At 26.6% G+C, this 144,179-nt stretch overlaps 4 protein-coding genes across 6 annotated transcripts; 2 read left to right on the top strand and 2 right to left on the bottom strand.

The window, feature by feature from the left end:
- The first annotated feature begins 39,900 nt into the window (after positions 1 to 39,900).
- LOC135929391 (protein lifeguard 1-like) lies at positions 39,901 to 44,367 on the top strand. Of its 3 annotated transcripts, XM_065465944.1 has the most exons (11): positions 39,907 to 39,924; positions 39,972 to 40,095; positions 40,139 to 40,217; positions 40,259 to 40,312; positions 40,373 to 40,463; positions 40,646 to 40,683; positions 40,727 to 40,772; positions 40,913 to 40,954; positions 42,918 to 43,007; positions 43,077 to 43,124; positions 43,813 to 44,363. In XM_065465944.1, the coding sequence occupies exons 2-11, from the start codon at positions 40,017 to 40,019 to the stop codon at positions 43,963 to 43,965; spliced, it is 720 nt and encodes a 239-aa protein (XP_065322016.1). In that variant the 5' UTR covers positions 39,907 to 39,924; positions 39,972 to 40,016; the 3' UTR covers positions 43,966 to 44,363. The 3 variants fall into 3 exon arrangements, with proteins under 3 accessions (XP_065322015.1, XP_065322017.1, XP_065322016.1); XM_065465943.1 differs by having other exon boundaries at positions 39,901 to 40,095; XM_065465945.1 differs by lacking the exons at positions 42,918 to 43,007; positions 43,077 to 43,124 and having other exon boundaries at positions 39,901 to 40,095; positions 43,813 to 44,367.
- Positions 44,368 to 50,241: 5,874 nt separating this feature from the next.
- Positions 50,242 to 69,265, bottom strand: LOC135930562 (hexokinase-1-like). The gene is made up of 12 exons (XM_065467384.1): positions 69,052 to 69,265; positions 65,512 to 65,677; positions 64,081 to 64,220; positions 61,275 to 61,356; positions 58,676 to 58,812; positions 57,275 to 57,374; positions 56,268 to 56,350; positions 55,649 to 55,761; positions 53,815 to 54,045; positions 53,385 to 53,524; positions 52,973 to 53,106; positions 50,242 to 50,738 (listed from the first exon to the last, which is right to left on the bottom strand). The coding sequence occupies exons 1-12, from the start codon at positions 69,178 to 69,180 to the stop codon at positions 50,619 to 50,621; spliced, it is 1,575 nt and encodes a 524-aa protein (XP_065323456.1). The 5' UTR covers positions 69,181 to 69,265; the 3' UTR covers positions 50,242 to 50,618.
- Positions 69,266 to 80,300: 11,035 nt separating this feature from the next.
- On the bottom strand, positions 80,301 to 91,744 carry LOC135929422 (probable ATP-dependent RNA helicase DHX34). The gene is made up of 15 exons (XM_065465990.1): positions 91,624 to 91,744; positions 91,369 to 91,569; positions 90,956 to 91,315; positions 90,642 to 90,909; positions 90,306 to 90,505; positions 89,875 to 89,962; positions 88,940 to 89,225; positions 88,233 to 88,433; positions 86,977 to 87,151; positions 85,978 to 86,304; positions 85,025 to 85,174; positions 83,612 to 83,752; positions 83,175 to 83,398; positions 82,714 to 82,922; positions 80,301 to 80,942 (listed from the first exon to the last, which is right to left on the bottom strand). The coding sequence occupies exons 1-15, from the start codon at positions 91,714 to 91,716 to the stop codon at positions 80,344 to 80,346; spliced, it is 3,522 nt and encodes a 1,173-aa protein (XP_065322062.1). The 5' UTR covers positions 91,717 to 91,744; the 3' UTR covers positions 80,301 to 80,343.
- A 33,511-nt stretch (positions 91,745 to 125,255) lies between these two features.
- Positions 125,256 to 140,132, top strand: LOC135930091 (speckle-type POZ protein B-like). Its single transcript, XM_065466877.1, has 8 exons — positions 125,256 to 126,012; positions 131,668 to 131,789; positions 134,744 to 134,895; positions 136,497 to 136,624; positions 137,116 to 137,293; positions 137,882 to 138,060; positions 138,610 to 138,752; positions 139,301 to 140,132. The coding sequence occupies exons 1-8, from the start codon at positions 125,932 to 125,934 to the stop codon at positions 139,446 to 139,448; spliced, it is 1,131 nt and encodes a 376-aa protein (XP_065322949.1). The 5' UTR covers positions 125,256 to 125,931; the 3' UTR covers positions 139,449 to 140,132.
- The last annotated feature ends 4,047 nt before the right edge of the window (positions 140,133 to 144,179 follow it).

A 144,179-nucleotide genomic window follows, 5' to 3' on the forward strand; every position in this document is an offset into this window, starting at 1 on the left:
ATCTTGGGTAGATGGAGCTTCAAGCAAGATAACCACGGTTCAAGCTATAGTTTATTTTTTAAAATATAGCAATCATTCCTTAGACGTTTATATCAATATTGTTTTTAATTCCATCATTAGAAATTTTCTCAGGTATAAATTAAATAAATGTTATAGATCATACATAGCAAGAACTCATTTGACATCTACCAACACGAATTAATTTTATTATTTAAAATTATTCTTTTTTTTATATTGAGCTTTTATAATTAAATACAAAAAAAAGTAAAAAACCTTGAATCGCTACTTGTTTACCACAAATTATTCAATATAATATATAATGGGTTTCAAATACTAATAATTATTTCTAACACATTTTATATTTATCCGTAATATAAATTATATTAAATTTTAAATATTGATGTTATCTAGTTATCCTTGTCACCCTTTCGAAAATTCAAATTCTATATATTTTATATTATAAAATTTTTTACTTGAACTTTCTTATTATTATATTTCCCATCATTGTTCATATACTTTACCAAAGTCTGTAATGGTAATGGCTATATGTGCCAGAATATGTATATTTAAAACAAAAACGAATCTAAATAATGAATTATGTATTCGATTCTCGATTAGTGTAAACAAATCGAATAATTTACCATTCATACTCGCATGAAAAATATATTTTCTATTCTTAGATTACGAATAGTAAGTTAATCAATGGGGATTAAAGAATGGCATACGAATATTTTATATTGGTTTTTGATAGGCTTAATACCAAATGTGGCTGAATGACGTTTATACTATATATGAAATGAATTACATCATTTCAAATACCTTTAAAAAAAATTTATTGTTAATTTGTATAAAATTATAATTATCTTGAATTTATAAGTATTATAATTATTTTGAATATATAAATATGATATTATAATTATTTTAAATATATAAATATAATTAATTTATTATTCTCTTTCAACAATATAGGAATTATCAAAAACATTAAAAATTATATGTAAATATGATAAAAACCTACAAGTTTATTCAATTGTAAGAAAGTATTAGTAATGTTGTAACAAATTACATATTTTGGAATGTAACAACGAGAATAACAGATTCAAGTTGCTTTTTAGAATACATTAAATATTTATATATGTCTTATCATTATCTTTAAATATGATTTCCTAATTTAAAAATTACTGTTATTTATTATATATAACATCTTAATCTAGTGCTCCTGGAACCATTAGTCCAAAGAAGCTGATTTTTGAAAAAAACTGCATTCCCTTTAGTGACCAATGAAAAGAGTATTTATTTTATGTCAAATAAAAATTTATCAATTTTTTTGAAAGGTATATATTGTATAATATTGTGTTGTTTATATACTGTATTGTGTTATTTATATATTATATTAGGTCAAGTATATTATAATGTGCTATTTATAATATTGTGTTATATATATTTTTTTAGTGCAAATAAATATTATATTGTAATATTTTTTTTTCAGTGTAATTATTTAGTTATATTGTATTTTCATTTAATTTTCCTTTGATTAAAATTTGTAAATCGCAAAAATTTCCATAATAAAAAAAATTTATATTAAATGATGAGTTATCTAAATGATTTACAAAGTAACTTCCAAGTTACTTCTGGTTCAAATGCACATGCTCAACAAGGGAATATATGGGAGAAGAGGTCCTTAGGAATGGCATTACTTATAAGATATCAATCTTAAAATATATATAACACATATTCCAAAAAGGGCTATCCTAGTACCATGTGATGCCTAGGAAGTCACGATTTGGTATATTATATTACTTATTATTTAGAAGAGGGGGAGGGGGGGGGGAGTTTGTATAATTTAAACATTTAAAATAAAAGTTAAACGAATTAATTTACTATAATAATTAACATTTGTCAATTGAAATAAATTTATCAAAGGAACGATTAGTTAAAGATACGCTATAATAAAGTACATAATTTTGTGGTTCATATAAAGAAATATTGTATGATGATTGAGTTATTCAAAATATTAATAAAACTAAGATAAATTAAAGATCCTGATTTCACTTTTCTCCTGCTATTTACCTAAACCAACATAATAAAACATTGTCTATAGATTGTTTTTGTAGCATTAAAAATTACTAAATTATATAAATTGTACGTATCAGGTCAATTCAGAGAAACATTTACATTGGGTGATATTATTACCTTTATGTCTAAAGAGAGGGCTCAATAAACGACAGCGAGGAGGAGGGATCGAATATTATCGATAATTCGGATATAACGGGGTCCCTGAGGCGCAATTTAAAATTTATAAACAAAACTGAAAAAATTTAGGATAATATTAGGGTTATGAAATGCCTAGGAAATCGTACGTCTTGTTAAGGTCAATTCCGTCTATAAGTTATAATTTGGTATATTATTTTGGAGGGACTCCTTTAAAGGTAATTTTTTGATCGTATTTTGGTCAATTTTAATCTATTTCGGTCAAGGATGTTAATATAAATTTGAAGGTAATTTTATTTAATATATCAGATTGTTCCAAGTAATATTTAAACAATATTTAAGATATAATCTTAATTTACAGTTATTAAATGGACCAATCAAAATAATGAACGAATTTAGGATCAAATGAGATCATAGAAATTCAAAATAATTTATAGACATTTCGCTGACTTTTAATGAATAAATTATTAGTTTAATGTAAAATTATTTATTCTAATAAATGCTCTTTTTAAAATGAGAACTTGTTCGAAAGAACGAGAGGATTTGACATTTTTTTATAATTTTTTATATGGTGTTCGACTTAAATGTGAACAAAATGTAAAAATGTTGTTTACATATTTTGTGATCTTATAATAAGAGTTTCTACTCGAGAACAGTTGTAAAACCCTGTATATAGGTCAATAAAAATTGTATATGTATGGATACATTTAAAAATATTTTTTAATTTCTAATCAGAGTTAATAATGCACATTGAAAGGATTATTTTTTGACGTATCTTCGAGCAGCAAGAGCAAAAGTCACTCTTTTTATATCATTGACTAGCTGAATGAAAGAAAGAAACAATCCCATTAAGCATGCTCTAAATAATTTTGGAAGAGAATTGGTGAAACACGGTTCATATGACGATTGTTCTGATAACCTTATTGGGGTTAATGATGACAATAAGTTTAGTTAGGAATAAAATCGGGCTAATAATTGGTGGTGTCTTACTAGGTATTATTTTTTTGAATAGAGTAGTGAGATAGTGTGTTTGAGGTCTTGTAAGAATTCTCAAATCATGAGCTGTTTTTTTTGAAGAGAGGATTTTCTTTCTGAGCTCTTCCTGGGAGAATTCATTGGGTAGGAAGGTTTGGTTTGATTGTGTGATATTCAAACAATAATTGCTTGATGTATGCTAAAATCGATTAAAGCACCTGTTAAGGTATATATTGGGTGCTAGAGGAGGTGTCCCTTTTATATTTAGGTACTCGCTTTTTATGATTTCTAAGGTTAGCTCAATTTGAAAGAGTTTGATGCTTTATTTTGCTTAATTTGAGGATGTTTCTTAAAAATATTTATCATGAATGATGGTAATAAAGTCTTCAACTTTTTATGTATGTGAAGAATGTTTAAATATTAGAATCAGAATTTAAAAATCATGACCAAAGAAAACTTCTTTTTTTTTTACTGTTCCTGAGAATTAAATTTTATCAAAAAAATATATACACAGTATGTTTTAGAGCTAGAATGCACATACCTTAAGACCGTGAAATAGTTGAAAAAATCTTAAGCAAAAGAGGAATTGTCTAAATAATACCGTTGCTGAGTTTGACTGTGGATGGAAGCCGTAGCTTATAGTTTTATCTTAATTTAAATTCGTGGCTCTAAGAATTTCAATTTTGTAATGAGTAATGTGTTTAAACTTAACAGTGGGGGGGGGGGGGGTATGGCCGAGGGTAATGTTGTTTAAATACATAACTTTGGCAAACTCTATTACAGTGTAGTCAGGTTTTTATCCTAAAATATCTTCAAGTTGAGACTCAGTTTAGAGGTTTATAATCAATTTGACCAAAAGCTTGATTAAACTGAAACGGATTTGGTCAAAATTTTATAATTTAACAACCCTAACCTAGATTCGGAACATTTTCCTGAACCCTTACCAAATATGAACCTAGAAAACATTTAAGACTCTAAATCCATATTTTTTTCTTCCGATTTTTAAAATTTTAAGCAATAATGATTAAAAAATCAGATACCTGCTAACCGGGAAAATAAAATTTTAAAAAATGAGGAAAGTTTAAAAAATAACAAAAAACAGGATTTGTCTATTATTATTATTTTTTAATATAACTGTCGCCAGGTCGATTTAAATTTTCTTGCAAAGGCAGTTGTCCGAAATAAAAAATATAAACTAATTTTAAAAAAAATTTTTATATTATAAAATTCCTATTATCATAACTTCGATAAAAACTTAAAGGAGATCATTTTAGTTAGTAAAATATTTTATCACATTTTTCCATTTTTAGACGATAAAAATTTTGTCCTTTCCAGAATCCCTGTTTATTTGGGGTTATTTTTGTGGTTTAGAGTCAAAGTTTTTATAAATTTTATTATACTTGTATATCTTATAGACTGCAGAACGATCATGTAGATCAATCTATTTTATTTCGAATTAATTTTGACTTTAAAAATGTAAAAATAACTATGTCAAAAATATTCTAAAAAAATTGAAGTCAACAATATAATTTAGCTTTTATAATATTATAAAATCGAAATATATATTTAATCCCCCCACCCCGATTGTTACGTTTTTTTATATATTTCCTTTTTATATACCATGATTTCTTTTTCCCATTTTTTTATTCCCAAGTATTTTTTCAGGCATTTTTTTTTCTATATACATATATATTATAAGTATATTTTAAAATGAAAATATATAATTGCAGCTCATTCATTTAAAAAGAGAATATATAATTATGGCTCATTTTGAATTGCTTAAATAAATTAAGCTATTTAAAATAACAAATTAATTTCGACTTTAAAGATTTTATATAATATTTTGTTTTCTTATAAAAAGAGGTATTTATTAATGACCTCAAACTAGCTGATGGAAGTTAAATTTTATAAAATGAATTTACATATATTTTTAAACATTCAGGTTAAATTAGCAAACATAAGAAAATACATAAAATGGTTGGGGGAGGGGGGGGGGGCATGAATTTTTAAACAAGTATTATGCAATATGCATTATAAAAAAATTCTTATTTTTTAAATGGGATTTATGGCCACTGAAGAATTAAAAAATGTGATTTTTTATTATATATTAAGGAATTTACAATCCTGTGACAGTTTTGAGAATTTTTTGAATACCTTAAACTACATAAATTTAAAATACACAATCATTTTAAAAATCATTAGGAATTTTGAGACAGTATGCAATAGTCTGCAGCTTAAAATTCAGTGCTAAAGTTAGATCATTAAAGTATCGTGAACTAATATTGTCAAACGGCTCGATTTGACTTGATTTTTAAAAATGGCCAACTATATATATTAGCCAGAAAAATTTTACCTAAATCTCGAGATTTCCCTAATAGATGTCCAAACTTTTGTGCCATCTATGACCACGATCTTAAGACTTGCATAATAGTTTTCTTGATAAAATATTGAGTTAGCAGTTTTTAAAAATCGGTTAAAATCGAGCCTTTTAAGAACATTATCTTGAACATATATGCCTACCAGAGAAAAGTAATGCTTTCATAAATGCTTATGTCGGAAAACCCCCCAAAAGGGATAGACTATTTATTGCTGTTAATATGAACGCAACAGTCGCCTTTTTTGATGTAAAGAGTATTCAGTGTTTTGGTATAACTTTCTCTAAATAAAACCGAATATTAGTGTAAAATGTTTTATTTATTTATGCCAAATGCTAAATTTAAGAGTTATTAACATCTCAAGTGAATAGCTTAGCTCATTATTAATAAATATCTCCAACAGTAAGAACCCTAAGATATTGAAAGATTGAAGAGATATTTCATTAAATCGTTATCTATCAAATATTCATGTATGTTATACTGAATAGAATAAAACCTCTGATTTAGTCTGAGAGCCTTGGCTCTTACTTAATTTAGAAAAAGACATACTAATTTGCAATTTATTAATTCAAACCTGATAAAATTTAGTGTAGACGCTATTAATAAAATGACTTTTTTTTCTTGATGAAAAATATTTTTGTAATTTTTTGATATGAAAATCTAAAAGCTTTTAGATTAGTGTTATTCGAGGATTTTATTTTTATTGGTTATGAGGGCAAATCAATTTAGTTAAATATATCGGTGTTAGAGAGCATGATGGCAAGCAGTGTAAATAACCTTAATTATTTTAAAATTGACGTGAATCTACAATAAAAATAAAGAATATCGTTCATCGTTGTTTTTGTTTGTAATGTTGTGATATTGGTAGAGTCATCATAAATTTTAAGACTCATTATTATAATTTTTGAGTCAACAGTCCTATTATAATAATTATAATAGACGCTATGATAACAATCATTATCTAAGATATGATATTTATAATTTTAGATACTATAATAATAAAATATCAAAACTATGATTGTAATCAACAAAAACAAAAAAATCTTATTATATGAGGCCATCTACTAGCTATAATTATAATAATAAAAATAAAAGTGATGGCAATATTAGAAATTTAGAAAACTTTTGAAAAACATAACTGCCATACTTGATAATATAGAGGATAAAGAAAATGAAAATCAAGTAAAATAAATAACTATATTTTATTAAATATATTGAATGCAAATTGAAGAAGATGCTTATAGAGCAAAAGATATAATAAATGAAATTTCTATTCCAATGCAGATTAATACAAGCAGGAGACTAGTTATTTCACTAAATATAGCCAAATCTTTAGGCATAATAAAAGTTAAAATTGCAAAACCATTATTAAAAAGAATATGGTTACAAGCTTTTCCTATTATGTTAAAAGATTATCTGGATGATCAAAATAGAAATGAAAACAATTTAAATATGATAATATTCAACCAAACTTTTTTTTATATAAAATAGATGGTAGAAGAGCCTCTTTAAATTTATTTTATTTTTTCATGATATCCTATCTTTCACATGTATGCAAATTCACAAAATAATCGAAAATAATAAAATAAACATTTTACAAAGATACAAATATAATAAATTAAACAATTTAATACAAATCAGCAACCTTTATTTTAATAAGTTTATGTTTATAATAATTTTATAGTTAAATATTTCATTTATTTATGAAATATTTTTATTTTTTATTTAAATAGCCTATAAATATAAATTTCATGATTGTTACATTATAGGAATTAATATTATAGTCTAATTTTTAACCTTACTATTACTTTTGTTTTTTTGTATACAAACTTTTTATAATTTAATTTTGTAACTTTACTTTTTATTTTTCGTAACCTTACTTTTTATTTTTTGTAATCTTACTTTTTGTTTTTTTGTTTAATCATATATACTCTAATTTTATATAGTATATATACGATGTGTAAAAAGGGAAAAAGTAATAATAATAAAATATATTTTTACATACTTGCACGTTTATCATGATTCTCTTCATAGGGCTCCATGTTAGGCATAAAAAACTCGCCTTATGGAAATTTTTTTTTTGGAAATATGATTAATAAAAAAAATTTAAAATTTCTATATAAAAAGAATACGGGGAACTGAAGATGTTCTATTTGAATTTGTTAACCTAAAAGACATGATTAATTGCTTTGAGTTGTTAAATGGCAAGCATTACGTATACAATGAATCAGAATTTATTGAATTAAATTGCATATTTATCAAAATATAAATTGTTAAAACATAAAATAATTAATTATTTTTTAATAATTCATATATAAGTGAATCTAGAAAATTAAATATATATATTAAATAATTTTTATAATAATATATAATAAGATAAAATAATAAAATAAATTTCCGCAAGAGGGAGCTTTTTAGAATAATTGATTTATATATTTTTTTTATATAAAAAAAATAGGGGTTTAATTTACAACAGGATAGAATATTAATATATTTTATAATATAAAATGACATATATTTAAAATTCATTTTGTTCAAAATAAGGATCTTTTCCATATGTATGAGCATTTATTTATATATTTTTTGTATTTACTATTAATTATATTATTAAATTTTCCTAAATATTTAAAAATCTTTATACAATGAAAATTAAGTTAAATCTGATAATTTATTAATATTATTTTTACTATTTTTTAATTTACAGACATAATGTTAATATCTCCGACTTCTTCTTTTCTATTATTTTTATTCCTAATCTAGAATGATGTGGCTTTGAATCAAAATGCTTTTTAAAATTTTCTAAGTTTCCAATTATCAATAAAGTTATTTTAAGTAAGTAGACTCATGTAGTTAAAAGATAATTTTTCTTGTATTTATTTTGTAATTTATCAATTTATCTAATCTTCCAAAAATGTAAAAAACTATTACATGAATTTTAAAGTGTCTTTTTTATTATATAATATAGCTATTTTTGTTATATAAAAAAATAATACAAATTAAATTTAAAAATGCGCCATCTTAAAGAATTATTTTGCTACATTATTTTCTTACTATATATTTGTTATTATAAAAAAAATTTAATTTATATAATTAATTTTCTACATTCATTAAAATATAATTTTTAAATAATAGTTATTTTTAAATTATATCTATCATATTATAATAATAAAGTTAATGTTTTTTTTAAATATAAGCGTTGTTATATTAGTTTAGTGGAGAATTTAATTTTGCATTTTGTTAATTTTATCAACGAAAGAAGAGATAATTAATATTTATGAGAATTATTGTAAAAGGATCATAAAATTCATTATCGTTTTTATGGATTCAAAAATATTATTAATTTTTTTTTATAAAATTTGATGTAATTTTTTTTATACACAGAAATATTAGTTAATGTTTTTCATGGATTTAAATTAAATATATCTTTTTCATGGAATAAAAATTATGTGATTTTAAAATAAAAAGTTGAAGATATAAAAAATTAAAATTTGAAGATATAAAAATGATCGGAAAATTAAGTATTTTACTTTTAAAATATTAAAATTAAGATTATACTTTTTTTAGCGAATTGCAAAATAGGTATACTGAGATTCTTTTTTTTTAAAATCAAATTGAAAATCGAGAAGCAAGAATAAATGCTGATAAATTTTACTTATTATGATAATAATTGATTAACTACTTTGAATATTTAAATTATTTGGTTTAGTTTGGTGTATATGTTAGCGTCAATGTGATTTTTGAGTCAATGTGATATTTTTTCAACTTTAAATCATTGTTTGAGTGCATAAATTTAAAATACTGATTTTACCGGAAATGTATGTCATGTTTGGAATACCTACCCTATAAATTTCAGACAATTTTTTCCATATATTTTTTATATAGATTTAGGTTAACAGTAAAATTGTCTATATTCATAAGATAGGTATTCCAAACATGATAAAATAATTTTTAAATTAAATAAAACGTGCTCAAAATTATTTAAAGTTGTAAAAATAACACATTCCCGGAAAAAACAAAATGACGCTAACATATATACAATTTCTATAAGATACATTGTAAGCAGATGCAAAATGAATTGTAAATTGGAAAAGATTGGGAATTCTTATTTTTTAAAAAAGACATCTATTAAATGAAAAATTAATGATCAACTAAAATTTTTAATTATTTAGATAATAATTGAGAGCTACTTTGAACGTTTAAATTGCTATTTGTAATAGATTGCTTTGTTTCAATTTATGTGTAAGATCATCTAATAACATAATAATTTATAAAATAATTATAATTAGTATACCCTTATTTTTCATAAATAAAATATATATAATTAGTATACCCTTATTTTTCATAAATAAAATATATTTTGATTATTTACCATTTTGTTTAATGATATTTATTTAAAACAAGCATTAAAAATTTGTAAGAAAGCTATCTAAATAAAGTATTAATGAATGTTTAATTGGGGCTAATTATTCAAAAATTAGGTTCAAAATTAAAAAAATCAGGGCGGAAATTCATTTTTCAAAATTGGCGATAATTTTAAAGGGAGTGCTTTAGCACCCAAGCACCTAGCTATCAACGCCCGTGACTTGATTGAGATAGCAGCTACTATATTTTGCTAAATAATCAAATCTACTCTCAATGCTAGTATCTATTGGGCAATTTCTCGTGAATTTTTATGATATACAAATACATCAGAATTTGGATGTCGACCTTGAGTAACTATTTTTCTTAAACCAACATCTAGTGCGTTAGTGTAAGAAATGGGTGGGTTAAAAGGTTATATAGATATGGATTATTGGTAATTTATTTTAAAAAATAGTTTAATAAAATCTTCAGATTGAAAATGATAATATGTTGCTTGCTTAGCTATTTTATCTAATTGGGAAAAAAGGATAAGCATATAGTTTTGTCTAGTTATTTAAACCTTATTAGAAAAATTTCAGAAATATATTCACATTTGACCCCCAATAGGCCGAGGAGCAAAAAAAACAATAGAAAGTAAATAATGATTCGAAATCCTACCTTCCTTCCTTCCTTCCTTCCTTCCTTCCTTCCTTCCTTCCTTCCTTTACCTTTTATTGATCAGCTCGGCTTGTCCTTGGCTCTATCAATTCGGCTAGTTTTGGCTTGGATGTACTAGCTTCAACGGTTTAAGTTAATCTCACTCTATCAGCTGGGTTTGATATGTTTAGTTAGACTTTTTTTTTAATTTTGCCTTGGTGGGCATTGATTTTTTTGATCTTGGTTAGCTTGAATAATCTTGGATTAGTTTACATTGGCTTCTCCTGGAATGATCGGCTCGATTCGATTGTTTGTTAATCGGATTAACGGATTGATTGGTTTAAGTTGGTTTTGTTAAACGGCTTAATTTTTAAAAACTGCCAACTATCAAAAAAATTTTCGGGGCTTGCATAATATTTTTTGGCTAAAATATTGGGTTAACAGTTTTTAAAAATCAAACCGTTTAACAATGTTAATTTGAGCTGATTTGAAATATTTTGAATTAGCTTGATGAGCTAATCTTGCAATATTCGGTTTGGTTGTCATAGATACAGTAGTGATTAGCTTCGATTAGATTGGTCTAAATTTGCTTGGTTAAATCGGATAGGTTGTCTTATCCTAGTTTGATTGGTTAGGTTTGATTTGGATTGATGTGGGTTTTCATGGTTTGAATTTACTTGGTGTGGTTTGGTCAACCTTTTTCAGCTAAGCTCGGATCATTGTGGATTGACTTGATTTCCTGGCATGTTCGGTTTAGTTCGCTTGGGTTCGGCAAAGACTGGCTTTTGTTTTGACATGATCGACTCAGCATTGATTTCATTGGCTGAATCTGATTCGCATGGCTTTCCCTGTCCTGGTATGATGTTTAATTTGGTGTGGTCAATTGGTTTGAATTCATTTGTATATAGGATTAGTAGGCTCAATTTGACTAATCATGGGTGAAACTGCGCAGGTTGATGTGATCATTGGTTGGATTAGCTATTCGTTTGGATTTGCTTGATTTGGTTCGTCCTAAACAATTGGCTCGGTTGGGTTCGGCAAGAATTGACTTCATATAACTTATTTTAGTTTGATCGGCTTGGCGTAGATTTGCTTGACTTAGTCAGGCCGATTGGCATGATCGGCTTTGTCTTGTTTTATCGGTTAGGTTTGATTTTAATTGGCATAGGACTTTTTCTTTTGTATTATTGATTTTACTTTAGCAGTTAATTAACTCCGATTGGTACAAGCTGGCTTGATCATATCCATTTGATTGGTTTAAATTGACTTCGATCATTTTGAATTCGCTTATTTTGGCTTGAATGTCTCGGTTCGGCTAGGTTTGGGATTATATTTACACGTAGGAGTAACAAGGGAGTCGGGAGGAAAAATGACGCATTCAGTAATTTGCCCGTTATCGTAAATGTCATTTTAAGATAATATAAATACCCCATATACATTCCCCACCCTCCTCTCTCCCTATAATATATATCATCAAAACAAGAATGCAAAAAAGCTAATAATTTTTTTAAATAACGAAAAAAAACATTTTTATAAAAAATTTGAAAACCAAAAATTAATTTTTATAAAAATCTATCATAAGGCCTACAATATGTGGACTTAAAGCCCTTCAATAAAATTTATTTGAAAGCCCATCTAATATCCTCCCTCTCTTATTTTATATATCTTGTAATTGTTTAATTATCTCGGCATGGTTTTGCCTGACTGGATGGTTAATATGGTTTATTGATTGGCTTAGTTTGACACTTATATTGGTGTGAATTTGAATTGGTTTAATTTGTTCAGGCTCTATCAGCTAGGTTCAGCCAGATTTGGATTGTTGTGGTTTAACAATATCCTTATTTTAAATGATTTTTAAGATCATCTTCTATTAGCTTAATTAGTCTCCAAATGTTCCCCATAACTTGACTTTACCTATGACAAATATGCTTGTTAAATATAGTGCAAAAGGAGGTAATCAGAACTTGAATTATAATTTCATAATTTTGAATCAATCATTTCTAATCCTTTACAATTGGAATCATTGTTTTCTTGCATCTATACACTATCTTATATATATAGTTTGATACTCGGTATTCGCATATAGTCCAAAAATAAATTAATTAAATATCTTGGAATAAGAAATACTTAGTTTTGTAAATTGAAATCATTCTAATATGTTTATTCATTATTTTTTAATTGAGATGATATAAATAATATGTTTAATTGTCTTACCCTTGCCTTAGATTAGAAACTAATCAGGTACAAGAGCACTTTCCTTCTACCTTGTTTGATTAGAATGTAATTTCCTTGTATCTTCCTTGTATTTATCAGTTAAAACAGATATCACCTTTGATTTGAAATTGATTAAATCATTTTAAAATAAATTTTATCAAAATTTAGGAATATCATTGCAACGATTGTTAAGATAATAATTGAAATAGTTAGTTTAATGCGTATGTTAAAGTTTATTATTGCATATAATGTATAATAAGCATTATTCAATAACTTAAATAACTATTATTCAACATTTCTATTTTATAAACACCCATTCAAACTTTTAAATTAGTAAATTTATTTATCATCCAAACGAGATGCTAATTATTGTTTGAAAGATTATGGCTATAGATTCTCAATTCCGAGGTTTTACTAATTTTTTGTTGAAATATTTATTTGAAATTCGTTTCTATTTTAAATTTTCTTCCGTAAACTAATACATTTCCTCCTAATTTTAACGTAAATTACATAAAAGACTTATTCGGTAGGGGGGGGGGGGTTATATAATAGTATTTATATTTAATAAGAAAATAAAATCAGTAGTCCTATATTATGTGTTTGAAAATCACTGGTTTATAAAATTCGGTTATAGATAATGCCCATCAAATTAATATTGATAATTTGGTAACATTTTTTCAATGAAATCAAAATTAACAGCTAGGTTTATTAATGATTTCACGATTTTGATATGCTCCCCCAAACAATAAGATTTAAATTTATTGAGACTAAAATAATAAGCTTTCAATTCTTTATAAATCTTAAACGAAATTGATAAGTTATTCAGAATTATTCCAACCCCAGGGAATATTTTAAAGCTTATGGGGAATAATTAACTATCTCGGAGGATAGTAGAATGTCAGGAGACCATTTATATATTTTGCAATAAATTATATAACGAATGAGTCTTAGTTTTGTAAAATAAGGAATGCATCGAGTTTAGTTTATGTAAGAAATTCAAAAAGGACTTAGCTCTTTTAAGTATTTAGTTGTGAGAGTCGCAGCTATTATATGTTTGTTCACACGTAGTACCTATGCCTTAACCATTAAGTTTATTCCCTAGATAACCCAATTCTTTTATATGCTTTAAAAGAATTATTGCCTTGAAATATTTTATTCTGGTGCATTTATTGGTATTTTTTATTTTAGATCATTTTTAGATTTTGTCCGACCTGCCCTCCTATTTTGATGAGTTTAACTATGCTATTGATGAGTTTTTAAGTCTTACCTATAATATCAACGTAGTTTCCTATATACTATTTTAATAATTGCTCTCCCAATACTGATTAAACACCCTGAGTAAGTTCGGAATTATAACAATTTGGACCGAAGTAAATCAGGGACCTTTAGATATTCACGTAGGAATTAAAAGGTAAAAACAGATTTATTTTATGGTATATAAATTATTATTACTTTTATTTATGATAGTAGTAATTTTATATGTATACAATTTTTTTAAATTATTTAAAATTTTATTAATTAAGTGGTTATTGAGTACTTTATAATGTATATTACACAGATTAATTTATTAAGTTTAGTTTTTGAATATATAGGTATAATTATAATTTTGTTATTAATTTTAAGTTTCTCGATAGGATTAATAATAGGTAGAAATACTTCGGTAATAAGATTGGAAAATAAAGATTTAGAAAGAATAAAGAACGCTATAAGAAAAGAAAGTAATATAAGTCAAATAAATAATGTAGGGACAATTAAATGTTACAGTTGTGGAAAGTTCGGACACATTTCGAGGCAATGTGATTTAACTGGACATTTAAATTGCACGAGATGTGGACGGAAAGGCCATTTAGTAACAAATTGTAGAAGTTTTGCAGATAATAGTTTAATATGTTTAAAATGTGGACTAAAAGGACATGTTCAGGAAACATGTAACAGATGACTATATAAAAGAGAGAATAAGTATATAAATTATAATAGTAATAGTATATCTGATTTTTATAAATTTAATTGTAAATTAGGAATAAATGATAATAATATAAATGATTTAGAATATTTGAATAAATATAAGATAAATGATAAAAAAAATTTCGAAACAGAAAACATATGCAAGATGGAGTTGGAAAATATTATAAGGAAAAATAGATGTCCTAGGATTAAAATAAATATAGGTGAAATGGAAATTAGCTTTTTATTAGATACAGGAGCCGAAATTAGTTTAATGAGTGTAAAAGAATTTAATAAATATTTTTCAAAAGATAGATTCATCACAAAGAAAATAAAGGTGAGACAGATAGATGGGAGCATGATTAAAATTCTTGGTTTTTATATAATAAAATTGATAGATATAAAGAAGGAAATAAAGTTATGGATAACGACAATAAATACGGAACCAATTTTAGGTTGGAATGACATTAAGAAGATAGGACCGGATTATAAGTGGTGGTCTTTATTCGAAAATATACAAGAGAACAACAAAACAACTAAAGAGATAATAAGAAGTGAGGTTAAAGAGAAGACTGAGTTACCTTGTTTAAGAGTCAATCAAGAGATAGTTCTCGATGAACTTAAAAATCGAACACCAGAATTTTTGATTAAATATAGAAGCAACTTAGAAGAAATTAAGAAAACAAGAGATATAAAGACTATAGAGGTAAATTCAGTCGAAATTAAACAAGAAATTAATAATATGGTAGACCAGAATGTTGTTGAAGATATTTTTGACAAAGAAATAAAGATTATTTTGAATAGGTATAAGGAAGTCTTTAAAGAAGAATTAGGTACTCTGAAAATTTTTGAAGTAGATATACGATTAGAAGAAAATTATAGGCCTAAGTTTTGCGGCATAAGAAGATTACCGTTTTCTTGGATAGAAGAGATAGATAAAGAATTAGATAAATGGTTAAAAGACGGAATAATAAAACCAATAGTGCATAGTGAATGGGCAACACCTTTAGTGCCCATAAGAAAACCAGATAACAGTTTAAGATTGTGTATAGACTATAGAGTAACAGTTAATAAGTGCGTAATAAATGAAAAGTATCCACTACCTAGAATAGAACAACTGCTAGCGAATTTAAGAGGAGACACCCTGTTTTCAAAGATTGATTTTTCGAATGCGTATTTGCAAATTAAGGTGAGTGAAAAGACAAGTAAGATACTAACGATTACAACTCATAGAGGTTTGTTTGCATTCTGTCGATTACCTTTTGGTTTGAAAATATCAGCGCCAATATTTCAAAGAACGATGACGGCGTTATTTCAAGGAATAAAAGGAATAATGTATTATTTAGATGATGTTTTGATATCTGGTAGAACAGAAGAAGAACACAATTCGAGATTAGTTAAAGTGTTAAATATTATAGTAGAAAATGGTTTAAAAGCTAATTTGAAGAAGAGCGTTTTTGGAGTAAAAGAAATAAAGTATTTAGGACATGAGATTACGCCAATTGGAAAGAATATAGATAAGATCATGAATATGAGAGCCCCGAATAATAAAGCGGAGGTACAAGCGTTTTTAGGAGCAACAAATTATTATCATCGGTTTGTTCAAAATTTTGCAGAAATTGCTACACCGTTGTATGATTTATTAAAGAAAAATAAAAAGTTTGAATGGGGAGAAGCACAGGAGAAAAGTTTCGAAAAGTTGAAAATAAAGATGGTAGAGAAGCCTATTTTAAGTTGTTTTAATGAGAAATTAAATATTATTTTAGCAGTAGATGCTTCTAATGAAGGTATAGGAGGAGTTTTGTTGCAGATGATAGATAATGTGGAGAAACCTGTTTTATTTTTATCGAGACGATTTAATAGCACTGAGAAAAATTACTCAACGATAGAAAGAGAGGCTCTAGCAGTAAAATTCGGGCTTACGAAATGTAAGGAATATCTGATAGGAAAAAGGTTTTTATTGTATACGGACCATAAACCGTTGGTAGATTTATTTAAAAAAGAGAATAAGGAACTTATGATTTCACCCCGGTTGCAAAAATGGCTAATTTTAGTTGGTAATTTCGATTTTGAAATAAAATTCAGAGAAGGTAAACAAAATTGCTTACCGGACATTTTATCAAGATTGTTTAATAAAGACATTGAAGACATAGAACCAGTAATCAATAGTTTAGAATATATAGAAGAAGAAGAAAATGTAAATTGTAATATTATAAGAGCGGTGAGAATAGATACAAGAGAAAAACCTATAACATTTGATATAGTAGATAAGATATCCCAAAAAGATGAAGAATTAATAAGAATTAAAGCTTGTTTAAAAGGAGATATAGAATGGAAAAATGAAGATAAAGCGTTTAAAAAAGTTAAGAGTGAATTAAATATAGAAGACAATTGTTTATTGAGAGGATATAGATTAGTGATACCGAATAAATTAAGAAAGGAAACCTTAGATGTAATACATTCAGGTCATCAAGGCATAGAAAGAATGAAAAATAAAGCAAGAGAATATATGTGGTGGCCTAAGATGAATAAGGAAATAGAAGAGTTAACAAGGAGCTGTGAAACCTGTAACATGTGGGCTAATGTTCCAGCAAAGAATAAGGAAGATAAATGGCCAAAGACAGACATTCCATGCGAAAGAATACACGTAGATTTTTTAGAATATGAGAAGAAAAGATTTTTTATCATGGTAGATGCAGGTTCAAAATGGATAGATTGTCAGCAAGTTTCAGGTTTATCAACAAGAGTAGCTTTAGACAAGATAAAGGATTTTGTAGGCAAATATGGTTTAATGAAGACGATAGTATCAGATGGAGGTCCAGCGTTTAAAGGTAGAGCATTTGATAAATTTTGTGATAGGTGGAATATTAGACATTTATTATCACCACCTTATTACCCAAGAAGCAATGGACAAGCTGAACGAATGGTAGCTTTAGTAAAGAGTTGGTTGAAAAAGGCAAAATATGGAGAAGGGCAATGGTGGTTATCATTGTTAGCATACAACAGTACGGAAACAGCAAAAGGAAAGTCACCAGCGGAAATATTTTTAGGAAGAAAGACGAGATCAGAATTAGATTTTTTAAAGGAAAAAGTGATAAGGAGAGAACAAGCAGAGAGTGAAAGATTTCCAGTAGGAAGTTTGGTGTGGGTATTGTTGTTTGATGGGCCTATTAAATGGGGGAAGGGGATAATAAGCAAAAATATAGGAAAGAAAAAAGTAGAAGTAAAGATTGAAGGACAAGAAGGAACCTTTACAAGGCACCTGAAGCAAGTAAGGTGTAGAAGCTTAAGGCCTTAGAGAGAAATGAGAAATATACGAAGATTTAGAAAGGAATAAATTGATGATAGACATAGTAGGAGAATCATAATTTAGAAAGGAATAAATTGATGATAGACATAGTAGGAGAATCATAATTTAGAAAGGAATAAATTGATGATAAACATAGTAGGAGAATCATAATTTGGAAAGGAATAACGTGATGATAGACGTAGTAGGAGAATCATACGTTGTAGGAAATAAAAGGGATGTTAGACTTAATTAGGAGAGTTATATTTTATAAAGAGTTAGAGAAGAAAGTCGAAGAATATATATATATATGTGTATAAAGTATTTGATTTAGATGGCCTCCTATGTTAGAGTGGGTAACAAAATAATGAAGATAGAGATCCGAGAGGTTGACGGTTCAGAAGAGTCCAACAGATGGGTAGAAGCCGCTAGGAACGAAGCCAAACAAAGATATGGAGATTGGCTACAAGAGACGCCAACGAGAGGGGTTCACAGGATAGCACCATATAACACAAGAAGGAGAGTGGAATGTTGGGCTTGTGGGGGAGGACACAAGTTACGATATTGTCCCAGTGTAGAGTTGACAGCGAACAATAATACGAATTTACCGATGCGAAATATGGTTGAATCAGCGAACACTTCGGGGGCAAGGGAGATCTAAAGGAAGGAGGTGTTGTATATGCAAATTCGAATGTTAATTTTGAAAAGTGATTATTCATAAATAAATGGTAGACGAAGATAATATTTTTGGGGTAATTTGTCTATGTAAATAATCTTAAATTGAACATAATATTTTTCTATAAATTTTATATATATATTCAAATATGCAAATTTTATATATTTAATTCTTCGAAAATTGTTTAATTTTTTTATATATATATATATACATTGTTAATTCAAAAAAGTTGAGTTTTGAATAATTTTGGATTCTGCGAAATTTATGTTATTATTTTTAACGAACGATATTTGGAAATAAAATTAATAAAACCAAAGGAAAGAGTTAATAAAGAAAAGGTAAACCTACAATTTGATAAATTATAATTATTAAGCGAAATGACATATATATTTTAGGTACTCAAGGGTAAGTAATTAAACATCATTATTATAGAATAGTTGTGATATGACTGAATTACATTCTTTATATTTATCCTTTAATATTGGAAACTGCAGCTCCGATATGAATTAAGAACTCACAAGATTTAGATTACCGTATTACAACTTTTCTAAGATAACTTTCATCAGATTTTGATGGAAGAAATTAATTCTGTAACTTAACTTATATATGAATTCTTTATTAATACTTATTATTAAATTTTAAATGGACCCTACAAATCCCTTAAGGTTTATCCAAACTGTCTTATGCCACAATTAGTTGCAGTTGTAACATTATATTGATCTGACATCAATTAATGTGATAGGCTTTTTTGTAAATTTTTTATCATTTTTAAAAGAATAAAAAAAACGTAACGCACACCGCGATATGCTAAAAGGTCTTCCTAGGTGTTTTTGGTATTTTCTTAAATTAAAATTTTTGAAATTATATACTAATTAAAAAAAAGTTTTTATTCTCAAGTATTAACTTATACAGTGAAGATATATAAAAAATAAAACTCGTTTATACTATTTGAAAAATTTGATTCATCCATATAGCCCTACATATTTTTATGGATAATATAACTTTGGTCTCCCCTGGTTAACATTTTACGAAGAGTAAAAAAAAATATCAGAGCGAACTCTCTGCTATATCGACAGATTTTATATTTAATAGAATAATGATAAAATATATGTTAATTTCATTTTCCTTCCGGAGTAAAAATCAATAGGAGAAGCAAGTGAACTTCTTACTATTATCTTCCGACATTATTTTAACTTGTCTCCGATGATACTTTTGTTATTATATGTCTAATATTGAGGCCGACATATTGTGGCAATCCGACCTACCGAGCCAACCCGATAGGTTGGCTCAGATGGATCCTAGAGTATCGTTATTTCGGTTTCTTATTCGACCCTATTTTCGACCAAGTCTACTAGGTTGACAAATTTAGCAGCACAAAAAATGAAATAATGAAGAATATAAAATATTTTTATTTTTATAGATGTTATGAGACTCACGAATAGAATGGTTTCTTCAATATCCAAGCAAAAGATATTCTCAATAAAAGATGTATGGTAAGTTGACTTCGTGTATCAATCTTTAATGATTTTAGTGGGATGGTTAAGGATTTCAATTTCCTCATATCTTTTGATCAGAAAGGCCAATATTCAAATAAAATGACACTGATTTTAAGAATATTTTGTTGGGTTGGATATGAATACTTATTTTTATATTAAACTTCCTAGCGTTGTTTAAAATTTTTGTTGGGCCACTCCTAGAACATCCTCAATAGAAATTTGAAGCATATGCTAATCTGCCTTATCATTATCATAAAATAAAATTATTCATATATCATATCAATTTTAAATAAAATATGAATTATCGTTTTTACATCATAGCTTAAGGTAATGTTGACGAAACGATCATCACATTCAAAAATTTTCCGAATTTTAAATATGCAAAGATAATTGAATTTTGTTATGATTTATGTAGAAATATATATTTTTTAAATAAATAATCTTAAAATAATTATCTTGAACTCCTACAAGATCTGTTTAAAAAATTAAGGACCGCACCCCGATTTTCGGTAGTTCCAAGAAAATTAAATTATAAAATTAATTAATCATCTATTCAGACTTCTTTAGTTTTTTAGAGAAATGTATCAGTTTTTTTTTGGAATTTCTGATAATATAATGTTAAAATTTTAAGTTATTTATTCTGAAAAAATATGAAAAATATATTAGTAAAAGTGGGTAGAATTGAATTTTTTGTAAATTTTATTAAAAGAAAAGAAATCGATATTAAAATAAATTGTTTTTAAAAGAAATTATTGAAATATATAAATAAAATTTTATTGAAATTTGAGGTTAATCTAACTATTAATTGTTTATTTACAGATTATTGTTCTTTGGATTTTTTTATTATTATAAAATGTTTTAATTAAAATTTCGCAAGAGATATATTATTGTTTAATATACAAAATTATATCTGTGAATACATGTAAAAATAAATTAATTTTATTTATAATATTAATTCCGCTAGATAGAATAAATATATACAACTACAAAATATTTTATTCAGCAATATTAAAAACAATTTATTAATAAAATCAATATTTACGCAAAATAAAATTACTCTAATGATTCTTAAGACAATGCAAATTTAACAAATAAAAATCAACTAACAATAAAAAGGGGTCTAAATATAATAAAGTTTTATTTTAATTTAATATATATTGAAATTAAATATGGACAAGTAATTAATTAACAAGATTAATCTTTGCGTTGGAAATTTAATTAAAAATAAAAAAATGTGTTATACATTTATTAATTTTTTAAATTTTTCTTAAATAAGTAAAAAAATATTTATTAATTTTTTAAATTTTTCTTAAATATTTTTTTTTTTTTAAACTTTATTATTTATTTATAATCATTAAATTACAGATTTTTTTTTATATTTAATTTTTAATATATCCATTTTAATATATATTTTTTAATCCTCTGTAATTTAATGATTATAAATAAATAATAAAATTTTTCTTAAATAAGTAAAAAAATATTTATTAATTTTTTAAATATTTCTTAAATATAAAAAAAAAATGTTTAATATAGAATATTTATTATCCAATAGTAATATTAATTTTTCCAATTTAAATGAAAACTCCCAATCTTCGTCGAGAATTCAAAGATCAAAAAGAATACACAAATATTGGAATAAAGAAAAAATAGATATAATTACTAAAATGTTATCAATGCCTGAAAGAGAACAGATGAAAATTAAAAGATATTGCAAAATACGTCGAAATGTCTACAGCATCAGTTCATAAATTTAGATGGGACACATTCCCAGATATAAATGGAGAACCTTTAAAAGAATATATTATTCAAAAAAGAGGAAGTAAAAAAAAAGATACTAACATAATTGAAAGGCTCATCATAAATTTATTGATGGATAATAATACCCTTAATATCCAGCAGATAATAGAAAATTTACCTCCTGATAGTCCAAAAACGAAAACAACAATTAGCAAATATATAAAAAATATAGGTTGGTCGAAAAAAGGAGCTGGCAAGGAGCCTGATAGAAGAAATACTCCTGGGGCAATCAATATTCGTCAAATCTATTGTGTAAACATCTTAAGTACCCCAAGAGAAAAATTATATTTCTTAGATGAAACTGGAATAAACTTGCACGTTGTACCAATCTAAGCATGGGCACCATACAATGTCCGTCCAGTAATAAAAATTCCATCCTCTAAGGGTAAAAATCTAAGCATACTTTGTACAATTGGAATTGGAGGAGCTCCATTATAAAATAATCGAAGGAGCTTATAATGGGTTGTTATTCCGTGATTTCGTGATTTTATGACAACTTATCAGTGTCTTGCCACCAGGGGCAATTATTGTAATGGATAATGCATCTATCCATAGAAGCCATCTTATTGATGCATATAAAGATAGGATTGAATATCTACAACAATATTCACCTCAGCTAAATCCCATCGAAATTTTTTTTGGAGTCTTGAAAAATAAATATCGAGCAATGGACCCCCGCCCTAATTCAAGAGATGAAATTATTGAGAATATTATTCAGCTCTTACACGGATTTATTCCTTATGATTTTACTAACTTTTACAATCACATGCAAAACTATTTGGAGTTGGGTTATCGCAGGCAACTGATTAATTAGGTAATCCTTTTAATTGATTTGTATTAATAATTATAATATTAACTCTTTTAATTTCTAAAAAGGTACCATCATAAAATTCGTGGAACAATAGAATATTTTGATAAATTATAATTATATTTTTTATGTAATAATTATTTTATCGAAGTTATTATAAAAATTTATAGTATTATCATATTTTAATCCAAAATAGATTACATTTAAGAAATTCTAAAATATTTTCAAATATCAAAAAGACTTTTTACAAAAAATAATTTAGAATTTTAGATAAAATTTATTCAAAAATCTTACTTGACTCAAAGAAGATCAAAAAAAAATTTCTATTTTTTATCACAAATTTATATTTACAACATAATTTCTTTTTATTAATTTAAAAACGATTAATCTTGTTAATTAATTGCTTGTCCATATTTAATTTCAATATGTAATAAATTAAAATAAAATTTTATTATATTTATCCCCTTTTATATTGTTAGTTGATTTTTAACAGTCGTTTCATATTAATAAACAATTAATATCATATAATAAATCAAATCAATTTATCTAAGAAATCTGTCAAAAAATATGATAATTAATATATTTATCATATCAATTAATAATTAGTTTTAGTCTATTTTTAAATATGATCATAAGAATATTTTTGGCTAACTTTTTATATTTACATTTGTAAATTTGTAAGATTTTTTTGTAAAAAGAAAAACTCTTCAAAAAGGAGAGATATGCGTATTGCGTATATCTTTATTTCAATATTTATAAAATATCTTTTATATATTTTTTTTTTATAATTAAAATATTTTATTAAATTTCTTCTTTACATAAAACCTAGTTAACATATATAATATTATTTTTATAAATCGCTATCCTCGATCAACGTAATAATTCATTCTATCAATCAATTCCTTCTTGGGACGTCCTTTGGTCTTGATAAGTTCATCGCTCTCCCCCAACTTTGAAGCCTAAATTGAAAGAATTTAATAATAAATTTATCTATAATATATATATTTCATAAATTTTTATTTTAGGTTGTACTGGTGAGTATATCAAGATTTTAGAAAACTGAGGAGATTAGTTAAAACATTTTCTAATAGTTCTACTATAATAAAAGAAGGGTAACCGGATTTTTTTATTTAAAAAAGTGGGGAGTGATTAAAAGCTAAAAAAAATATATTGAATTATGGGGTGCTTATAAATATGATTTAAAAAAGTTAAACTGTAATAATATATGTTTAAGCAACTCTAAATTTATTTAAAATTTTTTAAATAATCTTATAGGTGGTGCTCAGAAATAATTTTTATTATTTAGGTTTGCATTCTATGCTTATTGGTATGGATAATATGACAACCCCTCCCCTTCCCATTTACTCTTTGTTTCTGATGTCAATTCTTAGGTTGTTGAATAACAAGTACTCTAGGAGAGTTCTAAGATACTCATTTATCAATGCCAAACCTCGGTGGAAAAAAAAATAGGCTTCATACTCAAAATTTGAACACCCATAAAATAAAAATATTTTATAGAAAGGTATTATATATCATTTTCGGAGTCTAACTTAGTTTTAAAACGCCCTTCTAGGATGGTGATAACGTATATTCGCCCGAGACAAATTATATAAAGAAACGTTATCATGTTGAAACCGTCATTTCTAATTACTATAATAGTAACCGTTAAATTTCCATGCAATCGCTACTTAACCTATAATTTTGATCTATGGAGTGTCAACTGTTGTAATTAGTATTTTGTAGTGGCATCCATCTCCAGCCACTTCTAGAAATAGAGAAGGATAAGGGTAAGATACAAGATAGTAATTAAAATTTGGATAGGGAGTTGTGAAGACGCTATCGCCATTGGATTTTTCTATTTTTTCCTAATTTTTATTTCTTTATTTTTCTCTGGGTAATGCGTATAAGCGAGTAGTGGAATAGAGGGAGGGGAATAATATCCTCTTTGGCTTCAGTTGGGGGGGGGGGGTGTTATAATACGTGCCTATCTACACACATTTTATTTAAGATTTTATATTTTAATAAATACAACATTAACATTACTTTTATAAAATTAACCCCCAATTGACCCTGTGATTCCAATAATTGTAAACATATTTTTTTTAGTGCATACCATAAATACTTTATAAAGCTTTTCTTCCTCCCCGAAAAAAATTATAATACAATTATTTATAAAAATTAATAAAATTCTCACACTTATTTTTTTTAAACATGTTTTTAGGATAAGATACTTACTAAATTCTTATATAATATTTATTTAATTTACATGATAATAATAATATTAATTTTTACTTAGCTGGAAACTTTCAACAAGAAATAAAATTAATAATATTTTAACTAAATATGTTTTATAATTTTTCTAATTAGCTTGCATACTTATACTCTTTTTTTAAAAACTCTATTTTTTAAAAATATTAAGTTTTAAATTAAAAGAATCAATTACAAAATTATATAAATTCTTATAATAAAAAAAAGAAGTTTTTTTTAAAAAAAATATATTTTTTTAAATCTGATCTTTAAACTAATTAAAAAATTTAGGAAAATTACTAATTAGAAGTTAGAAAATATTTAAAATAAATAAAATTTAAAAAAAAATTATAATTGACATAATAAATGTTTTATATATTATATTAAAATTAAAGTGTTATTTTAATAATACTTTATTAGATTTAATAAAACATGTGTGTATTTTTAATTTTGAAAATTATTTAAAACAAAATTTAATTAAAAATTATTTTCATTTTTAAATCTTGGCTTGGTAGAGGCAAAAGCGTGTTCAGATTTTTAGAAAAACATATAATTTAAGTTTTAATATTATACTCCTGATTGATAAGAGTTAATGGATACACCGCTATTTTAGACCCTTCCATTGGAATGTGGAATCCTTTGTAACTCGAAATTTCTCAATTTTAAATCTTTCACTTAAGGCAAATTTTAAAAATTTGATTTGACCGGAGATAAATTCTATTAAAAAAATTTTTTGAGGTAAGTCTATTCAAAAATGAATTATAATGAATTATTTGTGATGAATTCCGTTAGGCAAATCGGATTATTTTCTAATTATTTTCGTACGAATAATATATTCCGAATATAAATTATATTTAGAAAAAAAAATAGAATACGAATAATTAATAATTCTATTTTTAATAATCCTATGCAAATAATAATGGATATATGAATATATAGAAATATTTAAAATCTGTGATCAGTTTGAATTTTATAAACTACACGCATTATTATTATTTTTTTTTTTTAAACTCAAAATTTCAAAACTTTCGTAACTTTATTAAATTATGAAACATGTCCAAAATCTACCATTAAATATTTTTTAAAGTTTGGTAAATTTTGAAATTTATAATTCCTTTCTTAAATTATTTTTTAACTTCTCATTTAATTTTTATTTTTTTTATTAAAATTTGTATTTATTTTTAATAAAAATTTATAATAAAAAAAATGTATAAATTATATTTTTTAAAAACGTTAAAAATAATACAAAAAGACGAAGAATTGTTATTAATTTTCATCATTATAAGGTAGTGGCCATTAATCTTTAAGATGATTTAAAATAAAAATGGATTACCTCGAAGCGTATTTTTTCTTTAATTTTAAATGATCTTGAGATTGCGGATTTAGAGTTTATTTTACTTAAAAGTTTGAAAAGAGATTGGCCTCATTTCCAAAATAAATAGGTAGTTGATACTACCATTAGAAAAAATTTGTTATTAGCATGACTATGCAAATATCTTAGGTTTCATTCTTTCTCTCAACAATTCCAAGTAGATCTGATTTTTACAAAAGTGGGCAAAAATACCGGAGAAGTCCCAATTTGCCATTGTCCCATGGGATCAGCGTGTATCCAAAATATTATCCGTTTTGATTAATATAACTGCTCATTTCTTATTATTAAAAAATATAAATATTTCTTACTTTTTTTTCGTAAAAATTTGACAACTTTATAAACTTTAAGGTGAAATTTATTAACTTTAAAAAATTAATTAAATTCGAAAAAATGATTTGGACCACTATTTCATTATTACATTAGTAAAAAATCTAATTTATCTTTTTTTGTTAAAGTTGGGATTTTTTTCTGAGCGATTAAATAAGAGTTTTAAATCAATATATAAACATAAAATTTTCTTAAAAGATGCTTTCTTTTAGCCACTCTTTAATTCAAAAGATGGGTAAAATTTTATTATAAATAATTCATTCTTCTATACTGGTCATAGCACACGTAGGCCACTATGGCCTATATTTTGGAAATAGCGCCTGTAATTGTTCGGTCAGCGTTACCGGAGATGATATAAAGATATTACCAATTTAAAGAAGCAAAATAACCAACGTAAAATATTTAATCATAATTTTTTTTATTAACGAACCTCGGCCAAAGACCACAAGAGTAGGGATTTGAGGATGAAACCCCCAATAAAATATTCATATCCCCCCTTTCCCCTCCCAGGTAAATCCTGGATACGTTACTGATATTAATATTGTAATGTGCGAAATAATACCACGTCAAAATTACCCTTAAAATATTTTACTAACAAATGTATTTAGTCTTTTTCGGTATAGGAAGATATCGAATTGCTATACTAGCCTTTTCACTATGTCAAAAGGGCGCAGGAGTTTTATAAGTCATTTCACAAAGAAAAAGGGTTCAACTAACCTCTTGCCATCCCTATTTATAATTATTAATTTCTATAAAATTTAAATTATGTTGTGAATCTTTTAACGAATAAAAATTCATATACTTTCTCCATCAACATAATTTGAAATTCTTAGGGTTTTCGAAATTAATATTTTTTCTCTAATAATTATAGGTGGGCATTTTTATTTTAAATTTTTTCGAATTTGTTCAATCTTATATTCGTTTTACTGATAAGAATACTGATTAAATATTCTTTTCAATACAAATGTATGTTGTATATTGGGATATGGGATTCATAAGGATGTGGAGCCTCTCAACTTCAAAATTACCGATGGAAATGTATTCCATTATACTTATAGAGGAATAAACACTCTGAATTTCAGACAATTTTCTTATGAACTTTTGAATGACAAACACTTAATTTATAAGAATTGATATTTATAACAGAATTTAATCGCAAATATTGTTCTAAATTTCATTAACTCTCTATAATACAGGAATATTTCTAGCCAAATCAAACTTTCCACATTTAAAAATCGCTTTCTATAAAAGGATATAGAATTTAGTGATTCAAAATCCCCAATGAATTCCATATCCCAATACGACATATATAATGAGGTATCTCGGTTTTTTATAAATAAAAGTATAGCATATATTTGAAAGCAATATCACATTGTGTTTATTTATTTGAAAAGGGAAATATATAGAACTCAACCAATATCTTTACATTTCTAACTAAAATCAATGTAAAATGCTGAGATCTTTCATATCTATGCTAAATCACGACATTTGGGACTGAATTTTACAACTTTTAAAAATTTATTTATATAATGTAGAATGGGAATTATATTACTTGTTTCTTCCATTTCATTCGCCTGTTTTGGTACCACGTTTTAACCTGTGTTTGATTGAGGCATAAATTACTTGCCAAAAAAGATCTCTCTTTCGTGTTCAAGTATTTGAAAGTGTTAAAATGTTTCTCTAGCCCCAGTAATTGTGTATCTGAAAACACGGTTCTGCATCGTCTAGAACCCGTGATCTTACAATTAGATTTTGAGGAAATGGACCTATCATCATCAATATTATCTTTATTGTTTTCACCCATTAAATCATCCATCGATTCTTCTTTATCCAAATCTTCCGACCTCCGATCATCTTTTTTATCTATATTAACGTCGAATTCGCGATTTGTGTCTAAATAATTTTTAGTAGCTGAGTTTCCCCTGCTAATAGGGTAGTCTTTTTTATGACGAGGAGAATCATTGCTAGGGTTGAGTATGTTTGATTTTAAATTTTTGATTGAATTGTCTATTTTTTCTTAAGTAAATATAAATATTATTCAATATTTTTATTAGATTTTTTTAAAGTTATATTATGATTTGTCTGCCAAAATAAGATTATTTAATATACAATGTTTTAAATAAATATATTTTTACTGTAGATGCATATATATATGTGTATTATAAAATATTACTTAAAAAGTTATATCTTATCCCTTAAAAATAAAATTTAAAAAAAAATTTCTTGTAATTTTTTATTATCAAATTTGTCATCCTACGAAACATGCCTTAATTTAAATTACTAGAATATTCGACAGTTTCTTAAATAATATTGGCATTAGCCAAGATTTTGAAAATACTTAAACTTTCGGAACTAAATAGTTATGGGAAATGTGCCATAAATGGCCATGTTTGAAGACTGGCCACCACCCTTTAACTTTTTATTTATTGGACCGTTTTCTCTCTAAATTGGTCAAAATGTATATATTTATGATATGTACCTTACATAAGTTCATTTATTGAATAGAGAAATACAAAAAAAATATTTTAATAAACTGTTTTTAGTACTTCCTTCTGGAAAAATCACGTTACACATATTTTTGTTTGGGGAAAAAATTAATAATTTAGATTACTGATATTTTATATAAACATTATCCTTAGGTATTTAGCATTATTCACACAAAAAATTAGACTTTAAAATTTTATTTAATAGACATATAAAGACGCTTAATAGTAATAGAGAGGTGAGTATTGTCGGCCATGTATTAATTGGGCAAGCCCGGACCGGGTTTTGGCCCGGCCTCGATTTTATATTTTTAAACCTCACACATTCACATATTCATATTGAAATGAAAAGCTTGTGCAAAACAACATTTGGTGAAATTTCAAATGACGAACAAGCTTATGAATGTTTAGCAAAAAGATAATTAAGATATTAATTTATAATATTATCATTAAATAGATGGTGATAAATTGAGATATTAATACTAATTAAATTAGTGTATAATTAATTTTTTATATAACAAAAAAATGTAGAAATATTACCATAGGTCTTTTACAAGTATTTCATATTGTATTATTTTATATTTATAATAAAATTCTTAAATAATAATGGCCAGTTTACACATAGTCTATGTATTGACTGGCCAGAAAAACAACTTTTATATAACTTCATTTAGCTCATAAAAAATTATACATAGAGCTTTGATTCAAATTATATTTTAAAGATTAATAATTAAGCTATACATTGATGTAAAATTTGTTTGGTTAAACCCAAATTTTAATACCTATTTTTTAAAAAAGCAAAAACATGGTCATTCATGGCACACATTAATTCTACTATTACTTAATTTATTATAATTAAATTACACTTAAAAATGTATATTCCTGGTTAGGATTATTTTTATATGGATATATCTAGAAGAGTCTAAGAATTTACCCTTATTTGAGAATATATCATTCATGTCAGGTGACATATTAGGAAAAATCTTGGAATCATTTAAATCAAAATCTTTCAAATGGTTCTGCCTTTCCTTTCCGATCCCCGAGTAATAAGCGCTCATAGATTTGAGGTAATGATCGGATAAAGCCATAAATTCATACATTTTCATGTCCTTCACAATTTCGGCTAAACTTTTATTTTGCGCATGAATATTAGCCATATGATGAAAATCTCTGAATTTATTTATTCTATTTTTGTTATTTTCCGAGGATACAACACCACCAGAATGATTAAAATGAAAATGGGCATAATCCGATTTAATTTCCATATCTTTTAGTTTTTCTCTCGAAAATTGACTCCTGGCGAGCAAACTATTTAATATAAATTGCTCGGTCAGGTTATGCTTCATATCCGGTGAGGTCCTATCAAAAAATTTATATTCTTCTTCGTATTTTTGGCCGTTTTCTTGTATGTACCTCTTAAAATTTTGGGAGATGTGCTTACACAAAGGATCCAAGTACCAAGGATGCCCCATCAAATCCTCTTGCGTTATCTGGATCTCTTTATTTGTATTTGTTACAATGTATCTTTTAACATTATTTTCCTGTTTTTGGTAGCCCAAATTAGACTTGACAGATGTTCGAGAAATCGGGTTATGATTCTTAGTCAAATGAAAAGGGTTAGTTTCTCGAAGCAGTTGCTTTATGGAGAAATTATTTGAATTCGATTCCATCAAATCATTCATAATAATTTTTTTTAAAAAGTAATTTATATTTTTAAAGATCTATATTATACTTTTCTTAATAATTTTCAAAAAATGAAAAAGAAGAAGAAAAATTGAGAATTAATTTTGTGAAAATTGGTAAAAAAAAATTTAAACTTAAGGGAAGGAATATTGGTTTTAATCAATTAACTTTAAATTATCTTAAATAACTTATTGGAATGTAAAAACTTACACATATGATTGACATCTCATCGATAAAAAATAATTTTTTTTTTGAAAAAAAATAATGTTTAATTTCATTCATTATCATAGCTGGATAATTAGCAATGTTCTATCTCAAGTTTCACATTTATAATCAAAACCTGCGTTTTAAAATGATAACTAAGTGTATAGATTTTCATTATTTTTTGTATTCCTATATTTCAATTAATTGTATTTATGAATTAGAATCTTACTTATAAATCGAGAATCGTATGACATTAAATACATATAAGACTATTTTGTTCCAAACGTGCAATAACCAGGTTATACAAATTATGGGAGGACACCGGGGATATAAACGAGCTTGAAGTTATGTACAATGTATATATTAAACTCTTAGGGTTAGTTATAATTTTATAAAAAATTCATAACTATAATCTAATTATATTGGACAACTTGCACCAGCTAAGGTAATTTTTTAGTATTTTCTATGATTTTCTAAATTAGTAATTTATTATAATAATTAAAAAGAAAACCCTATAAATTTATTGGAGCTTAAAAGATAAAGAAGGTCAAACGGTCTTAAACGTCCATTGGCGACAAAGACAGATATCTATAGAAAGCATCCTAATCTAATATGGTGTCTTTGGGACATGTGCCCCATTTCAAAGAGGTTATAAAAAAATTCTAAATTTAAAAAAAGATATCTTTTTTTTAAACAAAATTAAATGCGCTTAGTATATTTTTTAAAAAGAATATATCATTTATCCGTAAATCGAAGAATAAATTAATGAGTATTATTTAAATCGAAGAAATTGATGGCAATCTTATCCTTAAATGGGCTTTATATAAGCCCATTTTTTATAATATCCAAAGCGATAAGGTATAAGTTATACTTATTATTATTTATTTATTCATTTTGAATCGTATTTCTGTAGTCATAGTTCAAATTGACTTCTACACTCTCCCTAAGCCAATAAACGTTTCACCCCCCCCCCCCCAACTTTATCATCGCCTCCTGGCAAATCAAAATAAGAAAACAAACTCAATATTATCCCAAACATCCCTAAATTTTTTTTCAAATGACGATCGTCGTCATAACTATCTACTCCCCCCCTCTATATTTATACGACGATCTTGTATCTTAACCCCTCCCCCCACCCCACGGAGTAAAAATTCCTTATTAATTACCAACTTGAATTCTTGGAGATATTGAAATGACTTAACACTGGTTTAATCATAGGTGATTTAAAAGAGGGTTTCTAATTTCAACAAAGAATATCAATCAAAATTTGCCGACTCAACTGAATAACTCTATATGGGTCATTAAGACCCGATGATTTAACCCATATATTTAATTTTTCAAATAGTTTCCTTATTTAAATATTGGTATTTTTATTATTTTTATAGATTATGGCAGAGACCTGCAGAGGTACCATTTGCACGGCCCGGCCCGGATATTTAAAAAAAAATTTTTACGGCCCGACCCGGCCCGGATTTAAAAATTTAAGGCCCGGCCCGGATATTTTTTAAAAAAAATTTTTACGGCCCGGCCCGGATTTAAAAATTTCAGGCCCGACTCGGAATTTTTTAAAATTATATTCGACCTGGTATATACAAAAATTCACCTATGAGGTATTTTACCATATTTTTCAGCGAGTATTATCGCTTATTATTTAAAAAATACATGTAAAAAGCTAATATTTTGAGAATATTATATTGAATATATAAAAATTATAAAACTGTTATTTATAAAAATTGATATTTTGAGTATATACTATATTTTATATTGCATTTATAAAAATAAAACTAATATTCATAAAAATGGTATAATATTTGTCATATACTATATTTTATATTACATTTAAAAAAATAAACCTAATATTTAATTTATAAAAATGGAAAATATTTTGAGAATATAATATATTGTATTTAATTTACTATTTAATTTATAAAATAAAAATAAATCGCTATTTAAAAAAATGCATGTATAATAAATAGTATTTTGAAAATATAATCTAATTTCACAATATTAATATAATTTATTTTATAATATAAATTTTTAACAAAAGAAGATAATTGTATTATATAATATTGTAAAAAAAAATAATGAAAAATGTTGGATTAAAAACTTTCATGACTCAAAGTTAAATATAATAAATGCAATAAATATTTGAAGTAAAAAACCAGCATGATTGATGAAACCCTATACTCAAGAAAGATCCATTGGAAAAATTGGTTGACTTCAGAACCATGGAAATTCGCTTTGATGAGCCGCCCACCACTCTAACAAATTATCCACCTTAAATGTTTTATCTATTATTTATGTAATTAAAATATTCATCATCGGGTATTGACATATTACCAGAATTACCATCGCCCCATTTGTCATAAAACGATTCAGTTTGTTTAACAACAGTCGTAATTTGACTGGTCGATGGTATTTCATTTACTTCCTGAGCCTCTTGTAATTTAATATAATCTTTTATATAGTTTTCCGTCATTTTGCGATCTGTCCCTGACTACATACGTAATTGCTTGAATTTGGGACAGAGAAAAAGAGAAATAAAATGATACTTTGTAAAACAAATTTTTCAATTAAAAAATGCTTTATATTAAGTAAAATCAATTTTATTTCTCCTTTTTCGCTTTGAAAGGTATTACAAACTTTAAGAAGTGATATTTCTTTATTTGATTGTTTTGGTAAAATATATTCTAAAAATTTAAATAATACTTGAATATTAGGGCTTATTTAAGATATTCCTTTATTTGATTGTTTTGGTAAAATATGTTGTAAAAATTTAGATATGAATTATAAAAAAATATATTAATACTTTGAATAAATTTGCAGGAAATTAATAATTAGATCGATTTGTGAGTGTTAGGTAGTGTTAACCATCACCCAATATTATATTAATCATAACTATAATATAATATAATCTTATAACCATTAACTCATAATGTAAAAATTTTTATAAAAAATATTAAGGCCCGGCCCGGCCCGGGTTTAACAAACTTAAGCCCGCCCGGCCCGGCCCGGGTATATTTAAAAAAACTTTTTAGGCCCGGCCCGGATATGTTAAAAAAAATTTTTTTAGGCCCGGCCCGGGTTTATTTAAAAAATTTAAAATACGGCCCGGCCCTGGATTATGATTTGTATATTTTTGATATTTATAATTAAAATTTTTATCATATTGTAATCGTATTAATAATTAATTTAAAAAATAAAGATTTTAAACTATATAAAAGAATATGAAATCAAAAATATAAAATTTTAAAAAGATAACTTATTTTTGTTATATATGATATTAATTATATTGTTATGCTATGTATTAATTGGAGCCTTGCAAAGTAATTTTTTGTGTCCCATGGCCGATCCAATTATAAATTTTTAAAAAATTGTGTTCGAGCCGGAGCCGAGTACAATTTTCTGTTTCAGCCCGACCCGAGCCCGTCTAAAGAAAATTTGGAATTTTTAACCCTGTTTATTAATATATAAGTAGAAATTTCTTCAAATTTTCCATTTGTATTTTTTTTTGGTCTCAAATTCTTGAGTTCTAATCTTTTCAAAATATATTTTTCAAATTCGGATCCGTTTTATGAAAAATTTTATAAATAGAAAAATCTGATTTTAAATGAAATTTTAGATAAAACCAAAGTTATCAAATAGTTATATTTCATAACTGTTATAGCGGATTAATAAGCTAGATTTTATGTTAGCTAAATGTGAATATATTAGATATTTTATTTTCCCTGGTAGAATATGATGTATGTGTGATTATGATTGACATTTCGATAAAACAAAATAATTCTTTAATTTTTGGGCCTCGGGTCGGACTGCCCGAGAAAATAGTTTTCAGTGTCCGATCAAGTCGGGTTTTGGATAGCCCGTAATTCTAATATGGATTTCAATACTATATTTTATATTGTAAAATCGTTTGGGTGGTAGGGCGTGAACGTGGAAGCGGCTCCACTCCGGTTTCGTGTTGGGACGGACCCCATTCAAGTGCACTGTCTTTTAGACAGATTCATTCAGGATAAAGCTTGTTTTTTAGTACTTTAAATCAAAAAGTTCCAAATAGCGCCTGTTTCATATATTTTTTTAAGTAAACTGGATAAAATATGAGTTTGACTTGACTTTTTTTGCTCCAAAAAATTGTTATCTTTAAATTATTTTAATGGTTGTGAGACCCTGGGGCAATTTTTATTCGTGTATTTAAATTTTCAGATCAATTAAAATTATAATATAAGTAATTATGATTTCAAATTTTATATTATTTAAAAATAAATAATAATTTTTTTATGCAAAATTTTTTTAATCCCCGCAACTTCCTAAAACTTTTAGAAAAGATAATAAACATTTAAAAGTATAAAATATATTTTTGTTAAAATTTAATCCTTATTTAGAACTAGTCGAAGAATTAAATAAGATTTTATTTTATTGAAAATAATAAATAATACTTTTAATTTTTTTGGTTGGACTTGTGGGGCTCTTAATAACCGCAGTCTTTTCTCTCTTTCCATTAAACTTTTAACAAAATAATTTAAATATAGGCTCAAAATATACATATTAGTAGTGTATAATATAGTATATTTTTTACGTCCAAAAATCTCCCTCGAGAAAATGAAAATTTGAAAAAAATCCCTCCCATTATTAAGACAAAGATTTTATTCACACAAGTCAAACTTTTTAAAATAATAAGTAAAATGTTTTATAAATATTTTATTCAAGAGTAGTAAATAATTTTTAGGATTCTGTAATACCAAAATTATGTTTGCAGAAAGAAATATCATTTGAAAGGGCCAAATTATAGAACCATAATTTTTTTGTAGACGGAAAAACGAATTAGTGATACATATCTTCCCCCTATCCCTAAATGTTTCTAGTTTCTACTCATACCTCTCTGAAAAGTTTGCCTTTCACTTCCATGAAATTTTTAATTTCCTAAAAATATATCACTCACTTTATAGTAATGGGTTGACAAAGAAGAAAAATATATGATTATGTAAAATTTTAGGTTTTCATAATATACTTTTATATTTATATCTAGACTAAAATTTGTTATTATTTCTTTTAATTTGATAAAACCCTCCCCTTAATTTTATATTTCTATAAAATCATTTCAGAATTTCGTCTTCTTTTTAAAAAAGTACTTGAAAAATACCGAAAATCTACGAATACGCAATAAATGTGAATATTTATATTTTAATCAATTTTCACAATAAAAAATTTAGTTATAAAATTATATTTAAAAAATTTTTAAAAAGGGTCGCTTCTGAAAATTATGAGATACAATTATCACGTTTAATTTTAAAGTGTAAAAGCGCACTTAGTATTCATTTTACATATAATAATCTTTTAGATTTCAATGGATATAATTTTTTTAAGTTAGTATTGAAAGTTAGGTTTTGGTAATTAAATTTAAATTAATACCCCCACATTACAAATGATAATTTTTCGAGAATATTTTTAATAGATGCTTAGATGTAATAGTTGATTTTTTTTATAAAGAGCAATAAATAAAATTGCATATTGATAAAATAAAAACAAAATTAGATACTTTTTTAAGAATACCGTACGGAACATTCCAAAACATAAACTGGAGTGGAATAGAAACACTTAAATACCTTACAGAATTTTTAGCAATGTAATTTATATTGATAATATTTTACATTTTTCAATATTTTTTTGGGGTAAATTCATGAAATATGATTACAGTTCTAATTCTATTAAATTTTTCATGATAATTAGTTTCCCTTTTAATACTTAATTTTTTTTTAATATTTAAAAAAAAATTAATATATCCGCACCCCCTTCTCCCGCTAGGCTACGCAGCTGGTATATGTATGCAAAAAAAATAATAGAAGATGATTGTCATTCGTCATTCATTAAGCGTTTATACTCTTTTTATTGTTAAAACAACAAAGCTACCCTGATTCTTCTCATGCCCATAAAACTGAATAAAATTTTAAGAGGTTAAAATTAAAAAAATTATTGACCAATTTTTGGATTGGAGTTACCTATGCTCACCCAAAAGCTAGTTCCATGCTTCGCCTTCAGGCAATAAAGGGGAATATAAATGCATGTACCCCATAGGCTTACCCGGGGGGGGGCAAGGAAAATTCCCCCCCCCCTTCAGAAATTTATCACTTTTTATGAATATCATTTTAAGCCAATAAAAAATATCATTGTTAGCCCCCCCCCCATCTGCCCCCCAAAAAATATATGCATATATCTTGAACAATAATTTGAAAGAAAGAATGGAAGTTAATATTTTTTTAACTAAAACTATTCATCATAATTCATAATATTTTATAAAAAATCATTTATATATAAAAAAAGTGAAACCAAAAATGTTTAAGATGTGAAATATAAGTCAAAGATAAGTCGTAAGACAAAAGTTAATGCATTATAATTACTAATAATAGATCCATAAAATTACTAAATAATATAATATATCAAATATACTTTTTTATAAAGTGAGTAACTTTAATTTATTTATCTTAATAAAAGTAAAATATAATTATAAAACTATTGGAAAATTAAATCATAAATTAAATAAGCACAATATAAATAGTGGAATTTTATATGTCGTAGATTTACAATATATCTAATTTTATCAATTATCGCATAACGATCAAATAATTTATACCACTAGTGTATTATATATTTTACAGAAGACTATAAAATATTGTTAAGAACATCAGAAAATATCTTTAAAGGAATGTAAACGAAAAAAATATTTCTATATTTCAGTAGCGTCAATATCTAATAAGGTACATCAATTGTGGAATGAATAATATGATTATTTAATATCAAATTTTATTTAAAAAAATAGATGGCTTTAAATAATTGTATGCGGATTGTCGTTATATGTAACATCATAAACATCGATTATTAAAATTTATTTAAATATTAACTGTAATATATTCTATAACTGTCAAATATATCTGCAAAGTAAAATTTTACCTAATATTTTGTAATAAATTCTTTATAATAGAGGAATATCAATACTTACTTTTTATAAAGAAATTTCTTATACTTGTTTGGAATAAATTTTTATACTCTTTTCTATTAATGTATATATAAGTAATTATTATATTTTATATAAACTAATAAAAATATATTTCATATAGTTCCAAGTAATATGAGTATATATAGATTAAGAAAACCAGACCAAAGGCCGAGCAAAAGCGGGTTGAAGGCCCGCCCAAAGTGGGGTCTGGGGGCTTCGCCCCAGAAATTTTTTAATTCCCCCTTATGAAAATCCTGGCTATGCCTGACCCCGAGGCTCAAGCAGGAATTCGCTTAAAAAGGGGGGGGGGGGGTATTCAATTTTTTTGTAGAATCATTATAAGAGTTATTTAAGAATATTATGAGTTCCAAAAATTTATTAGTTAGTGATTATAAAATATTGAAAATCTCTAATACACATATTCAAATATAAATAAATGGTAAAATAGATGTTTATGATAGGTGTGTGAATCTCTCATAAATAAATGTCTCGAAGAAGAATTTTGAAAAAAAAGGTATATTAACATTTAAATTTGGTTCATAAATTTGAATTATATTTTAAAAATATTGTAATTATAGATTAATACACAAAATTATTTCAGAATTATTGCATGGTGCATTAATGAAAATATATAATTAAGAAACAAAATAATTTTTAATGTGAATTTCAATATTGAAATAGATTCTGCATTAATAAAATTTACATATATGCAAGTGCTGCCTGATTAATCAAGGACCTTTGATTTATTTGAGTTATAAAAGTATCCAAGAGAGGGATGGGATTTACTTTATATTATACTTCGACTATCCATATATTAATATTGGAATGATGGGCTTGCTTTGCTGCTAGTCTAGGTAGACTGTTGCATTATTCTAATTTTATTATTTTTTGTTATAATCTAATTTTATTTTATAAACGGCGTAACCTTACTTTTATATTACTTTTTTGTATTTCGTTTTATATTCTAATTTATATTTTAGAAAATGTATATATACCTTAAGAAAAGAAAAAGAAGTGAGTTAATAAAATATATTTTTACTGACTCGAACCTCGCGCTATATCGTTAAGAGCCTTATTCTTTTCATGGTGTCCCGGGTCTGGGTGGTGGACTAGAAAAAGACCACTACCTAATCTTCTGAGATGACTATCTAACCCATGGAGACTGCTTAACCTATGGAGATGACTACCTTATCTATTGTGACTACCTAATCTACTGAGATGACTATCTAACTTATGGAGACTGCTTAACCTATGGAGATGACTACCTATTATTACCTTATTTATTGTGACTGCCTAATCTATTGATATGACCAATGTCTAATCTATGGAGATGACCAAGAATCAAACCTTAGCACGTTCTTTCATGCAAAAAGCTTCTTTCTTTATAGACAAACATTAAATTTAAGCAGCTCAGCTTTTGACTCAACAATGACATATAATTTATGATATTTACCCTCTCCATTTGCCCTAATTTCCTTAAATTCTAATATAATACTTTTAGCTATTGATATTTACAATAAAATTGATGTCATTTTATGAAATATTTTATTTAGTCTTAAGTCTCTATTAAATTCAAATTTTCATTAAATAAATAAAATTCAATAATAATTATACTTATCTTTCTTCATAATAAATTCATACAAAATTTTTATAATTTGATAATTTATATTATAAATTGAAACATCACAAGACTTTTCAGTTTGCCAAACTAAAATCTATTAGAAATTTAGTTCCAGTCAATTCCAATCTAAAAGATGACTGTCATGTCATTATTTCTTACTCCATACATATGATCTATCAAACACGTAATATATCAAATACATGTGACTTTTAACAGGTTGCCAATCTTATTTTAGCAAGACTCTTTTTATTTTTTGATCCCAGCAAAACAGAATAGAAAAAGAAAGCAAACGAGGATATACTTTGAATATGAATAGAAATGATAATTATGAAAGATTTAATGAGAATGAAAGTGCCATTTTATTTAGCGATAAGACAATCAGACGAGGTTTGCTAATGTATATGTATATATTCAATTGATTGTTTACTAGGGTTTATTCGAAAGGTTTATGCCCTACTTCTAGCTCAATTAATTGTTACCTGCATCTTCATAACTATTTTTTTATATGTGTAAGTTGTAAAATTTTATTATTTTATAAATTTATTTTAAGACCTGAGGTTAAACTTGCTTCAAGACAATATCCTGGGATATATATAGCAGCTCTGTAAGAATTTGTTAATTAAAATCATGATTATCACAATTATATAAATTAATATTGTTTAAGAGTTGGAACATTTGTACTCATTATAGCCTTGACTTGCTTTGAAGGACTTAGAAGGAAATGGCCTTTGAATATAATAATGCTTGGAGTCTTTGTAATAATTATTTACATTACATCATATTATTTTAATCAAAATTTGAAGCTAATATTATTATTTTTCATATAATATATTCCTAATTCTTTTTTAAATAAGAAATTTAATTAATATATAAACTTGTTTAAAATGTTATTTATTAATTTTTTAAAAATATTATTTATATTACCAAAACAATCAAGACTCTGTTCGAAGGCTGGCTCTTAGGTTCAATTTCAAGGTATTTTTAAAGTTTATATCATTGTAAACTTTATTATATTAAGTTATTATGGAAAAGATGAAGTTTTAATGGCTGTTGGAATTACTACAGTGAGTTTGAAATTATTATATTAAATTTACTAAGTGGCATTTTTATCTTAACATTTTGGCATGCTATGTATTTATTTTTGTGTAAATTTAAATACATTACAAACTATTTTATTTTTTTTAATTTTTAATGATGGATTAAGATCATAGTGTTTTCCCTTAGCATATTTGCTTTCCAAACAAAGGTACATTTATTTTTTTTAGTATATAATTTATTTTATTGTGTAAATTTTAATCAAAATAAATTAAATAGTAAGCATTTATTAATTTTAGTTAGTAAAATATTTTTAAGTTATAAAAGTATTCAGTAATTTTTGTATATATAAAATATTAAATAAAAAAATATTTGATAAAATATATATTCTGGTAGGTAAATATTTATATTTGATCTTGAAAATTATGTTTATTACATTGATAAGCATGAAGCCTACTACTGGGCACAACCCATATAAAAGATTAATATGTATGTATTAATGAACAGAATTTGTCTGCTTTTTTGAGTGAAATATTATAAAAATGATTTTTAATTTTCAATTGAAATCAATGATATATTGTTAATCTATTATGACTTGTCATGTTTCTACTATAAGTTTTTATTATTTTTAAAGGTGAAAGCCCATACTCTGACTTGTACTAATATTAAAATGAAAAGTTTTGATTAGTTTTCCAAATTTTTTAAAGTTGTTGGTTTTCCTTTTTTTGATTGAAATTTCATTAACACAATTGCAATTATTAGACATTTTAAATAAATTATTATTACACCAAAAATATATAGTATGAGTAGTAACACAAAAGTGCTCCATTTGAGCTGATTTTTAAAATCGAATAACTCTAGATTTTAGCCTGAAAACTATTGCCTAGGCCTCGATATTTCGAATAAATGTTCAAATCTTTATGCCATCTATGAGCAAAGTCTTTTTCTGAATAAAATACTGACTTAGCCTTTTTAAAATCATGGATCATTGCATCACCAAGTATGAGCATTATTTTTTTCATTTATCAATTTTATAAAATAACCAATTGTAAATTTGCATTTATATTTTTTAACGTAGTAAAAAACAGGGTTTAACATTTGCTCAAAATTCAAAGATCCTTACTCTTTTGACGATCAAAAAAATGAAGATTTTTTTGTAATAAAAACTCTTAAATTTTCCTTTTCTTCTTTCTTTTATATTTTTGTAAAAAAAAATTATGTATGCTCAAGAAATATTTTTTACAAAAAACATTTTCATTTTACTCAAAATCTCTCGTGCTCAAAATTTTTTTTGATCTTCAAAAATTTTTTGCTCAAAATTTTGGGCGAAAGAAATCTTCAACTCTGAGGAAAAATAATAACTTTTTAAGATAGTAAAATATTGTAGTAAAATAATAACGTAGTAAAATATATTCATTTTTTGACGTAATTAGAATAGTATTAATTTTCTTAACATAGAATAAATATTACTTTAAATTTATTTAAGAAAAATTATAAGGAAGTAATGCTTCCCTTGCTTTTATGGGCGCTTCGTCATTGGTTTAATATAAGAATTATTTTATTAAAAAATAAATAAATTGTAAATTTTTATTCAAGTTTTATAAACATAAAGTAAATATTGATATTGGAAAGGGATTCATTTCCATTTAACAACCTTTGGAGATGAACACGGAATGACCCTTACCAATTTATTTGTATTTCATTCCTCCTTATTAACTGAGAATCGTATTTTTGTATAGTGGATAATTTACAGCAATATATTGTTTCCTGTTTATTTTGTTTTATTGTAGTTCTAATAAGATTTCCTAACGTCTTGCATTTGTTGATAATTTCAAATATCATCCTTATTTATTGATCTAATGTCATGCTTGTTATTGAATTCTATCTTCATAGTTCATCCATATGTTTTCTCTTTTCCAATAATTTTTTTGGTCATCAGATCACATGGGAGAAATACATGATATTCATATTCATTACTGACAATTTTGGTACTGAATGATATAATAATTTGATGAATTTTATTATACGGGGCTGGTAAGATCAAAGACAAAGAACTCATTACTTTTTTTATTTGAATTATTTAAATCATAATTTTTATTTCCCAATCCTACTGATAAATTATTTATTTTTAAAGTGCCTTTTAAAATATGACTTATTATAATGTAAAAATTTAGTGGGACATGACTGGATGCCATATGTTTATGTTTGTAGCTCTGATAATCCTGTTAATATTTGGAATTTTGTGCATCTTTATACGCAATCGAGTAATAATAAATATAAAAAATATTTAGGTACTATAATATATACATACAATTTATTTTTAATCGCTTTAGATACTAAGCATCGTATACTCTAGCTTAGGTGCTCTAATCTTTTCTGCTGTAAGTTAATAATCATTTATTCCCCATAATATTTTATTGAATTTATTTAAATATTTGTTTAGTTAATGTTTCATGATTTTTTTAAAATATATACTTTATTAGATCAAACATAAATTTAGAAGATTATTTGCAAAATTTAACAATAACAGTGTTTCCAAATTGAGTGTTTTTTTTGAAAAAACATATCATCGTTTAAGGTAGGTGTTCATCAATTATTGTCCATTTTTCTCTATTGATGTATTTTGGGAAATATAACTAATTTTTTTGTTTAACTTTTTAACCAATATAGATGATACCGTTGTAAAAGAGTCAAGTTTGCACATTAGCTCAAATTTCAAAAATCTTCAAAAATTTTGCTCTTTTGAAGATAAAAAAAATTTGAGCATGCTTAAAGAGGATTCCTGAGCAAAATGAAAAATGATTTTTGTAAAAAAATCTTCTTATATTTTCCCTTTGATGTTTTTTTTAAAGAATTTTAAAAAAAATTTCCCATATGTTTTTAAATAAAATATCACTTAAAAAATCTTCTTTTAGTGTGCTCAAAATTTTTTTGAAAAAAGGTCTTCAATTTTTTTGATCTTCAAAGTTTTGAAAAAAAGCACAATTTGGAAGCATATTAACCTTATTATTTATTATATTTCATATTTTATCTATATATTACTAAATATTTATCAATTTTAAATAACAGTACATCATTTTTGACACTCAAATGATGATGGGCGGAGACAAGAAATATTCTTTGTCTCCTGAAGAATACATATTTGCCGCCTTGACATTGTATCTAGATATCGTGAATCTATTTTTATACATCCTTCAACTAATCAATCATTCCAATAATTAATATAATAGAATTTTTGTTTTTAAAATTATTATAATTATAATATATCAACATATTATAAATATCTATATTTATACCAAATCTAATTTATTTATTTGATTTGTTACCTATAGAAGATTCAAATGTTTAAAATATACCTTAATTTATACTATTATAAAACCAATTATAAGGTGCAAAATGTTTTCATAAATTTTTTTTATTATTAATCATTTTAAAAATAATTTATTCGTATATTATATTGTATTTTGGCATTACCCGCTCTTTTGCGAATTGATAATTCCCAATAAAGTCACATTTGATATATTTAATAAAATGTTTTAATTACTCATGTAATCTTATAATATTTTTTTTAAATTATACTCAACATTTTTGATTAGTTGCTAAATTATGCAGTGTAAATTGTTACATTTTATAAATTCAATAAACTGTCAAAGTCTAACAATCTGGAATCGTTTTAGTATTTTGTTTACGTTTAAAATGTTACCTCTCACCATTTAATATTAGGAAATTTTTTCCACTTGTTCAGACGGATACGCACGCTATTCACACCCACTATTATTGAAACCAAAATATTTCACAGAGAGGTGGGGTTTATGGTGGGCTTCAACTTATTCTAAATAATATTGGCTTTGCATCATTATTTTTATTTTCAAGGAATATAAACAGATCTCTAAGACACCCCTTTTAAAAATAATAGTTTCTTCCTTTAGCAGAATATTTTTGCATTATTTGAAAGTGGAATGACATTGTTTTTTAAAGTTATAAAATAGAATATATACATAAAAAATCTAAGAGGAGTGGTGTGAGATGGCAAAACTTAATAAGATATTGGTATTTTATTTAAAGCGACGTCAAGGTGGCAAAGATAATTATAAAAATTTTAATTAAATATTTAATTATTTATCAAATATTAGCATCTACACATATATTGAAACAGTTTTGGAATCTTTATAATATTTTTTTGTTATGAATTAAAATCAGAAATAAATTTTTTAACTTTTGAAGGAAAATGTTGAGATCCCTTAGTAAAATTTTATGTTATTGAAAAACAAATAAGAAGCATTAAAAAAATATAGTTTGAAAACAAATTCATTTTTACAAAATTTTTGATTTCATCTTGGGTGATCAAAAATCTATGGTCTTGAAAAAAAAAGCTCAAATTTTTTTTAAAGATTAAAACTAAAGAAATTATATTGAAAAATTAATTAACAATGCATAATTTTCATTTCATATATATATTTTAAGCTAAAAAAATATTTTAAATTAACTACATAATAGTAAAAATGTATTGTAGAATATTAGATATATTCAATAATAAAGGATACATTAATAGTTGAATTTCCTTTTATATCATAATAAATAGTTTAAATCCCTTAATATAATTTAATTATATTTTAAATAATTAAATTATATTTTAAATAATTAAATTATATTTTAAATTTCAATAATATTAAATCGGGCGTATTATTATTTTATAAAAAAAAAATTTTAATTATATTTTGTTTTAATATATTTTAAAATCATATTGTTTTATTACTTAAAAAGTAAGCTAAATTCCATTTACTAATAGATTTTATAAATTACAAATATTCACATTTTAATTGTTAAAGTAAGATAAATTAATTTTTTTAAATAAAATTTGAATACTTGTTATTGATGTTTTTTTTAAATAGCATTTTGTTTTTATTACCATTACAATATATAGATTAATTACAATATTACCATACAATAATATCATTCTAATAATTAATATCACAGAAATTTTTTATCTAAAATATGATGTTTGTAAAAGATTATTTTACACCTAGCATAAAAATATATAAAGTTTTTCCATTTTTAGGGGAAAATTATAATTTAGATAAATGCGGTAATATTATAAATGGCGTTATAATTTATTTGTAAAATGATATATAGATTTTGCGACTATTTAAAATAATATATAAAAAAGAGATTCGGTGAATTTAATATCAATAATTTATAAAAGTAAAGATTGGAGAGGTGGGGGGGGGATATGTGTATTTGTTCGAATTTTCAGATGATTTCAAAAGGAGAAACACTATGATGTGCTATTCTGATATATAATAACTTGGGATTTTAACGTAGATTAATATCTAATGAAAATTATTAGTGGGTTAAGCGTTCATGTATTCTTTTTATACAAATTCAGTGAAATAACTTTTTTAAAAGATATGATATACAGACAAGAAAGGGGGATTATAATTAGGTGTTGATTTGTAGGTATAGACATCCACCCATGTTGATTGATATTGAAAAAATTATTGAGTTAAGTTTATCGTTAAATAAATATTGAAGATATTGGAATAATTGTTGTAGATACAGATATTTTTTAATTTTCAAATTTAAAATTTTACATATCACAGCATATATCTTATTTTCTTCGAGAATTTTGTATTAATTTCCTTATTTTTTTCTGCCATATTTTAAATATATTAACAACCAAAACTAGCTGGAAAAAAAATTTACAACTCATATTAAGTAGATAGATAAAAAAATAACAACACCAAAACGAAATAAGTAAAGATTATATTTTATATATAAATGTAACTCAATAGAATATCAATACCAATTATATGTAATATTTTTTATTTGTAGGATGATTAACACTCATAGTAGTGAAGAAGAAGGTAGTGAAATTTAAATTATGGGAATAAGTTCCCCAATCTTAAAATTTTAGAAGGAAATTTTTTTTTAAAATAAAACTTAAAAAAGACAATGTACAGGCTGAATGTAAAACCTGCATAAACAAAAAAAATGATAAAGGATTCAACACTTTTTTTTATATTAAATTATATCATTTATATGGTTAAAAAAGACAAGTTATTTAAAAAATTCATGCTTACATAATCTACTTTTATTAAAAGCTGCTCAAGATGGTATGGACAAAAGATTTTAAGAAAATATTTTCCTATGATATAAAATAGGCTTTTTTGACATCAATATAATATACATATTTTAAGAACTTATGGATTAAGCCGGATGCTAAAAAAATAGTTTCAAAATATATTAATAAAAGAAGCCCTAAATTTAGTACCAGAATATATAATCAAGTTCAAACTATAAACACCAATAGAAAAATGATGATAAATTTTCTTTTGACGAAACAAATGTTGCTGAATTCCATAATACAAATAACATTAAACTGGGTGTTTTAAATTATATTAAAGAAAGTCGAAATACATTATAAATGCTTAATTATTATCCTTTCATTAAAGAAGTTTTTTATAAATATAATACTGCAATTGGCTCAATGTTAAGTATGCCGAAACGGCAAAGGTTTAATGATAAATTATTTGAAAAATTTGATTATCTTATAAAATAATGAATCTATTTTAAATATTCTCTTGCAAATTAATATTTCAACTCCCATTAAAAATACTAATCTCCCTTCCCTACCTTTGCTAAGAATGGGCTATTACTAATATTAAAATGCTTGATTATTATAATTTACTCATCATTATTATTAATATATATGTATGTTATGTTCTTCAAAAATAAATAACAAAAATTGTATTTTATGATTATTTGTAAGCTTTAGAATATTTAATGTCCACTTCTTATGGAATATATTAAGTATATTAGATATGACAGTTAGAAAAAATCTATAAAAATTAATATAACTTTGTTGAAATGGATATAGTTTACTTGCTGTGATTGCAATCTGGTTATATTCTGATAAAATGAGATAAAAAAAATAGGTAAATGAGTGTTACGAAATATTTGTATAAATATGATTCTAATTATATAAATTTAAATTAATCATTTACTAAAATACTGTTAGATAAATCAAGATAAATATTATTTAAATTTTTTTTTATTTAAATAGTCACTTGGTATTATTGATATCATATGACAAAAAATAATATTTTACATCGTAATATGTTTTAAATATTATATATAGCCCTCCACCATGCGTATTATGATATCAGCTTATTAAAATGAACCTTTAATGTTTTAGTGAGTATCTGATTATAACATTTTTAAATTATTATATTTTTTTATAATAATATTTTAAAATAATAAACGCCAACTTGCGGATTTAATATTATTGAAATTTAAAATGTACTTCACAAATAATAAAAATTGTATCTTTAAAAGAATCAATTACTTCTAAATGCCTCTTTAGGTTTGAACTTCTAATCTTTGAAGAAGATATTTTGTTTGTGCATAAAGAGCATTTTGCATAGATCATTGTATGGTTACTTCCATCCGTTTCACAAAAGTAAAATACTCACGTAAATTATGAAATGGTAAAAGATTCTCATTGTTACTTATATCTGTTGTCATATCAATAGAAGTAGATGTATCATCTTCTAAATCTATAATGGAGGACATTATTAAAACCTAGAATTTATATTATAATTAATAAATAAATATAACTTGTTCTTACAAAAAATTTGAAATTCTTGAAATATAAAATATGGTGGAATGGTGGTTGATAAAACATAATGTAGATAGATTTTTTTTTTTAAATAATATGTTAATATAATTTTCAAAATTTTATTTTATTTATTGATTTTAAGTAAAAAAATAATTTTAAAAGGATCGGGATGGAATATTTAAAAAAATGATCTCGATCACGATTTAAGGTCAGGCAGGATCTTAAATCCTAGAAAATTGACAAATTTAGGATCGAATCTAGTATCGGTGATCTTTTGATTCGATCCTTTAACAACTCTGAAATATAATTATTTTTAATATAATTATATTAAAGGATTTAAACTATTTATTATGAGATAAAGGAAATTCAACTATTAATGCATATTTCTTGAATATATCTAATAATTTAATTTTTATAATTTATTTATATCATAGGAAAATGAATCTCACTACAAATAATAGATAATAAATCAAATTTTTACCTAAGCATTTGCAATTTACCTTAGCATTTGCAGTTTAGTCAAACCGTTTTTTTGCTACTTTTCCTTTTCTTTTTCCATAGATATTGCTCTTTCGGGTATGTTTTGAAAAATACTGGATAGAAATAGATAATTTTCACCCTGGTCTTTTTTTAAATCGGTTTTGCAATAATTAAAAATTTACCATCCAGATGAATATAAATTCGGTAACACATTTATTCATGAAACACATGCGTTAAATTGTAGGTTTTATTGGAAATGGTTGACGCCTAATTTTTTATTCACGATTATATCAGTGTTAAGAAATATTATAGTCGATCCTTTCTCGCTTAGGTATAACATTTAAGGAGATGAAGGAATTTTAATTTGTTTTCTTCAATTTTCTTAGCCAACTTTTTAGATCCCCTTCTAAGTTCATTAAAATATTTTTCAACTATTATTTTATTTTTCAATTATTATTTTATTTTTTAAATGAAAATAAGGATTAAGGAGAAAAAGAATGCTTAAAAATTATCAAAATATTGTTTAAGAATTTTTAAAAATGGAAAAAGAATTTAAAATGATGGTAAAAATTATATTAAAATCAAAATAGAATGATTTTCACAAAAATTTAACAACCATTCTTCTCTATTAATCAATCTTTTTAAATGTTGAAGTACACAAGATGAGGATACTTTTCGATATATAGCTATAGTAGTTTTATATAGGCCTAATTATTTTTATGGTTATTAATTAAGCCTTATTAGCATATTATTTTGATAATTGTTACCGATTCAATCTGCAGTATCGTGTCTTAAGAAAATTCTCTAAACAGGTGCAAGTTAATTTTTACTTTCTTCTAAAGTTGAGCCAAATAAAAATTCGAGGCTGAGGTAATTAGTTTTCTTTAAGCTAAAAGCTAAAGTTAGCCGGTTAAAAATTGAGCAATCATTGAACTATACTCCTTAGCTTAGTATAAAATATTTGTATATCAATATAAGTCCTCCTTATTCTAGTAAAATATATATATAGGCATTATATATATGAAAATGTAAATTAATTAATAAAGTTCTGATAGATGAAAAGCTTAAAATTAACTATAAAAAAACATCTATTTTTTTAAATATACTATAATTTGATATAATTCTATGTACGTCGATAATTGTATTTTAAATGGATAATTAAGTACTAATATAAATTATATTCCTCTACGTATAAAAATGATTATTAATAATAAATAAAATATATTTCATGATTTAAATGTGTCATAATTTATACAATTCGAATCCGATCACGATAGATAACATCATATTACCTTAGGAGAACCAATTATATATATATGATTTAAGAAAATAAAGGTGAATAATCGGCTATTAGCATATAATATTTTTGGGAATTAATTAAGTCATCTTCGGCCAATTAAATAATAGCAAAAAAAAATATATGGAGATTAAGGAACATAGAGATAGGTTATATAGAAAAAAACTGATTGAAAAAAGTAAAATTAACTTCTTTTATATAAATTAACTCATACTTTAAAGGTAAACAATAAAATTAATTATAAAAAATTCGTCGATGGGAAAGGGAGTTATATGTACTCGAACAAAAAAATATGATTGCAAATTTTTTATTATAAATTCATATCGCACTGTTTTTGTAGGATCTGTATTTTTACATTACCGTAATTCTTCTCCTTTGAAAATTAAAAAAATATATGTACTATATTTTCTACATTACTTGTTTCTTAGAAAAATAATCCTCTTTTAATTAAAATATAAAATATTATAAAAATTTTGGGTTTCAAAGATTTATATCGCCATTGTGAGAATGAAGAGAATGTTCGTGATGTAGTCTATCAGCTATGGAAGCTACCAGAGCTGCACCTTTACCGCTTCCATCTTCAGATAAAAAGATGTTTACCTATATAATTTATATAAAAATGGAACAGTTAAGTAAAAGCCATAAGACTTGAATAATATATTTTTTCTATGTAGATCATGAATAAGTGGTTGTAATCATATTAAGAGAGTTTCTCTCATCTACAAAGTATAAAGCAATAAGGTTTAAAATTTGAATCATAATATTCATAGTAAATTGATTTGATCGGTAATAGGAAAAAAAACCCCTGGAAAAAAAACCCCGGAAAAAAATCCCCGGAAAATAAACCCCCAGGAAAAAAAACCCCGGGGAAAAAACCCCCAGGAAATAAAACCCCCGGAAAAAACCCCCAGGAAATAAAACCCCCAGGAAAAAAAACCCCTTGGGATTATTATTATACACTCTCATATTTAAGTATAATCTAGCAAAAATTTATATTGAATTGGTATTTAGACAATTGCAAGTTAATAATTTGTTAAAAATATTATTGTTCAGCAACTAGTTAAATGAACAGATATTAAAATGTATTATGATCATTAAGTTTTAAAATGTATTTTTAATCAAAAGAATAAAAATTGTTTAACAATTAAAAACGCTATAATTGGTATTTATTTATAAAATTAAACAATAATAATTTGGATCTTTATGCCGTATATAAAGACAAAAAAAAATTTTAATTTACAAAAATATTTTATTCATATTCTTCTTTTAAATGCCGAGCAATACTTTTTTCAACACTCGATAATCAAGACCCGGTTCTTGATACAGCTCATATTCATCCATCAAATAGATGGACTAGTAGCAATGAAATCCATTGCTAACATGAAGAAGCGATGTGACTCTTTGGCAAAACCTCTTCAAATTTATGCAGAGGAAATTGTAAAATTAGACCAAAGAGTTCAGTCGCATATGTTATCAGAAGATTCTATAAAAAGAACTCTAAGGAATCACAAAGCAATGCAACACCCTTCAAATCTTGAGAATTTGGAAGACCTAGTTATTGAAGGTATTAGTTTAAATATAATTATATTTAGGTGATTGGGCAAATTGTGGCTCCCAGAACTCAAAACGATTTTTATAATTTGATAATGGCCCACAAGCTGAAGAACGCATAATAATGTTCGCAACAGATGATTCCTTGAATCTAATATTTAATAGGACAGAGTGGTATATACAGGACCGATGAAACTAAGTTTTTGTGGCATGATGGACGGCTTAGCATTTCCGTTATGTGATATGGGCAATGCAATGACATTCCTAAGATCGGTTACTCCGAGCAATGGTAAGGATATTCTTGATTATTTCGATAAAAATTATGTCAATGGAGTATCAAGGGAGGTCATAAGAAGCAATTCTCAATCCCAAACACGTCGAATTGAGCCTCGATTTCCTCCAGAAACCTGGAACGTGAATCAGAGCACTCTCTCAGATGAAGAACGAACAAATAATCAATGCGAAGGTTAAAATCATCGTTTTTCTAATCTGGTTGGGAATAAACACCCGTCAGGGTACTCATTAAAAAAATGAAATGCGAGGTGGCTGCCTATGAAACCAAACTTGAAAGATGGCGCATAGGTAGTTGATCGAAAACAAAATCGCAGAGTTCTAACAACCAGATTCGGCTAAAGAAACTTTGCGAAGAATACCGTGATGGGGTGCGAATCCTTCCAGATTTTATAAGAGCGATTTCCTTCAATATTCGATGTCAACCCATATAATTATTATTAAAATTTATAAAATTTGTATATACATAATCATGATTTACCAATAAAATAAACATTTCTTATTTTGTCAAAATTTAGTCTATTTAATATCATATTTAAAGATTGTATTTTTACTATAGCAAAATTTTTTTACAATACATAGTTATTTTACTGAGGCATTTTTTCCCAGTACCAATTTAAACATCAGTTTTTCTTATTTAAGCATTTTTTTATGAAGAGTAGGCCAAATAAAAATATGCCTATATTATTAGGTCTTAATTAAATTCTATAATAATAAAAAAAAATTCTGGGGGTTTTTTTTCCTGGGGGTTTATTTTCCGGGGGTTTTTTTTTCCTGGGGGTTTATTTTCCGGGCTTTTTTTTCAAGGGGTTTTTTTCCGGGATTCGATTTGATTATAACATATTTTTAAATGATTTTTTTAAATTCATAATTGGACAGCGTATTTTTCTTTCAATATTTTTTTTTCCTTATGTTATTAGCCCTCTCTAAAATATGCCGTAAATTTTAATATCATTTTATCATAAAAATACTACAAATTTTAAGTTATATACTTGTGAATCTGGATACAATCGTGAGACCCAATATTTGATAAGTAGATTCAATCTTGGCATCAACTTATACATGGAACCATCAATGGCTATTCCAGTTTTGGGTCTGCACATTCTTTTGAGCACGGCTGCTATAGCTTAATGTTGATTCGCATAAATATGAGAAAAATAAATAGGGATAGTAATTTCTATATATTAACTCAATCCTATTTTGGAGTGATTCAAGTTATTGAATCAGGTTCTGGTATCTAAATTTGAATTAGTTTTGTCGCTCATACTCGACATTTTGAGATTGATCACTATCAAGTATGTTAGCAAAGTACCCGCAAGCTATAGTAAAAGATTCGTGAACCCAAATAGGGTTCAGAACCCTTGATAAAATATATAAATTGATTTAGTTTATAAAGCAATTTACCTGATGCCACCAATTTTGAGGCTCTGGATATTAGAACTGTGCATAACTCCTTGATAAATCGCATATCCTCTTCACTAGCGCAACTTAATAAATTGATCTCTCGCAGTAATTCAATTATTTTATCGTTGGAATTATTACCCCTAAAAATATAAGCGCGTTTACACTATGATATATTTTGCCCAAAAAATTGAATCATTATAATTATTTGATCAGTAAAAATAAATTTTTATATTAATTAACAAACTTCCTGGTTTAGGTATATTAGATTCCAAGTTTGAGTTATAGAAAGACCTTAAAAACAAGACAATGATAAATTTAAGCAAGAGATACCCCACTTTATTTATTTATATTGCTTTAAAATTAATACTATCATTTTTAATCCTACTTTCATTATGAATGATAAAAATTGGCAAGTCTCTTTAGATTTTACTCGTCTTCAATGGCGGAAATGTATTTGGTTGGTAGGGACCACCGATTATCTATACTACATCGTTGTTCACCGAGAGCCTTCTTGAACGTAATTTCTTGCTTCTTTGAGGAGAAATTGGAGTACACATGAGGTATATTTTGACCCGTAAATATAAGATTATTAGCTCGAGCGTGATGTAATATAACTCGAAATAGTTCGCCTAGGTAAAGACCGCTTAAGAGTTTTTCGAACCTTGATAGGAAGGATAATGGGGAAATGAGGTAAAATGATATCAGATTATTAAATTAAAACTTTTGACATTTAATTGCATAGCGAGAAAATTCCCAATATTTTATATAGCATAATATAATAACAATGATAGAATCTGGCAAATTCTGCATACCCAGTGGTGTATTTTATTAAATCAAATCATCATGCGGTTTATATTTTTAAAATGTGGAAAATTTTAATATAGCGAGCCATTTCCATTCATAAAACAGTCTATATTAAACTATTCTGAAGAGATACTTTATGATTTGAAGTTTAGTTAGATTCCACTTATGTTTTAGTTGTAATAGATGCCTAGAATAAACTGTTAGTTCATTTCTTAAAGGAAAGTGCCAATAAAAGTAATATCAATATAAAAATATTGAAATTTTCCTATTAAAATGAGATCACAGTCAAAATGTGTTATAATTTCCTATTAGAAGTAGAAATATTAACTTCTGAGGAACAAGGTTGGCGAGCTAAGTTTCTCCTAGTAAGCCCTATGGTAAGGCTTTAGCTTATATATAGGTTAGATAAATTAATTTAATGGCAGATATAAGTTCTACTATACTAATTAAAGGGATACTACTTCAATTGAACCATTGATAATAATAAATCGAATGAATCTATATTATATTATTTTATCAATTTTCAATGTAAATAAATGATATTTTTATAAAATCGTGATGTTATTATTGTCTTCTTATTTGAAAACATAAATAAGTATTACTTTTTTTACAGAATTTATCATAAATTCTCTTATATTCTTTCAATTTTAACATTCCCCCCTATTCCTCGGTTATTTTTCCAGTTTTCCTGAGGAATTTCGATCTCTTATTCCTACCCCATATCAGAAGACCCTAACCATACCCTAACTTCGTTCATGGTATTAGTTTTAGAAAAAAATATTGGTCGTGACGGCGATAGAACAAAAGAGGAAAAAAATTACAATTATAATCAGGGCTTCGATCCGTTAAGTATAGCGGTTCGGTTTTTAGTTTAAAATTTTATAAAGGCTTTTTTTCAATTCGGGTTTTTTTGAAGAGATTTTTCGGTTTTAGAATTTATAACGGTTTCAGGTTTTTATAAATTTGTTTTAAAAAAGTTAATTATAAACCTTATAGAGAAAAATCCTTTTAATTTATATTTTTATAATCCCTTATTTGATTTAACCATGAAGATTGTTTCTTATAGAATTAACTAGTAATTTGCCTAATCCCTACTAAATTGAGTTCATAAAGCTAAAATAATATACTTGGAATTGATTGATATGAAGATAATGGTGATTTAATTGTAAAAAATTTTGATTTGAAAAGAAATCTCAATTTAAATTGCCCTAAGGAAAATTAAAATTTTGATCAGTAGTTTAAAATTCATTATAAAAAAAAACTATTATGAACCGATTTAAAATATTTATAACAGTTCGGTTCGCTCTTTTTAATTTTTTTATAATGGTTCGGTTATGGTTCAGAAAATTATAACTGTTTGTTCCGGCTTCACGGTTCGGTTTTAAGCCCCGATTATAATGCGACAATAGCTACCCACTTACTACTAGAATAAATAATAATAAAATAAACAAAAATTATACGAAAAAGATCCAGGATGTTTGGAATATTGATCTACTTCCTTGTCAAATACTGTCTTGAGAAAGTCAATGACACCATTGTCCCCAAAAGCTCCGCATTCTGTGTCAATTATCGACTACGAAATTTAAAAAAAATACTATTTGTATAACTGATTTTAAAAATTTTATACCCTCCAACAAATTTTTGATGGTATTTCCGAATCATAATTTTCTTCTAGATTAAGTGAAAACACAGAGATTTTTGATATGGCCACCATTTTTTTTAATTTTAAGGGTTAGGATTGTTTGCTAAATCATTAAATATTAACAATTTATTACATCTTAAATATTTGATTTCCCATGGAAAAGGTTCTATAATTTCAAAATAAACTTTTAAAAATGTTGGGATCGAGGTTTTAAGAATGTTTTTAAAGCTGATAATTAATCAAATTTATGTAGTTTTCATTCGTAAAATTTATTATAAGGGCTGGGCAGGACAACTTGTACAAAATATATATCCAGCCGGACCGAAAACCCCGATATAAAATTTTCACGGGCCATTTCGGGCTGGGCCGACCTCTAATATATATAATATATTTATATAAAGAGTTCAAACATATTTTCAATATCGTATTATTTTTACGTATTTTCGCTTGGTACTCACTGGCCCTTCCCAAGTTCCAATGTTTTCAATTTTTTCCAAGTAGGCAACATTACATCCAGTGCCTTAATATGTTATAAATACAAATATATCACATATCATGTTATGTAAGCAAATTTTCTTTTTTGACCATATTAAGGTGGCCATTATTACTTTATAGAAGGGATTATAGAGAATGAAACCAGAATGACCGGATGCGGACGCCTTTTCTCGCTCACTTAGCTGAAAAGAATAGAATTTGATCCGATCGAGCTCACATTTCATTAGTTATTCCTCTAAGTCAAATGTTAAAAGGTATTTTCTAGTGTTGTTACCGGTAGAATAACTTACACTTAACTAGTTATTGTCGTAGATTTACATTATATTTAAGATCATTTGTCAATCAAAGAATTTATGGGTGCCGTGGATTTATAATATTTTACTAGAATTTTAAAGGATATTATATTATGTAGAGAAATGAATCTGTTGTTTATTTCGCAATGATTTCATTGATTTTAAAAGAGAGATGATCATTAATTATATTTTTAATTAATCTTGTGATATAATAAAGTGGACCAGTTTGGAATTGAGAAAATACATATTTTATAAGAGAAAAAATGGGAAATTACCAAAGTTACCTGTACAATTTACCGATGTTTTTTAAATTTAAATTTATTCTAACTAATTACTTTTATAAGAAAGTAACTCTAGATAGTTATTTTTAAAACACCACTGTTATGTATATCTCACTAGAATTTTCATCTCAACGCACCAATTTTAAATTGATAATCTTTAAAGCAAAAATTAAATAAAAATATGTTGTAGAATAAATTAGGATATCTTTTTCCGAGAATGTTCTAAAATATTTAAAAAACCAGCAAAGGAATTACTTTTTCGTTCCTGAATCGGAACTCAAAAATGACGCCAATTCACATTTGATAATTTTTAAGATAAAGCTTATTTTGGAAAATTGAAATAATAATAATTCATTTAAGTTCTAAATATTTGACCTATAATAACGGACATGCAGCAATCAGGATCTATCAATAATCCAGCAATTAAGGTACCAGTCGAGTCGTTTAGGATAGCCGAAATTTTGATGTCAAGATTCTAAGAATTACACATAAATGCGAAAAAGTGTTATATCAATTATTGATAGGCTATGATTAAAATTTTAGCTAAAAAACTTACCCAAGCCACGAGAGTTACCATATAAATGGCGACAAGGTTTGGCTCTCTTTTGGCTGGATCTTGTAACCTGTGTAATATATTATGGCTAAAATCTTGATCCCGCCGTTTTTTAAAAATTGGCAAAATTAAGGCTTTCGACAATATTAGCTCTGATAAACTTTTTAAAACGGTAATATTTTAGTGTCCACCTGATCAGAAGTAAGGGAGCAGAGGCTAGACTCCTAGGGAAGGGGCTAAAAATTCCATTTTTCCCCTCTTATAAAACGATGCTTATTTGTTGAAGGCAGCATACGTAGGTTTAAAAATATTGATTTACGAGAAACCATAAATGGGGAAAGAGGGGGGGGGGGGTTAGAAGCAAATCAGCCGCCTCTAACTACTTCACATGAAACGGGATCGTAGTATCTTCCTTTGGTTCTTTCATATTTATATCTAAGAAATTTTTCGGTAGAAAAAGTATTTATTATTAAAAGTAGTTATATTATGGCATACAACCAAAACCAGAATTGATGATAAAAGAATTTTTATATTGGTTGAACAAAATACTATGCGTAAAAAAATTTTATTCATTATTCCACTGGAAAAGATTAGGGTTAAGTTTGAATGTTACAATGATGGGGGTTTAGGGTTATTATATTCATTACCTATATTACAAAGTTTAAAATTAAATTTGATAGTTATGGGCATAACATTTTTTAGCTTAAATCATATATTATATAACTAACATTACAAATAGAATGGTGCAAATTTAATCTTCAAATTTTTTTACCACTCTTCTATAATTGTATACAAAAACGACTGTTTCTTTCGTATCTTGGACCTAAACGCGACTCAGCTAAAAGAGAAAGATATGGTTATCTCAAAAGGCGACAAGGGGCTTCGAAGAACTAAACTTTTGTCTACGGATATGGTGAAAACTATTTAAATAATTGCAACGCGGCCTAACAGCATAGTAACTCTTAGATGAAGCACTAAATGGCTTGTGAACAAAATGATTAAATGATATACATTGACACTACTCTTGACCTTTATTTCCCGTCCCCGACTTTGGTGATAAAATATTATATTTAAATAGACTCTATAAACCAATCAAGCCAAAGTGGTAAAAAATATATATGTTATTATCACCTTTTAAAAATAAATCACCAATCAGATTTTAGCAAAACCAAAAAATATATATATACCCATTCAAAAAAAAATACACACAACAAATATTTAACTTGTTCTTTTAGAGCCTTATCTAGCATAGCAACAACGTCGTTCCCTTCGACGCCTGAACACCGAAAATCTTTAGTCCAAGTCAGCAAGAGTCCGGAGTTGAGCTTCTTTTGGATTATGGGAAAGGAAAAACAAAAGCCTGAATCAACCATAGAAAAAACATTTGATGTGATTATTTTTTATATATTAAATCTCATTTAAAAATGGGAAAACTATTTTAAGGTCATTATTTATTATCTGGATCATTTTGTGTTTAATATGATGCGCTTATTGCACCAATAGCATAATAACTACGCTACTCCAATAGCAATTAGAAATTTTCAACTCCAAGCCCACTAAAAGACGTGAGCTCCTCTGTATCACGCCGTTCGTTACGCTATTGTATTACATCAGAGACCTGCAGGTCCGGCCCTAAGCTCGACTCAGGTACACGGGCCAAGCCGTATTTTAATTTTTTAAATATACCCCGGCTGCTAAATTTTTTTTTAAAAAAATACCCTGGCCGGGCCTTATATTTTAAAAAATATTTTAAATCATTATTATCTATAAAAATTAAAATAATATATTTTTTAAAAATCCGACCCGGGCCGTGCAAATGTTATTTCTGCAGGCCTCTATCTTACATATACATACATATATTTTAAAATTTATTAATCCTTATTCATTATACCAGAGATTCACTGATGTGCTTAATATCAGCAGATACTTTTAATTTTACCGATACAACTGGCTTATACCACGACAATTTACAATTTGACAATTCAGCGTAGAAAAAAATCTCCTTGCTGATATTATTGAAAGATTAATTTTTTTTATCAAAAGGAAACCCACTTTAAATTATATATATAATAATTAATTATTATGAATTTGAACCCAGACTAATTATAACAATCCCCGTAATTTTCTTTTGTAGACATTCACGCACTTGAAATCAGGGTTGTGCATTTGACCGGTCAAATATCGGTCAATTGACCGAAACGTATTTGACCGGTCTATTACGTTGTGCTATAAGTCCGAGTAAAAGAATATGATAATTTTATTTCAATCCCAGCAAAACTCCGAATAATTTTTATTTCAATTCAAAATATATATATTATTACAACCAAAAAAAACATAACATCATAATAATAATAATCGAAAAAAATTAATTGTTAAAAAAAAATTAATTTAAAAAAAAATGAATGCAAAAAAAAAATGAATTGATTATTTACAATTTTCGCTTCCCTTTTATAGGGAAGCGATAATCATCACAAATAAATAATTAAATCCCATCATCATAATGACTTAATAATTAACTTTTATAAATCTAAAAATAAAATGTTAACGCGATTAAACTAAAACATAAAATTATAAAAATAACAATGAATCACCAATTTAACTAAAACATAAAATTATAAAAATAAAAATGACTCATCAAACGCAATACATACTGACTTTACCAAAAATCAAATTTTACAAATCAAAGTCTCCCAATTATGACACGGTCAAATATGGTCAAACGGTCAAATATTGTCAAATTCAAATATATGTTTTTTTAAGTTAATATTAACTTTATTTGAAAATAATAGTAAAATATATCTATGATATTAATTTTTTAAATTCATTGTCATTAAATAACTAACGTTTAGCTATCCGTAGCAGATTCTTGTTCTGATTCATATTCAATATTATTATTTTCTTTAATATTTTTTTTATCATTTTTCCTGATGTCTTAGATCTTCAATCGATTTCTATTTTCATAAAAATATTAAGCCAAATCGACCTATTTTTTTCTAAAGAAGAAGTAGAATAGGAATTATTAATCTCTTAATAAGCATGGTGGGCAAAGTTTAATCTATTAACTTGAGGTCGGAATTGATTGTTTCTGGAAATTACTACTTTCCACATAATTTGCTATATTAAACATGCTGTTTTTGCTTCTGAAATTAATTATATCACTTAAAATATTTTGGTCATCACTATCTTGTATAATAGCTAATTCTTGAATTATATCACATACTTTATTAAATTCACTACTAGTGAGATTCTCCTCTTGATATTGTGGACCCAAAAAATAAGCAAACATTGTGATCACATCTATTTATATCGTTTTTCCCTTTTTTAAACATATTCTCAATTATTTTTCCTTTAAAATTTTTATAGTATTGACCGTATTTGACCCGGTCAATTGACTGAATCTGACTGGTCAATTGACCGACTTCCAACCCTGCTTGAAATATTAATCATTTTGTGTTTTTCTTTTATATAGTTATAAATTTATATAAAAATTGCAAGTTTCGGGAAGTTTTTATGTATAGCCTTGTAGTTGAATGCGCGTATTACTTACCGTGTATATCTGGTTTCGATCCAGCAAGGAAAAGTTAATCCTGATGCCTGCATAGATCTATTAATATAATATTTAAAATAGGTCTTATTGTATATTTTTTAAAACATAGGTCATTGTTTAGCAATATTCCATATGTTAACTTGATACTGTTTAGCATTAACCAAATAATATTTTAAATGTATGAATATATAAAGGAAACTATGGAGGATTGTTAAAATGTAACCCGAGCTTAGTACTATTGGTGCATCTCTGATTAAAACTAATAAATATGTTACCTAGAGATAATGTATGACAGATGCCCTTCAACTTTTTGTCCTCCAAAAACGATACTAAACATTTAGCGATGTAACGGAAAAGCTGTTTTTAAATAATTGAGAATCAAATATAACTTCCTAGAATATATATGTATATATTATAAAGAGATTTTCAAAATTTTATGATTTTTTTATTTATGTCCGTATAGTTATTTTCAATTTTTTAGCATTAGGCCTTTCCAAATATAAAGATGAAAACAGCTGGACAAGTCTAGATTCAAACCAAATCTTTGAGCACTGGCCTTAATGAGGACGGGAAAAATGTGCTCAGTTATCTACAACGGATATGTTTGAAGCCTATCCATGCATTAAAAACTTAAACGAACGGGTGGGTTTAAGATTATTTAATGGGGGGGGGGGGAACTTAAAACATTTTAAGAGAGGGATAGGTAGACATATTTTATAAATTTGTTAAGACATATTTTATATATTTGTTATTTCATATTCAACGCATCCATTTTGATACTTTAATTAAGTTTCAATTAGCTATAAAAAAGTTTAACCAATCAAAGGACCAGCACAACATTATTTAAAACAAATTGTCAAGTATGAGACCCCCCCCCCCTCCCTCTCCAAAAGTAAAGTTGATGGATTGAAACTTGTTAAAATAAGGGATGGCATGGTTTGTAATCCAAAACCACCCATTGGAAATCATTAGCCAAAATAAACTCACTCTTTAAGCCCAAATAATAAGAAATAATAATGCCACTGATCTTTAAAATTCAATTAGATACCTCTCGTGCATAGACATATAAGTTAGAGCTGCAACGGGCGTGTAAAAATAAAATAATATGAGACATGGTTGGTAAAATAAATAAAGCATCAAAGCAATCAATCAAGTAATTAGAAAATATTGAGCGAACGAGCTAAAAAAATTTTAAAATAAATGTGGGAGGGGGAGGGGGGCTTTCAGATTTAAAAAAATAGCTCATTTGCAGAGCTATGATATAAATTATATAATAGTTTAATGTCACGAATTTGTGCCAAAGGGTAGAAATTAGAATGACCCTGGAACAAGATTTATATATTAATAGTTTGTTATAATAATTAAATATTGTGAAATTATAATGATGAAGTGAAACATGTTTTTCTTTCAAAGTCATCTTTATCGACCTTTGGAGCTATGTTAAACGATTTATGTTATTTATAAAATTACAGCCACATACGTTAACAAAATTATTATTTTTTAGCTTCACTATAGTTCAACGAGAATGATTATAAATGAGTCAAAGTTAATAAATAAAAAACATACGATTAACCATAAAACACAAAATATTCAATGGAAGCATATGGTAAGATCAAGATGATGCAATATAAAAGAAAATAACATTTATGAATATGGATGAATTCGTTAAAGATTTATTATTTGATGTACAACGTGGCAGATATCAGAATAAGATTTTATCTCCAAAGAACTTATAGGTACTTTAAAAAAAGGAATGTGAAATCAAGTATTTTTTTAAAAAATCTCAAATTCATTATCGTATGATTTTCTTGTTCATCATAAGGAAAGCTTATTTATACTCTAATAATTTATTTTCAAATTAAGAATAAGCTGAAAATATAGATAGAAATACAGCGTACATTTCAAATGTGGTCAAAACGTGTCCATAGGCAATGCGACTGCTATATTTATAAAAACTTGAAAGAGTATATGTATAAAAAAAATTATATCCGTTTTCTTTTTATAATTTCGACTCTAAAAATCATAAATGAGTTGAGAAAATCTGAGGTTTTTTTAACAAATAATACTTAAATTATTTACAAAGATTTTTAAATATCTGATTTTGCCGGAATAGTCGAATTTCCTGTGTGTGAATTTCAGAAAATCTTGAATAAATCTTTAAACTACTCCTCCGAATCTTTCTTATAAATTAAAAAAAATATATACATAACATTACAACGCCAAAATTGTCTAAAAAATGGAATATGATGCGGGAAAATGTAACGCGTTTAAAAATTTTAAAAAAAAACATGCTTTAGATGAAGTTTTTAAAATGTATCAAAAAAAACCCCAGTTAATATGAAATAGCTAAACCGTTACATTATACACATATTTGAAGATGTTTCTAATAGAATGATAAACATAAAATGAATAAATCAATAAAAATGTTAACACGATAATGTGCCAACCGCGATATTCATGGTAAAATAAAAAAATTTTTAGAAAAATGAGTGAAATAAGTCAAAATAAAAAGATGAAAATTTTTAATTAATAATTTAAAAAAACCAGATGCTGATATATATATTGAGTCAAAAAGGACGAAATGTTAAAATAGCCAAAATGTTGTTAAAGAGGTTCTATTAGTAAATAATATTATTTAGCTGGAATAAAATATTCAATTTCGATTTTTTTTGAAAAAAAAGTATCATTACGATTCAAATATCTCAATTTTAAATTATTTATTGAAAGTGGGGGCCATTTTTAAATTTGAATAAAAAATCTGAATTGACCGTAAATGCATTTTTTTTATTTTCTTTCTGTAATAATGCATATAAAATAAGAGTAATTTATAATTTCACTGTTAACATAGGTTTAAAATTTACCCTGTGTGTCTGTGGAATACATTTCCGATCAATTACGCTTTTTTTGAATTTAAATATTCCTTTCGGTAAGTAATTTAAGGAGACAGGGATTCTGAATCTCCATATCCCGCTACGACTATATATATATATACTGTGTTATGTATTATACTTTTTATATTGTTTAGTTTCTGCTCAGTTTCAATGGATTCGATTAAAACATAAAGTTTTAAAGTGTATAAACCTCTTCGCCCGGACCTTGAATAATTTCTTGTTCCAGAGGGTAAGGAACCGTATCCGCCGTTATTTTATTGTCCTTGATCTGCACGTAATGCACTCTGAAACGCGTGCCACCCAAATCTAAGGCCAGGTAAGAACCACTTTCTGTGAATTTTTTTTTAAATATAATTTTACACACTTGATTTAATTTGAGGATGATTGGGTAGGTGAAAATTATTTCTTTGAAACTTCCAAACCCAGTGATCCCTAAGATCTCAAAATTAGACTAGTTCAACTGTAAGTTATCTAGCTATCGAACATGCTGATCTAATCATAATTATATTCTTAACAGTAAGCAGGATTGACACAAGGTGATAGCTTACGATAAGGGTCATGGCACAAAAAGGGGCAAAAATTGGATAATTAGAATTTTTAAAAAAAAATTTAAATCAGTATATCAAATCGAAGTAGAATGGCATAACATGAAACATGCCTTAAGTCAAAAGGCGCATCTTTTATTGTGTTTATCAAGAAATGTGAATTTGGAGGCAACTATTTTAAGGAGGGCACTGATAACAATGAATAATTCAAAGATATAATTATTTAGAGAAATCGGAAATTTCGTGGCTTAAATATTATAGAATTCGAATTCCACTATGTATCAAAATTGAATGAAATTAAACTCTTAATTTCTATGGACCTCTTTTAACCCTCTCATTTGTTTCTTAAACATTCTTATGAAAAAAATAATTAACAGGAAATGGAAAAGGGACTTAGAATGAGAGTTGCCTAGTCTCTCTCAATTTTAACAAACCTCTCCTATTAAACTCTTTATTTCTCCTGCAATATTCTGATTTTGATCTTTCGGCTCGGCTTAATCTAGCGTCTAAAATAGGCGTAAAAAAAACTAAAAAAACAAAGATTTTTTTATCTTCAAATGTTAAATTATATTATTCATAATAAATGGAAGTTTAAAAAAGATATCAAAATTATTATCTTATATACCTACAAATTTTTGCATAATAATTCAAAATTCTTAAAATATTTGTAAAATTTGCATGCCTTAAAAAAAATATATCGAAAAAAAATGTAATTAACAGAAAAAAGTTTACCTCTATAACCTTGATTTCATGATTAGCACGAATTCACGGCAAGTATATAAAATATGGTGTATTTTTGTATACCTCGCCGCGATTCGCGTTAACTGGGAATGCAGAGTAATGTTGCAAATTCCCCCAAAACCCTTAATTTGTTCATTTTATAGCATTTTACTATTAAATTCAAATAATTCCGTGGTAATAGTGGAAAGAAAGGAAAAGGTACATTTCTTGGGGATCATTAGAACAATTAAAAATATTATAAAAAAAACAAAAAATCTTAAAACCGAATATTGTAGAATAATAAGATCAATGGTTCGCTAGCTCTTGAAATTAAGATTATATTAAATGTAATAAACCTGAACCATTCAATAAGTCAGAGACATAAGTGTTCTCCATTTGTAGAGGCGTTTTTCGCAGGTGTCCATCTTTTGAAAGGCCTTGCATCATCTCATTCTCGAAGATTTTCATAATTTCAAGCAACTGGGCTTCATTTAAATCGAATGGTCTTATATACCTCTCGTACTTGATTAATTATTTTTTTTGTATATCTTATGAATATAATTAATATGTAATTGTGGTAGGAGTTTAGCATATCCAATGATATTTTAATACTTATTAATTATCAAGATGCATTCATTAAAATGCAATTGAAGCGTCGTTGAATACAAAAAGAGTTGATATTATACTTATAGATATATTAGAAAGGTATCTTTAACAACTCTGATATTTGGGTATAAGTATATCGAACTTAATAAAAAAAATAATTATATCTATTTAAGTTATTTTAAAGGTATCTTGGATCTTTTTGAAATTTTTGGCAAGCATTATCATGTATCTTAGAAAATTTTAAAAAGTATTAGTGTATACTTTAATAGAAGATATCTGTATCTAGATACTATTTAGAGGTATTTGTATCTGTTTTTAGATACTTTTTCAGATATATTTTGATATACTTTTATTTAACGCTTTGTCATCTAAAAAATAAAGATATTTGAATGCAAAATTTATCTTATCTCATATGAGAATATAATTTAAATAAGTATATCTAGAAATATTAGACTAATTTAATAAATATATATATAAAATATTAAAACTTCACATAAAAAATATATAAATATTCATTAAATATTATTTTTTCCCTATTTAAATCTATAGATATCAGTTCAAGATTGTGAAGGATATTTTTAAGAAATATATAAATCCTTGCTTAGTTATGACGCCCATTAATTATTAAAAACAATATTATTGATGCACAAATTTATTTTAAGCAAAAAAAAGCAAATAAATTTATTCAGAATTTTTTAACATAATTATAGATATTCCGCATGATTTAATAAATTAATCCTAAGTTTAATGCAAAAAATCTTTTTTAAAAAAAATATATGCTCGTTTAAATGAGAATTTGCTTGAAAAAACGATAAAATAGGGGTATTGACATTGTTTTTTTATATGGTGTTCGAATTGAATGAGAACAAAATATAAAAATACTTTTTACATATTTTGTGCTCTCATAATAAGAGCTGTTCGGGAACAACGGCGAGCCCTATATATAAGTATTATCAAAATTGTATCTGTATCTAGATCCATTTAAAAAGTATATTTTAACAACTCTGGTAAATTTTAATTCTAACCCATACCACCCTTAAAAAAGTAATCCTGTTTTCCGATGTAAGCCTATTATTTACTTTTTTTAAAAGAAAGCCTACCCTGGCCAATTGTGGATCTCCATAAAATATAAGAAAAAGAAAATAAAATTTAATCATAAAATTCCAGTTAAGCCATCACAATTTGTGTCGCTAAGAGCAAACCCTAAGATATTTAATATTTTCAATGAGTAGTAAAGCAACTCGGCTAAGCTTATAATATTTATAAACATTTAATTTAATAGATAAAAAGTTTAAGCTTTGAGATAGATAGAACCCCTGAAAATTTATTATTTTATTGGCCAGAAATTAATGAATAAAATATATAAATTAAAGGCATAAGTTTAAAGGCATAAGTAAAAATATCTAATTTCTCTGTGCTTAATCACAGATAAACAAAAAAAAATATCACCTGTCTTTTTACTACAGGTCCCAGCGCGGCCAGAAATATTCTATAATTTTTAGAGAGACCGGGATTCGGGCCGACTTGAGGGGTTCTCCTCTGTCACGGACAGAAATCTCTAACGCAAAGATTTAAACAAAAGTATACAATTTCAAAAAAAATTTTTATACGATTAATAATAAAAAGGGGAAACATAAAATTTCTAAAATTGGGAAATTTTTGTCCTGGATATTTTTGCCCGGGGTACTTTTGTTCAGGTTTTCTTGTTCGGGAGACATTTCTGTCCGTGATCCCTCTTCCGAGATAAAATATAAGATACTAATGATCCATGAAGTAAATGAATAATATAAAATTCGTATTGCAAATTATTTGAATCGAGATGGTTAAAAACATAAATAATGGCATGTTGTTGAGAGTACATAGTAAAAAAAATCAGGAGATTAATTTTTATAGTATTTTTATGAATTAAATTATTTGCGTAAAGATTCGAAATATTGGGAAATTTTTATATACGTGGACATACAAAAACTATTATTTTCAATAAATTACGTCATTTATTATTAATATTTTGAGTATCAGGTGATAAATGTGAGATGGTTAAAATGGGTGGCCAGGTTTATTTATTAGTTACTTTTTTCTAACTAAACAAACAGTTTTCTTTAGCGAGATTTAAACGGGTTGCATTTAGATGAGCCTGTTTTGATGTCATTTAGAGTATCGAGATCGACACTTAAAAGTATGGTGAATTGAAGATAATATTTTTACTTGGATACATTGATTTTTTAAAAAAAATTTATTTACCATATTATTTGAAATAGATGTTTGACAATGACAAAATATTATATAAAACAGTCGATAGCCATTTGCTGTTCGTTCAAAAATTGTCGATAAATGGCCGGTTGGCATTTTTTATTAAAATACTATTAAAGAAATAAAAAGAAATTTTCGATGTCATGAAATTATTAGCACCTTTCTTGATCGTGTGATTAAGACAAATATAGTTAAGTAAATAATCTAATTGGGAGGGGAGGAACGATGCAATGTTGTGAATAAGTATGTCATATTTGTAAAACAGCTGATAACACCTGATTCTTATTATTTAAATATATATAAATTGTTTACCCTTTTATAAACAGAGCATCAGCATCAATTTTGGGTTTAAAAAAAAATATAAATGAAAAAAATACCAACAGCATGAATTTTACTTGTACTAAATTTTTTTTTTAAATTTTTATTATAAAATTAACAATTACTTCCGGATAAACTACTTATTATATATTATTGTAGCCAAGAATTATCTTAATTTATATGAATTTAAGTTAGGCTTCATTTACAGTATTAGTGTATAGCTGGGTATTCTAAAGCAAGGAAATAATAGGTAATTTATAATCTATAGCGATGTCATCGCACGTAACATGGAATTATATATTTGACATTATCGATTTTTAAAACTGATCTAATTTAATGATTTGAGTGAAAATTTTTATGCTTTCATAAATGAAATAATTTTTTAAAAAAAATTAATTAGTTATTTTATATATATATAAAAGAATCACATTACACAGAAAAAAAAGTTTTCAAACTTAATTAAAATAAAAAAAGCTACCAAAATGTATCATGTGATAAAACCCAATTTACTATTTTAATTATAAGAGTGGGGAGAGGGCTTTGACACGTTTCTTCTCACTATCAAATACAGAAGTTTTCGTGAATATCTTTTTTTACTAAATAAAATTTATGAGGGAAAACAGATCCAATATCACCTCCCCCCCCCCTCTTAGCAGAATCCTGGCTATACCTGTGCCTGTGATTTTTAAAGCTTAAAGTTAAAAAAAAATGGTTTTAATTACCTTTATGTCATCTGTTGTATCATGATATCCATTTTTCCTGTCTTCATGGATTCCCGCTCCATCACTCATGTGAGAATTACCATTGAAGGTTGGTTCTATATTTGAAGAATGATAAGAGTCCATAAACATATTTGGGTTGATTTTTTTTTTATGGATATCAAAGTTTATTCGAATAAAAAAAATTATTTGTAAAATCAAAAATAAAAATGATTATGTTTACAAACTTTTACAATTTTTATTATGTTTTATAAATATTATTTTTTTCTTCTTATAATAATTATTTATTAAAAATTTCTATCATATTATTTAAAACATTATTTAAAATTATAATGGTGAATAATTTTATTTAAAATGAACGGTTTCAATTTAGAAATAAAATAAAACATAAACGATATCACCCTAGAGAGGAGTGGGTGCTTAGGAGATTGGACGGCTGATTTTGGGAGAAATCTGCTGACGAAGATAAATTTTATTTTTACTTATTTTAATAAAAAAGTTTTTTGGGATAAGAAACTATACCTTTCAAGTTACTTATTAGAGTGCTGTAAGTGGTAGTTTTATATTATTGTACGAAGAAAGAAAGTAGTTATAAAATACTACCACCGATTTTACTATTCCCCAGATAATAGGTATAAAATGCTATAAAAAACAAAATTAAGATTGGAAATCTATCAATAAAATGTATTAATATAATATTTATCATCATTTTTTTAAAAAATTAATAATTGTTTTTTCAAAATTTTGCTATTGTATTGCAGCAATTAATGTCAAAAACTTTCTAACAGAGTCACCGTCCCTTGTCATGACTACTTTATACAGGAGGTAAATTTCCCACATGCTGAATAGCTCGGGCAGATCTAAATTAACCGATATAATAAACGAGTTATAAGGTAATAGCTTGCAAATTCAAACTAGAATATATGACTCTTCTTTATGTTAATGATGCATCGATCAAAATTGGAAATTTTTCTTTGAAAAACTTAATTTTCAAAAATTTGAAACAAAGGATTATAAATTTCTAGAAGAACATCTTAAAATTCTAGTTCTAATTTCTATTTCCTTGGCAAACTGCAAAGACAAAATGAGGTGTTGTGGACTTGCCTCTTATTTTATTTACGATAAACGCGTCTTTGAATGGCTTACAAAAGAAATTCGAATTCTGAATTTGATTCAGTCTTTTCAACCTCAATATTGCCCCCATATTAAAATAAAATAGGTCAAAAAAACCGCGCATAAAAAATAAAATACAGTAAATTATGTATAAAAAAAATTAAACCAATCAAACATAGATATAATGATTAGAAGTTAAGGAGTCATCAAAAATGTATAGTTATAATCCTTGAGAAAAAAATAAATGGCTAATAATGAGAGAGAAAAATTTACAAAATCAATATTTGTTCATGTAGTGCTCAAAGTTAAAACGCGAATTCCACCCCTAAATCTAAAACTCAATCATGATCGGCAGAAAGATGATGACTATTATTTAAAGAGATCAGTTACTTTACCGAAATCAAATGCTAATCAAAGAAGAAATCAGATAGAACTGGAAATTTTACAATATTTAAGGGATCCTTTATATGAGATGTATATTATTTTCTTTATGCATCCAGCACTCATAAGCGTAACCAAAGGGTGGAAAACTTCCTATCCCATCAGAAATTTGTGTGTCTCGGTAAATATAATTTTAATAAATAAAAGCTTCTCCCCTAACACTCGTGTATACAATATATCACTATAAACAATAATTTAAAAGAAAAATAAGTAAAAGTTAATATTTTTTTAAAAATTGAAAACCTAAAATTATTATATAAAAATATAACATAGTCCAAGGTCTACAATGTCACAACGACAAGATTGTCATTGTGCATCAAAACCTAAATATAAAAATAGAAAACAAATATATATATATAAAAGGAAATTAATAATAATTAGGAATCACGAAATCATAAAATCAACTTTAATTCTTTATTCAAAATTATAATAGTAAACATCATAAAAAATAAAATAAAATAAAATTAAAAAATTAAAAGTAAATTTTAGTTAAAATAATAATCCCTTTTTCGCATCATAATTTCTCCATTATATATCCTTTTTCTTTAATCAACATTTACATAGTCTCACTAGCGAAGAATAAAAAGTTCTACATCCCACTTGTTAAAACTGTTAAAGTATGAAAAAATCTACAAATCTCACGCGTTTTTTTCTCATTTACATAGACGGGGATATTTTAATAAAACATTATTTTTGTTTACGATTTGCATAATGCATTTTTTTGTAAAGTAAAACTGCAACACCCTTCCACTTAAGTTAGACCCACCAATCTGCGAATAATCAATCTTCTTTCGATCTCGACTTATTCTTCTTAATTTTTGCTGTCTTCTAAGTTCTAACGAAGGCTTTGTCGCTTGAAATTTTTGAATTCTATCTGTCGCTTGTCACCCTGTGAAACGATCAGCTTTTTATCGCTGTAAGCCACTGACGAACTTGATACACGCCTGTTTTCACTATCCACGATTGATAACGATTATCGATGACATCCAGTTTCCTTTCCTCTCTTGTTTTTTGCTAGTCTGTCTTAATCTTTTTTACAATTTATCGTAGCTTTCTTATCAAGACTAAAGTCTCGGAATAATTGGCTATTATTGGTCAGCGATTAACGATTGCAGCATAACGTCTTGACCCTCTTTTCTATCAATTTGCTTGTTTTCCCCCTTTCTCTTGTAATTGATTGGTTGTTGCCTCTAATTCTTGTAATCGTATCTATCTTTCAGACTTTCGGGTCTTCTACGACAGTTTGTCCTTGCTGAGATATCGGGTTTTCACATCTAATCTACTTCTACCTAAAATAATCTATTTACATATCTACATTTATCTCTTCTAAACTAATTCTGCTTTTAATAAATGGCGTAAATTATACTAAATCTTAAATTTTATAATACGTAGCAAAATATAATAAATTATATAAATATATCACATTCTATCACCCCTCTCCCCTTAATGAAGCCTAGACCCATATTTTCATTGAAAAATTTACTTGTATTTAGCTATTGATCTCATCTTCTTTTCAGCCATGTCTAAATTTATATCTAAAAATACTATTCTAAACTATATATCAAAACCTTCTTTTCTTTTAAACTCATCATTGTGTATTTATTTCTCATGTACTCTTGACACTAGTCTTAAAAAACTGCTGAAATATATAAATCTCTTTTCATACATACGTTGTTGAGAAATCAATGACATCTAATCATATAAGTTTTCATACTTACGTTTATGAACAACCTCTTAACTCTAATCACTATGGTTTTCACCCCACGTCTTTGAAGAACTTATGAAATCTAATCATTATAATTTTTCGCACAACCGTTGTTGAAAACTGATATGTATATTTCTAAAGCATGTTTTTCTTTCTGTTATTATTACAATAATGTTGCATAATTCGTCTCAAATCTTATTTATGATTCAAAAAAATAAAAATCCGATCTCAAATTGAGCTCGATTGCGGCATAAATTTTCTAATGACGAAAAGCCGATTCTCTCTATGAAGATTTTTTGGTTAATCTACAACCTAATATACTAATTCACATTAATCCTTGAGGCTGTTTTATCTCTCGCAGCCCTTAAAATAAAAGTTAAACGTAAATCTTCAATAAGAATTTAATCAACTATTTCCTAACAATAAAGTTATATTCTAATCTTATTCACCGAATTTTTTAATTATTATATCTCAGCAACCTATTAGTTAAATATTAACTTTCGCAATTTATGTTTCTATTTCTTTGTCAAAGTTATTTCTAGTGATCACTTGATAATAATTCTAAAATCTAAAATATCATAGTCTTTATTAGTTTCAAAATTCCATTGGTTTTTAGTTTACCAGTAACTTCTAAATATAAAATTCCTAATTATCACCTTTAAATAACTAAACACAATTATCTCTATCTACTATGAATGTTACCTTTGTCTTTAATTTTAGATTTTATATTCCTACATAAACATAATCTTAACAACATAATTTTTCCTTTTCATCTTTATTTACATATTTTTCTTACGTTCTTCTGGAATTTTTTTTTTTGTATTAGAATACAGTTTGACACATCTCCTTGTTGTCCCGGTCACAGACTGAAGGTTATTAAGGGCCGGTCTCCTCCGCTCTTCGGCACCACTGTCACAACGACAAGATTGTCATTGTGCATCAAAACCTAAATATAAAAATAGAAAACAAATATATATATATAAAAGGAAATTAATAATAATTAGGAATCACGAAATCATAAAATCAACTTTAATTCTTTATTCAAAATTATAATAGTAAACATCATAAAAAAATAAAATAAAATAAAATTAAAAAATTAAAAGTAAATTTTAGTTAAAATAATAATCCCTTTTTCGCATCATAATTTCTCCATTATATATCCTTTTTCTTTAATCAACATTTACATAGTCTCACTAGCGAAGAATAAAAAGTTCTACATCCCACTTGTTAAAACTGTTAAAGTATGAAAAAATCTACAAATCTCACGCGTTTTTTTCTCATTTACATAGACGGGGATATTTTAATAAAACATTATTTTTGTTTACGATTTGCATAATGCATTTTTTTGTAAAGTAAAACTGCAACATACAATAAGTGGACCTGAGACCTCCAATAAAAGTTATGGTGTAAGACCTCACGTAATAGTGTTTTCCATTCTCCATAGGAAAATTCTGGATACGTCTATGGACTTATTATTACTAAATATTTTTTTTTAATTTTTCACCTTTTCGGGTGGATTTCTTTTTTTTATATTATTCATACAATCAACCAATTTATTCAATTTATATTTTTAAATTCTTAACTTGACGTTTTCCGGTGCAAGTGGATGCTACAAATGCAAATAAGAAAATATCAAGATCAAGAATTTGATATCGAACTTTACCAGCCATATTAAAAGAACTAGAATATTAAAATTCAACATCTTATTTCACCAGAAGTTAAATAGTATATATATATATTAAATTTTGTTTATTTGGGATAAATCAAAATTCATTTGATAGAACATTCTCAATATCAATATTCAATAGTAATCATTTTAAACTTACACTAAGGAATTTAAACTTAAAATCCACACCGACCCTTAAGGTAATTAAATTATATTGAGTTCTCGGGCATGGACTTTTATTTTGACCAACTCTTCTCTTCTTAGCCTATGGTCGTTTAAATAACAGTTCTTGGACTGTTGTACGTACAATTACAAGCGGCTTGCCCGCAAACGTGTAGAGGGCTCCGCATTTTTAATTTTTCATTCAATTTATAATCTGGTTAGGTAGAAATGAGGAATACCTACCGTAGCTCTGTTGAACCTTCACCGATAAAGGGCATAAGCGCTATAAATCACGTGTATATATTTTATGATATTTTCTTTAACTTTGTGGGTATTGATTGGGGGTTCTTCCTATCTTTCGTTTACCCATCACCTCTCGATTCTTAACATTGTTTCCTATAATTATTATAATATTTAATAATAATTAAATATCTTAAATATCTTAAATAATTATTTATATGATCTCAAATACCTAGGGTTATCAATTCTTTGATTTTTTTTTTTACAATTTATATTTTTTAAGAGAAAAAAATTGAATAAAAGCATATATTTCAAATGTAATCCAAATTTTTTTACAAACCTTTGTAATCCGAACGAAATCATTTCTAAATTATTTTTTGATAAATTATATTTGTTTTTGTAGATGGTGTGGTCTTACATATAAAATGTTTTATTTGCCCGTGCCTGTTTACATTACTGCTATTTATCATATATCGAGCGCTCCTATGTAAAGTTTGTGTAGTCTATATTTGGATAGAGAAAAGAGCCCATCTTTCAGAAATAATTATGAAAATAGTTTATTATTAATTAATAAAGTCAAGTAAAAATTCACTAAACCCAAATTTTAATGAGAATATTGTACTTTTTTTCTTGATTTTTTTAAAATCATATTTCACTCATAAAGGTTTAAAAAGCAAAATTATTCTGCATACTAAAAGGTTCATATTAAAATTAATTTATAAAATAGACTAAAATGTTAACTTTTGAAATGTAACTAAATTTACTTTTGAAATGTAACGAACAAGTTTCTTTTGAAAATAAATGTAACTAGTAACTGTAAGTAGTTACTAAAGCAACTTTTAACAATATAAGAGTATAATAAATATTGTTTTTTATTTTATTATAAATTTGTTATTTATGAATTAATGATTTAAATTTTATTCATTTTAAGGCGTATCATAGGTAAGATGGGTAAAATTCAGCAGAATTTTTGAGGTAAATAAAAATTATTATTTTTAGAGCTATTATTTTATTTATTTTTTAAAATAAATTTTGAATAAAGGAGCAAAAAGAATAATAAATTGTATCGTAAAATAAAATCCTCACATTATTTAGAAAAGCATGAATGATGATAAAAATTTTGCCTATTTATGCACTAATTGTATGATATGAAAGTTTATTTTTAGAATAGCGTGGTTGAGAGAATTTGTTATCTTAATGAATTGAGATAATATAAAATATAACCTGATATATTATAATACAATAGTTAAGAAAACAACAACAAAAATCATGTATTATTTTTGATATACAAATAACCTTTTCCCCCCATCGCATGATAGATAAGAGATCAGCAATGGGTGGGTTAAAAAAATGAAATATTGGGGATGGGTGAGAAAATTAAAGATATTTTTATAAAATAAGGCCTGGATAGGGAGGGAGAGAGGTTTGGTAGATTTAAACTATTTTTTTTAAGAGTAATAAAGTATTAAAATAAAACTAGGATTAAAGGACAAGACAATTAGTGAATTTTTTTTAAATTTTCTTTTTCAATTAAAAACATAGGCAATATAAAATTCAGGTTCGGGCATTGGTTTCAGAATAGAGGGGGGGGGGGGTGAGAAGCTTCAGTCCTGAAATAAACATAGCATCCCTAGAAAAATTTATCGTTGATTTATAAGCATTGATTAAACAAAACATTGCATTAACCTTTTTGAGCGTTATCTTTTATAAAGAACCTCATAATTAAATTAGCTTTTAAGCACCCCGTAAATTTAAAAAAAAAAAATGTCAGGGGTTCGAGACTTAGAATAAATAAAAATTCCGACTGGGCACGTGTAAATTTAATGGGGTAGGATCAATCTTAAACAGGTGCGTACGCAGGAATTTGGTCTGGGGGGGGGGGGGGTATAATAAATTTTTTTAAGAAATATTATACATAAATTTATTAAGAATAATAACTTTTCTAATACAAAATTATGTGAATTAGAAAAAAATTATATATATACCGACATTGAAAAACTATAAAATAAATGTGAATTATAAAATAAAAATATAACCACCATATGAATCACTTAAATGACCAAGATTTTAAATTTAGATATTTTAGCCTTAAAAATTTATATATAAAGTATAAAAAATTTAAATGTTGGAAATATCACAAAATGTTTCTTAGGAATAATTGTATTTTGTATATTTTGAGCTAATTTTTCAATTATCTCATCCTTGCTTGGCATTCAATGCCTATGAATATTCAAAAGATCCAAACCATTTAATGAATTTTCAGAAGTTGTACTTCATTTCATAGGTATGTTTTTCGGAGACTTGCAGGCCCGGCCTCCAGGCCGGACCGTATCTCAATTTTTTTAAAATACACTCGGGCCGGGCCCAAATTTTTTTTAAAAAAACACCCGGGCTGGGCCTGAAATTTTTTTTAAAAAAATATCCAAGCCGGGCTGTATATTTTAAAACCAAATATTTGAAATCGCCATTATTAGCTATAAAAATCAAAAGTAAATATAATTTATTTTAAAAAAATTCGGGCCGAATTTGAAAATATAAAAAATTTAAAAAAAAATCCGGGCCGTATCCTGCAATTGGTATCTCTGCAGGGCTCTTTTATTCTTCTTAAAAAAGAGGATGTTCTCTCATTAGTTTACTAATGGGAAGAGTTGCTAATATTTATATAACCATTTTAATACATTGGGAATATAATATAAAATGTGTTTGAAATAATGCAAAGCATCCATAGCATTTTTTGGGATTGTATCAACCATAGTCATTCAGCTAATAAGGCATCATAAGATACTTTAACATCTTCATGATAAAAATTAAACAAATATTTATTTTTTTTCTATCACCATCTGAAAAAGGTTGGGAAGGTTTTTGTGGAAGTAATATCTGCAGATTGGTAAGTGCTGAATGATGAATTAAAAACCATTCATTTATTTGGGTTATAAATGTATCTAAGAGAGGGGACATTGATCCTTTATTAATGTTTTGACGATGAGCTTGTTTGCTGCAAGTCGAGGGGGACAAATATTAAACACATATAGCTCTGCTTTTGACTCGACAATAACATTTAAAATATGAATCAACATTAGCTCTAATTTCCTTGAGTTCTAATAAAATGCTCTGCGCTATTCCATCTCCTTAATCAAGTCAATGTCATATTTTTGAAAAGTATTACATAAAATAGTTGTATAATTAAATAAGACATTCTAATGAGAAAAAAAATTTGGAATAAGTATTGAATCCAATAATTTTATAGCTTCTGAGGAAATATTTCTTTCAAGCCATTGTAATATTTCAGTAATAGCATTAATAATCGGCTCTTCTAAAAGCTGTTACTGCTTGATGGCGGAAGATCTCGTTGGACAAGCTTGCAATTTCTTTCTCCTTGTTGGACCAAGGAGTTTCAGGGATAATTATTATTTGACTAGAGATTTAGATAAATATTATGCCACTAGAATTTGAAAGTAATAGGTAAATATTACGCCAAGGAAAATTTGAAATCGAAATTAATTGATAAAATTAAGTAGATCAATGTGAAAAATAAATGTAATTAAATATTAAATATATATGTGAGATAGGAATAAATATTAACAGATATATAAATTAATATTAACAATAATATTTTTAAAAAATATAATCCGGCATCTGCATTTTTTGGCTTTTGGGGGGGGGGGGGGGGATTTGTTCCCCTGTCTCTCCCCGCTGCGTACGCGCCTGATCCTAAAATATTTTAAAAATTGAGCTTACAAATAAAAATTGGATTTGAAGAGCTATTACCGCGAACTAAAAGAAGGGTTAAATAAAAAAAAAATTCAAAGATCGAAAAAATTTTAGAAATTTTTTTTAGAATGTTAACGCTAATTTTTGATCATATTTTGAAATTATTCTTATAAAAAAAATATGTGTATGATCTACAAAGATTTTGGTTCATATTTTTAAGGAGCAAAAATTTGCTCAATTTTTCATTAAAGATTTTTTGTTAAAAACATTAAAAAACTGTTAAGAAGTAATATTATAAAGAAAAATAATTATCCATTTCCGCAATTTTTTTGTTTTTTAAAAATGAATTTATATTTATTTATCAATTTATACCTTAAATTAAGGTTAGAGGCGGATACTATTATAAAAATTTTTAATTATATTAATAAAATCTAGCTAAAATTTTTATTTCAAATATTTTTTTAAATTATTCAATTTATTAAATATAAAAAATTTATTATTGGTATTAGAATAAAACGAATAATTTCTATTTGTTTCAAATTTTCAAAAAGAATAAAATATTCTAAGTCATTTTAAAAAGCCCGAATGCGAGGTATGATGTAATAACTTTATTAGATTTATAAAGTGGGGCTTGACCTGTGCGCCGCCGCACCACGCTTCCGCTTAAAAAGTTTTAGCAGTTTCATAGATAAAACTCAGCGGAAATGTAACAGAAAACAGTTTCTAGTCGAAATCCTTTGTAAAATTTCCATGGACCGGTTCTAACAAAAATGCAAGCTTGCTTAAAATGATGTCTGATTCATTTCAAAGGGTTTATTCTAGATTTTTTTAGTTTGCTTTAACAGAGCTTGGAAAATGAGCTAAACTCTCAGAACTGCGCCAAATTGTATCCGAAGCCCACTTCTAAAAATTTTAATTGCCGGAATCATTGTATAAATATATTCAATCGGTACCTATTTTTTGTTCAAATTCTAAGCTCTGTGGAAAGCTTATAATTGTCACTTTTATAACCTCCATTATTTATCAAAACAGTTGTTTCAAATTTTAATTTCCTATACTTTAAATGGGGAAAAACTTGTATATAAAAGAAAAATGATATTATTCAAAAATTTTGTACATTTAATCCTACAAGTTGATAAGAAAAATTGTGTCATATATGTACCTATGGGATAGATAATATAAAATTGAAGCGGGAAATGTCCAACTTAATTTTTAAAATATATCTTGATCTACTATATATTTTAAAAAATCAATGTATAGATTCTGTTTTATAACGACTTTCAATTTTTTGCCTATGTTTTTCTTAAAATTTTTTATAGATATAGTTAAAATTATAAATATCATAAAGGGATATGTAATCTTTCAATATCTACTTGAAAGCGATTTTTAAATTCAAAAAAACCTGATTTCGGGAAAGCTCTAACATTTATAGAGTTCCCGCACTAATTTGAGACAATTTAGACAAATTTCTGTGTATTTTTATATTTATATGAAAAATCAATAAAGTATTTTATATAAAGTTAAGCTCAAGAGAGGTGCAAAGTTAAAGGCAAACTTGTATCAAATTCCCAGTGTGGTTATTTCTATATTGCTAATACATTTCGGTTAAATCAGAATTTTAAAATTTAAAAATCGCCTTTAGACCCGTTATAGTCGATAAATTTTGATAGTTCCCTTTTATTTTTTAAAAAATTTCTCCTTGGAGGGAAAATCAAACTTAAATATTATTTTTGTCATAATTAAAAAAAAACTAAATTAATTATGACATTTAATAATTTCCACAAATTTCGATCAGATATTTTCAAATTAAAAAATAAAGATATTGAAAACTTTTCATAAATTTGCAATAATGCTTTAAATGCAATTTTTTTTAAACGTTATTATGATAAGATATTTAAAATAAATGACATGTAGGAATATTTGACTAGAGTCAAAAGAGAGAAAACCTTAATAGTGGCCAAATTAGATAGATATGCCCTTAGATTTAATCAATTTACATCTTTTCTTTTTATTTACTTTCTTAAATATTACAATTATTTAGACAAAATTGAGATTTACATTTTCAAAAAAAAAAATTAATATATTATTTCAAATTCAAAACACGTTTGCTAAATTTAAATGATTATAATCAGCGAAATACAAAAAATTATTATATTACATATTATAACATCATTTTAATTTTTCCGTATCCAAATTTTAAATAAACGTTTTTTAGAAAACTTGTCCAACATTACAAGAAATTTTCTTATAAATATGATCAAGACGGATGCGTTTTTTTGTGTCGCAAGATATCGATTTTGGTAAAATTTGTAAAATTCTTTCCACAGGCTTCGCAGTAAAATATATTTTCATTTTTAACACCTTTACCTAAATCTTTTAGACTAAACTCATTGAAATTATCGTATGTAAGCTTAGAGTCCAACTTAACCAAGGCCAACTTAATGTTGCACCCGATTAGATGTTCCATGTAAACCTTTAAGATGTGTGAATTTATACATTGATTATTCTCGCCTTTAAATTCGTGACATTTATCGCAGTTAAAGGGTTGCGTAATGGAGTTGATTTCTTCGCTATCGAGGGATATTTGGAAGTAAGGGAAAGTATGTTCGAGAGATGTCGGATTTTCTAACAAAGCAGTGACACAATTTTGTAAATCGCCGACGTCTCTGCTCTGCGTACGAATATGAGTAGTCGTTGGAATTAACGATACATTTTCTGGGCGAAATGAGTGACCTCCCACCTTTTTAACGGTATAAGCCATGTCGGTAAAATTTGAAAGGTTGGAATTGATCATATTATGTAGGACCCGAACGTTTATGTCATTTGATGCAACTTTTTGACCCATGGTACTTTTCTCTGCGGTCGCCAAAATAAAGAAAGTATTATCAAGCTTCTATATAGTAGTTTAAATTTTTCATGATGGTAAATTTTTATATTATAATAAAAATAAATCTTCAAAAATTTTTGAATTCATATCAAAAAAACATTTTTGAGAATGCTTATGTGTAAGGATTTTTGATCAAAATTCAGTTAAAATTCCAAATTCTTATTATGTTAATCTCTTGTTAATTTTTATGCATAAAAAATCTTTCGTGGTGACACTAATTATTTTAACAAAAAATCTTAATTTTGCGATCTTCAAAGATTTTTTTGCTCAAAGTTTTGGGCGAAAACTTCAAAATTACTTCGAAAATTTTTTTTTCCTCTTAAACTCTGTTTAAAATATAAAATGTTCAATATCAAACAATAAATCACAAGCTGAAAATAGTTGAATTGAATCAGATAAAAAATGTAATTTTGCTAAAAGTTTTTATCTAATAATATTATATTTTATACCGTAAAAAAATTAAGTTATTTGAAATCATAATTATTTTATCTATAAAAATGTAAATTAAAATTAAGAAATATAATATGATCATCTTAACATCCTGAGATTAGAATAAACCTGTTATGAAATTGAACACCTGATTTTCCAATCGATATTCTTTCGCCTTATAGGGAGTTTATTTGAAATAATGTTAATGTGGCAATTGTTTTATTTCCATTTTGCAAAATTGTTTATATATTAGTTCATTTGAATGTCAATTTTATCACTTTAAACACTTTCATTTAAAATATTTTAATAAAAAATTTGCCATAATTATATATCAAAAATATACAAGATTTATTGTTAATAGATAAGTAAATACTGCCCGTTTTGCTTGTTTTTATAAAAAATAATCCTATCTTTTATATTATCAAAATAAGAAAATATAGACATATTCTTGAATAAGCTTAATAACGGAGCTTGAATGCGTAGAAAAATCTACGTGGAGTAGATAGTAGAGACCTACAAAATCAAAATTTTCCTGCCAAACGCCCGCGGCCCAATAGCAGCTGACCCGAATTATAAAAAATGCTTATAGAGGAAGTTCTCAAAAAATTTATTTTATCCTCTATTTTAATTTTATGCATTATAATTTAAATATTCATCAATAAACTCTAATAATTTAATATGTTTATTTTAATTATTTACAAAAATTATTATAAGAATTTCTTACCATTGTTTTTTTAAATTTTTTTAAAAAAAAAATACATTTTTTCAATCAGGTAAAGTAGGGAAGATTTTTTCGGGTCATGGGTCGGACCTATATTTTATTGATGATATTATCTTCGGCCCTGACTCTACTAGGAAGCATGGAATATTGGTTCTACATAATTTAATTTATAGTAGACACTTGAATTTCTTTTTAAAATTTTATCCTAATTTTCTTTCCTTTTTTTCTTCTTTTTGTTATTGATATAGTTATATTGATATATAATTTGCTTACATTTAGTATGAAGATTTGTCAATGAGTTTATATACTAATTCCTAATCTAGGATCTTATTTGCTAGGGATGATATAAAGTGGGCTTTTTTTATATCAATAGTTGCCAAAAAATATTTGAGGAAATTATGGATTCAATTTTATTGTAGGTATTTATCAAATTTTTAGATCTACAGTTTGTGCTGCTATATGGATAGTTAAGCAAGTTTTCTAAACTGTTGAGGTTAATGAAGATCATTCATATTATATTTTACGTTTTAAATTATATTTTAAATATAGTCATTAAAATATTTCCTTTTCTAATATATTTAATTACATACCCTCAACATTAATTTCATCCTTTTCTGCCTCGATACAAGGTAATGAATGGGCTAGAGTCAATTTATCTCTCAAAATCTCGAAAAGCTGACGAATAGCTAAGGCTACACAGAGTGAAGATACAACTTTATTGAATGCTAGTTCTCCCTTAAATTTTAGGAGACACCAGTTATCGTATATGATCTCTATGGCCATTTTATCAACAGACGAGCTTGAAATATTAATTTTTATAAGATAATAGTAATACTTAAATGAATTTAAACAAATTTAAACGTATAATGTTTTTACATTTATAGTAATTATGCAAATGATAATTTTAAAATAATTCAAAAATAATCAAATTAAGATTTAAAATCGACTATTATTTATATTAAACATGATTTGAGAATTTTCTACGCGAGTCATGAGGTAACTCAATCAACTCTTTATATCACAAAAATAGGTGAATTTTTTTCATAGAAACCTTCCAAGATCTTTAACAGCCATAATGATGGAATCGCAAAATATGTTCATGTAAGGGAATGGGTGCTGCAGAGTGAGTGGGTTCAGCAAATTTGGCTTGGCAGTCGTTTCTAATAAAGAGGCGTAAGATAGTAAAATTGTATCAGATTGGGGTCCTTTAGCTAAGTATAACTCTGGTTCAAGGGTTAACGATGAATGAGGGTGAATGGCAACGAATGGTTTTTCCTGACCGTAAGATTAGTAGTTTTGGAAAAACATGCATATTATAATAAGATAGATAAAATTTTAAAAAACTTATTAGCAACAATAATTGAAGCGATAATAATAGGCCCGAAGCATGCAAAATAATTAATTGATTTTAGTATATTTAAATTCCATCTGATGAGTTAATAAGGAATATTTGAAGGGGAAAAAAAGTTAATTGAGTCATTGGCAAACCTTCGTATGGTAGATCAAATCGGATCCTCTTTTAAAAGTATCAAACTGGTCAGGGATTGCTATGTGAGGATAAAATCCTGACAACAATACGAATTTAACCATTGCTATATCTTCGGAATTCATTTCGGGAACGTATAATTTCTAATTCGATATTTTAAAAAATTGTATTTAAAAATTAGTCAAAAGTGCATATTTATAACTAGTATTTTATAAATATTCATCTATTCGATTGATAAATCTAATAAAAAAAATGTCATTAATACCCCTGGTAAATTCTTATTCTTTATTATTTATTTTTGTCTAGAGAAATAGTGCATTCAAACTACTTGTTTGTATAATTATCCTTAAGCTATTTCCAGGCAAGTCGTTATTTTAGGGGCTCCCTAAGCGCGTTTTGAACAAATTTTTTTTATGTCCAAACAAAGTTGGATATATCGAATTTATTTTTTATTTCGCATATAATAAAAAAAAATTTTTTAAAAACTAACATAGGAATTCGCCTCTTTTTTTATTTTTATTAATGAATTAAATGGCAGCAAATTTATATTAAGCAAAAAATTCGAAAATTTATTATTTGTTTGAAAATTAAGAAAAATTGATGAAACTTCGCTTTAAAAAAAAGATTTATCTGAAAATAGCATTAAGTTTTAGACTGTGTAAAGAAGAAATTAAGAATTTGTCACTTATTTAATTTTCTAAATAACGATACATATCAGTTTGAATTATATTTATGTGAGCAAACATGCAAATTGGATATTGTAATCTTGTAGATATTTTGCATAAATGATGCGATCATTTAAAATATAATTATAGATTGAAATATTCATCCCCATATATTTATAGAATTGTGTCATCATTTAATAATTCCTTAAATGAGTTTTGAAATCATTATTTATCATGGCGATTCTAAATATATCATTTATTTGAGATCCTTGTAAATCAGCATGGGCTGCTAGAGTATATATTAGCGGTAAAAGTTTCATAAAAATTTAAACAAAAATAAAATGATTTACATATAGAGCAGACTATAAAATTACAAATAAATTATTAATTTTGAGATTATAAATATAATGAATGAAATATTAATAAGTAACTTGTAAATTAACTAGTTAATTCGGTCGTTATTTGTGCCCTTCTAAAAACAATTTTTTTTATTAGGCCTATCAACCGAATAAATGCATAAATAATCAATATACACATGTCGGCCATTAAGAAAAATTAATTCAATTGAATAACGCAAAGTTAAGAGAATATGGTCAGTCAGCCTAAATGGCCATTTAACCCCGGTGAGATAGTATTGCGCTAAAACCATTCATGTTAATCATTATTTTATAAGCTTTAAACACATGCCTATGCCCTTCATCTCGAAATTCAAGATTTTTAAATGAATAGACTTATGAAGTTTTGCATAACTTTGATATCATCATTTTGGACATATTTCAGTTCCATATCTTCGATATCTATATCGGAAGAAGAATCGATTTCCTCTGCGCCGGATGTATCCTCTTTTGAATGCGCTTTGTTATCATGTCCGGCGGTCTCTTTGTCTCTGATTTTAAGTACCTAGTTATTAAATTGATTAAATGGTAAAATAGATTAAGATAAATTTATGTTAACATTTTCGTAATAGTCTCCTGTTTAAATAACAAATTCTATTCCAACCGACTTCCTACCTATTAATGATAAAACCATGTCAAGGTGGGCTATTTTAATTTGATCATTGTTGCAGAGTTTGAAAAAAAAATTGTAATTTCATCTTTTTTTATGTATAAAAATTACAAAATATTCACTTATAAAAGTTTTTTTTTTAAAAAGAAATCTTTTGCTCATAAATTTTTTTTCAAACAGTTCGACGTCCATTATTGGTAAAATTGTATGGCGATAATATTATCCGTAGGAGGTTCACTTTACCCTCCTTTGAATTAAAAAAAACTTTTCAAAATTAATTTTAGATATGTTTTGTTATGTATTAAAAATATAGTTCGTATAGTACTAACTAATCCAGGTGGCATGATCGCTCACCAATAAAACTGCTGTAAATAGTTTGAATTCGAATCTTATAATAAAATTTAGTAATACAGTATCGGTAAAAAATCCGATATATTTCTGAATAATATTTTTTTTTACTAAACATGTAATAACAATGAGCCACAATTACACCTCCAAAATGTCGACAAATGAAAACTGGAATTGTCATGATAAACAAGGAGACATTGTTAAATTATAACAAAGGCAAGCTTTGATCTTTCGTAATTAGAAAGTTACACATATTTTTAAACCAAATTATTTAAAAATGGGGATCTCTGATTCAGCGTAATTTAGGACGGGCAACCATGGCTAATCAAATTTAAAAATATCAACCATACCTTAACTCTACCACTCTTAGTGAGTCTTTCCCGTTTGAGTCTTTTGATAATTCCTATCTCAGGTTTATCAGCTGATGCTTCGACATTATCATGACTAATGTCCTGACGTTTATTCGAAAATTCCCGTTTCATCAGAGAACCAAACTGTTTCCTGAGTTTTAAAACTTCATAAAGACGTTGTTCCTCGACCCCCACCTTTCGACACCATCTTTTGGCTCTGTTACTCGAGTTGGAATCTTGGTTAGACTTATTGTGATCGCGATTAGATCTTTTATTATCATAAGGGTTCATATAGGCGCTGGAATAATCAATGTCTTCGATTTTTAACTTAAAATTATGTTTTTTAAAAAAGATAACATTGGTGTATGTAAATAGAAGTGATAATACGATGATTACTTCAATTAAATACAACTAATTCAGAATAAATATACACTGCTCACCTTCGTAAGTAAAGGGGACGTCATAGTCTGGCTAACATAATTAAAATCACGGATACAACCATTGTATAATCAAACAAAACTATGCAATCTCATAATAACTCGAAATCGGTAAAAAAAAATATTATTTTAAAAATACATATTTTTATAGAAAGGTAGCTGTCAGAAAACCAAATATAAATAATATTTTATAAAATTTGCTTCTAATTTATGAATGACGTTTTTATCTTATTTGGTTAACCAAAAAATTCGGCCAGCTTTCGGTTTAGATCATTATTACAACAAGCAATTATATTTTCCATTGGTAGCTTATCCAAATCTAAAAAAAGGTCACGTGTTAATACAATGTATACACTGACGAATTTGTATTAATTAATATCTCTTTACAAAAGTTGTCACCAATCCATGTTACCTTGCATTATTTACCAAAAAAAATGGATAAATGATATTCATGAGCACATCAAATTAGAATGTGAGCATGATATAAAGTAAATTAAATCATTTTTTTAGGCAATCCAATGATTTAAAATTGTTAAACTATGAAATTCATATTAATGTATACCTTGATCCAGTGATTGAAAAGGTTGAATAGGGTAAAGGGATCCCCGTGTTGAGGCGATTGCAAGGATTGACGCGCGCAAAACGCTTTAACATCTCTATTAGCTTTAGCGTTAAAAATGGATCTTATACTGAAAATGGCAGATAGTGTCAAGGTTATATCGATAAGCTTCGTGGTGCTTTGTTATTTGTATAATGATATTTTTGATATTTGAAATAATGATTTAGATTAATTCATCATGACTTGGACGGGAAAGGATGCAGGCATGTATACAATATTTATATAATTAAGAAAGATCTTATTTTTTCCCAAGAATGGCCAAAAATAAAAAATATTTTATAACACCGTGCTTTAATCGATAAGACCTGAGGTCAATCATTAATAATCATATTATTAACTGTACCGATCCACAAATTATTTTCTTTCTTTCCAAGTCAACCTTCAATTAAAAATATGGTCCTGAAAGATCCCGTTAAATATTTTCAAATTATTTACATCCTGCAGCATATATAACAAAAAATAATAATATCCGATTTTTAATATGATTTTTTCAAACATTAAAAATAAATAAATTTTGGCTTTTTTAAAAATATATTCACTATTATTAGGGAATTATGTAAATAAAAGAAATTATATATGCTATGCTGTATCGTGATGTGGAATTCCTGGGAATTCGGAATTTCTCAATTTTAAATTATTTACTGAAGGCGGATTGAGCTTTCAAATTGGAAATCTGATTCGACCGGAAATGTACACGGAGTACCCATTATTTATTGTAAATTTCGGACAATTTAGCCATCAACTTTTGAACTACTTATTTCCAAAATATAATTTTTTTCAAAAAAATCCATAAAAGTTCATAACGAGAAATTTAACTCGTGAACTGGATTACCCAACACATTCTGGAATACATTTCCGGTCTCAAATTTTAGAAATCAATCCGCCTTCAGTTAAATGATTTAAAATGGAGATTCCAAATCTTCATGGACTACATATACAATAATTTTTAAAAATATTGGTCGGTGAGTAACGGTCTCGACCTATTATTTAAAATATCGACATAGCCTTAAATATTATAAAATCAATTACACTGATAACTAAATTTGACGGAATGATATAAAAATTAGCGTCCGGAATAGATGAATATTCACATTACAAAAAATTTTTTTAGTCTTAGATAGAAGTAAATATCATAATATTATAAAATAATCAATCCCAAAAATAATGATTCTATATTCCAATCTACTACCATAGAACACCTGTTAAAATCAACGTTTAGGAAATAAGCGTTCATGAGCATTTTAGCTACGGTGATGTCTAATGGTAAGCGAGCTAACAGTCTACCATAATTAGTCAATTCGACCTTGTCATCTTGTAATATTGTCAGAGCACCGTGTTGAGACAGATACGCTATAGAGGCATCGAGAGTAGAAGGGTCGGGTGGTTCTATAAAAGGGAATCTAATATTTATTTATTTTTAAATTACATTTTAAAATGGCAAAATTTTGAGCCTTTTATTGAGGCAAAATTAATTAGCATCTTTTTCTATACAAACTTAAGAATATTCGTGCATATTCAATAATTTTTTTTAAAAAATAACCGGGCAAGAAGTGATAATATTTAAAATTGAGCAATCATTTAAATTTTTTTTTATAAAATGAACACAATAATTCATAGTTGATAATAGTATAATAAATACAAAGTAATATATAGTGATAACTAGTGTTGTTAAACGGCTCGATTTGAAACGATTTTTAAAAACGGCTAACTCAACATTTTATCTAGAAAAATATTATGCAAGCCTGAAGATTTTGGTCATAGATGGCACAAAGGTTTGGACGTCTATTAGAGAAACCTCGAGGCTTAGGTAATATTTTTCTGGCTAAAATATTGAGTTAGCTATATTAAAAAATCGGTTTACATCGAGACGTTTAACAGCACTCGTGAGGTCTACGAAACATTTTACTTTTTGATATCCCCTCCAAAAAACTCTTCGCCAATACACTTCTCATTATTATCGCCTTTGTCATCAAGAGCGTCATTTTCACCTCCTTCACTTTTGGCAAAAGAATTGGTTAACTCAGGATTAATTTTGTGCAAGCCATCACCAAGGGCCAATATTTGAAGAACCAAACAATGTATGGGAACTTTCGATATTTCTGATAGCGAAAAGTCCTTGAAAGTTTGCTCGAAATGTTTTTGGTGATCATATAGTCGGTAGCAAATACCCGGTCCAGTTCTGCCTGCTCTACCTAACAAGTTAATATTTACAGATTACATTAAATGATGAAAAACAAAGAATTATTAAAGAATAGGAGAGGGGAGGAGTGAAGATATCACCCTAGGAGAAATGAGAGCTCGGAAAATTTCAAGGGAGCCTTTTGACAAGAAAATAATTTCGAATTAGGATCGTCGCTATATCTAGGGCTAATTTCATGTCCAAAATTTTGATAATTTTAAAACCTCTCTTCCGAATATTCCTAGCATTGGTAACAATGGTCATGAAGGCAATATTGGTGCCAGCATATTTTTTTTAAAACTTTGCTTTTTCTATGCTACAAATTCAATAGAAGTGTTTCAACAATAATAATATTTCAGGGTATATATTTAAAGTTTAACGAAAAGTGTAGTGGAAATGTATTTGTTCAAAGTTATATTAACCAATGCAGCTAAATTAAAATCTATTTTGTTTATCAAAATTTATTTCGTTTTAAATTATATTATTTATATAAACCTTATTGCCTTTATTATACAATCCATCAATTTTCATGAAATTATAAAATGGAGAGAAAAAGAAATATGGAAAGAAAGAAAGTATTGTATCAATGCTATTCTTGACTGATATTCATTTATAGGAAAAAAAATTAATTACTGATATTGTATTCACAATTGTTTCATAACCTTTTCTTTGTTCAGCACCAGCTTTGCTAATCCAAAAGGTTTTAAGACGCGACATTTTAGTCAATGGATCATAATGTAATTCTTTTACCTAATATTATGTTTTAAAAGATTTATGTGATAAATAAAATTGTTATTTTATTGAAAGTTTATTTTTGTAATGTCTTACTTGCTCATTTTATTTTAAATTTATAATTGTCCTTGTCATTCATTAAAATTGATTATTATCAAAATTATATAAAATTCAAAAACTAATTTAGAATATAAATTAAGGTTCATCTATAAATTCTTTTACTTGACATTATCCACAATATTAAAAGGGGTTCATTTGCATTTTTATTTCAAAAACATTTAATCAAAACATTTTGTTTATCATTTCTTTTTCTCCTTCCTTTTTTCTTTCTTTATGAACAAAATCATATATCGAATTTAACTTTTCCACTATCAATCACAAATCTTATACCATCTATAGTAACCGAAGTCTCTGCTACATTGGTGGCCAAAACGCATTTCCTATAACCAGCTGGTGTTATGTCAAAAACCATATCTTGATCATGAGTGGAGAGGGAGGCATGAAGAGGTAAGATAACCCAATGGTTGGAATTACCAATTAGGTTTGGGTCTGGGGCATTAACTATGTATAAAATGTTAATTATTATTTTTTTAGTTGCCATTGTTACATAGTTTTATGGTCAGCATTTTCAATTTCAACATGTCTACTAAATCTTTCTATCAAAACTATTATACTTACTGCAATATTAAGAATATACCTTTGGCTTGAAATCCTTTATCAAAAGAATATTCTTTAAGGGCACTAGCTACATTATTAATTTCCTGAACTCCAGGCAAAAATATCAACACATCACCAGGTTGATTAAGAGGTGACCCATATTTTTGGTCAATACTTTTGAGCAACCTTACATAAGGTTCAGGATTGCATAATTCATTTACCTTGAGCATTTCTTTATTATCTCTAACATTAGATTCATCATTAAGAGGAACGTAAACTAATTCTATAGGGTATAATCGTCCAGGAACCTTTTTTAATATAAATATAAATTTCAAAGAATATTTTGTGATTTACTTGTAAAAAGGCACATTTATCAAAATAGTCTACAAACAATTGTGTATTTATTGTGGCTGACATCAATATCAATTTAAAATTAGGCTTTGTCTTGGAAAATTTAAATTTGGAAAGAATGCATTTTAGGGAGCCAAGAATAAAGTCAGTTGTACAATGTCTCTCATGAACTTCATCAATCAATATACAATCATAGCCTGAAAGATTGGGGTCAGTGCCCAATTGCCTCAATAGAATTCCTTCAGTCATAAATAATAATTTATTAAAACTATCCTTTCTTGTTAAATCATCTTCATTCTTTGTGGTTAAAATATTTTTAGGATGTGAAAAATAGGTTTTATCAAATCTTATTTGGTATCCTATCTGTTTTAAATTAAACATAAGAATAATTATGAAATATTTTAAATAGCAATTACAGAAGTATTATTTTGAGGAAGATTTGTCTCAGTATTTAAAGTGAAAAATGAATCACCAAAAGTTGTGTTGATGTAATTTTGCATATCACTTGAAGTTTTTAACTCATATGCCACTCTTTTACATAAAGATATACATGCTATCCTTCTAGGTTGAGTACAAGTAATGTTTTTAAATCCTAACTCAATCAAATATTGAGGAATCTGTTTTTATATTTGGATCATTATATAAAAACAATTATGAAATAAAAAAGATACTTGAGTTGATTTACCACACCCAGTATCTCCAGCAATTACAATAACATCATTATTTTGAACTATATTTTTGAAATTGTCTTTAAATTTAAACATGGGTAAATTTTTTTGAGCATTAATTATTTTATCATGTTTATTTATAAATTCTTTCAATAGAAAGTCAAAGTAGCAATATAATATGTATAAAAATTCATAAAGATATTCAGAAGGAAAGTTGAATTTAAATTCTAAAATATAAATTAATTTACATTTAAAATTTAAAACTACCTTGAACATGATAATGCAAAATTTTACATATATTAAGATATGCATTCGAATTTTGAAGCAGCTTATTTAACTTTTTTATATTTAATTCACGAATAAAATCCTTAGATTTGTCATTGTCTAATATTTTTTGGAAGCTTTGATATTTTATTACAAATTTCCAAAAATCTTCTAATTGTGATCTTTTAAAAATCTTTTTCTTTAAAAGAAAAGTTTCTATATTCATTTTATACGTTTTCCAATCATGTTTCTTATATGATGGGTTATTATATAATTTTTGAAAATGTATCAAAATATCTCGAGAAAATTTTTTAAAATTTGCACTCATTTGAGAAAAATTATACTAAAAAGTATCACTATAACATATGTTATATCATCTGTCAAATATCGACATGATAAAATTTTATACAAAAACTATGCAAAAAGGGGTTTTAAGTTTAATAGAATATGGTTTTAAATCTATCTAACGTCTAATTAAATTTTCCCTATTAATAGGTAACCAATCGCAGCAATATCCGAGAGATTTTTCAAAAGTAAATAAGATAAAAAAAAATTTAATATATTGTTGGATTTTATTATTTTTAGTCAAAAATATCATATTTTATTTCTTTATTTCATGTTAAAAATTATAAATCTCGACTCAAAGAACAATTTTTAGTATATAATAAATTTGTCAATTGATTATTAATCCATTAATGTAACAATTTGTTAAAAAAATATATATATCTTTAAAAAAATAAATATTTTTAATAAAATATATATCTTTAATATATATCTTTAAAAAATATATATTCTTTAAAAAAATATATACCTTTAAAAAAAATTATTCTTAAGTTATATTTGAACGATAGTTAAATAGTATAAGTTAATTTAAGGTAAAATAAAATAAATAAAAATTTGATTTAAAATAAAATTGATTTAAGTTACGCCAAGAGATAAAAAATGCTAAAAAGAGAAAATATATTTGAAGCATAGCAAAAAACTAAATAAATTGAAGTAAAACAACAAATAAATTGAAGTTAAATTATTTAGTTAGGAATATGCAATAAATATCTTAAAGTTAAAAGAAGAATAAATAAATGAATAAAAATAACAAAATATCACATTCTTCTTTCAAAAGTTGTGAAAATTCTAGACAATTTTTTCACGCTAAATTTTGTAATTGAGTTTTATTTTTCTCTATTTTGATTAACATCTATTAGATCATTCCAGAATAACTTTGGCTTTGTTGTGTCATTAGCTTGTTTTACGGGTGCAAATACATGGGTCATTTTCGTGTGACGTGGTCTCTTTTTCTTTTGAATTGTTCGTTCCTTGCGGCTGTCAGTGTCTTTGTTATCATTTCATGTTATCATTTTTCGAATTGCAAGGTAATTTCCATGTCAAAAAATATATATTTTATATTAAATACTGCATGTTTCAGAAAAAATTATTATCGCGTTTAAAGTACTTGAATATGCAATTTATCATGTATTTCTCTAAATATCGCTAATACTGCTACCTATAATATTCATAATGTAGTCTTCCAAATGTTTCGGAATTTGCTTTGGTCTAATGAGTCTGGAAATATCTCGAATTGATTTTATCTCATTTGTGATTTGTTTCCCTTCATTACCCCTTTCGTAAAAAGTTATAGTTTGTGGTTCATACAATGATATATATAACATAGATTGGCGATTCATTCATTAAATGCATGATTATCATTGGGTTCATATGACGGTGCGTCTGTTCGGGATATGGGTTGGGTCGTTGTGTTTTTTTAATGTTACGTTAAAGCTTGCTGATTGTTTTTATCTTATCTAAATGTCCCATGACAGTTTAAATATGTACCATTATAAGATAATATCGATATTATAGAGTCTAATCAATATCCAATACTTTTTTTAAAAAATTATAATAAATTTTTTTAATTTATTTTAGCAAGAACCTGGAATTATGTCATTTTTATCTTACTGTTAAATTTTCATTTTAACAAAAAATTATTTCCATTCCCGTTTCTCATTTCATTCCATGCATATAATATATATCAGTCATTAAATCTTTGTAGTAATTGATACATTCTCTAAAAAATTATCATTTATAATTAGGTTATAGTATTAATATAACTATGAGCGTCAAAACTCCATACACAGATTGCAAAATTATCCATTGACAAACGAAAACTTTTTATTTTATTTTATATTGTAGTATCAATTTCATAAGAGATAAAATATTTTAAATTTGATTTAAAAAAATTTTTTTTTGCAATCTTACATTTACATGTACCTATTAATGAGTATAAAATATTATTATTAAAAACAGTAATTAAAAATTGAAAAATAAATATGTATGAATGACCATTTTAAATATTATTTTTATATTTATGCAAAAAATATAAACAAAATTTTCTGGAGGGTCTCCTTTTTTTGATCGTAAAATGGTCCATTTGGTCCATTTTCGTTTTTATTCATATGCATTTATTTAATCGTAATTATTCTATAAAAGCAATTTTTTATCAAATTCAAGCAAGCAATTTTCAATATCATCTTTTTCATACAATTTTTCGGAATGCCTGCAACTGCCCCAAAAATATTCCTAAAATCACTCGGTTCCTAAAGCACTCCAGAATTTTCCGCAAGTTTCTTTTCCATACCTTCTCCCTGAAATTTTTTTTTTACATTTAAAAAAACCAATTGGAATTAAACTGGTTTTTTTTCTTTATTGTAATTCTATGATTGTATATATATGATTAAATTTTTTTAAAAAACGATTCAGTCTTTTGACATGCACGCGATGTGAGCAATAGTTGATTTGTAATTTTCAGAGTCAAGGTTTATAAATTTACTATTTTATTAAAGATCAAGTATAGTTTTAAATAGTGTGAAATTTAAGAAACTTTCAATTGCAAAAATTTGAGAAACTTAAAATGGCTTTGATTTTTTTATTAAGAAATTTATATTCTATAATTTTTAATATATGTTAAATTCTTTTTTTTGTTTAAATTTAAAGTAACATTTTATCTTTTATTTTAAACTTGTTCCAAATAATATCTTTGTAATTATGCTTTGAATCTTTGAGCGCAGACGCTAAATAAAGAAGCAGTATTCTTACTTTTGGGCCTATTTATTAAAATATATGAGGTATCAATGAACATAAATCTCAACGCTTCTAAAGAATTTTTGGATATGATCCTAAAATTTAATTTAGCAGTTAACACGCAACAACCCAAAAACTTGATAGCATTCGCAGCCAGTTATTTCACCGAGTTGGCGAAGGAGGATAGAAGTAGACATTCCTCAACTGGAAGCTCTAATCTATTAGGGGCCAATCTAAATCTTCCAGATGTATCTAAAAGCCCATCTCCATCACCAGGTTACTACTTATTTTACATTATGAATTTTTTTTTAAACATAAAATTTTTTCCAAAAATTTTTTTTTATAAATTATTAGAACCCCCTCGTAATAGATTGTTACGCAGACAGTCAAGTAATCAAAAAAACTTGCATTTTAATGATTAATGATTTTTATATTTTCACACACATTCCAATATTTATTCCTGCTTTTTTGTAACGTTTAACCAAGTTGTATGACACAAATTATATTCAAATAGGGCAAGTTCTAAATTGAAATATTATAATCAAAATGATATATATCTAGGGGAGACCGGGGTTATATAACAACAAGTGTTGAGTTGGCAACATCCACCCCCCCCCCTGCTCCGACATTTTATTGAATTAATTTGTATGATAATTGGGGGAAAATGTTTTATTGTATCTCATTTTACCAAAATCCTATATTCTTTTGTTTTCTGAAAAAAAAAATATACCCATTTAAATTAATTAGTATTTTATATTAAACTATATACGGAACACAAAATAATTTTCACTTATAAGTTCTATATTTATTTAATATATATAAAACGCAATAAACAAAGTGTTTATATGTGGTGCTTAGATAAAAATCTGATTTGATCGGAAATGTATTTTCAACATGATATCCGGTTAAAACAGAATTTTCAAATTCGAAAATTCAAAAGTGGGCTACAGTAAATAATTTGAAATTATGAGATCCCGAATCCCCATATAATTTCATATCCCATATATTTATTTAAAATTTAAACCATTTTAAAATTTGTAAAATAGAGTTGATGCCATGTTTGTCTATTTTATAAGTATAATTTTTGGTAATATAACACATAAAGATACAAAAAACAAAGTTACATAACACGGGTTTAAAAGAGTTTTTGAGGTTTGACTAGCCCCAAATATTATGGGCCAAGCCACTTATATACCAGGTATGGGGCTGATTACCTAAAAATTGATTGACTTCCCTAAAAACAACTATTAGAGGTAATAACTTTGATTTCTATTTAACTTTTAATTAAATAAATATTTTAATCAAAAGTAGTTTTTAATGGGTTTTGATGAAAAAGTAAAAAAAATGTCTATATAATTCCGGTCTTCCTTACCAAATACATAATTCAATTGTATATTATAAAGTTAATTTTAAATCACTTGATGATTTTCTTAATTTTTTTTCTAATGTATAACTCGTTAAATTACGATTTAGCATTACATATTTTTATTTTTATTATATAATATTTTTATATTTTATATTTTATTTTTATTATTATTATTAAATTAAGTTTCATTAGAAAAATACGATATGGACAACTTGGATGATATAGTAAAATATAAAATAAAATATTATTTCATCTGGATAATTTTTTTTACTTCATTTGATCAGAAATTACTAATTCAGAAATTTAAAAAATTTTCCAGAATTATTTTGATTTCTGATAAAATATTAAATTGCTCAAAACCTTTTCTCTATTTTCAAAATTTTTTTAAAATATATAATAAGTTAAATTTATATTTTTTTAAAAAATATTCATTATTTGTTCTTTGAGTAAGGATAACAGGGAGGTGAGGAGGGGGCTTGTAATTTTGTCAAAGATTTTTAAACATAATTTTAATATCGGCAACAATTGAGAAAATAGGTGGCATAATTGAATTCGAGCTGATAACGTTTATAAGAATCGCTGTCCACTATACCCAAAAGCTTAAAAGATCAAATTTTATTAAAAGAAAAGGTTTTAGGAGATGATATATAGTATCAGTGGCGTAGCTACGGGGGTGGTTTTCGGGTTTGGACCCCTCCCAGAGCAAATATTTTTTGAGATTATACGTTCAAAAGACTTAAAAGTAATTTTATATAAATTATATTTTTCTAGTTTTGATGTTTGTGGAAGGATATTATATTACTATTGAAATTATTCTGGATAGTATTATTATAAAGTCATTGAGAATAATCTACTAAATTATAATAACATATTATTGAGCATTTAAAAAATAAATTTATTATATATTATCGAAGATATGGTTATGATTGTAAGATAAACCCGGCCGACGCCCACCTTATATATGTATGGACCCCCTCTAAGGAAAATTCCTAGCTACGCCACTGTATAGTATAGTATATATTAATTGTAGTTTAGTAGTGTGGCCCGCATCGGAATCAGCCATTCCAATCATAATTTTTTTAAAAAAAATTTCTATCCTATTATTAAAATAATTCTCTATAAATCCTGAAAAAATGGTTTCAGCCAGCATATGACAAGGTCCCAACGTTTAAATATATTATTCTGTTCATTTCATTTTTTTTTGAAAACTTGAGCATATAGCAATTTAGTTTAATTTTGAAAATTAAGATATTACCATGACCATTATATGAGTTTCGGTAATAGTCATAGGCAGATAGGTTGCTTCCTTTTCTCTTATTAACCATTGTTCTTCTTTTTCTGTAAAACGCAGTTTAGACATACCTTTTTTTAAATATAGATTTTGACATAAATGGTTGATATCTATAGAATAAGTTTATAAGCGTGCTTATTTCTAAACTTTTTTAGTCTAAAAATTACTATTTTCAGACAGCTATAAAAAAATTTTTTAAAAAAAAGGACAAACAGTTTTTATCCTGTACAATTAAAATATGATTCAAAATAAATTTTTTAGCCTTTAACTAATCAAATGTTATATATTTCATGATAGGAAGTGGTTCCCAAGACGAAGGAGCAAAAGGCCTATCTTATAAAAATTATTCAAAATATTATCTTATTCAGAGCGCTTGACAAAGTTATTCTTTTTTATTTGAAAATTTCTTTAAAATAAGATTAAGAAATTACCTGGGTTTTTATTAGTTATAAGCGCAAAAATGTATTTTAAAAAAAAATTATTTTTTGACATTTTAAAGCTAAATTTTAAATTATTACCAATCCAAAAATCATATTTAAAAAAATGAACTATAAATAGCAATTTTTTTATAGGTTTTCAGATGCCAGTAGCGTTAATATATTATTAATTTTTTAGAATTGGGTATACTTCAAAGACATTGGGGGCCATTTTTAATTTGTATAAAAATTTGTCTTATAAATTCATCGTTTTAAACATTAAGATTTTATATAAAAAATCCCTGCTAACTTAGACATTTACCAAATTACAATTAATGATACAATTTAATTTTTATGGTGACCTAATATTTCAAAAAAAGTAAAAAAAATTTTTTTAAATATGCTAACTTTAGGAACAAGCGAATGTGGTCGTCGATGCGATGAAGGAGAGAAGAGTAATCAATAAATATTTATTCATTCATTTATCTTGTTATTTATTTTATGTAGGTATTACAAAGCGAAAAAATATTGGAACAAGGCGAAATTGTGGAAAATTTTTTCATTATTGAAAGGTTTTTTTTAGCAATTTTTCTTTCTAACAAAGATTGATCTTTTAAATAAAAATATCCAGTATTAACCACGTTTAAAAAATAATTGAACGGGAAAAAAATATTTACGATATCTAATTATGAACTATTTGACTACTATTTATATTAAGTTGCATTTTATTTAAAAATATAATAATAATACTGATAAGATATATTTTTTAACTATTATATTATTTATATGTTTTTGTAACCTAAAAAAACAACCTACAATTCGGTTTAGTGTTGGGGTGTTTTATTTGATATTTTTCAAATTTTATAATGTCAATTGCGAAACATTAAAAGACGGTCTAATTAGAGAAGAATTTTTATTAACAAAGAACATTTTAAAATCATAAAAATTAAAGTTTCTCTTCTTATTATTATTCATTTTGTTATTGGGTTAATTTTAAAATAACATACATATCCCGTATGGTATATGAATATTTAAAATTTAAAGAATATTTATTTCACCGCATATTTTATATAAAATTTTTCTCTTTTAAAATTATTTTTGGGACGATGTTATGTTAAGTATTGGTTAGTCCTGCTAAAATCTTTAAACATTCACTACTTGATCTAATAATATATCACGTGAGTATCTTTCTAATTCGTCTGTTGCAGTAAAGTTTTTCAATATTGTCGTAGTTAGTACAATCAAATAAATAGCTCCGATTGCTTTGCTTTGTCTGCCGAGGATTCTGAAAGCTCGGATAGTAAAGACGGTGTTGACACTAATTTAGTCCCAAACAAATTGGATTCCTGAGTAGCGTTGTCCAGTAACCGCTCATCTATGGTGGTCCCTCTATGGAAGAGATCGTGCGCGTCTCAACTACCGATCTATGTTCTTGCGGGTCTTCGGCCGGGTTTTGATCCATCCGAATCTATTTGATCTTATGGGAGTCGACGGTGAACTGTAATCAGAACTTGATCATGATTTAGGTAAACACGATCTCTAGCAATGGCTTTTATCCTTTCTCTTAACACATAATATGCAACTATCGAATCGGTGAAAATTGGGTGGCTCTCTGTTTATGACAGGAAGGGCGCCAAACCCGATGGCTAAGATTTTCTTTGCAATGTATTGCACCCTCTGATATATTGAACAGCTGGATGGCTTCCTGGTATGACATCGACATGTTTTCATACTTCCAGAATGAAATCCCAACATGGCTATCAGATGCATCGGTTTAGAACACATGTTTATGATAACATAGCAAGATATGTCGTTGAAGATCATCGATAATTATCTTGGTTTTTTTGAAAACTAAGTAGGTGTCTACCATGGGGGTTAAGATAGCATCGTTAGCCTCTACATTTTCGTGATAGTGTAAGCAAAGTGGTTTACTACACAAAACTCTTACTGAGTAGGTGGCTTAAATATGTACAAAAGGCCTCAAGGCATCTAAATCATCTAAACCAAATATGGGTACTGGCTGACATGGTTTTGGTCTGTAGGTGGATGGGAGCAAGGTGCGTAATATGAAGTTAGATTAAGGATAAATTCAGTGATGACTATTCCCTCAAGAGTGCATTGTAATGATCGGGGGAATATCACATCAAATTCAGGGATACCGTAAATCAGGATGTTACCTAAATAGACGTTATACAAGGACTTTATTAGGGTCTTAATGCAAGCATCAAAGATAATGCTATGTAGGCAGTTAGAAATGAACGAATCGCCAATTGGGAGAACCTTATAACGTATGATGAAAGTAATATCAAATGTCTAAAGCTTACAACTTTTTTATTGTACATATAAAAATTAATAGGTGCCAGTGTCACCTTGCTACTATTATTTTAAATATAATTTAAAAGATCATATCATCTATTAAGTTTAATTATACACTTATTTGTTACCTTATTATTAAATATATCCAGAAATTTAGTTTCATAATTTATTTCTAGTATAAAAAAAATCAAGACTTAATTAATAGAACATATAAATAATTCATATCTGCAAGCCCTTTACAATTACCTAGGCATTTTCAATTTAGTCAAACTTTATTATTATATATTTTGAATTCAATACAAGCATTTAGCCATCGTAGCAACAATTTTGTCAAGGGGAGGGGGGGAGGGTATTACTAGATAAGGTCTTCCCCCATAGATATCTTTTTGGATTTTAACTTTTTCCCAAAAATTTTGAATTATAGTCGTTATTTTAAAAAATTATTTCATTTTACTTAATTTTTTAAAAAAATTATTGTTTATAATGATATATTGTGTAAATATCGGGGGGGGGGGGGTGTTGAGGGAAAATTTTTATTAGCTTAAAAGGATATTTATGAGAATACTAAAAAAGATATTTTCTCCCCCCTCCCGCCGCTACGCCTATGCTTTAACTAACCCTTGACTATATTTTTTAATAACTTTGAATAAACCCGATTAGAGGCATCTTCGAATCCTCCATCCATATGGAAGAAAATTCGCGTAGAGTATGTGTATACGAAAATAATGGAAGTTTCGGAGAAATCGCACTCTTGTATAATCAACCTAGCGCTTATACCATCATAGCGAGAAGTGAAGGGATTCTCTGGGTTTTAGTGAGTTATTATCTAATAACCTTATTAAATATTTATATGCTTTTAATCCTCGTATAAGTCTTACTACAAAATAATTTTATTCCTTAAAATAATTTGAATAAAGGACAGGAACACTTACAAGAAAGTAGTTGCGGAATCAGCCATCAGAAAGCAAAACTTGTACGAAGATTTTATCAATAGGGTCCCCTTGTTAAAATCTTTAACCGTAAATAATTATTTTTTCTTTTTATAACTATTTACGCATCACACCTTGATTGCCCTAAGAAAGTTTTTAATATGACAAAATTTAAATCTAAATGATAAAAACAAAAATATGGAAACCAATATAAAGTTATTAATGAATGGGAAGGGGGGATCTATTTTATCAAGAGACTGAACGAGAACTGTCACTAAAGTTGTTTACCCCTTCTTAGTGACCACTTCCATATCTTGATCCATTTAGATAGGTCCCTTCCCCAATTCTATTTTTTTAAAATGTTTATCACTCTACAACAAACGTAAACCCTAAACACTGAACTTCCAAAGTGTTTCACATCCTTTGGATAGTATTCCGATTTAGATATCTCAATTTTATTAATAAAGTGAAAATTTTTTAAATGAATAGTAATAATTTATCTTGTCTGCCTTTCAATATATCTATACGTACCCTGATTTTATAAAAGGATCTGTTTATTTTATTTTTTTCCTATAGGTATTTTATTATTAAATGTATTTTACATTTACATAATTATGGCAACAATTTAATTAGATGTTTTGTTAATATAATATACCTAGTCTTTCAAAAATTTGCTTCTTCTTTCATTCTAAGCTAATAAACGTTTCCTTCTCACTCCCCACCCCCCTTTCCCCCAAAATTTTTAGATTATATTACTATAAACAAGAATTTGAAAGAAAAATAAGTAAATTTCAATAATTATTTTAAAATAACGACTTATAATTTAGAAAAAAATGTTTTTTATTAAAATAAAGTGATCCAACGTTATTTTTATAAAAATATAATATTGCTCTAGGCCTATAACCTAAAGATCTCCAAAAAAATTTATGTGAATAAAACCCACCATGGCCCCTTCCCCTACAAAAATCCGGGATACGCCTATGCTTCTAGCTTTGTATATTGCTGCAGGTGTTGTAACATATATAAACGATCGTTCATTATCAGGTATATCGTTCTTTGAATTAAATCATATTCTATTCGTATGGTACATTTAGGAATATAAATGTTTACTAAATTGTAAAACAATAAAGAAAAAATATGGACTTCCAAATATGTTAATGCAGTATAAATATTTGATTCAAAGAATCCATCCTGCGTGGAGAAAAAATTGAGGCTAACGCATATATGTGTTATTATTTTCCTACGTACATTTTTAAATCACGATATTTTTACACATTATCATTTGATTAGTATAAAAAAAATGAAACTGCTGTTATGGCCATCAAAATGAAATACAAATTGATGCTATAATGATGTATTTTAAACTTCTCTATCTATCAGAAACACGAAGGTCTTCCTGGAAGGTATAAATTACATTATCAATTTTTATGTATGTATCGAATGTAATCAGCACAAATATGAAATATGGTTTCAATTCTTTTTCAGACAGTTCGGGCTAGATCAGAGATTAAGATTCGAGTTATAATATCTGATACAGACTAATATTTTTTTTCTCGTTGTGATTTCGTGGTATACAACTTTGATGGTTTGAATTTCAACTAATTATGTTGGCATTAAAAGACACTAGGCAATAAAAAAAAGTAATAAATCAATATTATCTATCCCAGTCATCTTATTTCTTTATACCTATAAACGATTATAATTCCCCCATTTTTATATACAGCATTATCGAAAACCAAAGAAAATTTATCAAATAGATCAAATTTGGTGAGTGGATAGCATGTTTTACATACTGAACAATTTGTTTTTTTATTATATTACCGTAGTAATTCAATATAACAAAGTAAGAAAATTATATAGCATTTTGCACGACTTTATATTCAAATTTCTCAGCATGGGAAAGATATCTATTAACTCGAACGAAAAAAGTTTTCGAGTAAAGATCAAGGACATCTTACAACAAAACTAAAAACACTTAGTTTTTACCGTTAATCATAAGTCAATAAATGAGGTCATGCACGAATTTTTCAAAGCCATTATCAATCCCAATTTGTCTCAAGTAACCGGGCAAAGATAATTTTGAAATTGAAGGAGATCCGATATTAACAATTTGCCACAAGGCAAACTCAAACAATATTTTAGTGAAAACTTAAGGTGGGCAGTTTTCATAACAAAAAAATGCAATAATTTACTGCCTGGAAACTAATCTCGGGAAAGAAATTAGTTATTGAACTTCTTATCTCAAAAATTTAAAATAATATGAAAGAGGAAAAAATTAGCTAACAGTGATCAGATGCTATCGGAAATTTGAAAAGGTTTTCCCCTAAATCAGAAAATAAAAACTAAATAAAACGACAACAGCAACGATTGATTAAATACCAAGCCGAAACGCCAGTAGAAATAATATAGAATGCTATTTTATTATAATAAATCAAATGTAAAAAGAAAATTAGGGATTTTCTCTTTTAAAATGCTATTTTTTCGCGAAAAGCTTACAAAAAAAAACAATCTTTATTATATTTTTTTTTTGATTTTCTATAAAACAAACATTGTTAATTTTGTTATCTTTTTCATATTTTTATATATTTTTTTTGTTTTTACATCTCTAACTAAAATCAATGATATTAAAATCTGTATTGGATCGTAAAAATTGTCGCTAATTCATATTTATTGGAATATAGGAACACGAGAAAATGAATTTAGTATGTGCCTTCAAGCCCGAATATTTCGAAGACGGTGCAACCATAATCAAGCATGTATCCTTTGATACTATTTATTATATACTAATTTTTTTAATATTTTAGTAGTAAGTTAAAGTAAAAAAAAACCTAGATATATGCTTATGAAAAAGCTGTCAACAACAGGCACTTTCTCGTTGTTTTAAAAAAAATAATCATGCAAATTTATCAAAGAAAGAAACAATATACCTTAATTATATTTATTCTTATCTTAATGATTAAAATAAAATTATATTACTGTTTCTATGGTGCAGAAAGATAGATGATTCCAGCTGTTTTTGATCCAACATTTAAACCTATATTTTGAACTCAATCCAATTTTTTTCATTGTAATTAGGTTTAGTTAAAAAAAATTGTTTGTTAATCCCTCGGAAATATTTTTCAGAAAATATGCCTTAGGTAACCACCCAAGAAACTACTTTAAATGATTATTGTATATTAACGTCAAGCGAATAGTGATTAATAATAAGTATTCTATTTCCTTTTTTATGATTACATTGTGGTTTAAAATAATTCTTCTTAATTTCCCTTTTAAATCTTTAAAGCAAATTAGAGACACTACTATAATATTTATTATTGATTTATTAACACTAAAAGAACGAAGCATATCTAATTCAAACATATAATAAAAATGGAAAATAATTTTTTTTTAACCTTTTTTTATATATTACTTTATTTCCCTCATTTAAACCGCGTGGCCTTTGATAAATTTCGTATTATCCATTTGCGCTTCTTTTTATCAATTTTTTATTTTCGTATCTGGATATGGATATAGCTTTAAGTTTATTCATTATCGCATTAATTCATTTTTCTCAAACGTAGTCGCGCCATTTACTCAAGTTATTTGCTTTACATTTTAATATTTGGCATACTTTTGCTTTATTAATGACCGTGCTATGATATTATAACAATGGCCACCTTTTTAAACCCAAAATCTGCTCTTCTTGCCTGAAACTTAACATGAGGTTTATTTTATGTTCATAAACCAATCAAGGTGCCCTCATTCAAGACTTTCACTTCTCTCCCAGAACGCTTCACAGCCCTTTCATAGAACCCCCTTTAAATTATGCTTTTAAGTTCTAATACATCTTTTTTAGATCTATTCCTCAATACCAGAAAACCGTACTGCACCACCTCCAAAAAAATATATAAAAAAATTTAAGTCTTGAAAACACAACATGGTACAAAAAATGGGGAAGGAAAGAGCTTGCTTGGCATGCGAGAGGTAAGGACTTCGATGCCCCTATCCTCCACCATATTGAATAAGAATAAATACTATAGAATAAATTATGTGCGATTGTATTGAATAATTAAGGGGGAATGATATGATAGTCTTTATTATTATATTATTAGAATATTGACGTATGATGTGGTCTTTTTAATTTATAATATGGTTATACAAAAGAAAACAAGTGGTCTTAGAAAATAAAAATTTATATCAATATATATATTTAATCGCCTTGAGATGTATTTATATACATGTTAATTTCATTGAATAAAAAGATAATATGAACATATTTAAATATACAATGAATTACAACAAATTAAGCGAACATGCAACACTTACATAATATAAAGAATTCCCAAAGGTGCTACTCTCTTTGATTTCATCTCCTCTCTATTATAAACCTTAACAATGAGACGGAATGGGTTAAATTCTTATTTTTTGGTTATAATACCTTTAGGTTGCCTGATAAATCCTCAAATATTTTTTTAACTCAACAAATTAAATATGCCTCTTGCAACGTATCTCCACATCTTCAAGGGTTTAAGGGTCCACAATATTTTATAATAAAAAAAGCTTCTTCTATTAAACTTAAAGTTAGATTTATTTCAAAGAAAATTGACTGTTTAAATAAAAATCTAATTTCCACTGAGACTCAGCTCACGGCCTAGATGGAATCAAATCCAACTATGACACAACTTATCCATTGATTAGCTCACAAACTTTTACTTCTTAAAATCACAAACTCTTGGAACCGAATCTTAAATGATGATGCTCACAGCTTTCTCCCATTCTTTTTAGCCAGACTTATAGTTCTACAGAAACCTAACAAAGACATTAGACCAATCGCTATTGGGTCAACTTTCTGCTGCCTTGTGGCTAAAATGATATCAACCAGGATAAAATATGAGTCCTCTAACCTTTTCACCCCATTTTATTTAAAGGTAGGAGTCATTGGTTTCCGGGAATTTTTGCAATCATTTCTTCTAAAAATCTTCAACTCCAATTAACCAACAAAGAGCTAACCCCCGCAATAGTAAAATAACGTTTCCTCGCTACTACTCTAGCTGCAGAATCCCCATAGACAGCAAAGGAAGACATAGTTTACATTACAGATTGGGCAAAGGAAATCCTCAGGCACACCCAATGCAATTCCTTGATCTGACGAGCATTGAAATCCGCCCAAATTGCTATACTTGAACCACCAGAACTTTTTAGATCCTATATAAAACTGCTTGAACGGAAATACCCTGATCTCATAGAAATAGGGCTCTGGTTTGGAACTATCTTGTATAGATCCATTAGCTTTATCCAACTTAACTCCAAACCTACTTGAGCGAAAGAAACAATATAAAATTTCCAAATATTCGGAAATATCAGAAGATCACATCTTTATCCCAATAATATCTGTTACCTTAACCTCCTTTGGTAAGCTTACATTATCCTTCTTCGAGGATTTAGGATCTCACATCCGCAAGTATGTCTTCCTCAGACAGAGAATGGCTATAGCTATCCTTAAAGCGTATCAATCAATGATAGTCTTCTTACCACATACCTTGTCTAGATTCACTTTTTATTCCTTAATCTTATCATTCTACACTATACTTCACCTTTATATTATTTTATTTGGATTTTTTTTTCGTGTATAAATTTTCTGTTGACTTATATTGTTATTATAAGAGTATAATTCATTTATTTTATAATGTACTATAAAAAATCTATTTTTTTAAAAAATAAATTCACAAATAATCCTCTGTATAAACACCTAATTAAAATAGACTTTAACAATGCATACAACACAATAAAACGGTCTGTCTTACCAAAATCCTTCATCAATAGCTTCCCATGCTACTCCAGCCACATTTTAAGCTGCTATACAATTCCTGCAATATGGGAATATAGGCTTTCTTTATCAGAAGAAATTCAACAGGGTGATCCCGTAGGTTCGATCTTATTCTGTCTAGGAATAGACAATCTTGATAAAAAAATTAAAAGCAGCTGCCTGTTAGATCTTTATATCTGGTACATAGATGACGCGATTATAAGCGGTAGTCCAGAAGAGATAGCCAAAGCCTTAGAAATTTTACAAACGGATGGGGCAGACATATGCCTACGTCGACAAAACAGAATTCTTTTAGCTCACCTCCCAATCTCCCAGCTGCCATGCCTTTAGAGGTTATAGCCGAAGAACTAACAAATCTTGGCTCACCAGTTGAAATATTACTTAGCGGTTGACGCCTTTTTCCAAGCTACTTCTAATAATTTAAACAATATGGAGGAGTTACTTATACAACTTACCACACATAAATCTTTCTTTTTAATTAAAGATTTCTTCAATATATAGAAGACTTTCTATGCTTTACGTTCAAAGGCTATTTTTAAACATCCTGAACCTTTAAAAGCATATAAATCCATATTAAAAAACATTATAGAAAAAATAAAATCTCAAATTTAATTCCAATTCGTAGCAACAAGCCGTATCAGTCGGCGATGAATGTCAACCTCCAGCCTCCCATAAACAAAAAGGATTGGGATAATCCGATGATTGCAAGGTCCATTGATTACCTCTTTACGAACCTGCCATCTGAAGATCATGCCTTATTAGCCTTTCTCAACAAAGGTTTTGGATATGAATACCTAGACGCCATTCCTTCTAAAAATCTTGACCTCGAGCTCTCAAACCAAGAATTCAGCTTTGCAGTAACCATTAGCTTAAATGTGACAGCCTCAGTCTCATGAGTGCACCAAGTTCAAGAAGCCAGTAAGTCAAACTCCATAATTGCCTCCAATGCATCTTTAACAGTGGACGTTCAATCTACATAACAGATGCAATGCTCTCATAAAACTGGCTTTACAGATTGCTGGTTCCTGCCACTTTAGAACCCATAGGTCTCTTTATTGATGGGAGACGACCCGTTGGAATTGCACAATTCTTGGAAGAACGGCCGATTTCTAGCTTGAGATTTATCCTGCGTTAACCCTCTCTCACTCTCCAACATTAATAAGGACATTTGAAAATACACAGAAGATTTTAAAACGAACAAATATTTGGATATTCCTGATGAATATAAATTCGTACCAGTTGTCACTACAACCTATATATCCTTTGGAAGCCAAGCTCTTAACCTAATTAGAAAGCTTGAGCCTTAAGAACTAAATCAGCAGGCCTAAAAGAAGGCGTCTACTTACGTCAACGCATTGAAATTCAGATTATAAAATTTCATATGTTTTATGGGTTAATTCTTCGAGCAGCCGGAATGATCTAGATCATTATTCTCTTCCCTTAATTATTTAGGATTTTTTTTTCTTCCTTCACAAATTAAGAAATATATGTACCTTTTTTACCCACATCGCGATTCTGATATAAAATAATTCTTTTTTTCCTTTCTCAATTACAACTTTCTGTATGAATTAAATATTATAAAAAATTTTAAACCATTTTCATTTATTTTTATAACAGCAATTACTCAAAATTTTGATTCAATAAATAGGAATATTTACCAAAATAATAAAAAAACATGACTAATTCTTTCGATAAAAATATAATATTGAATAATGGAAATTATAATACCGCAGATAAACCTACAAGCAAAAAATAATTATTAATTTATTAATATAATTTGGTTAAATCATAATGAATCAACATAAAATTAGATTTAAATGAACTAATGACTATGCTCGATAATAAAAAAAATGTTTGTCCCCCAAAATATATGAATGAAGACAAATCATTCTTGATTTCACATTTTTTTAAGACAAATTAAAACAATTAAAGTCAATTTCGCATTATTTTTGATGATTAATATTTATTCATCTAATTGAGTCACTGTTGTTAAATGGCTTAAACCAATTTATAAAAAGGGTTTAACTCAATATTTTAGCCAGAAAAATGCTACCTAAAGTTTGGAGATTTTGATAATAGATGTTCAAACCTTTGGAACATCTATAAGCAAAATCCTTCAAGCTTGCATAATATTTTTCTGAACAAAATATTGAGTTATCCGTTTTAAAAAATTTATTCAAATTGAGCCGTTTATTTAACAACACTACATTGAGTACTATATATTGTATTTATTTTCTATAAGGGAGAAAAAAATGAGAAAATATATTTCATCGAAAGGGGAAACGTCGATATCATAACCCAGCCAGATACGGTATGGAATATATCTCTTAGAATATTTTAAATACTTCTATAAATATCATAAAAATTATTAATAATTATTAGATTTTTTTATAACTTTCATAAAATATAATAAATTCTATAATAAAAACAGAAGGACAAGAAAATTTCGAAAATGGGAGTCGGTGACTATTTCGGAGGTAACTTATTTTTATCTTTATTTAACCCATTAAATAAGAGGTGTGAGGAAGAAATCAGAATGGACGGCAAACTCTTATTAACCCAAGGATAATGATGTATAGAGTTGATATTTGGGCTTTTATATGTGTTTCATAAAATATATCAACGTTGTAAATTAACTAATGTCCGAAAAATTTATTAGCTTTTGAATGAGTGTGCCATGTCATAGATGATTAGATACCTGACTGAGGTGCTATCCACCCTGGTTCGATCTCCCATGGGATGAATTTTTCTGGAACTAACCAATTGGACAAGGTTAGGGTAAGGTCTAGAGATATATTCGGTAGTGTTGATATACATTAAAAACTTTTGGTGATGGTTTAGTATTGATATATTTTTTTGACAGACATATATAATTTAACCTTTGAAGGAGTCCTTTTTTGACAAAAAAAATCTATTTTATAAAAAGGGTTCAATTTCTATTCGTATTTTTTTGCTTAAATTTTTCTTAATACTAGTCCTAAGATGCAAGAAATCTATTATATTAAGCCGTGGAAAAAAAAATTTCTATGTTTCTTATAATTTCCGTTTACGATTGCAGATCTGACGTTTATTTCCATAAATATTTAGCAATTTTTGATTTGTCGAAGAGAATATTTTTCTTTTTTTAAAAAATTAAATGGTATATCATTAGGCAAACCCTATTTACATATAGATCGTTAGGTATAAAGATCCAATTCTTTTTCTATAAAGCCCGACACAAACTCTGAGTGAAAATAAATAAAATTTGCAAATTAATATTTCAGATAGTAGTGAATTCAATGTAATTTTTAAAACTAAAATGTGTTTTTATAATGAAAATCACTGTGCGTTGGCAGGTGAAAGGCACATTTATTTTAAATTCTACTACAGGCCCATATGTTATTGAACTAAAAAGAATACGCAAATATTATCGGATATAAAATATTATTTGGTTTAAAAAAGTTGATGAGTTAATTTAAAAAAAAATTTTTTTTTGACAGATGATGAGTATATAAAATTCTATTGAATATACTTTCTTAAAAAATATTTATTAGAATTGTCTTTGATCTTCAAAAAGCCCATGCCGGTCATAGCGGTAGCTAAAGGATTTACTAAATTAGCCGGTTTAAACTCTTTATTTTTTCATTTTCTTATAATTATATTTTAGAATAAATCTTAAAATATAATGTCTAACAGGAATTTTAAATGATAAAAATTGTCTCCAACCCCCCCCCCCCCCTCCCCATATAACCAATGTAAAAAGGGATAAATAAATAATAAATATTAAACTGTGCTGTTTGATATGGGGCCTACTTTATTTTGACAGGTCCAGTTTTGGATTTTAAAACTTAGAATAATTTAATTTTTTTACAATTTTTATGGGTTGGGCCAAGAAAAAGGTTTACCGGATTAAGGAAGAATACCAGTAATAAACGTGATCTGCAGTAAGGCCTGACCGCATAAATCTCTAAAAAAGGTATTAAAATAATTAAGAAAATTATCTTATGGAGATACATCATTCAATGGTATCAATGAATATTATAGGGGTGCAAAAAATTTCTCTCAAATAAATTTTTTTTTACTCTCGCTTAAATTGCAAATATGTGTTACTTTATTTTTTATTAATCATTCTAACGTGTTTTATATATAGTCATTTTCCACGTATTTAAACCGTACAGAATAGCAACAGTAGTTTAATTAGTTGGTTAAGAGTCCAATATAAAAAATTGTTCGACATTTTTAAAACAACTTACCCCAAACAAGCAGCTCTTTTGTAATTTCCCAGTTTGATGTGAATGGGAGAACCAAGCATAGCTCTATTTCTGTTAATCTATATAACACAAGACAATATGTGCTTTAAGAATGTCAAAATATAATAGAGAGGGGGTTATGCTAAGTTTAATGTTATGTTTCTTTATATTTAGTTCTGTGTCATTTGTAAAGTATAGCTTATTTATTCATAAAAAGTTAAAAGATAGAACAATTAACATAATGGTGAGATGGATACAGTTAGTAATAAGTTTTTATTATTGTAGCATGTGATGTTATGGTTTGGTACAAATCCTTAGTTTCATAAATTTTAATGCTTGTTCCATAGTTAAAAAGTTTTTTTTGGTTGTTGTATGTAGATAGGTATATCTTAGGTTTAGTCGAATATATATATGATGATCTATAGATATGCGATTACCATATAAGATGGATCTAACGTTATGGCTAGATATATGGTGTATAGGTGGAGGTTTCTTATTATTTAGGTATTTCGTTTTCATTTTTAGTACCTTTTTAAAAAAATCTTCTTTCTGATATTCAATTAGAAGAAGTACGATTAATGTTTAGCCCTAGTAATTCACTGGGTTTTTGATGATGAGTTTGATTATTATATTCCTAAGGAAGATTATTTAGATAGGAGTCTTGTTGGATAATTTTCACAGTTGTGTGTTTGTTATTATTCTGAAGTATAAAGTCCTTCAATTTTTTGAGGCATCTACTTATAAACTCTGCATTTTCTTCATTTTAATTTCTGTGTCTATAGTACCGCTTTCATAACCATGTAGAATCGATAGGACTCTGGATTGAAAATACGTAATCAGAGGTACATATTAAGATTTTCTTTAGTGAACTATAAATTCAAATTTATAGACATTTTCGAAGTTTTTTAATCTGAATATCGTTGTTATTTTACCCTTAATACATTTTATCCCCCAGTATTTTATTAGAACATTGGATCATATATTTTTGTTAATTAAAATAATATCAACCAAAACCACTTGTACCTCTTAGTACTAGATGCCGATACGTTTGAAAGGCTTCTTGGCCCGTATATGGATATTTTGAAAAGATATATGGAAGAAAAGCGAGGATTGCTATTGAACATATTACACGATAAATAGAATCATATGAATATATACGATTGCATAATTAAAATATATATTTAATATTTTTTTGGAAAAAAAATCTATATTTTTGAATATTAGGTATAATAAATTGACATTGTCAAACACATTTAAATTTATATTAAAAACACGCCTATTTAAATGATTAAACCATCGATGACTACTATTTTACCATGTAAATATTCGTAAGGAGAATTCATTTTACTGATATTTTTGGCTTGTCATGATAATTATATTATTGTTTAATATAAGATATTTTTCGGTTTTGATAATTATTTTATTAGAATTTAAGTTTGGTATAAGAGCTAAAAAATTTGATTTGTATTTTCGTTAATTGTTAATATTTAATATTAAGGAGGATTATATTTCTTTTTAAAATATACAAATCTCCCGTTATTATCAATGTGTTTTCTCCACCCATGTATTATCTTTTTCAACTTTAAATCATTTATTTCGTCCTTTCCTAAAAAATTTAAATTATATTATCATGCCAAAAAATGAATTATAAACAAGAGTAAAATACCCAAGCATCAACGGTAGATCAGATACCTAAAACTAAAGAATAATCATCCGCAATAAACCTATAACGCTAGCTGGATCTTTATAAAATATTTACTCAAAATTTATTAAACAGGGCAGGAATAATATATAATATGATTATGGGTGCCTATGTTGACATTTAATTAATTTTTGTTTAAAAATGACAACTTCATTTTACTCTATTTTTATTTTACAATTAGTTAATATTATGCCGTTTCATGTTAATTTTAATGCATAGTAAAAACATATATTTGTTGTTCCCTTTAAAATGAAAAATATTTATACAACGAAATCTCAAATAGAAATATTCCATCATTTATATATTACCTTAATCATGACCTCTTATCAATATCTAATATAAATATTATCCTCAAATCCCTTACTACCATTGACATAATTATATGTCATTGCTTACTACTAATACATTAATAGCTATAATACTAATATACTTTTCAAATTTTCCCATAAAAATATCATTGCACAAAACTTAATATTAATATTTTCCCTAACTCAAATATTAAGATTTCAAATAATAAATTCCTCACCTATTCAGACATCTCTCAAATTCATTTCATATAAAATCATTAGAACTATCCTGTTTATTTTGGATAGAGCAAAAACAGATAAATAATTTCTCCAGGAAATCTTACTTGCCGATCAATTAGTATTCATAAATATTTTTCAAATTATCATATCACTTATTAGCTTATATATATAATCCCAATTCATCTCCCATTGTGCGAGTTCCTATGCCAACCATTTCTGCTCTAAGCTACAAAATAGTAAATTAACTTTCATTATATTAAATATTGTTTTACACGACAGCAGTGGTTTCATGTTAATTCAGCAAAATATCGCGAAACACTTTTTGGCGAAAATTTTATCACAAATCTTTTATCGCGAAGGGATTTAATAGCAAAAATTGAGAACCTTAATCACTTTTGACAGTCATTAACCAATAACCATTATGAGCTAAATAAAAATCATAACATTACTTAATAGATTGTTTTTATTGAAATTTTATCTACATCTGATATTTCTCCTGGAGATGATGCATTATTATTCATAATTGCAAAATATTTGCTACACTATTTTTTACAATAATATCATACGATTTGTTTATTTTATTTACACTCACTGGCTTATTTATCAGAGACATGTATATATGATCAATTTCCTCATAATTGTCTCCAAGATAGGTGATATATTATTGTGCAGTTTTTTAAGAATTAGATGGAAAAACATTGGTTACAATTTTTTACATCAATACCAAAGGAATTAGATATTTTCTTCAACGTATATAGCTTAAACCAAAGACGCGGACCTCTGACTCTTTTCTCCCTCATCTAAAAGCATCCGTGATAGAGGGTTAATTTTATTTTTTTAATGATATTTTTAATTAAATTGTTATTAATCAATAAAATATGAAAATACTATTTTTAAATATAACTATCTTGAAAATTATATCCTAATAGCCGAAATGCGATTAAAATGAGAATACTTATTAGTATGCTGGTGAAAAGATAAATGTGACCGCATTATGATATTATTTTTTTTATCACAACTGGCGCCATTTTTATAAACTCTAATCTTATTAATAAAAAGGTTTAATTTACCTTGCATTTACTATTATATTTAATTTTAATATATTTTTACCTTTATTTATAGGACTTGTTAAAAATTAAATTAGAAAAAACATTTATATATCTATCTAAGATATAAAATTAATTATTCATATAACCAAACATATTGGTTTAATTTTTGATAAATATATTCTTCAAAAATCTTGGGATAAAGTCTAAGATTATCTCAAGAAGATAAAATCATAAAATAAATCTTGGAACATCCCTTAAAATTCGTGTGGAAAAATATTTTTTCCTTTCTTTTAAAATAAATTAATTAGTAAAATAAATAAAATCCTAATATTATAATAAAATTTACAATATTATGAGTGAATCATTGATTTTAATTAAGTAAACACAACAATAATAAATGATTATACAAATAGATGAACATCAAAGAATTTACTAAAAAAATTTAAAATGATTATAAAAACTTAATTGTCTAACAAGTTTGCAGAAGAGTAGCTAGTGAGCTTTAAAACAATTGTGTCAATAAATGGCTCGTCTTAAGGCATATAATAATTCAATTATTATACTCTTATAAAAATTGGCCAAGCTCTAGCAACATGCAAGAAGGATTGATAACAGTTGTCTCTTAATCTCAAAAGGGGGGGGGGGGTGTAGCAGCCTCAGTCATAGAAAATATTTTCCTTGACTAATTTGCAGACTAGGCGCTCCCTTACTAGAATCAAGTTGATAAAGAGGCTAATTTTTATATTAAATAACATGATATTTCATATAACCTAATGCAGATAAAATTAACATTTTGTTGTAGCAATTTTTGTATCTAAAACAATAAAATAGTCGACAAATTTATTTTATAAAGCTGTTTTAACGATCTAACTCGATATTTTAAGGTAATTTAACTAAAGAATTTACTATAGTATTTTTACGTTAATATATCATGGAAAAGAATATAATTATTTAAAAATCTAGATTTAATAATCAACGTTTTTATTGCAAACTTTTGAACTTTACCTCACGTGATATATTTAACATATGCTTTTTATTTAAATTAAGGGATCTATTTCAATTCCAAATTTATTTTATGTATTAGAATTAATATAGTAAGTATTAGAATATAATTTTATTTTGTATTAAAATTATAAATTAACATACTTATATAAAAATTGATTATCAGTCTCAATATAACAAAAGATTGTATGTAAAAATGTAATTCTTAATTTTCATTGTACATAAATTATTTTATAATATAAAATATTAGAATTTATAGTTAAATTGACATAATTGATGAAGTTTAAATAATAATACACTATATAATATATTTTATGAATTTCAATACAAATAGCTAATTAATTGAAGGATATATTAGTAAACTTATTATTACTTAGTTGTATAAAATTGGCTCTTATATTTTTAAAATTATTTTTTTTATTGTTTTAATATATTTTTTCTTCAGATCATTTTAATTGCCATATATTACTTAGTCTTTTATATAATATTAAGAATTTTAGTTTTTCTAGTTTAATAAGCTACAAGAAAGAATTTTTATTAAAATATCAATATATAATCTAATTTGAATCTTGAATTATTTGTATTTATTTTTGACTGTTAGAAATAGAGCTTAGCAACTAAAGAAAATTCTTTTCATTAAATTTATTTACAATTTTTATAAATAAGCTGAAACTTAGAAAAATAGGTGAAAAAATTATATATTTTGGGGTTATTTCAGAATTTATTTTTGCCCAAAAAATAAATAATGTTTGGTCTGAAACCTAAATAAGCACATTATTCAAAATATAAATAATGTTTGGTCTAAAACCTAAATAAGCACATTATTCAAAATATAAAATAATTATGCAGCTTATAATTATATTCCAATTATAATCCCACTGAGCTAACCAAGCTTGCACCTCTTTAGGTTGTTTTTATAATACTCCTTTCCCCTATTGCACAATGATCATATTAAGAAATCAGAAAATTTATTGCATTCAAATAAAAAAAATATTTTTTATTTTTAAAGTAGCAAGTTTTATGTGAATTAGATAAGTAACCTTAAAATTGTTTAATAACAGATAATTATGATCTAGATCACCTAGGTTTGATTTGAACTTGTAATCCAGCAAATTCAAAATGTTACATGTCCAATCCAAATTATCTAATTATATTATATTTTTAATTTGAAATCTCAGTTTAAAATAGAATTTAATAAATCAGAAGACAGCTATAATCTATCCCTTACCATTTAGAAATGATCACTTGATCCTTAACTTTTATATTTTATGGGGTTATGGAAATATTTAAAATGTATTATTAGAAAAAAATTGGCCTATTTTCCTTAAAAAAATAAATTTGCATATAACATACAGTTCATTTTAGCTTACCAATTATGCTTCCTTTTTTGATTTTTTTATTGTCTTATTTTCTTTAATTGATTTTTTTTTTAAATTAAGAATAAATTCATCCCCTCACTCCCCATTCCAAAAAAGTGAATTGATCAGCCTTGAGAAAGAATGAATTACCTTATTAATGATTATAAGTATTTTTTCATCCCAATATACAAGTTATTTTTTTGTGAATTGCAAACCTTATAACCTTTGGAACCTTATTATATTTATAATATATAAAGAGGCTTTATTATTTAGTATACGTGAATATAGTGTTGTTAAACGGCTCATTTTGAGCCGATTTTTTAAAACGGCTAACTCAATATTTTAGCCAGAAAGATATTGTCTAAGCCTCGAGATTTCGTTAATATATGGCCAGACCTTTGTTCCTTCTATGCGCAAAATCTTCGGGCTTGCATAGTATTCCTCTGGATAAAATATTGAGTTAGCCGTTTTAACAACACTATATGAATACATAAAAGATAAAACAAAATAAAAAGAAATTTAATAAATAAAATAGAGAAAAGAATTGTTGTCAGTTCAGTGACGTAAAATTCCAAAGATTCTAGTATTGTTGCATTGTCAAATCATACCCTTTAAGTTAGTTGTTGTGTTGGGTAAAATGAAGGAAATTTTAAAAATTTGTTATCCCTACCTTTTTATCAGGTAAACTAAAATTTGTTTATAATTTTTACCTGGCAGGCAATTTTAAGATTGTTTATCTTTTATTGCTATGGGGTGGGTTAATTTGTATTTAAAAACTTTTTAAAGGCATATTACATTTTAAAATAACTTTAATTCTTGGCATTTCCATTTATTTCTTCCCCAATTATTAATAATATGTTTTCACAAATAACATTTTGTACAACAAACAACTGTGGCATTTTGGTTGATAGTAATTTTGAATTTCATTTTTTTTTTAAATCTAATTTGACGGACATGTATTCTCGAACAATCAGACTTGTGGTATCATAACATAAAAGTAGGCCTATTCGAAAATTAATATAGTGTTAAACGGCTCGTTTTGAACCGATTTTTAAAAACGGCTAACTCAATATTTTATCCTGAAAAATATTACGTAAATCTTTAGATTTTGCTCATAGAAGGAACAAAGTTCTAGATATATATTATTGAAATCTCGAGGCTTAGGTAATATTTTTCTGGCTAAAATATTGAGTTAGCCGTTTTTAAAAATGGGCTCAAAACTAGCCATTTAACAACACTAAATTAATACGAATTTTTCGTATTCCTACATAAAAGTGTTCGTAAAATCAAAATATAGTCATTATCAAAATAGCTTTAATTGTACAAAAAAAATGAAATAATTTAACTATTTATTTTTTTAATTTACAAAAAAAACTGGCCTTGGCCTTGCCATATATTTATGATTCAAAAAAATATATAAATTTTATTGCACAATTTTGATTTTTAATATAAATAAATAATTTATGGTCTTAAGGGGTGGGCTTAAAAATATTGATTTTTTTTTATTTCTTTCTACATTTATTCCTTAACCATTCACAGTTAGCGCGAATTCGCGGCGAAGCATACAAAAATATTCGCCGCGAATTCGTACAAAATATGAATGCTGGGTTAGTCAATTAGACTAGTACATATATTATTTTTTAACGAAAGTAGCTCACGTTACAGTTATATAATAACAATTTTGAACATGGTCGTTGTTTTTTTTCTGAGGGATAGGCGAAATTTTTCTATGACCTTGACTTGAGAAATTTAAATGATTTTTTTTATTCCATGATAGCTCTCATATCGATTTTCTATACTATACTATAGCATTTTATTTATTTTTTTTCTACCTGGATATAATTGGGTAGGATGCTAGCCTTGCAGTCGGAAGCACCGACCGTTTTCTTATTGACACCTGGCACCTTATAAATGAAATGTCTTTTATTTTTTAATTTTTAAATTATGTTTGCCACCTTCCCTTTAAACTCAATTGACCTCGAAGATCATTCAATCTATAGAAAAACAAAATGACACAAGGAATTAAGGATAATGTTTATATTTTTTTGGTATCATAGTTCGCATTACTAAATTATTTTTTAAACATAATGTAAGAATAGGTGGATAACCTTACACGAGCGATGAAAAAAAAGAGTTATGTAGTGTTTGTTGTTCCTTAAAATTAATAATAACCTTTAGTTTTTTTTTTCTCGAAAATTATTGTTTTATTGATTTCGATCATTACCTTGATATGTGTGTATCTTCGAGTAATATGAGAATTCGAATAAACCTGACCTTGTTAACATCCATCCCCTCATTTACCCATTTTTGAAAAAGGTTAAAAAAATCTTTTTCAATACTTATAATCGAAATGATTAAAATAAAACAAAATGATGCCTAGATTTGTCGAATTTAATGCGGCTTCGACCGATATTTTCCCCAAATTAGTAGTTTATATAGAGAAATTAAGTATCTTCATTATACCTCATTTATTAGCTAAGTTTAAAAATCATTAAATGGGTTTAAAATTATAAATCGTTTTTTTTCTCGTTGCTGCTGGTCGCTGTGATCTGCTAATTTTCTTATTTATTACATTTTCTAGCTTCTAATTCTGTGATTGGTGGCTCGTATTATTATAATCCTATTCCCATACCTAACCATACATGTTAGTGATGTTATAATGCGTGAAAGAGTGAAATTTACTTGTGACTTCATTTTACCTTTTTATCTCAGCTCTCCCCCTTTGATAATACCTTTTTATTCCCATTTTTTTAAGGATTGGATTTATTATTTCACTTTTTGCACTATTTTAACCTCTTCTAAATTATTTTTTTGGCATCCCTCCCCTCTTTCGACTTAATAAAATTTTATTTTAAAGTATATATAAATAAGGACCAAGTTATAAATAGTAATAAGTTAATAACTTGTAGATTTGGTCCTTTTCGAGTTTGTGCTAAATTATATAAAAAATATATATTAATCATTTTTTCTACTTTTTTAAAGGCAATATCATGATGAAAACAGTTGATTTGACCAGTCAACCAAATTAATTCTAAAAAATAATTTACAACACCATTCGTATCATATAGGCGCGTTTTTAAACAGTTCATTTTCTCTATAATTCTTTAAAAAAATATTTGAAATAAGAAATTTCCTTTAAAATTCTAATACTAATATATAAAATTGCTATATCAAATAATATAATTAAATAAATTTTATTAAATTATTTTGCAAGTCATTAAATTGTGCGAATTAACGAAATTCTTTTTTTTACGCAATATTGAAAATAAAATAAAATCTCTTCCTTCTCAAAATTTAATACATACTTACTATTAATGCATTTGCGAAAATGAAATTTTTTCAGCTAATTCGCGGAATTTTATTGTCTGCGAAAGGCGTTGGCTTAACTTTTTAATTTTTTTTTGTAAAAAATATTTTATAAAAATTATTATCCTTATAAATGTTATGTAACTTATTCTGGCTAACGGAAGATTTTCTTTAATAATCCAAGCAACAATTCAATCATTTTCTTTAAGATTCTTTAATCATATATTTTATAGCAATCTTTAAAGTCCTAGTTCCACTTATCACTAAACAGCGGGCCTTTTAGCCAGTTATTTGACTATATAACCTAAAACATAAGAGGAAAAAAACAAAAAATACGAAAAAAACAATGCCACCGAACACTTAAATCAAACCAAAATAGAGGCTAAACAACAATAAGTATAAAAATGAGTCTAACCAGATACAACCTTGCCTAAACTGAATTTTTTTTTCCCATTTTTCATATTGATTACTGGATCCTAAAAGTTAAAATAAATGACTTGAGTGAGTATCGGGTTTTAGATTTTTAAACATTTTTTTGTAAGGTTGCTTGTTGTGCCTCATTTTTATTCGTAGTACGCCTGATGCTAAAAAGTGACCCTTTAACAGGTTACAAGATAATTGCTTTAAATTCTGTATATATCACGTGGATATAAATCTACCATGAAATTAGCGGTATCAAAGCTAAATGTAGTGGAAAGAGAAATTAGATCATCATCATCTTAAAAATCAATAATAAGGCGGCATTCAAAGTGGAGACGGAACCGTTTTTTACATCCGTTCCGTCAAAAGTCAATTTCATTAAAAATGATATATATATTGATTTTCATTTTTAAAAAATTATAAGTAATGTTATAACGCGCTAAAAAATTTGCCGGATCAAAAAGTCAAAATGTTTTGACTTTAAAATTTTGGATCCGTTTTTAAGATGGAAGGTATCGGAACGGACGCACTTTGAACATATATATCATTTTTAATGAGATTGACCTTTGACGGAACGGATGTAAAAAACGGATCCGTCTCCACTTTGAATGCAGCCTAAAACATCAAATTTTTTAATCCACGTAGAATATAAAAATTCAAAAATAACGAACCTGCTTTTTTTAAAAAAAAAAATCGGGTACACAGAGGTAGTTAAGGTTCAAAAAAACAACCTAGCCGAATTCGGATAGAAGATTTATGCAGAACAATTACGAACAAATTTTTAAGCCCGAGTATTTTAATTATCAAAATACAGCGTCGGTCAACATATAAAAACTTATTAAAAAACAGCCAAATTTTAATAAGATGAGTTAATACCATTTTCAATCATAACCCAAACCTATTCGAGTCTCACTTGATAAATTTTTTTTGTATAAATGACGATAATTTGCCACGTTATCTAACATATTTTTATAAAATACATTTTAAAAAAAAATCATTTACGTTTGACGCAAAATATCATTACCCTTTTTTTAATACTAAATAAGCAAGCATCACACATTAAAAATAACATAAATAAAAATTCTTTTATTTTTTTAAATCCTTACCTTCTTGTATTGTGTGATGGTTGAATGAATGAATGTATAGGTATTATCATTATTGTATGAAAGGTGTATTAATTTGAGTATATAGGTAATTGAGTTAGTATGGCAAAAGTTTGTAATTTTTCGTTTTTTTTAAAAATTATAAATATATTTTATTTTTCTTATGTTTCGTTTCGAAGGAGATAAATTGTTTAAAAAAAATAGTATTAATATTTAGTTCATAATTTTTTTTTATAATATTTAAAAAAACATTGTTTGATGCTTCTTCATTCAATAAATAAAATTTTATTACAATATGATTTTATATATTCCACGCGAAAAATAGGTTAATAATTCAATGATGTTTTTTTATATAAATTTATAACCAAAAAAAGAAGGCTATAAAAATAAGTGCGAAAATTTTGAAATGGACTTTTAGATGATAAGGTATTTTTAAGGTTTCTGCTTGAAAGAAAATGACGGCCGTATCCTGTCCTGGTTATATTAAAATAGTTTTGAATGCTATAATAAGATACCCAAGTGATATGATATTTACAGTTTTCAAATTAAATCTTTTTTTTTAATTGTCCCAACCCCAAAACATGCGCTCACTTTCGATCTATATGTCATATATTTTTAATATTTAATTATAAATATTTTAAATATAATTTATATATATTTTTGAGAGGGAATTGCTAATAAATTTGGCGCTCATTTTAAAAAATCAAATAATCTAAGCCCTAAACAAATCAAAATTAGCGAAGAAAGGAAACCAAAATTTGACTGCCGCTGAAAACTCTTTTGGTGGCCCTACGACGCTCCTGCGTTTGCATGGACTTGTACGTTAATGGTTCTTAGAAATAAAAAACGAAAAACCAGCAATTTCTTTTAAAAAAATGAATATTAATTTAATTTACATAATATTTTAAGATTTAAGGATGTCTCTTTACGCCCTAAGAGAAAAATTCTAGTGCAAGCTTGAAAAAGCATACTAACAGGTAGTAAAAACTCCTTCAATCATTTTACCACAGATTAACATGTTTACCTTTTAGCTAGAAGATATTAGGAAGAAAAGAATGCGAAAAATTCTTTATATTATATTCTAATACATCGGTATGTTTCTGTTAATATCATAAATAAGAGGAATATCAACGATGTTACATATTCACCCGAAATTTTTGAATTTTCACATTCATACTTTCCAATTATAATTCGAACTAATAATGCAGAAGGCTGAAATCTTATACTTTCTAACCATATAGCATAACAAACCTTCAATATGGAGAGACTTTAACATAAAATGCACAATGAGTTAGAATCACAAACATTGAATAAAGGCGTTTAGAGACTTAAACACCTGATAAAAATCATCTCTTATAATATAAAAATATTCATTAGGCTATAGGCAAAAGATTAAGGCTTAGAAATTTCCATTAAGGCTTTACTAATAACAACTTAATGTCATGATATTTTGATTTCCGGAATTATCTTTAACAACATATTTTTGTCTTCCCTATTTTTTTTATATAGTTATCAAGATACCACTTCCACGAAAAAATAAATCGCCAATACTTTTTGAAAAATTATATCTTTATCGATACATAAAGGATAATTTTTTTTCCAAAATCTTTTTAATTTTGGCTTCAGTACATCAGTTACCGTTTTAATTTAAAACATAAGATTCGAATTTTGATTTAATTGTTTTCTTCGTTAAAAAATTGGTAAGGCGATTGTTTAATAAGCTTTCCCGACATACGCTTTAGGTTTTGCATTTTAAATCATTAATTGAGCGCGTTGCGTTTTATTAAAAATAAAGATTTGATTTTCCCGGAAATGCATTCCATTATGTGTAGAATACTCGCCCTATAAATTTCAGACAATATTATTACCAACCTTTGAAGAAACCTTATTTTATATTAATTTTTTCATAATTTTTCCATATTTTTATTAAAAATTGAAACTTCTTCAAAAGTTTATTATAAAATTGTCTGAAATTTATATGGTGAGTATTATAAACCTATTGGAATGCATTTTCGACAGAATCATTTTTAAATTTAAAATAATCTACTCAATTATAGATTTAAAATGCAATAAATAACAAATAAAATAATACCAATCAAACTATCACCTTACCAAAAATTTTAATAGTTTTTGAAACGCATATTATATATAATTTTTGCAGCGCCATATTTTTTTTTACACCATGCCTCCCTTTCTGGAAAACTACAAGTACAAAAATAATGTTCAAAATTTGGTTAAGATCTGATACCCCTTAAATATTTGTCGATCCTCCCAGTCCTATTTTTTTTTAAAGAGAAGAATACACAAAATTAGGAAAATTGCAGTTATTGATTATTTAAGGTAAGAGGAATTCTGTATTTTCATACGTTTCTTTTTCAGAGATCAAGTTTTGAATATTTTAAAGGGGCTTTGAAATGGTACGATAATTATTAACCACGCTTTTTTTCACCAGGAAAATATGTAAATATAATTAATTACCGCTGCTTATTTATTTTACGGCATACCTAAACGATTTTTTTAAACACTTAAAGAAAGATTAAGAGCCGATCGATATCAAACTACCATTATTTCGATAATTTATTTGTACATATAAACACACTTTTAACTATTAAAATAATTTCTTATTTATCGAAAATCGATTCAATATATATATTTTTTTAAGTTAAAATTTTTTTACGCCATCATTTCATGATTCAATTGCCTCGAGTAAATCGCACGCGGTTAATTTGCTAGGTAAATATAGGGCTTGCTTTTTTTTAAAACGCGGCAAAGAAAAATGATTTTAGATTTAAATTATGGTGACCAGATTCAAATCAGGACAAAAATAAATTTAGATGAAATTTATTCTTCTTTTAGAATGGAAGAAAGAAAGGAGGGAATAAAATAATGAAATTTCAAAAATATTTTTTTACTAACACTTTGCGCGGACTTGGTCGAGCTAATCTTGATTTTTATTCGATTAGTCGGGACCTTATTTAAAGTCGGATCTGACTTATTTTTAAAAGATCCGATGGGGGCATCGACAGGGAAAACGTCGAAATCGGGATAAATAGTCGACAAATCGTATTAAAGATTAGGCCCGAGCCATGGCCGTACTACTTTGGGCTTGACAACTTATACAAAATTGTCAGAATCCTTTTCGAAAATCTCCACTTACCAAATCAGGCCGGAGCGCTTCTACCCATACATATTATGGATTCATTTGTATTGTACCTGGCAAATTTTTGATGATAATTTAATTTGTTTTAAAAAAAATGATTTTCGCAATTATTTGCCGGTAAAATTTTTTTTTATTATTTATAATTATAAATATTTATTTAAAATCTATAATAAAATACGAAAACAAATATATATTTTTTTATTAATATATAATTTATTTTTTTATAATTAAAAAAAATAAAGGTCGTACTTGGAAAATGATATTGGAAAAAATTATTTTCAGATTTTTATTTCTCTTCGTCGAAAATTGAATAATTTTTTTATAGTCGTTAAAAAAAAGTAAACAAGCAAAATATTCGTTCTCAGAAATCTACGGTGGATTTTTTTTGTTTAAAGATTCTTACAGGAATAATTTTATAGTTTCCTTTGAACAATTTTTTTAGTGAAAAAAGATAAGAATTTGTTTTTTTGTCGCTAATCGTATAGACAAGACGTATTCGCTTATATTCTGCCTAAAATAAGCACAGGCGTTAATGTTACAAGTTAAGATCATCAACCCATGTACCGAATACAAATCACAACTTATTTAGACATCCCTACACAATTTAATCTTTAATATAGCTAGAGAAGATATATTTTTTTTCCATCTATTCCGATTTTACCATGATAAATTTATCGGAATTCATATTTTAATCCTCGATCTCGCGTTACTTATATACAATTCCAACATCTCATAAATGATTGATTCCCTTCATTTCCCAAACTTTTTTAACGAATATTATGAAAAGGACAGATTTATACATATGCTAGATTTATATTGTCCCTTAAATCTATATTCCCTGTTTCCAACCCTCTCTTCATCTTTACAAAAAAATATCGATTCCAAAATTCGCCAAAATTGAGCGAATACTCACAGCTCTTTCCACTCTCAACTCCACCATATCCACGACGTCTAACCATCTTCACCACAATTACAACAACATCCTGTCCAAGATGGCTGTTTCACGGGTGTCAACCCCGCCCCCAAACGAGGTCACATCTTGCCCCATAGCCGAAAATTGGTGTTACACACAGGTTTATTTTTATACACATTGATGATATAATGTAAAATTATGCTAATCATTCCAGATAATTATAATTTTAAAAACACTATTTTCTCATAACATTTCGAAACTTTATTAGGTTCGACACCCTAACTATAGAAAATACTTTGATTGACTAGCGATTCTTGAAATTGCAAAATAAATATCACGATTTACATATAAAATTATAGATTTTTTGAGAATAAAATTAGAGTTTAATTTATAGGAAAATGGTCGATAAAATGTCATTCTTTGGAAAATCAATATAATTAACAATAAACTCGTCTGTTAATAACTTCTCCTCCAACTGCCTAACCCTCCCCTTTAGATTCAGCCATTAGACATATTAACTTGGTCTAATTTATTTTTTAAAAGATTGTTTAAAATCAGAGACCTTTTTAAGTGCAAATTGCAACCCTAACCTATATCGCTTGTTTTTATAAAATCATCAATATTTAACAAATTTTTGCATAAATAAATTTGATATTTGAAACAAAATTCCCCATCAGTTAAATAATACTGATAGCTTTGGGCTCAAACCTAATACCTTAAGATTCCATCTTAATCGACCGAATAAACCAATCCTGCTATTTTAAGTTCCGTGTAGTCAAATCGAATTTTGACAGATACATCCTTGAGATTGAGTACAGACAGCTTTAGATTTCCTTATAAAATATTTGAATTATAATAGTTTTTAAGTTGTTGATAAATCCCAGGAGGCTTCGCTAGATGTCACTGGTACTTATTGGCTTCACAAATCTCATTTTTCATTTAAGATTGCTAAAGAATCAATACCCCCAAAAACAAATTTCTCGGAATTATCTCGATTATTTTTTTCTAATTGACCCAGAATAATTTTATAAAAATATTTTTTATAAATCTTTAAAAACTGAAAACCAAATTTATCTTTAAAACAAAGATTCGAGATAGCCGAATGATTCCCACTAGCTATACTTCTGGATTATTCTATTGCAACTCGCAATCAGAACAGAAACAGAACTTTATTTCGCGTGACCTTTATCCAAGGCTCTAACAAATTGTTTTTTTTTAAAAAAAAATTTATATTATAATTGTACATGAATAAGATATCAAAATTATTTTATTTTTTTTAAAAAAATAATATTTTTCGTGCCCTTCCTTCAATGTTTTCTCTCTCATCCTTAAGTTTTCAATATTTTATTTATTGTATATTAAACCAAAAAAACGCGAGTTTATATAAAATAATAATATTTTAATTATTAAGTGTATTTTTATTAAAGGTCAAACACGAGTCAAAACTTCACGAGAAATGTAAAAAAACACTAATCTAATTTATTATTTAATTTTATTTTTCTTAATTGATGCCAGACCATGATCTCCCTAAAAATATAATAGTTGATAATTGATAAAAAATATCTTGTCTTTTTTTTTATTTGACATTTTTTTTAAATTATTGACCTATCGATATTTATTTAAAATGTTAATTAAATACAACAAAAAAATTATTTTAAATCTGAATTCTGTATTTTTTAATATATATATATATATGCGTATGCCCTTAGAGAGATTTAATATATTTATTTAGAATTTTACCTTTTCCTTGCGTCTCGTTTTTCGATTAGTTAAATTTAAAATAATAATTTTTATAATAGAAAATAGGGGATTAATCCTTGAGAGCACAGGAAGAATATACGATACTAGCACAAAAAATTTGAAAAATGATTATTCGAAATTCTTTAAGGTCTTCCGATGTTTAATGATTTTATATAAAATATGTAAAAAAAAATTTTTGGGTTTACTTGAATTTTATGGGTTATAATTCTGTATAATGGCGCTTGGGGTAACTATAAACACTACCTAATCATCATCGTAACTATTTTCTTTTGTTTTAAAATAGACTTTTTTTACGTAATTTTTATTTTTTTTAAATTATTTTATACGAATATTTGAACATTAGATAACATATATCATATAATGGCATTTAAAAAGTAATGTGTCAGTTTTATAAAAAAATTTTTGACACTTTTGGAAAAACTGTCAAAAAATTTTTAGATAATAATAAAATGATACTAAAGTATGAATAGCTTAATTAATATATGTAAAAATAAAGGCCTTAAATTAATTTGATTCTAGAATGTATCATTATTTAATTTTAGGGTACTATGAGCCCCACCTTTTCTATCGCATCATTTTTTTTCACTGGGCAATATGGAGAGTCTGATCACGTCGCCGAACGCTTGAGGACAGAAAATAGTTCCCACTTTTTTTAGACCCTCTGAATTATTATTGGAGTTCGATCCATTCTAGTTATTAAAAAATTATGTTAAATGGGGAATTTGTAAACGCTCTGAAAAAATTAAATTTTTTAAAATATTTTATAAAAGAGTAAGGGGGGTGGGGGTGGGGCGGAATTTAAAAAGAATGTCTGCAGTTCACATAGAAGTCTGAAGATATTCAAACACGATTTTTTAATTAAAAGCCGTCAGCTCTATTCTTCCCAACAATTATATTTCGTTTTGCCAAAACTTAATTTCCTTATCAGCTAAACGAATTCTCCCTTCCCCAAAATCGCGAATTTCTTACGAATTCTTGAATCTTTAATTGTAAAACTAATTTGTTTTTCGTATTTTTTCCCGACTTTTGGCTTTGAGAGATATCGATGAAAACATGGGGAAAAACATAAGTAAATTTTATTTTATTTTTTTTTTTGCTATTTTATTAGAAATTTAGAACTTTTTATTGCTCGGGTCCCCAGAAATCTTATTTTCTTTTTTAGTGTCTTTGAATTTCAGATATACCTCGTGAAATGAAACGTTATAACGCTTGTCATTGACGTATAAGATATTATAAGTTAATTTTATAATAACATATATATTCTTTACATCTATTCATTTTTTTGAAAATTTTTTATTGAGGTGTTTATTTCGTTTGTTTTTTTATTTGTCGTTCAAAAAATCTTGTTTTTCTCCTTCATTTGTTCTCATTTTTTGTTTTTGATATTTTTAAATAAAACAATTCTTTTTTTAAGAAAAAAATTTTGCTTCGTTATTCTTTCACTTTTTATTATTTAGTTTTAGGTATATAAATAAGTGCCTTACATAAACCTATTTCCGGCCTGCTACTGACAGAGGCCCACCAATACTTTTTTTGCTATGTATATGGGTGCTCAAAATTTTAAAATACTTTTAAAAATCAATATATTTTACTTTTTTTTGCATCAAGATTTGTATTTGAGGCTCAAAAATTTTGACCTAATAACCCCTATCTAGCGATACCATTAGCTACAGATTCCGGGGGGAATTATTGAGAAATATGGACTATAATAAATTTTTTTGGAATATAATTTGAATATAATACAAAGCTATTTTATACATAATAATCTTATCACATATTAAATCATAACGGTCAGCTCTCTGCTTATTTAAGAGATCTATTTTGCATATTGAATCGTTGAACCTTAAGGTTTTTTTTATCGAAATCTAGTCCAAAACTATGGTAATAAGGGCTTTGGAAGAGAAAAGGTTATAAAATTCTTAATCCATTCCAACTTCCAGTGGTTAGTAGCGCTAGCTGATTATGTTCAATCCGTATGATTCATACACTTTCAATTTATCAATTTTTGATCAAATAAAAATCTTAGTACTGATGGTCTATATTATATTGGAAGTAGTATTCTCGATATAGCCTATTTTTAAAAACGGCTAACTCCATATTTTATCCAGAAAAATATTACGCGAACTTGAAGATTTTTTGGACATCTGTTGGCAAAATCTCGAGGCCTATGTAATATTTTCTTAGCTAGAAAGTGAGTTAGCCGTTTTAAAAACCGCTTAACACTAATTGGAAGTTTTCGTTTAGCCAATTCCAATTTTATATGTCTTTATATTTTCTTTGGATCGAAAATCGTTTAACTAATTATTTTTTTAAAACAAACTTATATTATGTTCACTTATTTGCAAATATAATTATTAAAATTAATATTAATTATTATCCCATATGTCTAAATATGTTTCGTAAATCTTCTGATTTAGGAATTAGATTTATCTTCCAATATTAAATTTCTGGGATATTTTTTCTTGCTATTCTTTACTACTTAATTTTAATACTGAATTTCCCTCTTTGTATCTTTCTAAATTAATTTTAGGCAAAAACTTAAACCTCCCGATTTCTCCAAAAGAGAAACATAACCAGTTCTGTCATCTTTTTTTGGTATTAATGTATTTTTGAGGGGGACTAAAAAGTAATCCTATAATATTTTTTGTTGTTTTCTAATGGAAGTGTGTTTGATTTAAAATCGTTAACTGCTGGCGTCGTTCTTCATGTCTAGAGAGCCCGACGAACTCTCTTAATAATAATTGAACAATATACATATAAAATTGCATTTCAATCAGAACTCATTTCGATATTTGAAAAGATACGTTCTTTTTCCGGTTTCTATTTTAGAAAAGGGATTCTTAGTATATTGCTTTGAATTTGAAGGAGCCGGCTATCCAAGCTAGTCTAAAGTTTTTCTCGACCATTGATTCTATTATTTTCTCCCTATTAGTGTTGTTAAACTCGATTTAAGCAGTTTTTAAAAACTAACTCAATATTTTCGCCAAGAATGACTTAAACCTCGAGATTTCACTAATAAAAATGTCTAAACCTTTGTGCCATTAATGAGCAAAATCTTGAGGTTTGGGTAATATTTTTCTGAATAGAGTCACCCGTTTTAAAAATCGTCTACACTACCCTTTATAGATATAATTTGGCAGAAAGAGAATCTTAGGTATATAACGCCTCAAAGTTATTTATTTAGAGAAAAGTGATAAAAAATTTTAAAATCTTCTTTTCGTATATAAGTTTGTATATGCTAAAGGTTCGGACCGGTTTTTAAGGGTTCAAATATAAACGGATATTATTATTTTTTACGAACCTTTATTATTAGCCCAACTAATATTTGTTACGGTTATGATCTCTCCTAGATTTATCCCGGGTTCCAAGTTCTGCTTTGGACTTCCAAATTTATCAAAATACACCATAAATATTTTGACCTCCTATTCATAAAATATTTAAACGAGAAAATATATATTTTATTTATTATTTTTAGCGAGAAAGAAATTTATATCGATTATTGAAAATGAAAATAAATGAAAAACTTAATTTTTTTTATCCCCTTTTTATGTTTGAAAAAACTTTTTTTTGAAAAATCTGTATTTTTTTAATTAATTTTATTTATATAATAATTATTTTATAATGTAAATTTTTTTATCATTCGAGTGATTCAAAAAAAAATTTTTAATTTTAAGTTTAACTTTTATTTTACACTTTATCGTTTAAAGATATCATCAATTCGAGAATGGTCTGTTATTTAAAATAGTTTCGAGAACAATTAGCTCTTTATAACGAGAAACAGATTGAATTGCATAAACATTTATATATGGCAGATTTTGTCTGAGAGTTTCCAGAAATGTTAGTTAATTTTTTGCCTACTAGCTTTTTGATTGATTTTGATAGATGCAAAAATATCCAATGATCCTGACATTTGAAACCGAAGCCTCATTGCGTGGGCTTGTTGTAGAGGAAAGAAAGAAATAAAGACAGAAGGAAGGAATGTTTCTGAAATTTTGAATTTAATAAATACCTTTAAATTTTGTATTTCATTCTTTTTTGAATTAATTAAAAATAGGTAAAAGTCATAAAGTTTTCATACATGTGGACCATCAACAACTTTACCTTTTGCAAGGAAGAAATGGGCGAAGTGCTCAAAAGTTCCCCCTTTTCCTCCGGAGCCAACGACAAATTAAAATGGTAAAAAATATTCATACATATTATTTTTAGTTATTGCTTTTTGTTGTTAAATTTTATAGTCGAATTTCCTTAATAGAGCGATTTATTGAAACAAATAAATTGATATAAAAAGTCGCGATTTATTTTTAAAATACCATCTTGATAAGATGCCAAACCCAAGGCGTATAAAGAATATTGGCACATTCTTTGTGCCGTTTAACGTTAACCTAAATCAAATAAATAACTAACCGAGAAGAGTGACTTCGCGCTTATTAATAAATGCGTAAAATTAAATATTTTAAAAAAAATGCTCAGAATATTATTAATAAAGTTACGATTATAAAATAAATAGGTTAAAGTAGGCCTATTAAAAAAAAATTCTAATCTAATAATAAATAATTTGTTTTATCCTACAACGAATAATCATCTATTCGATTCGAAAAAAGGAATTATTCGGAATATTTAATAAATTGTTTTAATAAATCTAACATTTGTCATTTTTATTTTATAACCTGCTAATCTGACAAGTGATGTGATTATAAAAAGGCTAGCACAAATTTAAAAATCTCTCAAGTGAAAATTGTAGCAAAAATTTTTGTTTGCCGTATTTTTTGAATCTCATAATAAATTATTATTAACTAGCCTAATTATGATAGAGTGTTTCTGATGAAATAGTTATGCTTGATGCTGAAGTTAGCAAAAATTCCTCACAAAAAACAGCCAATATATGGAATCAATAAAGACGGTGAAAAGGCTGCTTGTAATCATTGCAAGAGCAATATAAAATGTAGAGGCAAAACAATATCCCATCTTATTAATGATTATAATAGTTTCCATTCAGACTAAGATCCCAGACCTAAGGTGATATTTTTGTCCAAGTTAATCAACAAATTTTAAGAAATTTACAACAGCTATACCGGTATTTAATTTACCCTAATTTAAATAAATATTATTTTGTAAGTTGATAATTATAACTGTCAAACAATTAAGGATGAAATGTAACAAAACAGATTAGACATTGTTTTTAAACAAAATAGTATTCAATTGTGTGAAATAGACTTTCTGAGGGAACCAAAAGTAGAGAGTGATACTGACCCGTTAATGTGGTAGAAGGCAAATGCATATCGTATCTCCATACTCTCGAAAATGGCAAGGGATTACCTTTCTATTATTGGAACATCAACTGCTTGTGAAAGGCTTTTCATATAAGGTAGAAAATATAGGAAAAACTCTTCTTAAAAATTGGTTTACAATTATAAATTAAATTAATAATATACATTTTAATTTTATTTATAACTTGATTACATATTTTTTTTATCATCAGATTATTGAATACATATTTTTTGTCATCAGATTATTATAATAATTTTTTTCTGATTGAAATTAAATATGCAATAAAAAAAAATTGTCAATATATTTGAGTATGATTTATTTTATTACAAAAATTCATTCCAATTATTCAAAATTCGAATCGTATACAAATAGCAGATTTTATTATTCGTACGAATACGAATAATGCACTATTCAATTCGAATTCGTATAAAAAAAATTTTTTCATTTATATTTTCATATTTATATTTTGATATAAATTGGGTGTATGGTTTTATATTATATTTAAAAATGAACATAAAAATATAATAAATAATATTACCTTTAACTTTTAACCCAATTCCATGTAATGACAAAGATCAGATCGATATTTATTTTTGACCTATTATATAAATTGCAAAATATTAGACCGGGTCATGGTTCAAATATTTTTTACAATTTTTTTTTCAAACAAAATTTTTTTAAAAATATTTTATATTTCATTCCCTAATTGACATTTTTTTCTTTCTGACGTTTTTGGTCGAGAACGAATTGAAAAATTTACTATCGTAATTATATTAATCGAATACGAATAGTATATTTTACTATTCATATGAATATTAAATATTCGATTTTTGAGAAAGAATCGGAAACGAATATTTCATTTTTCGATTTGTATTGTTTTTATGGATAGGATCTAGCTTCTGGGTGTATTTTTTTAAATTTTCGATTAAAGGTTGATGAGTTGGCGGCGTTAGTCAACGAAAAGTAAATTAGCCATGTTCATTTCGCTATTTTAAAATTATTATTTTTAAATTTTATACGATTTTGTGTTGGTGGCCATGTTCCTGGTTCGTCATATTTCTAAACAGTCGCCTGTTTAGACATCTATTAGCTTACCTTCTAACTCTGTATTCACAGATGCAGGGTATGCAACCTAAAAAAAGGAGGCCCTTTAGATTTACGTATTTGGTAACGATAATTTGTTTTATAAGTGCCGAAAAAATAAATAATATTTATGTATACACATTTGATACAAATCAAAATATGTTTAGCCCAGGCTAAACAAATAAGTTTCAATAATAAGACCAACCAGCAGGACACTGCCGATTACCGATCCCATATCTGATTTATATTCTCTAAACATACTAATCTTTTTAATTTTTTAATCATCTAATGTTGCAAAGGAGGTCCGTTTGAGCCTATTTTTTAAAACGGCTATATCAGATATTTAAAAAAAGTGAAATATCAGTACATTCCTAAATTATCAATATTTTTTTTCTTCGCCTTGCATTTGCCAATTTTTCACTGTCGGGTTTGTTAATAATTTTTTGGTGTGTATATTGGGCAGACACTATTACCCGAGGACCAATATTGGAGTAATCCTTGGATTAGCCAAATTAAATCATTATATATAAAAACCCCCTCCTCTGGGGCTAGAAAAAATTTAAGGGTTTTCTTTTTTAGGAAAGCTTTATTTATCTTAGATATCAACTCGGCACGTTAAGATTTTTAAAATATTTTACACAAGTTGCTAGGCCTTTTTAACCCGATCCGTAATATGCTGAGGAATAATCATTTTAAGGTTTATAAAATATTTAGCAAAAGTCGTTTGATTTAAATTACGTTTTTTTAAATATAAAACTATATTATTTCACGCCCATTAGGTGCTTGCGAGTGAATCCGAGGGGTTTGGATGAAGAAAGCAAGGATTACCTTTCCCTTTACCTACTACTCGTCTCGTGCAATAAAACAGAGGTCAGGGCCAAATTTAAATTCTCCATACTTAACAGCAAAGGAGAGGAAACCAAAGCTATGGGTTCGTTTCTTTTTATTTTTCTCAGAAATTTATTACCCGAAATTCTATTTAATGTTTACTTATGGTGACTAGGCCTATAATAGAATAAGAATCGAAGGATTAATTATTCATATTCGATTTTCAAACGAATCGAATAATTTCGTTATACGAATAGTAAAATGTACAATTATTCGATTGGTATATGAATAGTAGATCATTCAGTTCGTTCAAAATAATCGAATACGAATAATACATTATTCGATGATTCGTTTTTGAATGTGCATAATGGCGACTTTACCAGGTTGCTCTTTAAAAATTCCCCGAGGCAACAGAATCGACTCGGCAGCTTGATACTCTGCCCTCTACAAGAGTGAGACTTATTGATATTATAAGTTGATAAAAAAATCTACATGCTCCTGTTTAAAATAGATTCATTTGATTAAATAAGATTCAAATATTGCTACTATATAATAAAAGTGTATATATTGATGCCAAATTAGCAAAAGACTAAGATATTATGTTGTTAACTTGAATCATATATAATAAAAAATATCCTCAACACGAGCTCTTCCGATGTTTCCGTCATTTCCAATGCTATACCCTCCATACCATATTGAGTGTTGAATTTGCAATTGTTACATGAGCCAAATCTTCATTCATTGTTCGGGTTACTGAGCACCCGTGAAGTAGTTTTATAATGGCTAGGGTTGTCTGCATAGGTACAAAACTAGTTCGCTTATCTTGGTAGTTATACATCTTCGCAGGTTTTTCATAGGGTCATCTAAATTGATGTCTATAATGGATATCTTTTACATGAGCTCTTTCTCCTGTAAGGACATTCATTGATCAAATGATGTGTCGATTGATAACCAAAGCAACGGTGAATGATCGTTTTCCTTAAAGGATTTGGTGCATAATTTAAATTATTTTTGGTATTAGCTACTCTAGCTACCCGTTGAAAAATATTCACTTGTAATATCATATCTTGAATGCATACATACCTGGTTTGCATTTCTGATTTACAATTTAATATTTGCTTTTATTTAATAAAACAAAATTTTCCAAATTCTTTATTTTGAAATCGTAATGTGAAATCATCTCATATGTCCACAAATTTTCTTTTTATTTAACTCATACCGCAAAACATGAATTTTTATATCCGGATGACTCACACCAAGATAAGCATGCTGGTTTTGTATCTACGCAGACAACCCTAGCCATTAGAACTAGTTCTAGGATGCTCAGTAACCCAAACAATGAATTGCAAATTCAACATTCAATATAAATCCTTCTCATTAGAATATGTATAGTGTTCTTTGTTGAAATATTCGAACTATTATCATGATATGATAATATTAACTTCAAAATTAAATAACGTTTATATAAACCGGACTAATTGTCGATTGGAAAAAATCAATCCGGCGGGAAAGCCCTTCTAACCAAACTTTATGGCTACAATTTAAGTAGAAAAATTAATCATCACTATGTCTGTAAAATTTATGACTTGATGGTTTTAATAAGTGTAAGGTTTCATTCTACCCCCCTTTAAAAACTGGGTTGATATATAAAAGCATTTCTCTAATATTTTTTTACCTCACCCATCCCCCCTATTATTTTCAAAGAGAGCCAAAGAGCTTATAGATTCGTTCAGGGTAAAGATTGGGGCTTTAAAAAATTTATACGCAGAGATTTTTTGCTAGACGACGCTAACGGTCTGCTACCAGATGACAAGCTCACATTATTTTGCGAAGTATTATCTTTTATTATTAATTTATTTTTTTATTATAGCGAACATGGTATTCTTCTAGTTAATGTCAACAGACCGAACCGATTTTCAACTGGGCCTTCACTTTTACCGAATACAAGTGAAAACCAACGGTTTGGGCCAGACCAACCAGATTGATTATCAAAAATTATTTTTTAACTCGTCTTTTGATGTAATATGCGGCCAGTCCTTTCACGATATCTCTCAGAATATAAAATGATATTTAACAATTACACAAAGATTTGTGGTTAAAAATTATCATAAAATTAAGTGGCACCATACGATAAAATCTTTTTTTTAATAGCATTTTGATAATGTAGTTATTTCTTCTATTATTACTTAGGCTATGTCCAATTCTGGTAAAATTTTTAAAATATGAAATTACCACATTTTTTAAAAAATTCCATTTCGTGCTCTTTATTTTTTTTTATATATAAATTAAAATTAACTTTTTTAAATTAAATAAAACAAAAAAGGTAAGCGTGGTAGCCGAATCCGTTAACGTATCAGGCCAAACTAACCTCACTCCCTTCAAAGTTCCCGAGTGCAAACTATCCGAAGACCTGAACGCCCTTTTCGAGAGCCAAACTTTCAGCGACGTCGTGCTGTGCGTCGAAAAGAAAGAGTTCAAATCCCACAAAGCCATTTTGGCTGGTAATGATCATAAACCGAAATATTAAAACTATGACTGCTGTCATATAATATAGAGTCAATATTGTTTAATATATTTCTAATCGATTACAAGCAAACATACTATGTCGGAGATGTACTCAATGGCGGATATTGCAACTTTTTTGCAAAAATTCGCCTCTCTTACTCCTATTAAATTATTCTTACCTAATATGCAAGATAACACCAACAAATATTTTTTTAAAACCCGTTAATTTATTTCTAAGATTTTTCTTCTTCTTCTTAGCATGCTTTACTTTATAAATAAAAATACATTATTTAGATTCGGTAAATTTTTAATCTATTTATAGCAAATTACAAAAATTTCAGACCTGGATTTGCAATAATTTTTGAAAATACATTAATTTTAAAAAAATTGAATAAGGGCTTCATCGTTCCAATATTTCTTCTCAATGCAAAAATAGTGGTATTGGTGCGCCTCTAATATTAATTAACTTATTTATGTTTTTCTTAGCATAAGACCTCCGAAAGATTTCACAAGTATTTTTCTTAATTTTACTCTTATCACTTTTGTAATAATAAAAATTTTCCCTTATTAAAAATAATAATAAGCCCGCTCCCCGGTGTTTGCCGCCATGTTCGAACACGAAATGGAGGAACGGAAGCTCAATCGCGTCGAAATAACCGATTTAGAGGAAGAAGTTCTGAGGGAAATGTTGCGATACATATACACCGGACGTGCCTCCAACCTTGAAAGAATGGCCGATGATCTTCTGGCCGCCGCCGATAAAGTAAATATTTACTTCTTTCTTAGGGCTTGTTGAAATTGAATTCTTTAAAAGTACCAAAGGAATGTTTTTAAAAATATTCGCTTATTTTCATGATACTAATATAATAGCGAGGCCGTTTCTGTTTGAGAGGGGACACATATGGATTAATGATAAGGTAATAAGCACAGGGAGTCCACTTATTACAAATACAAAATTGTAATAACCCTCCCTCAATTATTAATTTCTAAATATATTTATAAAATCCAAAAAAAAGAGGAACCTAAATTCTAGACATTTCACAATATTGTTTATCAAATGAATTGTATGATATTTACAAAATCTGGAAATTTTGTGAATCACCATTTTAATTTTTTTTATAATCTCAGACAGACCCCGTTCGTTATTAAGATAATAATAATACTAAAAGTGTAATGCTTTTGGATTTACTCTCCCCGCTCACCTTTTCTAGCGACCCTAATAATATTGCTCTCCATATTTTTGAATATAAGGGACAGAGTTCCAGCCATGCCATTTTTATTGTCTTCAAATCAATAATGTTTTTTTTTAAAGTACGCCTTAGACCGACTCAAAATAATGTGTGAGGAATCCCTCTGTTCGAATCTCAACGTGGAGAATGTGGCGGAAACTTTTACGCTGGCCGATCTTCACAGCGCCGAACAACTAAAACTGCAGTGCATCGATTATATCAATAGGTTAGATCTCCGAGTTATATAAAATATCATACTTTTTTTCTGTTCCTTTGTTAATTTTAGTAATAAATAAGAATTATTATTATAAATGTTACCTTGATTTAAGAGCCAACACAGTAAAGCTTTAAATATGAATTAATGAACTGGTTGCTTTATTTAAGTAGAAAGATAGATACCGTAAATTTTTTTATTCGCAACCCCTTCTTTCCCCATTGCGAGGATAACACATATAAAGCTAATAATTTTAATGTACAAGACAAGATCTGATCAAAAAAATTATTTAATAAAGGTTTTTTAAATTTTAATTTATATCATTTAATCATTCAAAGAAATCTGTAAATTAATTCAACCATTTCAGGCTGAAGAGTTTTATTTCTAACTCTTTGGCCAGGTTTGAATAATATGGAGTTGTTTTTGATTCTAAATTTTTTTAAAATTGATTCTACCTGATACTTTTACCTCAAGGCACAGAATTTATATTCTCCAAAAAAAGTGACTGTAATCAATATTATATATATAAAATTACTTCACATTTTATTTTATAAATAAAGCCACGCATGCGAAGTAATGGAAACAGTTGGTTGGAAAAATATGGTGCACTCCCATCCCCACCTTATAGCCGAGGCTTTCCGAGCTTTAGCCAGTCAACAAATACCTACCCTAGGGGGACCACCTAGAAAACGAATAAAACAATCATAAATCTCATTCCGCCATATTTTTTACGAATTATTTTAGTATATCACGCTTGGACTCAACGCGACATCTCAACAACATTTATTGTTTATTAGATGACATAATACTACTACATTCTTTTCGTCCACGTTTAAAAATTTGATTTTCAGCTTTATAAATCCTGGGGAAAAATTGTATTTTAAACCTATGTAACAAAATCTTTAATAAGTATTTTTGTCTATATTTGCTACCCTTAAAGCAAAAATTCAAATTATTTTCAATAAAAAATGCAGTTGTTTTTCCAGTATATTTTTTCTTTTTTGTCGAATAATTTATTTTTTTAATGTTTTATTCGTAAATTTATATATTATTAACCGTCTCTCATAAAAAGTGTATATATATTATTATTTCAAAAGTTTAACGTTAACACGACCAATTCACTTGGCTCACTTAGCCCTGACACATATTTTTTGATATTAAAATTAACCCCCCCCCCTTCGTCGATAAATGTTTATATGTAAAATATTTGACTATAAATAAAAATTCACTGATCCATCACTTATATATTACCAAAAATATATATATGTAATAATACAATATTGAGAATACGACATTACCATTTATAATAATTTTTCTTTTGTTTGTATAAATATTATTTTTTTATTACTCATTTTAATTATAGAAGAACACTGTGTTATATTTACAATTTATATCTAATTATATTTAATGTTTTATCTAATTTTAATTTTGCCAAAAAAAATGTTTATAAAAGTTTTTGAAATATAATTTATAAAACTTGTGGGCTATGCGCCCTCTGCTGGCAGGCCCGAGGAAAAGAAGTGAGTGGACGTACTCTGGCCTCCCCTTAGAGTATGGCTAGTTTTAAAATTTACGGGCACTTCTATTCCCTAAGCTAATGACGATACCCACCCCCCACCCTCATATCCAGATATAAGAAAAAATTAATTATCGAAAATCATAGCCCTTACTCCCGCCTTTTTCTACTCCTTATTTCCCAAAATACTGGATTTATATTAAAAAAATATAAAATAATCTGATATTAGGTCTTGACATAGTGGTAAGGATTGTTTTGTACAAATGTTTCAGAGTTTAGGGGAGAGTATAAGCTAAAAGGAAGTAACACCATAAGGGAGGAAAATTTATAACGGATTTTAAGTCATTTAAATATATATGTGTGTTTTTGAAACAGTTTTGGCAAAAGATAGAAACAATTACACTTTATTTTTAAGAAAATATAAAAAAAAACTAATTTTTATCCATGACATTGTCCAAACGTATCTTGATTCAGATAGATCCTCTAAAAACAAATTTTTATTATACTTATGTAAGGTGTGCATAATGGCGTAAAATAAAATTTATCTGGCTTGTTTTTGTATAAACTCGGACATATTTAACTATAATATAAAAAACGTTAAATAAAATTGTATCTAAAAATAGATTCAATTGTTTCTAAAATAGTATCTAGATGTATCTACTTTAACAACTAAATATAGGGTAAAATCAAATATATTGAAAATTTGATTGAACAATAATTGGGAGCCAGATAAAACCAAATATACCTAAACCCAGGTGTAAATGATATTAACTTTATTTATCAAAATTTTATACAAGTCTAGTTCATCAGAAGATGATTGAATTTAGTGTAACCCAATGACATATAATAATAGGTAGACTGACGATGCTCATAATAATTCATTTGAAAGCGTCGTTGAATGCAAATCAGCTATACCTGCCATTTTGATAACCCATATTAAAATTATTCTCATGTTAAAAACTACTATTAGATTGATAACTTGCTCCCTTACTATCTCGAGGATCAGGCAATTCTTTAATAAAGTTTATGTCAGACAGGAATAAATTGGCCTCTAGTTTAAACTATGGGTAACCAAAATGGCGTTCCCAGCTGTTTTCCATTGATGTACACTTTTAATAAATCGTCAGCCTAGGTATTTATATGTTATTAGTGTTTTAAACAAATTTTAAGATCTAGTTTAGGCATAAATCGATTGAAAAAATTATATTTTTCTTGTCATATGTCATAAAATGTTATTTTTGCATAGATTTAAATTATCCAAATATATATTGTATTTAGATATCGAAGACTAACAAGGCTACAAATTATATCACGCTCCTTTAATCACTGCAAAAATTTATGAATGGGATATTTGTAGTGTAATGTTACAACCAAGTCCATGGTCATAACAAAAATATTAGAGAAAAATTTTGTTATTTTTTTAATGAAACAATGAATTTTTAAAAGGAAGACCTGATTATTTGAAGAAATGCGATCCACCTGGGAAAATCTCCATTGAACAATCTAACTTTCTCCTGAGAGTTTAGCTTTAATAATAAACGCACTTAAATTAATTTAAAAACTTACAAAAAGTGACTTTTGTAAGATAAGTTGTCCATTTGCATAAAATTAATAGCATAAAATATGTAATCCAAGAGGCCTGGTTTTCACGCTTCCAAAAATTGTAAAATTATGTTCTTCCATATTTTATATCAGTAGTTTTATAATGCATGCCAAAATAAAATTTATAAGAACCAACTCCTAAAATGATTTACCTTGGGGAAGTCTTTACTGGAGTTAGGAACAGTGGATTTTTCTGCATTCATCATCCTTCAAACGCTAATCAAAATTCTATTCGATATACAATTTATTGTTTTAATATGCTATAATAGAAGGGTTAGACCTATACGATGTCTAAAAAAAAATTCTACCCCTGAAAAACTGCTGATTAAGATGAGCCGTGCCTCTAGGCTCGAAGCCGATTTTGCCGTGCCGGCGGCGCTATGTGTAAAATTTAAAAAAGCTATTTAATTATATTTATATAACAAACTATTATTTTTTAAATCTGAATATCTTAAAATATAAATAAAACATGAATTGATTGTATTGGTATATTTTAGTACTTATTGCAATAAATCGAATCAATATGAACCTTAAAGTTAAAATGCACTACACGTTGGCACAGCAAATTGATTTATGCTAGGGGTGTTAACGAATACCATATAAATAATATGTTAATATTTAAAACTTTTTAATAATGGATGGTAGTTGACGAATTATTAGCATTTACTAAATAAGCTATATAATTTCTTTCCGGATCAACAATTAATTTAGGTTTATTATTTCGTAGTGAAATAGAAACAAATATATATTAATTATCGAACTGCAAATAATTTATTTTATATATTAATTTTTTAATCAATATTTTCATTAATAAAAAATTATTTAAAATATTTTTACATTAGATATGAGCAAAACTGTTTGATTCGAGATTGCAAGATATTTTTATTTTACGATATCATTTAATTTTTAAGTAGACATTTTATCATAGAAATGCAGATAATGAGATTCAAGTTGAAGATAATGGGCAAACATCTAATTCGTATAGCTAATTGAAAACCAATATTTCTAATCTAAGCAATGACTATAATAAGATTAGCAATCTAGCTGCCATATTTTACTCGGTTTATATACTATAACGGAATAGGATGCACTAACCTTTTGGAGCAATAAGCGACTCTTCGTCTTGCTTATTAGCTAGGAAAGTATTTTGATATCTGCAACCAATGTACCAAGTGAAATGATTATTTTTCTATGGCTGGTTTAATACTCAAAGCTAAAAGAACCTCTTTATTCCCCGTTAATCTCCACAAAATAATATTTTTTTTAACTAAATTTGATTTCTATTTTATTTGTGTTTTATAGTTTGTTTGCACCATATTTATGTATAAATTTGTTCTAATAAAAATCTGTAGAATATTACAGATGTTATACATGACCTTGACAATTCCTTAGTCTATTTTTAAAAATGATACATAAATTTATTTAGGAGTGAGGCAGGGAATGATATAAGAACATATTAACAATCTTGTAAATTATAAAAAATGATGAATTATAAATAATATTCATTTATTGAAATATGTAGCCCGCCGAGGCCACTGCAAATGCATAAAGTGGGGCAGATAATTATGCGCGCCGATGAAAGCCAATGAGATTTTTTTATGAGCCCGCCACCGCATATTGAGACTTTGGCGCAAAGGTCTAAACATGATATACATAGAAAACGCTAGCTAATGAGATTGAGAATTTATGGTTCACAATTCACACATTGAATATTAAAATAATAAAAAAATTCTAATTATTCATTCTTAATCTCTATTTTAATAATTGTCCCATATCTTAGAAGATACGCTATGCAAATAATCATATGCCTGCCTTATTTAGCTTTGAAAAATATTTAGCTTATATATCTTTTATGTATTTATCGGGCGATATCTTAATCGCAGAATTTTATAAGCCGCTTAAAATAAAAAAAATCGTCAAAAATCATCTCTGAAGATCCAAAAAAGATAAAAAATTTTAATTTTAAATAGAGATTTTTTTAAGAATGCTTAAAGCAGGATTGTTGATCAAATTTTGCCTAAAATTACAAAAAAAAATCTACGCATAAAAAATTATTCATTATTAATATCATCAAAGAATTTATGCCCAATGTTAAACGCGTTAAATTTCGCCTTCAAAAATCAAATTAGATATTCTTATATATCTAAATTCATTTTATCTCATTCTTAAAAAACATAACTAATTTTTGGTGAATATCAAATCATTTTTTAATTATATTAATAATATCATTTGGAGGTCTGTCTGTAATGGGCTGGTTACATTGATTACATCGCCTGCAAAATATTTTAACAATTATTTAATTTAATTTTATGGAAATAGTA

The sequence above is a fragment of the Gordionus sp. m RMFG-2023 genome, chromosome 5, assembly GCF_954871325.1.
Source record: "Gordionus sp. m RMFG-2023 chromosome 5, tfGorSpeb1-WG-v2, whole genome shotgun sequence".
Taxonomy (NCBI): domain Eukaryota; kingdom Metazoa; phylum Nematomorpha; class Gordioida; order Chordodea; family Parachordodidae; genus Gordionus; species Gordionus sp. m RMFG-2023.

Excerpts from the sequence above, each read along its gene's own strand:
- LOC135929391 (XM_065465943.1), top strand. The coding sequence starts at position 40,017 with ATGAATAGAAATGATAATTATGAAAGATTTAATGAGAATGAAAGTGCC. Across the intron at positions 40,464-40,645 it reads TAATAATGCTTGGAGTCTTT|ACTCTGTTCGAAGGCTGGCT; the intron begins GTAATAATTATT and ends AAAACAATCAAG. Across the intron at positions 40,955-42,917 it reads TATTTGCTTTCCAAACAAAG|TGGGACATGACTGGATGCCA; the intron begins GTACATTTATTT and ends GTAAAAATTTAG.
- LOC135930562 (XM_065467384.1), bottom strand. The coding sequence starts at position 69,180 with ATGTTTATGGACTCTTATCATTCTTCAAATATAGAACCAACCTTCAAT. Across the intron at positions 64,221-65,511 it reads TGACTTATTGAATGGTTCAG|AAAGTGGTTCTTACCTGGCC; the intron begins GTTTATTACATT and ends AAAAATTCACAG. Across the intron at positions 57,375-58,675 it reads ATAAGGCTCTAAAAGAACAA|AATCTTGACATCAAAATTTC; the intron begins GTTAAATATTTG and ends TGTAATTCTTAG.
- LOC135930091 (XM_065466877.1), top strand. The coding sequence starts at position 125,932 with ATGGCTGTTTCACGGGTGTCAACCCCGCCCCCAAACGAGGTCACATCT. Across the intron at positions 126,013-131,667 it reads AAAATTGGTGTTACACACAG|GTAAAAGTCATAAAGTTTTC; the intron begins GTTTATTTTTAT and ends AATTAAAAATAG. Across the intron at positions 138,753-139,300 it reads TGCATCGATTATATCAATAG|CCACGCATGCGAAGTAATGG; the intron begins GTTAGATCTCCG and ends TTATAAATAAAG.
- LOC135929422 (XM_065465990.1), bottom strand. The coding sequence starts at position 91,716 with ATGTTTAAATTTAAAGACAATTTCAAAAATATAGTTCAAAATAATGAT. Across the intron at positions 83,753-85,024 it reads TCCAAAATGATGATATCAAA|AAATTATACGTTCCCGAAAT; the intron begins GTTATGCAAAAC and ends ATATCGAATTAG. Across the intron at positions 82,923-83,174 it reads GCTGTTAAAGATCTTGGAAG|CTCGTCTGTTGATAAAATGG; the intron begins GTTTCTATGAAA and ends TAATATTTCAAG.